Genomic DNA, 144,179 nt, shown 5'->3' on the forward strand with positions numbered 1-144,179 from the left:
AGCTTGTTTCTTTCCTCAGATGTCTGGAAGTTGACGGGTGTAGAGAGATCTCAGAGCTTGTTTCTTTCCTGATGTCTGGAAGCTGACAGGTGTAGAGAGATCTCAGAGCTTGTTTCTTTCCTGATGTCTGGAAACTGACGGGTGTAGAGAGATCTCAGAGCTTGTTTCTTTCCTGATGTCTGGAAGCTGATGGGTGTAGAGAGATCCCAGTCAGAGCTTGTTTCTTTCCTAAGATGTCTGGAAGCTGACGGGTGTAGAGAGATCTCAGAGCTTGTTTCTTTCCTCAGATGTCTGGAAGCTGATGGGTGTAGAGCGATCCCAGTCAGAGCTTGTTTCTTTCCTAAGATGTCTGGAAGCTGACGGGTGTAGAGAGATCTCAGAGCTTGTTTCTTTCCTCAGATGTCTGGAAGCTGACGGGTGTAGAGCGATCCCAGTCAGAGCTTGTTTCTTTCCTGATGTCTGGAAGCTGATGGGTGTAGAGCGATCCCAGTCAGAGCTTGTTTCTTTCCTCAGATGTCTGAAAGCTGACGGGTGTAGAGCGATCCCAGTCAGAGCTTGTTTCTTTCCTCAGATGTCTGAAAGCTGACGGGTGTAGAGAGATCTCAGAGCTTGTTTCTTTCCTCAGATGTCTGGAAGCTGATGGGTGTAGAGCGATCCCAGTCAGAGCTTGTTTCTTTCCTCAGATGTCTGGAAGCTGACGGGTGTAGAGAGATCTCAGAGCTTGTTTCTTTCCTCAGATGTCTGGAAGCTGACGGGTGTAGAGAGATCTCAGAGCTTGTTTCTTTCCTGATGTCTGGAAGCTGACGGGTGTAGAGAGATCTCAGAGCTTGTTTCTTTCCTCAGATGTCTGGAAGCTGACGGGTGTAGAGCGATCCCAGTCAGAGCTTTTTTCTTTCCTCCACATGGCTGTTTGGATTGAGCTGTAGGCTTGTCATAGTGAGGAAGTCCAGAAGTAGCTGGTACAGTATCTTCTCACAGACTCGCTTCTCACCAGCTGGCAAGAAGGGTTATAAGTTTATACCTTACATTTGTACCTGATTTTACAGTGCTCGGCTGCAAGCATTGCCATAAGTGCGTTGTGTGATTTTGTATCAGGCCTGTGCTGGTGTCTCCGTGGTGACCCCACACCATACTGTCGTATGGAGGGAACCTCTTTCCCAGTCCGTACTATAATGTTGTGCAATGCCATCACCTGACACCTCACTTGATACCCGTTTTTGCATTATTTCAATACAAGATTTTCAGATGAAGAATGCTTAACATAACCTTCTACTATTTTTTTTCAGGAATTGAAATCAAGAATTTAGATTAACTCGAAACTTGCTTTTTCACAATCGAACCTTACTGTAACAGACTCCGGATATTGAAATTTACGGCATTTAATTGTGAATTCAAGTATTTTTTAATTTTTTTTTTAACTATTAACCAAGAGATTAACATATAGTGGGTATACATAAAAACCACACACACACACCAGGACGCTTGACAGGGGTGAAACGCACTGTCTGACATGCTTTCTCCAGAGCCTGCTGCTGCTCGTTCCATGTTTCCCACAGTGCTTTGTGTGCGCCGGTGGGAAAACACACTAGCTACCTCCAGCTGACATTCCTCTTTACTGTCTGATCCTGTGACAATACACATTCCTTCATCGGAGCGAAGAACGCTTTGCAGTGTAAAAAGCAGCTTGTACTTGTGTGTTATTTTAAAAAGGTAAACGCTTCCTCCTGTTCCAAGGACTGCCCTCACAGGCTCTGTGCAACCCTGTCTAACTGTCTGGGGATACAACAAGCCCATTTCAAACTTTCAAGGTCAGAGCAAAATCTCTAGCAGACATTTCCCTGCTCTTTTGATAACCCTCCCAATCTTCCTGTCTAGCTGGGCCATGGTAATTCATTTTTGGAACAGTGCACAAGTCTCTTTGCAGTTACTCCTCTTACCCCAGTTGTCATCCTGTTTGACTGTACTGCCCACTGTGGCTGGCGATCCTCACATGGGTCTTTCGGAAGTGGCCACATCAAAAGCCTTCTTCGTCCATAAACTCCCTGGGCTGTGTTCTATAAAGTGGCTTTATCAGCCGTTTAAGTTGTATAAAGTAGTAGTCTGTGCCTATATTTGAGTGAAGCTTGTCTATGTTATTATTATTTATTTCTTACCAGATGCCCTTATCCAGGGCGACTTACAATTGTTACAAGAGATCACATTATTTTTACATAGAATTAACCATTTATACAGTTGGGTTTTTACTGGAGCAATCTAGGTAAAGTACCTTGCTCAAGGGTACAGCAGCAGTGTCCCCCATCTGGGATTGAACCCACGACCCTCCGGTCAAAAGTCCAGAGCCCTAACCACTACTCCACACTGCTGCCCAATAAAATGGTGTTTGATTTGTTTTCAGTTTATACTAGCTATTGCATTTAGTTTGTTTGCAAGTAGTTTTTTCTTAAAACAAAAAGCTGTGAATGATATGATACAAGTGTTCTTTAAAACAGCCTTTAAGCTTGACACGATTAAATGTTATGTATAGACAGGATTTACCGAGCTGCGTCATTTGCAAAAGAATATCTGAAATGAAATATAGCTATCTGTATGTTCTGACTGTTGTGCTGGAAAATAACATTGCAGTGCCATAGAAACCAGTAAGGTTCCAGAGAAAAATCAGTAGAGTTTTCTTTTGTTCCTAAAAGGAGTATGGATGCTTGACCTTAGACCAAACCAACTCGTTTTATCAAATGTATTACTGCTAGGGGGGCTCCCGAGTGGCGCATCCAGCAAAGGCGCTCCGCGTGGAGTGCAGGATGCGCTCTAAAGCCTGGACGTCATCAGTTCAAGTCCAGACTATTCCACAGCCGACGTGGACGGGAGCTCCGATTGGCCGAGCGTCGCCCGGGGGGAGGGAGGGTTAGGTCTGCCAGGGTGTCCTCGGCTCACCGCGCACCAGCGACCCCTGTAGACTGGCCGGACGCCTGCGGGCTTGCCTGTAAGCTGCCCAAGAGCTGTGTTGTCCTCCGACGCTGTAGCTCTTGGGTGGCTGCATGGCGAGTCCGCAGTGTGAAAAAAAGCGGTCGGCTGACAGCACACACTTCGGAGGACAGCGTGTGTTCGTCTTCGCCCTCCCGAGTCAGCGCAGGGGTGGTAGCAGTGAGCTGAGCCTAAAAATAATTGGCCATTCCTAATTGGGAAAAAATAATAAGAATAATTGGCAACGACTAAATAAAAAAAAAATTTATTACTGCTGTCATGAATCTTCATATCTCAGAGGTCAGACTGATTTGTTTTGTTTAGTTTCTCGAATTCAGATGGTAGTCAGTCCCATAAACACATAATTAGAGGCGAATGCTCCACAGCGCCATTAAAAAAAACATACAAATTCTTACCTTTTTTTTCTCCTGAAATATATTGCCTGAAAAGTTAAAAAAAAAAAAAAAAAAAAAAAACATGAGAAAAAAGATAGAACATGAACCATATTTAAAAAACAAAAAACAAGTTTTTTGGTGCATTACCAGCAATCCTGTGATTCCACGATTATGCCACGGGAATTAACACATATTGTACAGTTGTTCCGTGGCTCCGAGCTGGGATGAGAGGGCTTGTCTGATTGGACATGACGGACTCTCCTCGGATTTGCCGGTGTGTCACGGCTGGGGAGGATTGCTGTAATCTCCCGTGACCTGCTTCTCCTTCACGGCTGTAAACTGCAAACCAGCAAGTTTGTACACTTGAACTGCAACCTTATTGATTTGTGCTAGTGTTAACAATAATACAAGTATTCTAATAAGAAACAAATATACTCTCCTCTTCCTCCGGAGGCTGCTACATGCTCTTTTGTGTCCCTATTGAAGCGTTCAGTGCATCTGCAATGAAACAGCGCTCAGTTAGGGTAAGGGTCTTAAACCAAGCATGTCAGTAACATGCCTCTCCAGCCCCCGCTGCAAATCCTGTACAGAGTAGCATATGCTATGAAGTTTCCTGAAAAGGGATTCCCAAGATACATGTCTATGAATGGATGTCAATGCACCTTCATATGTCCCCATAATGTGTTATTCTCAATAACGTAAGCTAAAGATATCAACCCCTCTCAGGTGAGCTCGGATATGGCATCTCCTGGCTCACAGTTCTTTACTTTAACCACATGGCCTACCCACCTTCCTTCACCTCCACCTTATCAATACTATATACACCAACACCACCTGCTGGACAGTTAAATCATAACCGTTTGCAAAAAATAATGAACATCAATAGCAAGAAGTCTGATTCGAATGGTTCATTATTATAATTACATATAGTTTATATTTCTGTCTGTATGACAGCTACTATACCTGCACATGTCTACATTGGGAAACATATTCCAATAGTGCTGTGTGCAGACGCACAGTGAATGGCAAGTCCGAAAAAAACACTTGTACAGGACTTGCACTTCAAAGAACTTCATTGCTTATTTGAAACAAATGTGTCTACATTACAAGGCACGAAAGAATCCATGCTGAAGCGTTTGTACAATGTCACAGGTGACCACCTACTTGGTAGGTTTACAATGAAGCTTAGCATCGTGCTGCAACATCTGGCAAGTGCTTGCGGATTCCAATATTGTTGTGCAAGTGAAAGCCATATCCTGCATGAAGTCTCTGTGGGGTTCAGAGCTGTCACAGCACACTACATTTGTCTTGATCTGTTCTGGGGTAACACACATTGCATTCAGTTCACACTAATAACATCCCAATCCAAGGGCTCCTAATTGAAGGTTAGCATTAACCAAACACAGATCCACTGCGAAACACATGCAACTTATTAGAGTTGAGTAAAGTGCTGGTTGGTAGTGCAAAGTACGGCCTCAGAATACAGCAGCATTGTAGTTGTGGGTAAGGCCCCGGGTTTCAGCATATCTATCACGCTCCTTGTCAGGCTCAGCACACAGCTCTGTAACACAATACCACTCATCTGTATGTGGATTTCTTTTAGCAGTTTTTACTTCATCGGGTGTTTCTAGTCATATTTTCATTTATTAGACTCCCGCGCCTTAATTCTAAACACACTTTACTGCTATTTGTTTTTTTTTACCAGGTCTTAATACCAGGTTAAAATGACATTTAAGTATGACAAAAATACTGTTTTCCTTAACTTTTCCCTTTTTTAACAGTGTACAAAGCTATGGTCAAATGTTTAGCATCACCAAGAATTTTATGATTGAGACATAATTAAACCAACAAAAAAAATGTATTTGAACATACTTGAGATATTTTATTTAACATCTTGTAATCAAAGAAACTACAAAACTATCGCAGAAGTCTAACGGAAGCCATAATAGTAATACACTATTTCATGTTAATTCTATAGGGGGATGCAAAACCTTTGATCATAGCTGTCTATATTGTCTTAATTGATAAGACTTTTGCAAACCAAGCTTTCTCACCCAGACTGACATCTTTTAAACTGTGACAGGTGCTTCCAAAAGCTGTCTGGAAGTGTTCTGTTCTACATTTCTCTCATCCGTTCCACCTGTGTTCCGCATTGGTAAGTTCCGAGTGTGGAAAGGCGGAGTGTAAGATCTCATTTGAGCTATGGCAATCCCAGTCACACTTTCATCTGAAACCTTGCCTGAAACGAGGGATGTCCATTCTTTTTTTTTCACCCCAATTTGGAATGTCCAGTTATTTTTTTCCCCTCAGCGCAGCAATTCCCCACACAGCTTCAGTGGGTGTCCTCCAATCCCACGACAAAGCCAGCTTCCCCTTCTACACCCAGGAACTCGGGCGCGAGCTACCGGCCTCTGGAGGACACAGGCCAGCCCTGCAGGTATCCGCCCGAGCTCACTAGGCACCTGGCTGAATAATGATCCTTACACTATACACATTGTACCCTATAGACACGACACATTGTACCCTATAGACACGGCACACTGTACCCTATAGACACGACACATTGTACCACCCTATAGACACGACACATTGTACCCTATACACACGACAGCTGCCTCTTCATTTCACATGTATATCTCTCACAATGGACACATTCCAGTTAGAATAGGAAACATTTAGAACGTTTAACACTTGAAAAAATGATTCAACTCCAAATGAACATCCCTGTGCCTCATACACATTGAAACAGGAATCAGATTTCCAATAAGGTCCGTTCATTAAGGATCAGCGTGCTCGGTTATCTTCTTCAGAAAAACCAAGAGAAAAGAGCAAGGTGTGCTGGCAGCAGCTCTGAGAGAGTATCACAGAAAGTGCGGCCCCCACAACATCAAACACACACACAATAGGAGTGATTAATATGTCCTGTGACTGGCAGCAGTGCAGAGGTGGGAGAGAGCTGCAGAGCTGAGTGGAGGAGTAGTAAAGGGTGTTAGCTGGGGCGTAGGAGGCAGTGAGTCTAGTTCACAATATTTACCCAGTGACAATTGCACAGCTGACTCATACTCATTCCCCAGCTCTCTGTCTGATCTCCGGAAGGTTTCCTTGTGACTAACGCTGCAGTCACCGGCTTGGAAGCCCATCGCTGTAATGCTTAACAGAGCACTGTCATGTAAAGTGCCCACCGTGGTGTTCAATCACATCCAGTTTGGTTAAGCAATGCACTGATTCATTTCGGTTTCAGTTTGCTTTCCCCCTCCCCCTGCTTCCTCTCAATAAATTACCTCATTTTAATTAAGTACAGATTGCACACTAAGTGCATCTGCGGTTTATAAGTCTGTTTTCTGTTGTTCACTTTTCAACAGTGCCTTGTCAAAACATCTAGCAGACATGTCCAGTTACCTTTCGCTCCTTTTTAAAGAACCCCAAAATGCAAAGAAAATTACACTTTCAAGCCAATCCATCTCTCCTATTTCACTTAATCTTTTTGCAAGGACTCTAGCAGTTATTGTTTGTACAAGCCATATGCAATATACATTTTATTTTATAGTATACCTTAGTTACAGAGTCTATAACATTATATTGCTGTGGCCTGTTATTATAATTAATACGTGTCTATAAATGTGAAAAACATATTTCATAACCCTTATAATAGTTTAGTGCAGAATACCCTGGTAAAATCATAGTAAAATACAAGTATAGTACAGCCAGGCATGTAAAGCATGGTTTAATTGAACAGTGAATGAATACCCCTAATCACTGGTTTATTTTCCAGCAATGCAGTGGGTATTTTCCTGCGTCTCCTTGGCTTGATTCAAATTGATTGTTTCATTCGCTGCAGCTCATCTTTGGCTCTGGCTGGCTTGGAATTCTTTCATTTAACAGGCTTGTCTTTAAAATTCTACAGTTCTAGATTGTACCAAGGGCGTATCAGGGTTCCTGGTCACTCAATACTCCTGAGCAAGACGTTTCCACTATGGAAGGTATTTAAAGGTCAGCTCACCATCGTCAACCATGAAACATTACACATTAAAATAAAACGAATACCCTTTACGAGTTTGAATGGAATCGTCACCGCTACCCTTTAATTCCAGCCTGTAATAAAACACAGCCATCTCCTTTTCCTCTCGGATACAAAACGAGGGGAGACTCATAAATAAGTTACCTTTGGAAGAATGGCATCGCTGCAGAACTGATCCAAACTTTAATAGCATACTAAAAAATGTATGAACACCTCAAAGCTGATCCGCGTTTTGTGTTCTGGACTGACCCTGCTCAGTCAAAGACAAAGGAGTTCCCATCACTGTTTAAAGCTGACAGTACAAGAAACCCAGACTAAGTGAGCGTTATTTATTAGATTGTTTAAGCCTTCATGTTTGTGTAGAAGTGTCATAGTTTGGCATCCGTCACTCCCACAGCACTGAGCTCCTTGAGCAGCACAAGCCTCTCTTCAATGACTTGGAGCTTCGATCAAAGCAGCGCTAAGTGACTGCATGAAGGACATGCAGAAGATTGGATTGATTAGAAAGATGTTAACCATTACAAATGGAACCGTGTCCTGTATCACTTTAATAGTAGAGATTAGAGAATGTCCGTTTTGATCGCGAAATTTTAGAGACCATGACCCTCCTTCATCTGGACTTTTAACCCCCAAATTATTCATCCTAGGAAATGCATTAGCGTTGGTCAACCACTGGTTGTTAAAATGACAAAAATCAAACATCTAGCTTTGGAATGAGGGGAGCTCATAATGCAGCTATGGGTAATGGCTCACCTCCTAGTGGCTGGCGAGTTAATAACACTGACGTCAGTGAAGAGACATACCTAGCTCTCGAACAGGGAGCTTGCTCTTTAGTAAGTTCATCTTTGAACAGTGCAGCCCAGCCCTCACCTCTCCATTCAGTTCAATGGGGCCGAGATGACAAGCTATTACACATTTTGCTGTGTCAAGTTCCCAAAAATGTTTTTCTTTATTGTTTTAATCAATCACATGACTTAACTCATGACACACAAGATGAACTGGTGTTTTACCACAGCCTGTCTGCTCTCTGCATTGCAGGCAGCATCGGAGTACGACACAAAGAATCATCTAGCACCCCCCAAAACAGAGAAATCAGGGAGGCGGGGAGGCGGGCTAGTAATTACATTGCACATTGGTAACCCCTGTTTATTTTAGAAATCACGCAAGTCTGTATTTAAGTTCATTAGAGACTTCTGTCTAGTATCGTATAATTGTTTTTCTCAATTGCTAAAACACAATTCCCAACACAGCTATTAAAAAAACCAAAACAACGAAACTGTGAAGCGTGAATAGATTCTCAACAATCTCTGCAGTTCTTTGAACACAAACCGATTACTAACAACCGCTGCACCACTCTAGTGGATGCGAGAAACACATCAGTTAGAAATAACACACATTTATATCCACTCTGGGGTGGTGTGTTGCCGGGGGACAGGTTAACAGTTACACTCTGGTGTACCGGATGTACTTGAAGGTTAGACATGGAGGCTGTGTGGTCCAGTGGTTAAAGAAATGGGCTTGTAACCAGGAGATCCCCGGGTCCAAATCCCACCTCAGCCACTGACTCATTGTGTGACCCTGAGCAAGTCACTTAACCTTCTTGTGTTCCATCTTTCAGGTGAGATGTAGTTGTAAGTGACTCTGCAGCTGATGCATAGTTCACACAACCTAGTCTTTGTAAGTCACCTTGGATAAAGGCATCTGCTAAATAAACTAATAATAATAATAGACATGATTCTGAGAGCTCTATTGAGCCCACAGGGTGGCTTTAACGTTGCCAGTCGTCGTAGAGTTGTATAACATCATTACTGAAGACATTTCATACCATCTTCGAGAAGCTTTTATTTTTGAAGGCAGCTCTGTTATGTTCATAAAGTGGAAAGGGTTAACACTGAGGGTTTTATTTATTTGCAATATTTCAGAAGAATCTTTCAAATCTGCTGCCGGTCTCTGTCTTACACCCTCCTCCTCAAAGTCCATGTTTATGCTGTTAAATGGAACATATAATATTTTATAAGTACACAGAGGTCAGTGGGGGATTATAATGTTGTTTTTGTTTGAGAAATTAGTACTTTGTGTAGATTACTCATACACATTTTGGCTCCTCTGAGTGTTTACAGCATTTTTTTTTTTACTTCTGGTGTTTTAACAGCTGCTGGATTTTTTTTTCAAACGTTTGATGCCTCTCTGTTTTTGTGAATGAATCGCGGGAATTAATCATGAATCACAAGGTATTTAAAACAGTTCAACATAGTTTCATGCTTAGTTGACTGAGCTGTTGGGTACATTACTGAGACGACAATGTGTTGCACTATTACTACTAATAACAATAATAACAGTATTTCAAGGGATTATTTGGGTGTAAAAGGTACACTTCGACTGTATAAAATAAATAATAAGGGGTTGTCATTATTCAATAAGGAGCAAAGCTTGAGAAGGAATCCCATCTGTCTTGCCAGTTTTGGTGTATAGCGATGGCCAAAAGTTTTGTATCACCCTATTGAATTCACAAATTTTGCTTCATAAAGTCGAATGAAACCTGCTGAATAATGTTACGTTAACATACTGAATTGCATATCGCTTTGTAGTTTTCTATATGCTTAACAAAAAAATAGAAAAATATGACATTTCAAAAGCTAACATTAAATACTGTACAACTACTATGGCTTCCAGTAGATTTTTGCGATATAATTTTGTAGTTTCTTTGATTACATGATGTTAATAAATTATGTTCAATCCTAGTTCTTGGTGATGCAAAACTTTTGTCCAGAGCTGCATTGTGTTGCAACACATGGTGGCAGAATTAAAAATAAATGTAGAAATACATGTTTGGGATTTCCCAGAAATGACTCCAGGCAGTAAATTATTTGGATGGACAGTGTAAGTGGAATATAAAGAGCAGACACTGTGCTCAAAATGAGAGTTTTATCCCCCTCCGGAATGGGTCGGCTGAACCGCCTGACAGTTAGGAATGAGGGGTGGGAATTTCCAATAACAACCTATTGACTGGAGCACTCCCCATCTGACGACTACGGTCGAATGCCAGTCCAGTAACTGTGTGGGCTCTCAACTCATCATTTCTGTTCCTTGAACAATTTCTCCTTGTATTATTTTATGGATCCACCCCCACTCTGAAAGATATAGCTCTGTGTTTCCAGGTTAAAGACTCTAAACGTTCTGCCAGTTCATTTAATATATTATTTGAAAAGTATTAAAGTTTTTATTGATTTTTTTGTCTAATGCTTCATTTATAAAGCTCATATTCGCTCCTATCTCAACCCATTAAGTACCAAATCATTTTTTTCTTTGAAAAAATCAGAACACAATCTGTTTTTATGTAATCTGATACATTACATTTGGACTTAACTTTTGCAGTTAACAGAATTAAAGCAAGTTATCATAATAACGTAACAGGTTGATGCCAGTTAGAAATGCTACAGAAGATGTAGCCTGTCTTCAAATGAGGACAACTGCACTTAATGGCTTTGCATGCAAAACCAGTCCTCTGTAACACGGGCAAGCGAGTGTGTGAGAGAGTCAGTGTTTACACTGCAGACAGATGAGTCCCATGCTCTCTTCACAGGATGTCAGATGTAAGGAAATGCAGCAGCTTTCCTGCTTCCTCCAGGCACGCTCATCCCTCTTCCAGTCCCTGTTATTAAGTCTGGGAGCAGATAGGAGAGCTGAGCAACTTCCAGCACTCATACCTGAGCTTCATTTCCCATGAACTCATTTAATACACAGAGGGACCATTTCACATTGTACCACTCTTTAACAAATGGTAACTCACATTTCTTTACAATTTTTTTACTCTTGGAACAAAAATAAAAATAAAAAAAAACTCCCCCCAAAACCCCCAGTACATTTATGCCAGATTGAACTTCTTTTTTTGACATGTTGTTGTATTATGGTGCTTATATCAAAGTAAAATGACTCATACTACATGCCAAATTCAAACCAGATGAGCTGAAAGATTAGCTAATAAAAAAAGGAAAGCTATTTTAAGGGTCAGAAAGGGTCTTATGAAAATGAAGACCCCCCCGACCCTTCTCAGATTTTCTGAAAATCTCCTCCATTTTTTATCCTTTAAAATCCCAGAATGTTTAATTATGTCTGAGCGGTGGCAGACGTCTGTTCTTATAAAAAGATCCCAGTACTTTCAATGGTGCAACAGCGCTGATTGCAGAGTTGTGTGTGCAGAGCTGAGACCCCTAAACCACAGCTCCTCTGTGCCGTGCCAACCTCAACCCTGCCCTGAAACCACACAGGAACAACCTCAACCCTGCTCTGAAACCACACAGGAACAACCTCAACTCTGCTCTGAAACCACACAGGAACAACCTCAACCCTGCTCTGAAACCACACAGGAACAACCTCAACCCTGCTCTGAAACCACACAGGAACAACCTCAACCCTGCTCTGAAACCACACAGGAACAACCTCAACCCTGCTCTGAAACCACACAGGAACAACCTCAACCCTGCTCTGAAACCACATAGGAACAACCTCAACCATGCTCTGAAACCACACAGGAACAACCTCAACCCTGCTCTGAAACCACACAGGAACAACCTCAACCCTGCTCTGAAACCACACAGGAACAACCTCAACCCTGCTCTGAAACCACACAGGAACAACCTCAACCCTGCTCTGAAACCACACAGGAACAACCTCAACCCTGCTCTGAAACCACACAGGAACAACCTCAACCCTGCTCTGAAACCACACAGGAACAACCTCAACCCTGCTCTGAAACCACACAGGAACAACCTCAACCCTGCTCTGAAACCATAGAACACAGGAACAACCTCAACCCTGCTCTGAAACCACACAGGAACAACCTCAACCCTGCTCTGAAACCACACAGGAACAACCTCAACCCTGCTCTGAAACCACAGAACACAGGAACAACCTCAACCCTGCTCTGAAACCACACAGGAACAACCTCAACCATGCTCTGAAACCACACAGGAACAACCTCAACCCTGCTCTGAAACCACACAGGAACAACCTCAACCCTGCTCTGAAACCATAGAACACAGGAACAACCTCAACCCTGCTCTGAAACCACACAGGAACAACCTCAACCATGCTCTGAAACCACACAGGAACAACCTCAATCTCTCCTCCAAACCCTCATGGTCATGCCACCCAATCACCCCACTGCGCTTCAGTTCATCATTTGCTTCACTCTAAATGATTACAACCACAGCTGCATATACTTGCACACTTTTGTTATGATTCTGCAAGGCCTTGAACTAATTTAATTAGACTTCAATAGAATTTAAAACAATTCAGGACTTAATTGATTTAAACAAAAGTAAAAATTTCTGTGATCCCACTGCATCCCACTGCATCCCTGGATGTTAAATTATCCCAGCAAGTCTTACCAAGATGCTCCTTTTAGGTAAATAATGGGTAGGATAGTGGGTCTGTTTATAAATCAGATTTTTTTTTTACTGTATTGTGTCTTGCAAAGTTAATAAGTAGATGAATTAATGACTAGATGTATTGCTGTAAAATACCAGAAGGGATTTATATTGGGTTAGAGAGCGGCGGTATTACATTGTAATTGTCTCTTTATAGTTTTCCAGGACCCCCTTACAATCAAGGCCTCAATAGGTAAATCTCCTGGTTAAATAAATAAATAAATAAGATGTATCATTTCTATCATTAAAGTATATACAAGAAAATTAAATCTGAAATGTGAATGTTAAAATTAGAAATACCCATAATTGTGGAACAAGGGACAATGATTATCCTGGAAATATAACATTTGGATTTTGTTTGTTTAAATATATAGTGAAATCCTTCCAACTAGATTCCTTATTGAATTGTGTATTTTTTCGTGCTTCAATGTTTTTTGTTTTTTTTTGTTTGTTTTTTAAATATTGAGGCTATTAAAACTATTCAGGCATTAGGCATACACTGAACCAGGAATGACTTCCTTAAGCTTACGTTTGTGTAACAAGAATATAATGCAGCCACATAAACAATGTAGGCGAAACAACCTCAAGAAGAAGCTAAGGGAATTCTATGTGGTGTCCGCTCCCAGTATCTTATTCATCGAAGATTTGCCCAGAACTGCTGTTACCGTAATTCAATGATGAATGAGCACCACAATGAGGAGAATTCTTTAATTATGCTGTGCAACTTGCATTTCAATACAGAAAGGGAGGCTGAAGATGATGGCCACCATGTGTGCTTCTCAATAGTCTTAAATACCGGTAGCTTCTATGCATGCTGCTTGGTGCTTTACTGAAAGTTAAATCATCGAAAGTGTGGGATGTAGTGCCATCTAGTGAACAAAATATGAAATTACCACCAAAATTAAAATAAGTCTTTTGTTGAATGTTTTTTTACATATATAATATGTATGTTTCTGTATATGAATATTTCACTTAAGGAAAACAAATCAGTGCAAACCAGTGTGGAACTACTTTGAAGCTTAATAGGTTAAGATAGGAAGTCTGGAGTCCTCTGAGGTTGTTGCTTTACTGGTTTGGTAACGTTACTGGTGTGCCACATCAACGATTTATTATTATTATTTGTTTATTTAGCAGACACCTTTATCCAAGGCGACTAACAGAGACTAGGGTGTGTGAACTATGCATCAGCTGCAGAGTCACTTACAACTACGTCTCACCCGAAAGACGGAGCACAAGGAGGTTCAGTTACTTGCTCAGGGTCACACACAGTTGAGCAGGGATTGAACCAGGGACCTCCTGTTTACAAGCCCTTTTCTTTAACCACTGGACCACACCGCCTCCTAGAGAGATCATTATGCCCTGCAATCACCCCATAGGAGATCTTTTTACTCCAAATTGCCATTAGCATTTGTATTTGTTCAGTAAGGAAAACAAAACACACACATAGCCAAAAAAGTTTAATTTTTTTTTTTTAAATAATAATAATAATAATAATAATAATAATAATAATAATAATAATAATAATAATAATAATAATAATAATTCAGGGGTTTGTAAGTAATTGGAAGTTTTTTTTAATAGTTTTAAGAATCTTATTTAAATTTTTACGATTTGGAGTAGAATGTAGTATTTAGCCCCATGTGTTGATCAGGTAAAGCTCTCTTCCACACAATATCATTCAGATGATTAATGTTCCTTTGCATCTCTATGCAGACCCGACACCACACAACATGGAACATGCATGCCACTAACACTCATCCCCAGCCATGAGATATCAGCGTGATTGAAAAAGGAAATCACCCCAGCCTACATCCCCCATACGCACAGGCAATCAACTCCCACATCCCCCATACACACAGACAATCAGCTCCCCACATCCCCCATACACACAGGCAATCAGCTCCCCACATCCCCCATACACACAGACAATCAGCTCCCCACATCCCCCATACACACAGGCAATCAGCTCCCCACATCCCCCATACGCACAGGCAATCAGCTCCCCACATCCCCCATACGCACAGGCAATCAGCTCCCCACATCCCCCATACGCACAGGCAATCAGCTCCCCACATCCCCCATACGCACAGGCAATCAGCTCCCCACATCCCCCATACGCACAGACAATCAGCTCCCCACATCCCCCATACGCACAGACAATCAGCTCCCCACATCCCCCATACACACAGACAATCAGCTCCCCACATCCCCCATACACACAGGCAATCAGCTCCCCACATCCCCCATACGCACAGGCAATCAGCTCCCCACATCCCCCATACGCACAGGCAATCAGCTCCCCACATCCCCCATACGCACAGGCAATCAGCTCCCCACATCCCCCATACGCACAGACAATCAGCTCCCCACATCCCCCATACACACAGAAAATCAGCTCCCCACATCCCCCATACATGAATCAGCTCCCACATCCCCCATACGCACAGGCAATCAGCTCCCCAAATCCCCCATACGTGAATCAGCTCCCCACATCCCCCATACGCACAGGCAATCAGCTCCCCACATCCCCCATACACACAGGCAATCAGCTCCACACATCCCCCGATTGTGATACATCCAATAACTTGTGCTAAAGAACGGCCTTAGCAAGTTTCATCACAATTGGATATTTCTCAAAATGTATGTCAAACATTTTTCAGAGCGACACATTTAGGTACGGACAGACATACAACCACCTTCACTATACTGTGACCAAGGGTATGTGTTTCCAGGGAGGAATGATAAAGGTGCTTCACAGCCATGTTCCAAACCCAACAATGCACAGAACCCCTGCTATGCACCGCTAGACCTCATTAACTGCCGCTGCCACTTTTCTATGAGCTGTTGTTCACTGGGCTCTCGGGTCCCTTTCAGTGCTATTTTATTATACCGCCTGCAGCCTAGGTACCGCTTCAAAGGTGAAAGCTATTTTTTGACATCACCTTTTGTCATCTCCGTGGAGCAGCTGGCCTCCATTAGGAACTCTGGTGCTTCTGCTTCGTTTAAACGCCACACGTGCACGCTGGACTGAGACCGTGGTTTGTAGATGTAATTTTAAACGCCACACGTGCACGCTGGACTGAGACCGTGGTTTGAAGATGTAATTTTAAACGCCACACGTGCACGCTGGACTGAGACCGTGGTTTGAAGATGTAATTTTAAACGCCACACGTGCACGCTGGACTGAGACCGTGTTTTGAAGATGTAATTTTAAACGCCACACGTGCACGCTGGACTGAGACCGTGGTTTGAAGATGTAATTTTAAATGCCACACGTGCACGCTGGACTGAGACCGTGTTTTGAAGATGTAATTTTAAATGCCACACATGCACGCTGGACTGAGACCGTGTTTTGAAGATGTAATTTTAAACGCCACACGTGCACGCTGGACTGAGACCGTGTTTTGAAGATGTAATTTTAAACGCCACACGTGCACGCTGGACTGAGACCGTGGTTTGAAGATGTAATTTTAAACGCCACACGTGCGCGCTGGACTGAGACCGTGGTTTGAAGATGTAATTTTAAACGCCACACGTGCACGCTGGACTGAGACCGTGTTTTGAAGATGTAATTTGCGCTTGCTTTTCAAACTGAATGGCCTTTGTTTATTTGAAAATGCCAAGCTGATAAAACGTACACAAACCAAATGACAACACATCTGTGAATTGTTTCTTTACTGGTTAACAGGGGTTCATTTGTAAACAAAAAGGTGTCGGTTCTTATCATTAAGGAAGAGGGTTAGCATTTGTTTTATTCATGCAATTCACAGAAGAGGAAAGCAGCTTTTTTTTATTGTACACTAGGTGTCAGTGTTTCACTTTGCACAGTATTTAATAGTGGCGTGGAACACAACATTTTGCTGAAGACATTCGCTTTTATCATCTTGCAAAACATTCGGCACAGATGGAGAGTTTATTTGATCAGTTCCCTGTATCGCTACAGTAGTCTTTACCTATTAATATTGCTAATGACCACGACTAATGATATGCACAAAGATAACTGAGTATTGTAAATCAATCAATATAACTGTGCATTTGATTTTAACAAAGCAATAATATGCTTCCTTGTGCAGTGTGGTTGAAGGGTTATGCATGTTTAAACAATGTTGTGAAAAATGTTTTTATTAATGCGATGGGATAAAATTAAGAATCACTAGTTTATTCAAAAATAGGTAGAGAATTTATCTGGTGATTGTTTTGAACTACAATTGACGCATAGAGGGTAGGGTTTACTCTGATGCGTTATAAGGTCTGTCTTCCTCAATTATATCAGGACACAGAGCAACATCCGTTTGTATCTGACAATCTGGCAGACAGGACAACTAGGAATAATACACGAAGAATGTTGAACAGATTTTAAAGATTTATTTAACACACGCACGCGCACTCACACTCACACTCACACATATATATGTATTATACTACATAGCTTTCTATCTGGCTTAAATATTGGAGACCAGAATTATTCCGGGTTTAAAAGGCATGTCGTGTGCAGACAGGCTAAAAGAATTGAATCTATTCAGTCTTGAACAAAGAAGACTACGCGGCGATCTGATTCAAACATTCAAAACCCTAAAAGGTACTGACAATGTCAACCCAGGAGAGATTAGATAAAGGGGCATTCAAAACAGAAAATAGGAGGCACTTTTTTACACAGAGAATTGTGGGAGTCTGGAACCAACTCCCCAGTAATGTTGTTGAAGCTGACACCCTGGGATCCCTCAAGAAGCTGCTTGATGAGATTCTGGGATCAATAAGCTACTAACAACCAAACGAGCAAGATGGGCTGAATGACCTCTTCTGGTTTGTAAACTTTCTTATGTTCTTATGTTCTAATATTTGCAAAAATATTATTTCAATGAGGGCCTTGCTCAAGACCAGAATATTGATTAAATAGTGTTGTTAAGATGCTACAAAAACATCTTTACAATTTCCCAAACTATATTAATGTGAACATTATATTGATCTATATGTCCACAACCTTAAATCAAGTAGAAGAAAAAACACACACATAATGTATACCGGTATAGAAAACACTCAGAGGACGCTGTGAAAAACATGAAACAACATTATAACAAGTCTGTGTCGAACAGAATATGCCAAGTGTACATAATTAAATACAGTACCATACAATGCACATCATGCGTCTCATTGCTCCCGAACAATTACAGCATATTTCAGTTGTGTCCTTTTTTTCAGATACACAAAACCCATATTAACTATACTCTTACAACCGGGTACGCACTGAAATACAAACTGGCTGTAGCAATAACTTGCATATCCAATCCAGCAGGTAAAGAGCTACAGTACCACATTCTGTGCCACCTACTTCCATCTAACCTGTTACCGAGAGAACCTGCTGACAAACAGCACGGAACAAGTTGCGTCTCTATTTTAAACTCTCCTCAGATTATTATTAATTATTATTATTATTATTATTATTATTTAATACATACATTCTTAAACCAAACAACATATGTGGATGCAGTACAATAGAATTATGACAAATTGTATGAACCAACAACTAAAAATGAATTTCTATTGGTCGTATAATTTCAATCTTGTATATCCTGATACAGATTAAAGACCAGTGGCTCTGTGTTAGTAATATTCACATGTTTTGCTATGCCACTTGCTGTAACAAATAGCACAGAGGATGGTTTTGGAGTGACACACTGAACTTACCTGCACGCTGTTCCTTGAGCCTTACTACTGGTGTGTAGCAGCAAGACTAGCGTGCCAGCGCGAGTGCGCATGCCCAGCAGCCAAGCCCATCCATGGTATACTGGAGTACAGTAGATAACACCAGTGTGTGTTTTGACTTGCACGGCTGTACAGTGATCTTCTGGAACCGTTTTCCTCTGTTTAAACATGCAATTATAACTGTGCTCCCTTATACCTTTTAAGAAAATACTGAGTTAGATATAGGCTGTCCCTATTGGTACAGCGAAACATGAACACTGTTAACTACTGCTGTATTTGAATTGCGCCACGGTAATACTGTAGTTACCAATCATTTACAGTATTACCGGAGACCAATAATAGAAACAGATGGAAAATGTATCACACATTTTTTGAGGGGGAAATTGTGAGCACATTTGGGTTCTGTATGAATTCTGTAATATATGAAGGTTGCATCTCCCTGTTGCAAGCCAGTGGTGTTTAGGGGGGACTATGAGAGTGTTGACCGCTGTCAAGTGCTTCAGTATCCAGTGATGCACAAGTTACTGAAGTTCAAGGGGAAACACATGCTTTTAAAGAGCCAGGCCATTCTAGAAACAGACAATGTCTCACCCCTTTGTAAAGAGAGAAGTAAACTGCACACACACCCATCAGTAAACCCCCGGGCTTTCTTAGCCTGTAGAGTCACATTCTTTAAAGAAGTTCAGTGCCAGTAAACAGTACAACAAAGAACAAGGAACTTTACAAAGCCCTCTGAGGAAACACTCATACAATGCATAAGAAACCAACATTCCAACGTCAAGCGTTTTATTTAACGTCCTTGTCTATACAAAACAGCAATGCAATCACTTTTTAAAGTTTTCTACTTTCATGCCTCATTGTCATCTGCACCATTACACCAGTCTGTAAAACTCAGTCTCATCTCAAGCACCCTGAGACATGCATGTATCTAAGTTTGATTGATTGATCGATTGATTCCAATGCAAATCAGTTTTCTGGTACTTCACCGTGTGTGCATGGTGAAGTACCAAAAAATAAAATTCTTACAAGAATCTGTACAATATAATCATACATTGAGCAATACATTTATTTCAAAATATACTGAAGTTTACAAGTCACTATTACCACATGGGGATTTTAACAAACGTCTATGGAGAGTTACAAGGTGCATTAGACCCTTCGTTTAGCATAGACTGGATTTTAACCTTGTCTACACCATTCATTCTCCACGACCAAACAAGCAACTTCAAATCATTTGTCAAATTAATAATTAACATTCCAGATAACGTAAAACAGAAAAAAATGTCTAGATCCTGATTAAAAATCGCTTTGGGCATAAAGCTGTCTATTAACAAGACAGGATATCTCACTAATGCAGGGATGGAAATAAGACTCCTATTGCATAGCAGTTGCACCCATTCCAGGTTTTACTACGAGCTTGATTAGCCACAGTGTATAGCTTATACAAGTTCAGATATGTCTTATTATACTCAATTGTAAAGCCATGAATGGATCAAACTGATATGCAATGGGAGTCTTATTGCCATCACTAATGCATCCCATTGAAAACAGGTTTAACTTTATTTACAAAAACTTGACAGTCATTTAACTAAAAATATAACATACTTCCTTTATAAAAAAAAGAAAATGTAATATTTTTTTCCTTGACAGTCCCATAATCCTAGAAAGGTAACCTCTTGGAACATGTACAAAGTGTTGTGATGTATAAACAACATCCACAATTATCTTTACAGAAATCAAATATTCAATTGAGCTGTTTAAAGAAAAGTGAATTATTTTTCTATGCTCCTTCCATTTTAAAAAGACTCGATCATCACCACCAACGCTCCGAGCATATATAACACAATATACAGCTCACAGATTTTTTCACATTCAATATATCAATCTACCAAGCCAATTTCTTTTGGTTCTTTGCTTTGCCATGGTTCCCGCGTTTCTGTTTCAGCCTCTTTCTCTGTCTCGGGTTCATCCACACGGGGTACTGCCCGTGCTCGTCCAGCTGAGTTTTTTTGCTTCGCTTGCTGTCTGTGTCCATCTGAGAAGCGCCCCCTGAAGGTAGATATGGAAAGTGAAATTAGAAAACATTGTGCACCATGTGTTTATGTTGCACTTGCCTACAACTTCAACCACAGGGATGGAAATAAGACTCCCACTGCATAGCAGTGTCATCCATTCCTGGTTTTACTATGTTTAATAAAACACACCTGAGCTTGTTAGCTAGACACTGGGGCTAATCTAGCTCGTAGCAAAACCTGGACTGGGTGAAACTGCTGTGCAATAGGAGTCTTATCTCTGTACCATGGAGGAGCTTATAGTCTGACACACGTGTATGGGTTCTATATGAAACCAAAATGCATTTTGACACAAAACAACTTAGCCCCAGATATAAGCTTGGGTATGTCCTATTAGACTCATAGTAAAAACAGAAATGGATCAAACTGCTATACAACGGGAGTCTTAATTTCCATCCCTGTCTCTGAATGTACTACTGTTACTCTTAATAAAGAACAAACATGCAGTTTGTATGCTGTGCCAAGCTGATCAGGTAAGACACGGCACAAGTATTGTCAAGTTTAACTGCGTACGAGATAAACAAATGAACCGACCGTCTTCTCCTTCCATTGCTGCATCTGTCGCTTTCTCCTTCAGCTTCGCAGCTGGCACTACAGTTGCTATTTCCTTCACATCTTCCATGGAAATGTCCCCCTTGCCATCTAAAGCCAGGGCAGTTTTGAGACGAGCCAGCTCCTTGGGGGCATTCTTCTTCCTCTTCTCAGCTCGCATCTTCCTCTTCCACTTGCTCCGTAAGCTTTTTGCCATTTTGCACAAATCTGAAGACAACACACAATCGAGTCAGTCCAGAGGTGGGAATCAGAATCCTATTGCATAGCAGTTTCCACCACCCATTCCAGGTTTTACTATGAGCTTCATTAGCAGCAGTGTGTGTAGGCAACACGCTCAGGTGTGTCTGATTAAACTCATAGTAAAACCTGGAATGGATGAAACTGCTATGTAATGGGACTATCATTTCCATCCCTGCACTCACATTTCCCTGATGGATCTACACCACTTTAAATTCCTACTGTATCTCACCAACTCGCAGCTCTTCAACAACAAATTAAAGACTGTAATGCACCTCTGTAGCCTCCTCCCAGAATACAAAACCAGAAGCTGGGATTAAAGTTTAGCCTGAAACCAATACTTAACACATTGAAAAGCAAAACCTGGAATGGGTGAAACTTCTATGCAATAGTAGACTTATTTACTGCCCTGGTGTAAGACCACCAGTATCCTCTTTGCCGTGTAGCAGACAAGGTCTTACTCTCCAATCTCCTGTTAGATATGTGGATGACCAGCCTTAAATCTGTGTCGTTTAACAAACCCACCTCCACCCTCGTCTTCTCAGTGGACCTTTCACTGTCTAGAAGACAAGCCAAGCCAAAAAGAACATTCCTATTAAACTACTTTTTAATTTTGTTGGGAACAAATACTGATTTTCTTTAGGGTTAGTTTCTGCTGCAGGCACACACGCTTTGCCCGTTTGTGATCCAGATCTGCATGTCGCAGCTACCTACAGTAATACTATTTACGCTGTTTGAAGATAAGACTTCTGCAAGGGTGACAACTTGAATTGAGACCAAACAAACACCAAGATATAAAACCCGTGGTAAGACACTGGATAATCTAAATTATAATGATATAAACATATATAAATTAAATGGCATGTTTCGTGGCCCGCTAGAAGTACACAGCATAGCAAGTTGTGTTTCACGAACCTACAGCGTTGAGTAAAACAAAACATAAGCTATTAGTTATTGTCTTTACAACACCGAAAGACAAAACGCACCGGTAAGATTAAATGCATTACATTATTTTATTATGGAAAAACCACATCATCAACAGCACAGTAAGGCAAACAACCCCGTACTTGAGTTTGCTTACGGAACCCGGCATATACACCACATTTCAACTGAATCCGCAGTATGTCTGTCCTTTGATGGTATGTTTTCAACTACATGAGACTTTAAGCAATTCAGTTAAGTCCAAATGTTGATGATAATAAATACTATACATACTTGATCACACCACACTACTCCACACAGACTTCCTGGGCTACACGTGGGTTTTACGGCAGCCGTAAAGCATTCTGGGTGCAGTAGGCAGGGCTATTGAACCGAAGGACTTACAGACCGACAAGTAAGTTCAAAGGATAGTAGTACAGCAACTGAAACGGAACTGAACTGAACTGAAAGTTTCATGAACTGAAAGCATGATTCAATTCATCAAAATGAATATATATATAGTCCTTCACAAAATATTATTTAATAGTCCTTAATAGGTGAGAATAGGTCTAGTATCACATAGTCAAGTCTATAGAGTTGAAGTGAATTATATATTTTTAATTATATATAAGCAGACACCCTTATCCAGGGTGACTTATAATTGTTACAAGATATCACATTATACATATATCACATTATTTTTACATACAATTACCCATTTATACAGTTGGGTTTTTACTGGAGCAATCTAGGTAAAGTACTTTGCTCAAGGATCCAGCAGCAGCATCCCCCACCTGGGATTAAACCCACAACCCTCTGGTCAAGAGTTCATAGCCCTAACCACTACTCCACACTTTTGCATTTGAATACATACAAATTACAAAATCTAACATGACTTTCACAATTATCTACATTACTTGCTCAGTCAAAAATACATATTTCAAATGTTTATAACTGTTTTTCGAAATGCTGTGTAGACTGCATGCAGTTTGTGACAACATGAAGCAGGCTTGCGAGCACGGACAGGGACAACGTCAAGGAAGACGAGATGAAAAAAACAGAAAGTACTGATTAGAGGAGAAGCCTCAAAATGGAGCAAAGTAACCAGTGGAGTACCACAGGGATCAGTATTAGGAGTGGCAAACACTGTTGCAGCAGCAAATGTCATTCAAAATGATCTAGACAGCATTCAGAACTGGGAAGACACATGGCAAATTACATTTAATAGAGAAACGTGTAAGGTACTGCACTCAAAATAAAAATGTGCATTATAAATATCATATGGGAGATAGTGAAATTGAAGAAGAAATCTATGAAAAAGACCTAGGAGTTTATGTTGACTCAGAAATGTCTTCATCTAGACAATGTGGGGAAGCAAAAAAAAAGGCCAACAAGATGCTCCGATATATTGTGAGAAGTGTTGAATTTAAATCAAGGGAAGTAATGTTAAAACTTTACAATGCATTAGTAAGACCTCACCTAGAATATTGTGTTCAGTTCTGGTCACCTAGTTACAAAAAGGATACTGCTGCTCTAGAAAGAGTGCAAAGAAGAGCAACCAGAATTATCCTGGGTTTAAAAGGCATGTCGTATGTAGACAGGCTAAAAGAATTGAATCTAGTCAGTCTTGAACAAAGAAGACTACGCTGTGATCTGATTCAAGCATTCAAAATCCTAAAAGGTATAGACAATGTTGACCCAGGGGACTTTTTCGACCTGAAAAAAGAAACAAGGACCAGGGGTCACAGGTGCAGATTAGATAAAGGGGCATTCAGAACAGAAAATAGGAGGCACTTTTTACACAGAGACTCGTGGGAATCTGGAACCAACTCCCAGGTAATGTTGTTGAAGCTGACACCCTGGGATCCTTCAAGAAGCTGCTTGATGAGATTCTGGGATCAATAAGCTACTAACAACCAAACGAGCAAGATGGGCTGAATGGCCTCCTCTCGTTTGTAAACTTTCTTATGTTCTTATAGCCAAGGTGCGTTATAACTGAGAGCCTTATAGCGAGGGAGCACTGTGTGTGTGTGTGTGTGTGTGTGAGCGTGCGTGCATGTGTGTGTGTGTGCGTGTGTGTGTGTGTGTGTGCGTGCGTGCGTGTGTGTGCGTGTGTGTGTGTGTGAGCGTGCATGTGTGTGTGTGTGTGCGCGTGCGTGTGTGTGTGCGTGTGTGTGTGTGTGTGTCTGTGTGTGTGTGTGTGTGTGTCTGTGTGTGTCTGTGTGTGTGTGTGTCTGTGTGTGTGTGTCTGTGTGTGTGTCTGTGTGTGTCTGTGTGTGTCTGTGTGTGTGTATGTGTGTGTCTGTGTGTGTCTGTGTGTGTGTCTGTGTCTGTGTGTGTGTGTGTGTGTGTGTGAGCGTGCTTGCGTGCGTGCGTGTATATATATTGTAGCAGTTCTGGTTCCTCGTGCTTGTAACATGCAAAAAACATTCTTCCACTGTTTAACTATCAAGGCCCAAAAGCTGCCTTCACGGAAGCCTGTCAAATGTAATCAGTTGGTACGGGAAATATGAGAATGCACCATTTACTGTCACAGAGAGAGAGAGATTTCAGGAATGACAGCAAACATATCTCAAAGGTTAAGTCATGTCTACAGGAAAAAATGAACAAAAAAACAGACAAACAGTTTTACAGGTTGAACAGGAATTACCAAAATGAACTCGTACAGGAGAGGAAAGTCTATAGCCCCACTTCTTCCCTTCATCAGCGGCAGACTGAACTGCAGATGTGCTGCTACCTCCAGCACCAGGTAAGAGATGCTGAAATCCTGGGTGGTGTGTGGTGTTGGGTTTATTATTTTAATTGCCATTGAAAAATCATTAAAAAAATGTGTTGGACATTTGTGTCACTTTTGAGAGATTTCCATTTCAAGTTTTCAAGTTGACTTAATGGCGAGCAATTGGCTTCAAATTTCACTGTTCTATATATATATATATATATATATATATATATATATATATATATATATATATATATATATATTATTTTTATTATTGACATCTTAATTTTTTTATGATGTTTGAAATCATTCCGAGTGGTTATTGCAAACACATCAATGCCAGAGTTCAGGAGCTGCTGTACTCTTCACTTCCACATCAATGCCAGAGTTCAGGAGCTGCTATGCTCGTCAGTTCCAGTTGCCTGCAGTGGGCTAGAATAGCCAAGAGTCTTTATAGAAGTAAGACCAGTGCCATACAGTGATAAGACACTTAAGTTTCCTTTTGTTTTGCTGGCAATACAATGCGGTGCTCTAGATGGAGCTGCTACTTACAAATATGATGTCACTTTGGCTGATCTAGCCTCCTTTATAAATGTTTTCCACAGGAAAATCACAGCACAGTGTAATAAAGCACAATGAAAGCATGATAAAGCACAGGTAAGCAGTGTAAAGAACAGCGAGGTATAATAAAGCATATTCATAAACATGGCAAACCAGGGTAAACTATGATACAATACATGCATTGTGTAAGCATGGGAAAAGCCTGGTAAAACTGCTAAAATACCGCAGTATAGTTTTATAAGGGCTGTATGCAAAACCTAAACCCTGATTTGTCTCTGGTCCAGGTTCTCAAATGGCATCTTTTCAGCCAGGTGCAGACCACCTCAATGAAGAGGTTGATGTTTATAACAGGGCTCCTGACCATGGCTATGAAGACTTTTCCACTGAAGAAGGGCCCTGTGCTGAGCAGCCGACCCCTGATCCAATGAGAAGCACTCATGCACAAGCTTCCTGGCTGGCCGGTGACCTCCCACAAGGTTTACAATCAGAGGGGGATTTTGCATCTTCTGAAAGTAGCCAACTCAGACAGGGGGCACAGATTAGTGGAAACACAAATACAGGTAGTGGGCTTGCCCACAGAGGGACTGCATGGTTCACTAATGCAGATAATGCTCAGGATGCTGGTGAGAAGGCTTCCTCAGCAGTAAAGGCTGATGAGAACGCACACTTGACTGCCCCTCACGTTTACCCGAATCGAAAATTCTCTTATGACCCTTCCAAACCAAGCAAATCCACAAGATCAATGACAGTAGTTCAAGTAAGTGGTTTTTGGTCCCGCTTGAATATAATGGTCATTTTTGGGGGTGGTTAACTGTTAATAATCATCTTACTAAGCCACAGCAGCTAAGTGTACATGATTGGACAGAAAACGGTCAATTACAAACCTGTACAGACACGTTAAAGGACGGTGTAGTTTTTCCCCCCTTATTTAATTCAAACCATGTTCTGTTACCATGTTGTGTTACCATCTCCAGAACCCAGCAGGAGTATAAACTTTTTTTTTGTACACTGTTAAATAATATTAAAGGAAAAGATTAAGAAACATAGACTTATTTTGCAAGATGTTTTTTTTTTCATAGAGATAAACATATTTTTAAAAAACTTGTGTCCCAGATGTAACTTTTCTTGAATATTTTAAACCGTGTATTGTTCCTCTCTGAGATGCTCTCTGTGGGTTTACAGCCTATTACTCAACCAGTTACCTGTCATTCAGTTAGTAATCAAATGGTTGATTCATTGAAGAAGTGCTTGCTCTGAGTCTGTAGGACCCGTGGCATATCACACTAGTGCAGACCCCGCAAGGAAGCAACGAGAGAGTTGCTGCATTCTGCACGTCACTTACTAAGTAAGAAACAGCTTTTTAAATAATTGCTGCTTTTTTTTCTTGATTCTACTGATATTTGGTGCTTATGGAAGTTGCAGGATCAGCAGCCCTGCAAGCTAGAAATCCTCTCTGTTTATACACAGAGCAGGGAGGGCAATAGCACAGACAGAGGAGTGCACCAAAGGGAAAATGATTCCCACTTAAGGAATCGCCACATCTGCAATTCAAACCCACCCTCTCCTTTCGTATATATTTTCTTTACCTTCTAATTTTCTTACCTATATTATTATTATTATTATTATTTATTTCTTAGCAGACGCCCTTATCCAGGGCGACTTACAATTGTTACAAGATATCACATTATTTTTACATACAATTCCTCATTTATACAGTTGGGTTTTTACTGGAGCAATCTAGGTAAAGTACCTTGCTCAAGGGTACAACAGCAGTGTCCCCCACTGGGGATTGAACCCACAACCCTCCGGTCAAGAGTCCAGAGCCCTAACCACTGCTCCACACTGCTGCCCACCTATTTTCCACGTTTGACTCATTTCCTTGCCAACGGGACCCGCTGTGCCAGTGTTGTGTTGCTTGTGACTCTGCACCTTGTATCTCTCAGAATCAAGTCCAAGTACCCTCATTCCGAGCAGGAATCCAATCCTGGGATGATCTGGAGTCGCATCACTCAAGTGCACAAGAAGCTGCTTAATAAAGCGCTGCTGAGCGTGTGGGTGCTCACAGACTGGCTACCCTACCAACTGATGTACACTACAAGACGTAAGTAAAAGAGCTGGACGCTGCAAATGACAGTGCAGACAGATCTGGCTTACTTTTCTTTTGCAAATGACAGTGCAGACAGATCTGGTGTACTTTCTTTTTCAAATGACAGTGCAGACAGATCTGGTTTACTTTCTTTTTCAAATGACAGTGCAGACAGATCTGGTTTACTTTCTTTTTCAAATGACAGTGCAGACAGATCTGGTTTACTTTCTTTTTCAAATGACAGTGCAGACAGATCTGGTTTACTTTCTTTTTCAAATGACAGTGCAGACAGATCTGGTTTACTTTCTTTTGCAAATGACAGTGCAGACAGATCTGGTTTACTTTCTTTTTCAAATGACAGTGCAGACAGATCTGGTGTACTTTCTTTTTCAAATGACAGTGCAGACAGATCTGGTTTATTTTCTTTTTCAAATGACAGTGCAGACAGATCTGGTTTACTTTCTTTTTCAAATGACAGTGCAGACAGATCTGGTTTACTTTCTTTTTCAAATGACAGTGCAGACAGATCTGGTTTACTTTCTTTTGCAAATGACAGTGCAGACAGATCTGGTTTACTTTCTTTTGCAAATGACAGTGCAGACAGATCTGGTTTACTTTCTTTTTCAAATGACAGTGCAGACAGATCTGTCTGCACTTTCTTTTTCAAATGACAGTGCAGACAGATCTGGTTTACTTTCTTTTTCAAATGACAGTGCAGACAGATCTGGTTTACTTTCTTTTGCAATAGTTCTGGGAAGTTCCGACTGCTGAGTCACCTGGAAAAGTGCTTAGAACTCTTTGGGCTGCTTTGAAAAGCCCAGATCCTTATCAGAGTGGATGAGTGTAGTTCCCATAAGAGGAAAGGACCTAGGGGAGGGACAAGGGTGTGGTTTCAACCGAGGGACTGCTGTGATACGAGTGATTTATGTTCCTAAATAAATAAATTATGTTCCTTCACTTTTTATTCTAACCTCCAGCTGATAGGACAGTCCAGAACTTCATAGAGCAAATCATTGATGACATGCCGGTAATTCAGTCTGCCAGGAGGGAGCAGTACGTTCTCAAGCTGTGTCATTCAGATGAGTTTCTACAGAAGTAAGCTGCTCTCTTGCTGAGTAACAGGACTTAACGAACCCAGAGAAGTCTTAAAGTGACTTAGCATTTCAATGAGTTTAATTGGTGCAGAGTTATATAAAGAACATGGCCTTATTAAAAATAATAGGGAACCAAAAGGTCAAAAGCCCTGAGCTTTGGTGGCATTATTAAAATCTTAACCCTTTGATTGACAAATCAAATCCCCAAAAGAAGAAGAAGAATAAGAAGCTTTTGTTTTATGTAGGTATGACTGTAGTTGCTCTTGATATTTAAATATATAGAATCTGGACACCTTCATAGGAGCTATACGTTTATTATTATTATTATTATTATTATTATTATTATTATTATTATTATTATTAACATTGTAATTATGTGTAAGTAACTACTATGTAAATACACAGTAGTTAGACACTTAATGTAAAGTGCTACTACGACTACTACTACTACTACTACTACTAATAGTAATAATAATAATAATAATAATAATATCAAAGTGTTTGAGTGTGTCATAGAGATGCTTTTGACATTGTTAATCAAAACAGTTAGGTATTGTTATTTCATTATTTGTATTTATTTAATTGAACACCTATGACTGAATTTCTTTTTTTGTTTTGTGTTTTTGTCTTCAAGTGCTCAGACTTTGGAAAGCCATGAAATGATTCAGATGTATCAGAAGTTAAACACTGAGATCCAGTTAATGTTAATGACACGTGGTTCTTATAAAAGGCATTTGGCTCGCACTGTAAGTTTATTTATGAAAAAAATAAAAAATTGAAATAATACTGGCTTTTCACATGTATAGTATTTATGTGATGATGGATTAAACAACACATTGGTTTAGGAGTGAAATAACAGGAATTGAAAAAAGACTCCCATTGCATGGCAGTTTGATCCATTCCTGGTTTTACTATGAGTGTAATAAGACACACCTGAACTTGTTACCGATACACTGTTGCTAATCAAACTTGCATTAAAACCTGGAATTGGATTCTTATGTCCATCCCTGTTATCTGCTTAGATTCACCTTATATCACATCCTGGTGACTCTGGTATTCCTTACTCTTAGAGCACATTTTGCATTTCTTTACCATTAGGGGCATTGATCTTATTGAACAGGACTTCCTGGTAAAAGTCTAGAGTAGCGCTTTATTTTAACGGTACTTATTTTAACCCCCCCCCCCCCCCCTTCATTTCAAGGCGTTTGTAAAGACGGCATTCTTGTTTTAAGAAAGTGTAATGAAAAGTGTTCAGTCTATCCAAGCAAAGCGTGCTGTAGAATCTCCTTTCATTAAAAAGCCCTAGCTTTTACTATGCCAGTATTTCTTGAAGATACATGGATTGTTATCAATGCCTGGTCTAACTCTTTTGATTGCTTTTCACAGCAGGAAGATGACAGGTGCCCGTTTCATTTAAACCAGCTGTTGGGGCGAGCGTATGTATTGAATACGTCAAGGTAAGAGAAGTGCACGCAGTGTCTAGTGATGTGCATGAAGCAGCACACTGAATATGAAGCAATAATGCAGCACAGACTGCAGCTTTGATTTGAATAGATGCTCAGTCCAGATTCTCCAGACAAGCTCAGAGCAGCTCAAAGCAGGTAAAGACAGATCTAGAGAAAGATGATATGAACTCAGTATGGGAGTAACAGAACCCAGAACCACTCAGAACACCATAGAATAGGAAAGGAACATTAAACAAACTGTTTTAATGAGATCTGAAGCTTACTTTTCAAGGAATGTAGTTCTATGTATCAAATACTTGTTAATATGCATTAAACTGTTCCGGACTATTGTATTATCAAACGTTTTTTTTTACTATCTAGCTTTAGTTAAAGGTTTGATAACATAGCCCACTACTATACTACCTGTCTAGTTAAGTCCTGTTTACCTGTTTTCTCAGTTTGTACTGTAGGCTTAATGATATAACCAAAACAGACATTACATTTGTTCTCCCTTAGACAAAGCCTTGAAGCAAGTTTAAAAAAATACAGAGATGAAGTGGACCAGTTGATGAAAAGCAAGGTTTGTGTTAAGCCCTATTAAACAATCTTTAAGGACAGTGCAGTGGCACTGTACTGGCAAATCAATGGATCAAAATGAAGGGACAGTGTTAGAACAAGGGCAGCTGTACCACTGTGCTATGAACCATGCTTTAAAGATACTAATCAAACCCTGGATCTGCAGTGCCAGGTTAAAATAAAAATATGTTCCTTGACTTTCAGTTTGAAAATGGCCCAAAATGACCCAATAGGCTGCCCCTAATAAAAGTGTCCCATAGTAAAAGCATTGTGAAGTGTAATAAAGCATAGTGAAAGCATGGTAAAGCATAGGTAAGCATGGTAAAGAATAGCGTGAGATTGTAAAGCATAATAAACACGGCAAACAGGGTAAACTATGCTACAGGAAATGCATAATGTAAGAATGTGAAAAATGCAAAAATACTGTGGTAAAGTATATAGAGTAAATGTGACATCCAACTGATTTTGTTCTTGGTAGTTTTGCAAGCTGACTGTATAATACATACTTGGATAAATACAATGAGCAATGAGTTTAATTGAATTGATTCACATGTGTTCTTTTTCACAGTTTGGCTGCAATGTGAAGAGTATAATTAAAGAGGCTCAGACCATTTGCACATTGCTCTCGCTTGTGGAGACAAACGAAATAACAAACGCCGTTGAAGAGCTCCAAAGAATTCAACCAAGACAACTGGTAGAATTTCTTTGTTTTTTGAACACAAGACTCATGATACAGGTCATAATTAAAACTGGAGATATTTTAAATAAAAACATACAGTCAGGGCAGCACAGATTTCCCACCCTGACTGTGTGAAGTCGCCGATCTTTGCTGGGAATTCCACAGGGAGCATCGCACTGGCTCTGTGGATTCCACAGGGAGCATCGCACTGGCTCTGTGGATTCCACAGGGAGCATCGCACTGGCTCTGTGGATTCCACAGGGAGCATCGCACTGGCTCTGCTGATTCCACAGGGAACATCGCACTGGCTCTGTGGATTCCATGGGGAGCATCGCACTGGCTCTGTGGATTCCACGGGGAGCATCGCACTGGCTCTGTGGATTCCATGGGGAGCATCGCACTGGCTCTGTGGATTCCACGGGGAGCATCGCACTGGCTCTGTGGATTCCACGGGGAGCATCGCACTGGCTCTGTGGATTCCACGGGGAGCATCGCACTGGCTCTGTGGGTTAGGGAGGTTGCTGGATCAGAGGACACCCACTGACCTTCAGTTCTCCTGGGCTGTTGTGGGGAATTGCTGTAGTGAGGTGACATAATTGGACAAATGCCTTCTGGGGAATTAGGAAGCATTGCTTGTGCTTGGTCCATCATGTTCTCATCTCGATTCAATTTGCTCTAAAACGGAGCACTCCCTGGCTTAAACGTTTTTAGAAAGATTAGATAGAATACAAATAAATCAGAATTCAAATAACCCGAACAATTACAAAGAAAATTACATTAAAACAAACGCTGACTAACGTATTCTGTGCATTTCCAGAGTCCCAAGAAGATTTCCGACTGCCAAGCGGGTAAGACAACCATTCTTGTAGACAGAAAGAAATGAATACAAATGAACAGCATCTCTTATCAAGCCTTGCTCTAAAGGAAGAGCTTCATTCAATTAAGGGTTGAGAATGATAGAGGAGATCGAGATTGCAATGCCAAGGGCTGCTGTTATAATCTTTCCAATTAAATCTGATTTTATCGTCCTTCCACAATAGAAGCTCTTGAGGGGTTAGCCCCGTCGTTTTGGACAACTATTTCATGTTTCTGTGATTTACTGTCATAAAAGTCTTAGGAAGCTGACAGTCCTTCCATTCCACTGGGAGGAAAGAAACTACGGCAACAAAACGGTTTCACCATATTAATGTGTGTGTAGTGCTTGCAACCACCTGGTTACTGCATCTAAAATGAAGGGTTAGTTATAATATGCACTTTTTATTATTAATAATTGGCTTCTATTCTGGGACTCCCATGTTGTTGTGTGTTTGTGTGTTTTAGCTGTGGTAGCACTCTCCCATGTTGTCGTGTGTCTGTGTGTTTGTGTGTTTTAGTTGTGGTAGCACTCTCCCATGTTGTTGTGTGTTTTAGCTGTGGTAGCACTCTCCCATGTTGTTGTGTGTCATTGTGTTTTAGCGGTGGTAGCGCTCTCCCAGGCTCTCTGCAGACTCATCCAAATCTACTTCAGAAGCTTTAATTCAGACTTCCAGGTAGGGGAGGCCCTGTCGAGTCCTCCACAAGCGGAAGCAAAACACAATCCAGACCCGCTCAGATTCACTGTCCACGCAGCCTACCGGCTTCCATTGCAGTGGACTGACAGGTGAGACTAGCAATCGAAACGCCAGGATTTATTTTCAGTTTGTGTAATGCTTGTGTTCCTGCTGTGCCACGACACTTTTACATTGTTCTGGTGTTTTTTTGGTTTTTTTTTACAAACAAACAGCACCAAATTGTTGATAGCATCTAAGAGAAAACACTCCAGTTCAGTGATAGCATATAGATTTGGACCAGAAATCAGAAATCTGTAGCTTCCTGGTAGGCTAGTTTGTAAGTGCATGTGTCACAGTACATTGTAAGAAATATGATTTGTATGCTTTCTGTTCAAGGTTAGGGTTAGGGTTAGGGTTAGGTTTGGCTACAACATCCCAACTTCGCAGCAAGATCAACACAAGACACTCAGTGGCATGATAGAGGCAGTGTCTATTTGACGAGTTTGACAATATGTGAACATTAGAACAGTAAAATGACAAAACTGTCTGCTGTTTTCTTTGGAATTCGTTTTCTGTGTATTTGTCTGTTTTCTTTAAATTTCAATTGAAAAGATATTTACACTTTAATGGGTAATTTTGACATGCTTTAACAACTGTTTTCTTTTTTTTTCCTATTCCACCCATAGCTTTCAGTATTTTTCTGTGTCCTGTTCCTTGACGTATGCTGGAAAGGAATTATGTAAAACAAAAAAGACTGAGAAATTTTCTGTTGCAACGTCATTTTTCTACAGCGTAAAATGGAACAAGAAGTAAGTATAGCTCTGGGGGAATTCACCAGCACTATTCACATGTTGTCCTTTTTGACATATCCAATCCCATAGAAACCCATACAAAAATCATAACTAGCTGGACGAGCGAGAGTTCTTTCCCAGAAGTCCTTATAGATTTACTACCAGCCCGCACATCGTTCTTCTGAAGGCTCTCCTGACACTGTCCTCTCTTCCCAGGATCCGATTCCCTGTGGAGATCCGCAGCCTGCCCTTTGAAGCCATGTTGATGCTGAGGCTGTTCGGCTCCAAGCAGGGCAAAACGTCAGAGCCCCTAGCATGGGCAGCCCTGCCTTTGTACACCAAGCAGTAGGTTAAAGGAAGACTGTAAAACTGAAATACTTTAAAATCGGGGAATGTCAATTGAGTCATCACTGTTGCTCAGCTGTCTTTACTGTTGTGAATGAAACAGACCTAGAAGAGGGGGAGATGCAGGTCTGTCTTTTTGTCCAGCATCTATACTTGTCGTCTTCTTCTTCTTCTTCTTCTTCTTCTTCTTCTTCTTCTTCTTCTTCTTCTTCTTCTTCTGCACCTTCATATTCATCTTCTTCTTCACTGTCTCCTCCAGGATGCTGGTGCATGACACCATGCTGATCAGTATGGTTCAGTCTAGTGATTTGCCACAACTTGTGTTTCCTGGAGCAGCTGATAGCCAGACCCAACCAGCGGAGGTTATCCTTCAGGTAAGTTTCTCATGGTACAATCTGACAGTCTCACCCTAGACCTGCTCAGAGGACTGAAAGTCACGTGTTGTTTTTCAGCTTGACTTCCCGGGGGCCTCGAAGCAGGTTTTTGAGAGACCCGCTCCTGCTCCAATAGATCCCTACATGATTGTTCCCGGAGAGGAGCTTGTTAAAAAGATTTGTCAGGTGTCTGAGAAACAGTGCGTCACCCTGTAAGTACTGGAAGCTTTGTATTTAACTTATCCTGTGTGGGGTTCTTTCGGATAAGTTCTATTTGTTTATTTGTTATCACACCTTGTGGGGCTGTCTTACTGGTGCCCCAGGTTTTGGTACTCATCAGTGTTTTACATTAACCCATTAAGTGCCATTGTCCTCATTTGAGGACAGGCTGCTTTGTAATTTTTTTTAACCATTTTTAACTGGCATTAACCTGTCATTTACATTTTCTCTTTAACTATACTACTATGATAGAATTCTCTAATTATGTTAACTGCAAAAGTTAAATCTTAATGTAATGTATAAAATTACATAAATACAGCTTGTGTTCTGATTTTTTAAAGGAAAAATATATTTGGTACTTAATGGGTTATAACAAAAAGGAGCAGGTGAAACAGCCAGCAGACTAAAGCAGGGCGCCATACCAAAAGCAAACTTTATCAATCTTTTTCAACAGCCTCTCGGAAAATGAGAAACACTTTCTGTGGAGCAGCAGATTTCTTTGTCACAGCGGCATTACGTACCTGCCCCTGGTGCTGGGCAGCGCACCGGACTGGAGTCGCGACACCTTGCCGGACATATACAGGGTTCTGGAGAGCTGGACCTTCAAGAGCCCGCTGGAGGCACTGGCCCTTCTTACACCAAGGTACATTCTGTAGGAATCCTCACCTCCACTTGCTATATTAAATAGACTGACATGCATCTTATAAAGAACTAGGAACCCAAATGCATGTTTTCCCAGTATTTAATTTCTTACCTGATTAATATCCTGTTATGTATGTTCTGTGTAAACATCTGTTGTTTGGTTCATTATGACATGCTTCCTAATTATTTGAATTTGCTTCTGAAATCCAAGGCTGATTGTGAGGAAGGGAGGAAGTGGGGAAGAATATTACTGTTGCACTGAAGCCTATTGGTGAAACAGTCTGTATTGGATCCTGTGCAACACTGATATACTTCCCAGTCTCACTTCCCCATAATTAATCTTGAGGAGGCAATAGTTAGTAATGATCTATCCAGAATCGACAGCAGAGAATCAGACAGAGCGCACGATAAAAGCATCAATTTCTCTCATGTTTAGTTTACAATGGATCCTCTTGTACCCTGTTTTCTGGGGCACATGAATTGAACACACTCACTGCTGATGTTGTGTACCGAGGAACAAAAAACCAAGACACTAGATGGGGCTGTTACTGTATATCGCAAGCCTCTTTGGTACAGTGTACCCATTCTGTACCTGCAGGGTAGAAATGCGCATACATTTCTCTGTTCTCCTTTGCTGGAATGGTTGAGCAATTGAGTTCCTTCTGTTCAAGAACAAGGATGTAAGTGTGTCACCTGAGAACCCCTCACTCCTTATAAAAGTGTCCCATTGTAAAAGCATAGCAAAGTGTAATAAAGCACAGCGAAAGCATGGTAAAGCATAGATAAGCATTGTAAAGAATAGCGAGGCATGGCAAAGTATATTAAAAAAAAAACATGGCAAACCAGGGTAAACTGTGGTAAATACATAGTGTAGCTATGGGGAAAGCCTGGTAAAACTGCAAAAATACCATGGAAACTCCATTCATTGTGATGAAAATAGTAGAAACAAAAAGACGGTTGCTTGGTTGGCTGGTGGTTCTGTATCCAATGCTAGACAAATTAGTGTTGTTTCACAAGGAGCTATTCTGGGGAAGAGATGGTGCTACAGGTTTCCAACCCCAGCTTCAGAGCCTTGTAAATGGTTTACTCACCATTCAACTCCCTCACCACTCTGGCTCGCTCACACTTGGTTAAAAGCATGTTTTAAACAGGCACATTTAAACATGTTTCTCAGAGTGACTTGATCAGTTTAAGATTTTAAATAAGCAGCATGCTTACTGACACACAACATGAGCAGTCTAAATAGTTCTTGCATATTTCAGATTGTTTTCGCTTTATGAGCTTGAAGAAACCTGGAAGCTCTGCAGGTATTTGCTGTGAAATCTTATCAGTTATCAGTTGCGTTGTGTGCATAAAAGGAATAACCAAGATTGTAAATCTACATTACATTCCACACCGTTCCTTATCTTGTTGCCTATTTGTGAAAGTCCTGTCTCCCCAGTTTTCCAGATCAGAAGGTTCGTGAAGCTGCTGTGGGGCAGATTGAGACATTCTGTGATGAGGAAATAGAAGAGTGTCTCCCGCAGCTGGTCCAGGTAAGCAGCCGCTCCTCTTGAACAATGAAGCACATCTCGGTCTATTGGAAATACGGCTAACCCTTCAAAGGGAGGGAGCATACATGATGACAATAAGTGTAGCTGAACTTTATCACACTTTACTTATTCAATCCCAAACAGACAATACACAGTGCACTGGAAAGCCATTACAGAACACATTGCTGAATGGCACCGTGACGGGGTACTCCCCACCCCTGTGCAGATTATGTTTTGTGTTATTTTGTATTTGTTGTATTATTATTTAAATGGGCTGTTTTGTGTGTATTTAAAAACACGTTGTTTTATTGTTATTGTTGTTTTAAAATGCTCCATCCAGATAAAATCTTGAGAATGCGTGGCAACAGTGAATGCTTATTGATGAACTGGCTGTTGACCACGCATTTGAGAAACCCCGTGCCGAAAGGGGTTGATGGGTAAATTAGGTAACTGATAGTCAGTTGACCCCTCGACCACAGTATAAAAGACCTGCAGCTTTGGCTGAAGGGGTGAGCGTGTTCAGAGGCGGAACGAGACGTGAGTCGTAAGACAAGAGAGTCAATAGTAGAAAGCGATTGCTACCAGAGTAGAAAGCGATTGCTACCCGAGTAGAAAGCGATTGCTACCCAAGTAGAAAGTGATTGCTACCCTAGTAGAAAGCAATTGCTATCCGAGTAGAAAGCGATTGCTACACGAGTAGAAAGCGATTGCTACACGAGTAGAAAGCGATTGCTACCCGAGTAGAAAGCGATTGCTACCCGAGTAGAAAGTGATTGCTACCCTAGTAGAAAGCAATTGCTACCCGAGTAGAAAGCGATTGCTACACGAGTAGAAAGCGATTGCTACACGAGTAGAAAACGATTGCTACCCGAGTAGAAAGCGATTGCTACCCTAGTAGAAAGTGATTGCTACCCTAGTAGAAAGCAATTGCTATCCAAGTAGAAAGCGATTGCTACACGAGTAGAAAGCAATTGCTACACGAGTAGAAAGCAATTGCTACACGAGTAGAAAGCGATTGCTACCCATGCTGGTTTATTCCCGCACCATACTTGTTTTTGTTTCGTGCCTGTTTTGTTTGTCTGTTTGGCCGCTGTGCCGTTTTGTTTTGTATAAATGTTTCTTTTTTGTGAACACCTTTTTATTTGTTATTATTAAATGCACATCAGCGCTTTCATTTCCCCAGTGCTGTCTGACTGTCCGTTCTCTTCTGGGTCTGGCGTCACCACAAGCCAGCTTGTCACAGGCACATATAAGTATTTTATACAGTACAAATAATATTTATTTTTCTCTTAAATTAAAATATGTCCATTAGTAATGAAGCACTATACCTCTGTATTACATTACTGTATATTCATTTTTATTGTGTAATTCTATAGCCTGTAATCTGAAGGTTGGCTGATGTCCTTTGACAGTGGCAGTGCCCACAGGAGCTTCTCTACCTTTGGCATCTCTAATTAAAGGTGGCTTGACTTGTGTGTTCAGTCAAACTTCACTTATCAAACATGCCCTGGCACACGGGAAAGCTTTCAGCTAGCAGGCTTAAAGATACAGGGGAGTTCATAAACACCTAAAGAGCGGCTGCTGGAAAATCCTGACAAAAGCATGGTTTGGAAATGACCATGAATGGCACAGAGCATTAGCAATACATCTGAGAATGTTTTTAAAATAATGGGAAACATTATAAGAAAAGTTTGAGAACGAGAAAAGGCCATTCAGCCCATCGAGGCTCACCCCTTGTTAGCACACCATTTTCCCCTACTGGGGGGAACTCATCTAACAACACAGGATCTAGTCTCTTTTTACATGTTCCCAGTGTTTTAGATCCTACTACTTCACCTGGCAGGCTATTCCATGCATTTATAACTCTCTGTGTAAAACAGGGCTTCCTACCCTCTGTTCTAAAGTTACATTTCCACGTATGCCCTCTTTTATTATTATTTATTTCTTAGCAGACGCCCTTATCCAGGGCGACTTACAATTGTTACAAGATATCACTTTTATTTTTTATTATTTATTATTATTTTTTTGCACATTATTTTTACATACAATTACCCATTTATACAGTTGGGTTTTTACTGGAGCAATCTAGGTAAAGTACCTTGCTCAAGGGTACAGCAGCAGTGTCCCCCACCTGGGATTGAACCCACGACCCTCCGGTCAAGAGTCCAGAGTCCAGAGCCCTAACCACTACTCCACACTGCTGCCCTCTTGCTCGTACTTCTGTGCTAAATGTATTATTTTATTAGCTATTAATTAAGGACATTTGTCTCAGGTAATAACGTTAATAAGAATGTATATTTTTAACAAAACATATGTGTGTGATAAATTGTTTTATATAGTTGTTTTCTCCTAATGTGGTAATGTTTCGTGCTGTACAGCGTGTTTATCCTGTGCATTTAATGAACTGACTTGATGATTCTTGCACAACACCTAAAATGAATCCAAATATCAGTGAGGTGCTTTGGATAAATGGTTTTCTTATTGCTTGCATGCATCTGCCTTGAAATTTCCATAGGTTTTTTGAGGACATACCTGTATATACATTGCATGTCCTGTATGTGATATTTCCTTGTTTGTTTTCCATTAGGCTTTAAAGTTTGAGTGGGATCTGGAAAGCCCCCTGGTGAAGTTCCTTCTTGAGAGGCTGTTGAAAGATGTCCGGGTTGCTCACCAGCTATACTGGTAAGATTCTACCTGAGCCCTGCTCCTCTGGTTAACTGTGCACTTCTTTCAGTCTTTGTGCTTGTCTGCCCCTCGTCTGTCAAACAAGACTCACTGTCATGAGTAGGAGCTGCTCGCTTCTCCTTTCAGGAAGTTCTAGTGTGGCTGAGAATACATTCCCCATAACTCAATCTGTACCTCAAACCACCTGGAGCTATGAGCAGCTGAAATCTAGAGAGGGCATTGAATTAGACTCTGAATTCCTACCCAGAGCCCCTGCAGTTGTGAGATGTGGAAACAGCCTCATTGAGTATCATGGCCCATTGGAAAGCATCGGATTCACACATACTGTAGTTGCTTCTAAAACATTTTTAAAAAATCAATTTCAGGTCTTGACACCGGCTGAATTCATAAGAAGGAAGCTATCTAGATGAAAGGAGTTGGTCTGGTCACAGCTCAGGTGTCCACACACAGGTTTTAGGAACATAAATGAAATCTTGCTGCTGCCTGTTCTATAGAAGCATCTGGATTTTTTAGCTGGAAAGGGAAGCACACATTTCACAGATTTTACCTGTGATTGCAAACGTTTAGGTTGTACATTTCTAATTGCTCTTACAAAGCAGCGATGGCACTTTTAAAAGCACTGCACACAGCACTATACATAGGCGCTGTTAATAGGGCTGTGCTGATACCCGTACTTGGGATTGCCTTTAAGATGTATTAAAGGCGTTAATAAATCAATTTCAGAACAAGAAAAGCTGTCCTTCCCTCTCCTTTACAACTGAGTACCAATCAGTGGCAATTGACGCCCGCATTGAGTGTGTTAAAAGCCGATTTGGAGGTGAATTTTCCTCTCATCCGGGACGCGGACGTTATCATTGTCAGTTTACTTAAAGGCAGTCATGAGTACTAGTATGAATGTGAGTATCAGCACACCCCTGGTTGTTAACATTGTTCCAGAATATCTCCAACCCCCCCCCCTTGACTATTTCTTTAAATGCACAACAGCTATTTCACATCAAAACGGAAACCTCCTCTTCATGGCATGCTTGCTCATTATCTTTTCTGACTGAACCCTGAATATACTGTAGGTTGGTTCCCATTTAAACCCAACTATATCTTCAGTGCACGGAAGGTGACATTTATTTTATTCACAGTCACAGGCATATTTTATGTTGGTTCGTCCAACAAATAGATATAAATATTCCTGCCTTTAGATTCCCCACAGGCCGGCTGTATTTTCTGGGCCATTGAAATTGCAAAGAAAATAAAGCACAGGATCTTAAGTGACACTGATGGATATAACCACCCAAGCAGCTCACCTTCTAATGCAGCAATGGCTGTGCTTCAGATCTTATAAATGTCTCTGACTAACCTAGTGCTGTGAAATGCCAGAAATCAAGTAATACTGTTTAAATACACAGCTATTGTTGTTTTGAAAAGATACCCTTTGCCAGAGGCACTTCCTCAGCTGTTGTTCACACGCATCCATCATCTCTGTTTTAATGTGAATTTGCTTCAGGGTATTTACGAAAACCCTGCAAACCGTCTTATTCTTATAGGACGTGCTCCTGCCCTGCATAAAAATCAGCTTTGCCCTGCATAAAGTAACCGTGTTTGTTTCCAACAAAAAGTGTTTTTTAATTGTTGAGTAATTACATTTTTCTTCCTGCCCACTTGTCTTTCCATGATATTTGCAAACATTCTGAGTGATTCTTATTGTATTTTACAAGTGTGAAGGCACTTCTACCCAGGTTCAGGAGCTTCGCTTCAGTCGTAGTTGTTCTAGAAATATGTAATACAGGCTAGATCAGTCCAAGTGTCTTAATTAGAGTCAGAGCCAACACCATCTACTGATCGGCTACTTTGGTTTATATTTCCTTTTGTTTTCTTTGCAATACCCCACAGTGCACTAGGTGGCGCTGGTGCTTACTAATATAAAGACACTTTGGCAGATCTAGCCTACATTACATGTCTATGGCAGACAACTAGAACTGAAGAGCAGCTCCTGAACAAAGCATCTAGTGTCCTTCTGAAGACCTCCACACACCAGACCTGTGGCAAACGGATTTCCTTTGCTCTAGAAGACACACTAAACACAACACTAATAACCTCCTCGTCCACTGCTGTTCCAAAACATTTTTAAAAAATCAATTTCAGGTCTTGACACGGGCTGAATTCATAAGAAGGAAGCTACCTAGATGGTCAGTTCCAAACGCTCGCTTTGTGCCGTAGCCTGTGTGACTGTTCCCGTTGTCAATATCAGTATATTCTATCATACCAGGCCCCACGTCGGGGTGAGGAAGACTCAGCACACCATCTCTACAGTTATAACTAAACCTGTCATTGAGAGCTGGCTCTGCCCCTTTCCTGTCAGGCTGCTGGAGGATGCACTGGATGACCTGCATTACAGGAGCTGGTATCAGAAAATCCTCGCCGGCCTCCGCTTCTGTACTGGGAGTGCACTCAGACTGGAGCTCCAAAGCCAGAGGAAGCTGGTCAACGTCTTGGCAGAGGTGGCAGAGAAAGTCAGAACAGGGGATAAGCAAAAGAGAACGGTCTGTATCCAGGACAGGGCGGCCCGTCATTTTATGTTATCTTATGTTACAGTTGTCTTCTCTTGCAGGATTACAGGTCATCAACGGAATTCCACCAGGAGGATTGTTGGTTTATTTCTACAGTAGTGAGCACTTAGTAGAATAGACAAACAAAAACTGCCTAGCAATAGCAGAAGAAAACAAACAGTTTTATATACTAGGGGGGCCCCTACCCAGTGAACCTACAGCAATGTGAAATGTCTCCTTACAATCCCACCCCTCCTGTTGTTTAATGGTACACACGGTTAGCGAGGGCATTGGGGTTGCAGATTATGAATGAACAATAGAGCTGACACCAATGTAGTACAGTATGTGTTACATTGGGTAAAAGAAAAAAAAAAAACTTAACATCAGTGTTTATGTGAATAAAATCCATCTCCTGTAATAATAATAATAATAATAATAATAATAATAATAATAAACATTTTTATAATCTGGCCACTGTATAAACTGCTAGAAATACTGTAAAGAAAGATCAATTATCTTTGTAACCAAAACTTTCTTTTAGGCTGCCTGAAGGAAAGTATACTGTTTTTGGTATAGGCAATAGAAGATGCCAAATGTTAAGATTCTTAGCCAGTGTGAAGTTTAACAAAAAACGTATTTTTTGGAATGAATCATTTCTGTTCTTTTCCACAGGATATCCTGAACAAGGAAAAGGTCCTAATTGCCCAGTACTTTCAGGGAGGGAAACTGTGTTCCCTTCCACTGAACCCTGCTGTCGTGGTCCAGGGAGTGGACTCTGGTGTAAGTGGTCCTTCTTACCTGTGCTCAGATCCATTATTAGGCAAGACTGTCTCACATTTACCCTCCTCTATAGAAGCTAATAGACTCACACAAGACACAAACACACAGGTTAGACATGTTGTGAATGACTCGATATTTCCCAGCTCAAGCCCCCTGGCTCTGTAACAATTACAAGACACTTATAAAATTAGACAGGCGTTCTGACACTTCCTTCCTTGTAATTCAATGTCATTCTATCTTTTTTTTTTCTTTCAGGAATGTTCATATTTCATTTCTAATGCTGCCCCTCTTAAGGTCTCTTTTATCAATGCTAATCCTCTGGGCAAAAATGTCGATGTGATTTGCAAGGTGAGGTATGGCTTACAGAAAGTACAAATGACTCCAGCTGACCAGTCAGGGATGCATTGTATTACTGAACTATTCCCAAGCAAATACTGAACAGTGGTCCTGGCACAGCCCCACACTGGAATTGGTATGGTTCAGAATGCGAATGTGATGATATTCTACAGATAGATCTTAACATTGTAGCTGCAGCATCATTGCAGTTCCATTGCACTGCCATGGAAGATTTTAAAGTTAGGGAACCTTTTGGAATGATTATTAAAACTTGTACCTGTTTTTTTTATTCTACAATTTTCTCATGTTGCCTATGACTGTCCCTTGCTTGCTTTAACAACAACATCAACCTCTTAAATAGTGCCTCATGATGCCGACAACATTTGAAAGCTCTTTAAATCCTTAAGATCTGTCCATCTTCAGAAACTGCCATTACAAAATAAGCTCCATACCTCCCCAGCATCTCCTCACTCAGTCAAGTCTTAGTATCAGAAATGCTTGTCTTCCAAAGGCCTTGTTTAAATCTCAATCTGCTGTTTAGACGGGAGATGACCTGAGAAGGGACATGCTGGTGTTGCAGTTTGTCAGAGTGATGAACAGAGTCTGGCTCCAGGAGGGACTGGACATGTGCATGGTTATGTACAGGTGTATGTCAACGGGAAAAAGGACAGGTCTGTCATTGTGTATTCTCAAGCGCTTTTAGTGCACAGTCCAAAATAAAGGTATCAGAATGAAACCTAAATACCCTTCAACAAGTTCACCATAGTAAAAATACAGTCAGTTACAGTTTTCTTTTATCTAGGGCAGCAGTGTGGAGTAGTGGTTAGGGCTCTGGACTCTTGACCGGAGGGTCGTGGGTTCAATCCCAGGTGGGGGGACACTGCTGCTGTACCCTTGAGCAAGGTACTTTACCTAGATTGCTCCAGTAAAAACCCAACTGTATAAATGGGTAATTGTATGTAAAAATAATGTGATATCTTGTAACAATTGTAAGTCGCCCTGGATAAGGGCATCTGCTAAGAAATAAATAATAATAATAATACCATGTATCTGCCATGTGTTTACCATGGTTTTCCATGCTTTTACCTTTGCCCGCTTACCTGTGCTTTACCATGAGTTCACTGTGTTTGGGTAGTACATTTTTACATGTCTTTGCCATGATATACCAGCATAAACGTTTGTAAAGATAGAAGTGAAAGAAATAGAGGATCCCATGTACACTCATAAAGTACTGTATGTATTCCATGATTAGGACGGGTGAATCACCCGGACGAGCCCACACGGTTCACGTGAAATAAGCAGTGAATTCTGTGTATGAGTATTCTGTTTATAAAACAAGTACACTGTATGGAAAAATAAAGTATGTTTACACTTTAAATCAAGCTCTGCTAAGCTTGCTTTGTAACAGTGTAATTCACCATGATTTGTAACAGTGCAATTTGCCCGGTCATTCTGCCGTTGGATTTGAAGGAAGGTTTCTTAGATTCCAAAATGAGATTCAGTATGGATAGTCACTTTGTAAAGTTGAATTAAACATGTTATCACTAGAACTCTTGCTGGTTCATAAATATTTATTTGCAATTATTGTCAGAAAAGAGGGCAGGTTACACATTACTTTAGATGCAACATTCTTGCACATATTGTGTTCCTATTCAGGCTTAGTTGAAGTGGTTCCAGATTCCATAACACTAGCCACAATCCAACAAGAACGTGGAATTAGAGGACCATTGAAGGATGGTACACTGAAGAAGTGGTTTCACTTGTGCAACAAAACAGCAGAGGACTACGAAAAGGTAGAATGCAAGCCTCTCTCTCTTTCCAAAATTCATGTTACCCCGCAAGTTACACGGTAGTTGAGTTTTCTTTTCACACACATTCAGGCCCTGGAGAACTTCCTGCACTCGTGCGCTGGGTGGTGTGTTGTCACCTTTGTCTTGGGTATCTGTGATCGGCACAACGACAACATCATGCTGAAACCTACCGGCCACCTTTTTCACATCGACTTCGCCAAATTCCTGGGGCATGCTCAGAGGTTTGCAAATATAAAAAGGTGAGTGCACTTTGGGTGGTGGTAAATATGAATGATACTTATGGCCTAATTAGGCCAAAGCCTGAATATGTGTGTAATTTGGTCACGTGACTAAGTGGAATTGTCTTTTGGCCTAAAAAACGTTTTAGTCGTTTAGTCAGTTGACTGGTTTTACAGCATGACACAAACATACATTATATCTGTTTAGCAAGAAAATGGAGAAACTTCCAAAAAAATTGTAATGTCTAAAACAAAGAAAGAATTGGCAGTCTAGTCTATATTAAACAGAACACCCTCTTAATTATCTTCCAAAAAGAGTAGGATTTTAAATCCAAGTGCTTATGCGTCCTGATGTGACGGGTTGAAACAGGGTACTGTGCACCTTACGGAAATCCAGTGATTGTCTCAATCATTTTGGTTTGGTTTTGTTCTTAAAAATAATAAATTTTAGTTGGATTATTATGATTTGTAAGATTTAATTTAAAGTTTTACAACACAGGGTTTCACATTTTTCTCTGAACGCAGGGACCGTGCTCCTTTCATCTTCACCTCGGAGATGCACTACTTTCTCACGGAAGGAGGCCGGAATCCTCAGCGTTTCCAGCGCTTCGTTGATCTCTGCTGCCAGGCCTACAACATCATCAGGAAACACACCCAGCTCTTCATGAGCCTGCTGGAGCTGGTGAGACACACAGGGCTAGATTCACAGAGCTACTTAGTCCAGGATTGATTCAGATTTATGGAGCCACCATAGTCATTTATCCATTTATTCAAAGTGACATACAGAGACTAGGGTGTGAACTATGCATCAACAACTGCTGCAGAATCACTTGCAATAGGACATCTCATCCAAAGGACGGAGCACAAGAAGGTTAAGTGACTAGCTCAGGGTCACACACAGTTAGTCAGTGGTTAAGCGTAGATTAGAAACACAGACTTCCTGGTATTTAGCCCTCTTCATTAACAACTGGACCTACAAGCCCGACATGCACTGGTAGAGATGTTGCTTTTTCTGAAACTCCCCTTTTAATGATTTAAACAATATTTAGATCAATTAATAAAACCTCATAATATATAACGGAGGCCCATGGTACCTCTTGAATGAGGAGATAACCTTTCAGCTGTGGCCGACTGTAATAGTACGCAAACTTCACCAGTAGCTTATGGCTTTATAAACAAATACAGCATTCTGTCACGCTTTCATTTCTTATTTTCCTTGTCTTAAAGATGCTGACGGCTGGCATGCCAGAGCTGAAAGATAGTCAAGATCTCCAGTATGTGTGCAATAACCTCAGACCCCACGAGTCTGACCTGGAAGCAACAAGCTACTTTACAAGGTACACTGCATGGTTCCAAACCCACTGCTTTCAGATGACAAAAGCCATGTCTGCCATGTAAAACAAAATCAAGTTTAAATCTGGATCCAAGACATTGGTACGAATTCCCCACATTGATGAATCTTTCTTTTTTTTTGTATTGACAGTAAAATAAAAGAGAGTTTGGAGAGTGTTCCTGTGAAACTGAACTTCTTCATTCACAGTATTGCACAAGGAGCTTCCATAGGGAGGGAATCCAAAGTTGTTCAGGCAGCTCTGAATCAAACTAACAGAGCAATTCGAGAAGCCTCCATTCTGGGCTATTGTGTAAAGGGCACAGACATTGTAAGTCTCCCAGCTTGTTTATGAATATGTGTGTGCAGATTGCCATACAAATACACACACACACACACACACACACACACACATATATAAGAGCCCACTTCCCAACGTTTTGATATATTTAACATGCCTTTGTCAAGGGAAAGTGTGTTTGAAAACAAACAGTGGAGGTATGTCTAGGCTTTTAATGCCATGGTAACTATACTCACTTATTTCTATTTAAATCTATTAGTGTGTTTGTGATGTCATTTACTACATAGTTAATGATGTAACAATCTATTATTCCTTTCTATTTATCCCTTTAGGCATCGTAGTATTAAGTCTATTTATCCATTTATTTTCCTTTATTCTTCTGTATTGTACATTTTGTCTTTAAACTACAAATTGTAGGTTCATTCATGTTATGTTCATTTTATGTAAAGTGTTGAACTATATATGTGTATATATAAATGTATTTATGTATAAATTTATGTTTTCAATTTGTTCTAGCTTTATTCAATGCAAGTAAAAATAGAGAATGGAGTTCTCATGGCCGAGAAGACGTTCAGTCAGTTTGATCAGTTCCATAACAACCTACAGAAGCACTTTGTGGAATCTGCTCTTCCACAGTAAGGAACCCATTCTGTGCTCTGCATCCTCCTGCTAGTTCTGTGTATCAGTAATGTATGTCCGGTGTTTCACTAGATTGAATGCATGATAATCGCAGATAGGGATGCTACAGTGATTCAATTTAGAGATTAATCTTAATGATCAACGTGGTATAAATATCACAGTTATTGTGGCGTGACTAAGTGTGAATGGCCGCCGTGAAGGTCCTTCAGGGCAGCATATGGTCTGCAGTGTTGTGTGTGGGGGGGAATGTGTACAGCTTCACCAGGACTGATTTTGGATAAACTATTCCAACCCACACAAACAGGGAACATTGCTCTTGAACACGTCCCCTTTCTTCTACTTGAACTTGTGTGACCTCACCGCTTGTCTCATGTGTTTCTATCCGCACTTCAGATTTCCCTCCTGGTATCGGTTATCATTCACGCCCAAGAGACGAATGAAATTGCTGAATGATTATCTGAAGGAGCTGTTCACTGGGCCGTGCAGAGGTGTAAGTACAGAGAGGCGAGCTTCTACTGCTGCAGTGCTGTCTAACCTGTGCTGTGCACCTAGAATAACAAAACAGATTGAAGACAAAACCAAGACATACAATCTGCACTCTAGCATGTCTGTAGTCATATTCACTATTACATTTAAACATTCCCGTGGGAGAGCTATAGAAATCATAGAAACTTTCTGAGGGAGAAATCCCTGCAACCTCCCTTGTCAAACTTGCAGCTTGTTAGTTTTAAAATCTTTGTGGTGGGCAACAGTGTCTGCCAACTGTTCATGGTTGGCCAGCTGTGAATGTTGATAATGTGGGCCAGTGGTGAGCTGTCAGATGTTTTACTTCATCAGTTGCTACAAAATATGTTTGCTAACAAAAATAGGATTCATTTTTTTAATTAAAAATGTATATTCTTATGTATATTCTTATGGAGAGGTCGGTCACTTATGAAAAAAAAAATATTGTTCTGCATCCTAAGTGTAATACCGGTTTCTGTATTTGTTCCTGAACTGTAGTACGTATACATTATATACATCACTGATAAAAGAAAGAAGCAAGAGGAGTAAACAGAGCTCTGGCACAAGGTGGTAGGTTTTGTCTGGAAGTATATGCTACCAAAGAATGTCACCAATAGTGTTGCCAACAGAAACGTGTCATATCGGTTTAGTGTGATAACCAGCTTGAAGAATCTGTCATTCAGCCAATCACTCTTCTGCAGAGTGAACTCGTCTGCAGGCTTTTCCTGGATGGTCCTGAGCAAGCCAGCTTACTGAAACCCACCCCTCCAGGTAAAATACACAGCTTCCAGTACCTGCCAGGCTGTCTGTACTAAAATGATATACTGTATGAAGCATTATTTCAGGTGGAAAGTATAGCATGTACAGCACACATTTCATGTCAAAATAATAATAGTCATTTTAAGTAAGTGTTGTTTTATTTCAGGTTGTCACTTATCTGCACTGGTAATATAGAGCAATTCCTAATACAAATACTGTTCATAATTATCTTTTTTTTTCCATATTTACCTTCCAGGCCGTGGGAAGTTCACATCACACATACAGCTGTGTATATCACATGAAGATAACAAGCTTGCTATACTAGTGAAGCACATTGAAAATATTGTATGTCTATGGCTGTGCGTTTTTTTTTCTCTCTTTGGAATTAAATATTTAGCATAGCAGCTAGTAGGGTGTGCATGAAGGTGAAAGTTGAGTCTGGTGACTCCCACAGATCCTGAGTGAGGAGGGTTATGCTTTCATTAGTTTCATCCCCAGAGCATTTATTGGCCAGTGCTGAGAGCCAATGAAAAGCCAAAGAATATAGGACTTCCCCCACGCCTGGTAACATTGCCCTCTGCCAGACAGCAGCAGCTCCACACAGTCTTAAAGCCAGACATAAAGGAGAGTTTAAGCAGAACCTAAACAACTTTTCTGCGAACGTAAAAAAAAATGGACACAACTAGAACTTTCATGCCATGTATTATTAATGAACTCGGTTTTCCATCCATGCCCTTGTAAAAGTATCAAAATAAAATTTCACAGTAATTTTGCAGTTTTCCTATGCTTTTCCCCATGGTATTTATCATAGTTTACCACATTTTTTAATGCTTTACTGTACCTCTCCATGCTTACCTATGCTTTACCATTCCATCACAACTCTTTTATCCTTTGCTATGCTTTTACCATGGTACACTTTTATAAGGGTAAACCTCTGAACAGGAGTCTTATTTATTGTTCCTCAGAAATGCCCAGACGGTTCTGCTCCGGATGCCTGTGTTAAAACCTGCCTCTTACCAGACCCTGGCTATGACACCAAGAAGACGACAGGAGTGGTTAAACACAACTTCAACCCAACGTTCAACATGCTTGTAAGTGACTCATCCTTTTAATGAATTGCAGCAATGAGGAAGGCTTTCTTGAGCGGATATCCGCTACTTTGGGTAGAGATATGAAAAGTAGCTTAATATAACTCCTAAAGGGGTAGGCTACAGTATGCATTAGACAGGTTTATTATAGACTATCTCTTCTTTTTGATGTGTGGTGTTTTACATACAACAGAAAAAGTATATTAAAGAACACATTCATTTTGTTTATGTTTTTTCAGATTGAATACAGGGGCATTTCTTATCTGCAGGGCCGTGTTTTGAAAGTCACAGTGAAAAGCACTCAGACATCAATCGCAGCCACAAACATACCTTTGGGTAAAGTGAATCTCAATCAAGACATGTGGTATCCACTGGGGGACTGTTCAGTATGACCAGCACTCCACAAGTAGTAGTTGTAGTAGTCACAGTAATAGCAGTTGTAGTATTACCTGATCTAGGTAGATAGAATGGGTAATAGCTTGTCCAGGATCCTAGGACTGCAAACCCTAGCCCCACTGACATGTTGTAACAATGGATTATATAATACTAAATCATTTAGAACTGAATAAAACAAAGCATAGCTCATAAAATCACACTTCATTTCTAGATAAGTTATACACTTTGTCAAAGTAGCAGTTGTCGAGAACTGTTATAATATCTATCTATCTATCTATCTATCTATCTATCTATCTATCTATCTATCTATCTATCTATCTATTAACATAAAAAAAAAAATGTCTTGAAATGAGTTGCTGTTACTTCCAGGTACCTTCCAGGTACTGAGATGTAGGTTGGGACTAACTGTAATCAGACCATGGATTTAAGACTTTAAATGTAAGATTGTTTTTATTTTTACAAACTTTATTTGGCTACATGGTGTTAAAAATAAGTCCAACTATGCACTGGTCTATGAAATGTGTTTTATTTGGTATAGCGAGTGAAGAGCCGTTTTTAAACCGCCCTGCATTCGTACTGCATTGACACGAGTAAGATCAGCAGCTCAGGAGAGGCAGTGCAGGTCTGCTCAGTTGATGGACTGCGGATTTGCCATGTTGAGATCTTCTAGCTGAACCACACGTAAATGAACAATGATGCGGGGTCAAGACTGATGCCTTCCTTAGAAAGCAAAGGGACCCAGCGGTATCCTGAAAAACAAAACAGATGCAAAGTGACCAGAAGGAAGTCTTAACTCTGGAACCGTAAGCTTAAAGCTTAAGATATTACAGAGTGATTTTCTTGAACTTCAAAATGGTTTGATGAATATGGTCTTAAATATCATGCTATTTGGTTCGGAGAACATGATACAAAATACTAGTTCAAATTTTTCTATTGTTACTTGTAATACTACACCATTGGAGAGAGTTGACACTTTTAAATATCTAGGGGTTTATAGTGACACAACTTAGATCTGACACCTCTTGTTGTTGTTTAAAAGAACTTCCAGTTCCAGTACTTAAAAAGGCCATGTATATGTACTGTGTAAATTGAATGTGTACTTTGTGTATTGTCTTGTCATTATGTGTTTTTATTATTTTTATTTTTGAAACATGTAACCTGCTGCTGTACTAGTATGCCTTTGAAAACGAGCTACCTGAAGCTCATATGGCCTTCCAAAATAAAAAAATCCATCAAATTATTATAGAAAATAGAAACAGCTGCTGTAACACTGCCAGTATGGGCTAGGAACACCAAGGTGCAGGGAATGCAGTTTAAACTTAGGACTTAGACACCAATACATTTAAATGTTCAACCCAATCGAAAAGATGAAACTGCAGCTTCCTAAGGTAACAAACAAAAATTCCTTCTTCTTTTACCTGGGTTCATGCTGGTAAGATGCAGGGTGTACTGAGCAATGAATTCATTTGCCATAATTGCATTTTGATCTTCCACAATGAAGCGCACCAAGGCTAGGTCCGGCACCTGTATGGCAAAGGTCATGGTCTCATCCCATCGCGGACTCATGGCTGTTCAAAAAGTAAATAAAAAGAGGCAATATTAGGAACATAAAAAGATTTACGAACAAGGGGAGGCCACCCTGCCCATCGATGCTCGTCCAGTTCCAGAGCAGCTGATTAACCCCAAACGTTTGTCAAGTGGGGTCTCAAAGGCTCTAATTGACTCAGCAGCAGCAACACATATCTTTAACCCATTCCGTCTTTTAATTGGACTTCCACTGCGCTAGTGGGATTGGATTCAATCTTCACAGGAGATCTGAGTGAGTGATTTATGAAGAGGTCTGGAGGCAGTGGTGTGAAACTTCCCAGTGGAAATCTTTTCTCATTGTATTCAATCTATAAGAGGTTGTTTCGTCCCATACAAATTGGATTTAAGTAAAGCAGGCAAATGTTTGTGCTCATGCTTTTATCAGTTTGATGTTTTTCTAAGTTTGTTATGCACTAGTTTTACCAATTTCATTTTTAAAGTTCCTCTGCCCCTAGAATAGGGCAGGACATCCCTAAAACAAAACAGGCAACTTGTCCAACTTCTCAGTGCATCTATAGTTTATAAATAACTTTAAAAATGCAGTCCTGTCCTAACATCTGCAGAACATCGTCTGCTTCAGCAGCCTTGTGTTTTATTTATTCACTCTATCACTCAATCAGCTTGACTGCACTGAGGCTGCTGAAGAAAATGCCGCTTCGGGTGAAAAAATAAATAAAATAAAAAAGGAAATACTTTTTTTTATTAGATCCAGGCAACATCATACAATGGAAAAGTCATTTGTAGACATTTTCTGATAAAAAAAAAAAAACGAATAATTTTATTGTACAGCATATTTGAGAATTTGATTCAGCTCGATCCTTTCCAGAAATGAATGGAAGCAATTTATATTAAAATGACTGTAATATTATCAAAGCACAGCTGAATGGAATGTGGAGTGAGCATTAATATGTGCTTTGTATTTATGCATTATAAGGGGGCTCTGAACTTTAGCGACAGACAGTGTCTGTGTTTTTAATAAGGGGGCTCTGAACTTTAGCGACAGACAGTGCCTGTGTTTTTAATAAGGGGGCTCTGAACTTTAGCGACAGACAGTGTCTGTGTTTTTAATAAGGGGGCTCTGAACTTTAGTGACAGACAGTGCCTGTGTTTTTAATAAGGGGGCTCTGAACTTTAGCGACAGACAGTGTCTGTGTTTTTAATAAGGGGGCTCTGAACTTTAGCGACAGACAGTGCCTGTGTTTTTAATAAGGGGGCTCTGAACTTTAGCGACAGACAGTGCCTGTGTTTTTAATAAGGGGGCTCTGAACTTTAGCGACAGACAGTGCCTGTGTTTTTAATAAGGGGGCTCTGAACTTTAGCGACAGACAGTGTCTGTGTTTTTAATAAGGGGGCTCTGAACTTTAGCGACAGACAGTGTCTGTGTTTTTAATAAGGGGTCTCTGAACTTTAGCGACAGACAGTGTCTGTGTTTTTAATAAGGGGGCTCTGAACTTTAGCGACAGACAGTGTCTGTGTTTTTAATAAGGGGGCTCTGAACTTTAGCGACAGACAGTGCCTGTGTTTTTAATAAGGGGGCTCTGAACTTTAGCGACAGACAGTGCCTGTGTTTTTAATAAGGGGGCTCTGAACTTTAGCGACAGACAGTGCCTGTGTTTTTAATAAGGGGGCTCTGAACTTTAGCGACAGACAGTGCCTGTGTTTTTAATAAGGGGGCTCTGAACTTTAGCGACAGACAGTGCCTGTGTTTTTAATAAGGGGGCTCTGAACTTTAGCGACAGACAGTGTCTGGGTTTTGCTTGCAGTAGCAGCACTTCATCAGCTTTGCAGGGCAGCGATGCAAGCTGATTGATACAGAGTGCAACACTTTCTGAAAGTTGACATTAACCCACACCAAACCCGCATCTTATAGCATTAACTGAATTAATTATGTGCTTTGTCATGTTTCAGTGTGTAACAATTCAAATGCCACATTATAGGAGTGAAACTTTTTCGATTAAGCAAATCTAATCTTTAAAAAAAACAAATCATCCTTTTACATATTTAACACTGATGAGTAAAAAGCCATGGCATTTACTGAATATAAGTACTGCAGTACTTAATGATTGTGTAGGCTCTTGAGAAACCTAACAACCCATAAGGGATTCATTCTTTACCATGGAGGTATTAACTTCCAGAGGAAAGTCGGCACAAGCATTTCTATACAAGTCATGACAGACTGCTTACTCAAAAAAAGGAATTTTAAAGGCAGTTTTTTGTTACTTAAAATTATTATTTTTGTTGGTCTTTCCAATATAAACAAGACAGGAGACAGCTCAGAATGAACCAGAGACCATAATGGACTGTGGCTTATACCACTTACAACTTCAGCTTTAGTCTAAATTGATTTTTTAAATAGTGTTGGGACTATCCTGTAAATCAAAATGAATAGCACTGCTGTAACCATTACAGAGAATAGCTTCGGCCATTTAATTTGGGTTCTCAGCCAGTGCAGGACTGCAGTTTCTATGCTTATCCAATTAAAGTTCATCTTGAGAAGTGGACAGACACTTACGCCCAGATTTAGTCGATACTTTGGAGGTTTCTCTAATGACTTGACACACATAGCACCGGGGCCATTTGCTGTCTAACTTTAATGAGGAAATAAACTGCAGGAAGAGACACTGAGAATGCACATAGTATTTGGAAATGAACTGCAGGAAAAGACACTGAGAATGCAGATACTCTTTGGAAATGAAGAGCAGGGTGAGACACTGGGAATGCACATACTCTTTGGAAATGAAGAGCAGGGTGAGACATTGGGAATGCACATACTCTTTGGAAATGAACTGCAGGGACACGGAGTTAGGTCATTTAATAAGTGACATCACCGTGTGAGGGTGTGTCCATCTCCTGGACTGTAGAAGTTTAATTCTTGGAAAAGAAAGGGATCCTTTTTTTTCATGCGATGGTGAGTAATACAAAGGATAGGATTTTCTACTCTTGTTTGCCTTGCTTCAAACAAGGACCTAGACTATCTATTCTGTCTGGGTTTGGGCAGGAAAAGGTGAAGGTAAATCCTAGAGCAGGAGTGTCCAATCACGGTCCAGGAGGGCCGTTCCACTCCAGGTTTAACAGGTACAATGAGATAATCAACTACTTCTGGATCTAGGTGGAGGTGTACTTGGTTCAATTAAACACTTTAGAACAGGGTTGGAGCAAAGACCTGGAGTGGAAGATCCATTTTCTTTTATAGAATAATGTCCTATTTGATATAACCTGTAGCTCACATCAACTGGGGGGACGGGGGGGATGAAACCGGTTCTCATTTATATTGGGAACAGGGGAGTGGAACTGGAGAGCTGGAACTGAGATCATAATATAAATCACTATCATTTTGTAGATCTCCCAGTTTCATATATAAATGATGCAAACATTAAGCTTCCGGGTATTTCAGTGGCACAGTCCCTGCATTCCACATGACGAGATTGCATGAAGGAAAGTAGAGAGATTAAAAATCACGTTGGTCATTCGAAAAGCATTGATTGGTTTGAGAGTTGCACCTGGAAGTTTCACATGAACTCAGACTCCCAGAAGCCTCAGGCTGTGGCTCTGTTACTACCGAGACACCAAACACACAGCGATGACCTGGTCACCCATTGGGGAATTGCCAAGGTCCAGCCTTGCATAGTTTCTGTGATCTTACATCATCAAGCTACACGGTGGTATTGCTGCAGACCACAGATCACACTCAAGGATAAAGGAGGTCATATTTTGTTCAACTTACCATTTTGTTTTACATGATTTGTCTGTTTTTTCGCATTGTCAGCAGAGACTCCATGTATCTCCACACGCACGTAGGGATCTATACCTTTGGAGCCCCTGGGCACTGGCAGGCTGTATCCACTTATAACCTGCATGCAGACAAATGGAGATCATTAGGATAGGGCATCATCAGTGCTGCCTTCCAGCAAATGTGTTTGTGGAGGACGAGGTCAGCTTTCAGTATGAAAAAGCTGAACGATTACACGCACGCCATTCTGTTTAGGAGCTGTATCGGAAAAAAGAAGAGAAACACTATCGGAACCAGTGGAACTGCTGCAATGTGAAGAGTTTTGTTTTAATAACAGTTAGGTGTCACGTGTAAGTGAGTCTAACCAGCTCTACTGTAATTAAGAAATGCCCTCTAAGTGTCTAACACAGGGGTCTCTAACCCTGGTCCCGGAGAGCTACAGGGTCTTATGGTTTTCACTTCAACCGAGCACTCAGCTACTTAATTGAACCAATTATTGGCTTAATCAGTCAAGATTAACAGGTGTTCCAGATCTTTAGCCACTGATGATGTAAAGACACCTATAAAACCTGCAGGATTGGGGCTCCCAGGACCAGGCTTGGAGATCCCTGATCTAAAGTCATTCTCAAATAAATCTAATTTCTCTGTCAAAATTTGCTGGAGGTTACATTGCTGCCGGGGTGAACTTTTGAATTTAAACTCAAGACTCTAAAATAGGCAAAGACCTGTGTGGTTTTGTATGGAGTTAAAAGCGTGACGCAAACAATAAGTACTCTATCCCACACGATGCAGTTCTCTGAGGACTGCACAATTAACAATCAGTGTTTGTTGCAGACACAGATCTTTTCTCATGATTGGTTGTCCACCAGTATGTTCATAAGTGATAAAGGATGCCTCATCTGGTAAATGCATGCTGTAGCACAGGCAGGGTTGGTGATTTTTTTTTATTTAAAAAAAAAATCTGATTTATTTGATTTAAATCAAATCTTTTTTTTTAAATCAATTTTATTTATTTATTTATTTAAATTATGGATTTTTTTTGTAGTACTGTAGTTGTAGCTCTACAGTACCTCCAAACTGTACATTTAAGGATGTTGGAAATAGTGGTTTGTGAATAGTTACATTCCAAATTAAATTACTCAATCTTAAATGAATACATACATAAAGCAAATTATTTATCATTGTGGCATCCTCTAAATGTGAACTACAAGAATTGAGCGATGGAGTACGCCAGAGAAAAATCCCCCTCACTCATCCCAGTCATTCTTTTCTTTTACTTTTCTTTCTTTGATTTCCTCTTTCTGTGTCAGTCCAAACACACGCAGTTGTTACTTAGGACTACTTCGCTTTTTATAGTGTAGTCAATTGATAAAGTTCCTGATTGCACCATTAAATAAACCTGGTTTCAGAATCAGAATCGCTTCTCCGAATATGTTAATGATGGGGCAGACGCTCTATAACAGGGCAAGACATGTCTTCAGAATACCCTTTCAGTGCAGTATTTTTTATTTTATTTTATTTTTTTATGTCTTTGCTCCATATATGCGCCACAGAATCGGGGGCAAGCGCCATTCTCGCTTGCACTCGCATTTGTGCTGTGATCAGAATACAGCCCTAAGAGTTTTAGTTTAAAGACAGTAAGAGTTTAAGATGTCTGTGTTAATAAAATGTTTTTAAAACATACTTTTCACGTCTTTTCCTTGAGAAACTATATAAAATAGGTAGGAAATTAAAAAATGATTTAAATCAATGATTCTTTTTTTTTTTTTAATCAGTGATTTTAAATCGACTTGATTTAAATCAGCCAACCCTACTATGCTGGCCTGTTTTACAAGAACCTTCATAAAATCCAATAGCGGTGCAAAGCCGTGCTGGAATCATGGTGCCTGTGTCTCCACACATCCGCAGACTGGATCTGTGTGTGTGTATGATGTTAAAGCCTCGGCTCAGTCACACACTGCCAGGTAAAGTGCACAGGAGGCTGGTAAATAATGCAGTAAGCAGACACCAGTTAATTACATTGAAGTGTAAAATGTAGCATGATTGTGTGCCAATGCAGCTTTAATAAAGTTTGGTCATTTTGACAAATTAATAAGCCTAGCCTCGCTCCCCACCAAACCCCCCCACTTTCGAATGGATTGTCTGGGGGGTGGGGGAGAGGGGTCGAATTGAGTTTGTGTTTTGTTGAATTTATTGCCTGCTGCTGTTACAAGCAAATATCTATAATCAAGCAGCTGAATGGCAGGCAGGAGGATTGCAGGGCAGGAGCCCTAAGTGTCAGACATTCATGGAAATGTGAAACTTAAATAAATAATAGAGAGAGAATCAGTGAAGCACAGTTTATTGATCAAAGCAAAACAAGGCTTTGATATGTTGTATATATATATATATATATATATATATATATATATATATATATATATATATGTGTGTGTGTGTGTGTGTTTGAAAGCAGGTATAACTGCAGTGTTTTTTTGGATGGACAGAAAAGTTTTAAACCATAATTTATTTTAGGACATTTCGGACAAGCTTCAGCTGTGTAGAAACAAAAGTAAACACAGTGCAGTAGACTTATATTGTATAATACATTGCAACAGGGTGAACACCCTGCACATGCAAACAGTTTATTTATGGGATTTATTTTAAATTCAGGTAGCTTATTTATTTTGTACCAGTACTTGTTTCCATTCACTCCCATATTTTACAGTGTAAATGTGCATAATTATTCCACCAACAACATCAATGCAAGTATTATCTTAATTTTGATATTTAAATGTGTTTATTTTATAAATGCTCAACAGTGTTGTAAAATGTATGTGTTTGCCAAGCACAGGAAAGGGTTTCCTGAGCCTTGTTTAACAGACTTCATTTCCATGCGAGATTGTGGAGGGAATGGAGTGAAATGTGTGCCTTGATTGGTGGGCCAATAAATTCCTCAGTTTGGTTCAACGGATGCAGGTGTGTATAAAAGACTGCACCAGGGGTGTATGTTCAGTCCTGCTTAGGCTTGGGCTGAGGAAGGAGTGCTAGTAGATGCAGGTGTGTATAAAAGGCTGCACCAGGGGTGTATGTTCAGTCCTGCTTAGGCTTGGGCTGAGGAAGGAGTGCTAGTAGGGGCTCACAAAAGCAGCCAGAAGTTTGACGCTGTCGTTATTTGTTAAGTCATGTGTTTTGTTTTTGTTATAAAAATTCTCAATGGATGCCTCATTTAGTTTGTTTCTGACTAATTGCTTGCAATTTGCACCTATAAACTGTACATTATCTATATATATGTTTGGTAGAGAAATTAAAAGATCAGGTTTTCTTTATTTTATTTAACATAGCAAAATTTGGTGCATTTAAATATTTTTTTCAGATATGGGAAGAGTTTACAATATATACTGCTGATCTTTCTTGATTACAACGAGTGTCTCTAGATTAAAGTAGAGCATGCTATTTTTTTTAACAAGTGGTTACTACCTAGGCAACTGCCCAAACTTGCATATTACTTAATCTAATTCATAGCATAATCAGGGTGTGTCCACCAGAGGGAACCCTAACTTAACCCTTTTTCTGCAAAACTGGCCACATATAGTCGGTGAGTCGGTGTGAAGTAGTGGGTCAGGATCCCCCCCATATATATATATATATATATATACATATACACATACATATACATACGTACATACTTGTGCAGGCATCATGACTATTTACAGAGTTCTAAGCTGATGATTTTAATGTATCTGGTTGAAACAGAATGAGAAGCACTCTAAGTAATAAGAGGTCTGTAGGAGATGAAAGCCAATCTATCTATAACCAATAAAAATGACAGAAAACTATTCATCATTTTAGATCCAGCCTTCAGCCAGTATGTAAAAGAGCAATATTAATGCTGTCAGGCCAGCTTATAAATAATGACAGCTCAAGGGCCATCTTAAAGGGGTCTTTTCAGACAGCCGTCATTAGCAAAATAAACAGGATCACAGCGGTCGCTAGAGACAGATGAACTTCAATAGCAAATAAACAGGATCACAGCGGTCGCTAGAGACAGATGAACTTCAATAGCAAATAAACAGGATCACAGCGATCGCTATAGACAGATGAACTTCAATAGCAAATAAACAGGATCACAGCGGTCGCTAGAGACAGATGAACTTCAATAGCAAATAAACAGGATCACAGCGATCGCTAGAGACAGATGAACTTCAATAGCAAATAAACAGGATCACAGCGGTCGCTAGAGACAGAGGAACTTCAATAGCAAATAAACAGGATCACAGCGGTCGCTAGAGACAGATGAACTTCAATAGCAAATAAACAGGATCACAGCGGTCGCTAGAGACAGATGAACTTCAATAGCAAATAAACAGGATCACAGCGGTCGCTAGAGACAGATGAACTTCAATAGCAAATAAACAGGATCACAGTGATCGCTATAGACACTAATTCCATTGCACAGTTAATATCGACGCATGTGTTCTTGTGGAGAAAATGCCTTCTCTGCCTTTAGGAGTGTGTCCTTGAGTTACCGCTCTTTAGTAAACCAACCAAGCTATGCTAGCAAGTCTAACATCAACCGATCCGAAAATGGAAAACATTATATGTCAACTTGAACGGATCAAAACCCACACTCGGAATCAGAGCAATCAAGAGCGTCTCTCATCCCTGGCGCTTATTTCCATTGAAAAGGAGAGACTTTTATAACTTCAGACCAACAGAGAGCAATTCTACAATGATGTCACGGACATCTTCGTCCAGAAGGAGAGAAGGATGGACTTCATATACAAGTAGATGTAAGTGCAAGTATTTATTTTCATTTTAATTGTCGGGTATTGGTGAGCAAATGTTTAAAGAACGGAAACAGGTTAACTGTAGATTTGGGCATTGATTTAAAAACACTAATAGTATGAATTAAATCAGTGTATACGCTTTACAGTACATTCTTTTGTGGACAATAATAACCATCAATTTGACATTGAGGTCAGATAATAATAAAGTAGGTATTGAAATTCAGTGCCATCTGTCGGTTGAATCGTGTAATTACATCGGGGGTTTCGTTGAGCTGCGTCTAACAGTCTCGTTCCCAACCGTGCATAATTAGAATTCTGCTCTCTATAAGCCTGCCAATCGAATCTATGTAAATTGGGGTGTGAGACTGGCCAGTGCCTACCCAACCACTGACCTCACCGCACGTTACTGGTGGGGCCGTAATACTGATGCACAGCACTTTTGCAGTTTTCTCCCATGCTTGTCCCATGGTTGTACTATACATTTACCATAGTTTACCATGGTTTGCCATGTTTTTAAATATGCTTTACAACACCGCTCTGTGCTTTACAATGCTATACCAACCTTTCACTGTGCTTTATTACACTTTGCTCTGCTTTCACTATGAGAAACTTTTCGTGGTGTCAGATAGTTTGATACAACAGATGGCATGTATGAGAGATATACTGTTCAATTGTTCAAATGTAATGATTTACTGGATTATTGATTGTACCCACTGAAGCTCAGAGCCGCCAGGAAGCCCACTCTTGGCAAAGCCAGCTTGTACCGTACAGCACCCTATACGATAGTCTATATATAGCGTAATATTAGCTTAATATTGAAACACATGCATAATGTTCTGCTTAGGACTGAATCTTATATGCTTTTCAATATATTTGGATAAATAAGGAACACATGTTATGTAAAATGCAGTCATGGGAATTACATTTCATTGTGAATTCTGCAGACTGATCTATAGCAGTATTCAATAAGGAACAGGCATCGGGGAGAAGTATTAAATGAAAGGCGTTGTGCTTGCCCCCTGTAGTTCCATCAGAAATCATGAAATCTGTGATAACTGTGAAAACAATGCAGTCTCAAGCATTGACCCCTGTGGCAGGTGTAGGGGTGATGCAGTGCTCAAGACAAGGACAAACAACACAGTACTGGTGAAATGATGGGTTATTTTGTAATCCAAAGTCTGATGACAACAGTAAACAATAATGATAACAGGCAATACACAGCGTTGTGTTTTGCTCTGTTTAATCCACGGGTTCAGTCCCTAAATAATAGTCCTGGTATTTAAACACCCACAGTTAACACAAACATGATCACATGTCTACAGTGAGTGCTAAAGTGCTCATGGTGCAAATACAGTTAACCGGGACACAAGTGCAGTGTGGTCCGGGTTTGGTGCTGGCCTTTAGACAGCTCTGGATCGTGTTAGCCGTCTAATAACAACAAACAAACAGTTTTTAGACACGACAAACAAACAAAACACTCACGATTACAATATGGGTCTCCTTCTGGTTTAGCATTAACCATAACAAAGGAGATGATCACCTCGCTACGTCCCCTTATATACCGTCAATCATGACCCCTTGGTTAACGATTGCAACCGCTCTTCCAATTAATGGCTGCCACATCATTTCCCTTCTGGGTCGATGATTTAGTGTAGCTCCGCCCCTTTATTAGATGGCCGACTTCTGTCTAACCCTGGGAATGAATTGTCTGGCCATCCAGTCCATGGCATTCTGTTCCCTTTACACAGCGCCCTCACAGGTCGGGAGGGAGATTTATTACCAAGAAGCATTTTGTCTCTGTCACACCCCTCATGCCTTTCACTGGGCTTGAAACCAAAGTAAACTATGTAACAATGCTTGCTATAACTGGATAGTAAAACCATGGGAAAAGCAGGGGAAAACTGCAAAATGACTGCAAATCTACTGTGGTAAACTTTTAAAAGAGATACCCATTACCTGCCAAAGGTGTGGCGTTCCCTTAAAACTTTGATGTCCAAGGCCTCTGAAAGGGGGAACAGTAACATAAAATAGGCATACGGGAAACCAGTGGCACTGGAACAGTTTTTAAAGTGGGGGTGCTGAAAGCCATTGAACAAAACTGTAACCCCATGTATATGATGGAAGCCATGCTGTCGCACCCCCAGCACCCCTAGTTCCAGCACCCCTACGGGAAACTGACTCTTAAGGTTAACAGTGATGTACAATGGAGTTTTGTTACTTCCACAACAATGAAATCCACAAGAAATTGATAAGTAAGTGCACATTTTCGATTGCTTCCTTACGCTGTGACTATTAATCACCTCCCTTCTAAAAACAAAGCGAATTGAAAAGAAAACAGCCATTACCTTCACTAGCAGATTAGTCGCCTTGAAATCTGGCTGAAAAGCATTTGGATCAAAGGGTTTCTCACTAACTCTCATAAAGTGTGGTTTGAGAACATAGCCGCAGTTTCCATTGTCTTGAAACTTGCCCCTGTTCAGATCCATAGCCTCTCCGAGGGACTGGAAATTCAATGCCACTGTAAAATAAAGAAGAAAAAATACACCGTCCTTATGAATTTACTGGGCTGCAATTAAGTCACTTTGGGGTATATCCACACATGGTGTAGCTTATTTAGTTGACTTGGAGTTCTGAATTGTGGCCATGCGGAACACAATGACACACACACACACACAAAAGAAACTGCCCATAGATGGCGCTGCTGAATCCCATACCACATAGTTAATTTACTAGGAGTGTTAACATCCCAGAGTGATACAATGCTGAATGAATGAGTTCAGGCCTCAAGCACCCAGCTCTGAAGTTGCTCACAGTTAATTAACCATATGCTATGCACATATGGGCTTCTACATTGCGTTCCCCTGTGCTAGCAAGTACACATCTATTGGGACGTAGCTTAACACAATATAAAGCTGAGAACTGAGTCCCAGTCTGCAGGTAAAGGCCTGTGTTTTCCGCTATAGGATACCAGGCAAATTAACCATTCCACAGCAAATGTATGACTGGGCCCTCAGTGGAAAATTGTGCTGTTTATGATACACAGTTTTTTAGTAAGAAACGCTGACTGTTCCAAGCAAGCACCATACTGCTGCACTTGCATTTCGTCTGTGCCCTAAAACCCCTTTCCTGCTCCACTGAGTTCTTCCTTCTCGCACTTAAGTCGTAGCAACCCCAAGTGCAACTAATGAGAATAAAGAAGATTTACAGAGGAGCAGAAGCACTCCCGCTAAGGCTGGTGCTTATGTAAGACTTGCCGTAGCAGTCGGAGTAAAGCTGCAAGGCATCTGTGTGCTCTGTCCTATATTAGGAGGTAGTATGGCCTCGGCTGAGCAGGACGAGCTGAACCTCCTCTTCTCCTGATGCAGCAGAACAGAACGAGGAGGACGTGTTCACTTCTCGTTTGCCCTAAAGGATTTGTTTCTTTATCTGATCCTGACTGATTACCCACCTGGCTTGCAAGTGAAGTGGTTGTACAGATTATTTATTTTATGATCTCAGCACGATGCTTTATGTGCACTACTGTAAAGCATGCATTGTTCTCTGCCTTAACCTGCTCTACCCAGTTCATACAACTGCAGCCAGACCTGTGTCCTTAGTTGGTTCCATGATATACCTTTTATTGTGTTAATCATTTCCTCTAATTGGTATCTCTCCACTCCCACACCGAGGAGAAAGCCACTGCCCTCAGACTTCACAGTTGCAGTGAAGCATGAAAATACATTCAACACAGAATCGAGCCTGAGGTTTTAAGCATTAAAAAATAAATCCATGCAAGGTATGAGTATGCAATATAATAGGCACGAGTTTAGAAGGTACAGTAGTAATGGATTCAGTAATGTGAATAGCGGGACAGTTTTTTTTTTTTGCTTGATGTTCTGTTGAGATGTGAAAACCTTGAAAGATGCAACATCATTGCTGCTTGCTAAGACAGACAAGCTATGGAGTGAGAGGAGAACTTCTCTTTTAATTTTTGCTGCTGAAATGCTTTTAAAATATGATTGCCCAGCAATATACCGTATGAAATGGAAGCGATAAAGTGCTATAGAATCGGGAATCATGTGTGGCGTGAGACGAAACGCTAAGCAGCCCAGGTTTAAGATCTGGGAGCTCTGCTGGACAAAATGCTCATTTCAGACTATTATTACTGTGCCAGTCAAGAGTGTGGCAACAGCATATTACCCATCATTACAGAAATGGGTTTATCTGTCTGACGAGAGGACAGGTAAAGTAATCCGGAGGAGGGGGGGTGACGTGGCATAGCTGACAAATTCACTCGCCTCTCATTTCTTTCACCTGTAGAGCCCTGGGTTGGAATCTTACTCGAGTCACAAGTCAAAATTAGTTTGGTAACTTGAACCAGCCTTCGGTGGGGACAAAGCCCACCATCAATGAGACACATGAGAGAGGCCCAGGACTGAATGGCAGGCAGGGGTGTTCAGAAAATGATCAATTTTGATTGTGACAACACTATTTTTTTTGCTTTAAAAAATACTATGTTTAATCATGAAATATCTTATAAACCTTATAGAAATACTTATTTTTAGACCGTGAAATGCTGTAAAATAAGCGATTTTTCACAGTGAAGAAAAAAAAAATACAACCCTACTAATAGTATAAGCATTAGCACTTGGGGCACAGGGTCTCAACTGCCAAAAATGAGTAAACATAGTCCAGTCACAGAGCACACAAGACCATGCAGCATGAAAGACAGGGTCACCTGGACGTGTTAACCACTGATCTGCAGGCACCTACCCAGCTGTGCGCCAACGTTCCAGAACTCCTGCGGGTTATAATTGGAAGAGAGGGCCCTGGAGCCTGCAGGGTATATCCTTGTGATGAACTTCATGTTGTGGAGCACAAACTCTGCACCTACAGGGCAAGAAGGAACAACTTAGTTATTATTATAAATACATGCAGAAACAATTAAACTGGGCAGAAAGATGAGCTGATATACTCAACACATCACAACCACATCAACACAAGGTAGTTTCTTGTATACATTCATGCAGTACACACACGCACACACCTGAGTTCATGGCTAGTTTGCGTGCTTTGGCCTCCGCAAGTGAAGTGTTTTCATAAAACTTCTGATTTGCGATAGAATGCTTGAAGCTGACAAAATGGACCGACTTTGTGTAAATGACGAGATCGGACAGTGCCATTGCCAATGCTATCTTCTTCTCCTGGTTAGAAAACAAAGACAGAAGAAGCACATGAGAAGACAGATAGATCTGCCCAATAGAGATGCTCTATCAGTGATCACATGAAAAGACAGATAGATCTGCCCAATGGAGATGCTCTATCAGTGATCACATGAGAAGACAGATAGATCTGCCCAATAGAGATGCTCTATCAGTGATTACATGAGAAGACAGATAGATCTGCCCAATAGAGATGCTCTATCAGTGATCACATGAGAAGACAGATAGATCTGCCCAATGGAGATGCTCTATCAGTGATCACATGAGAAGACAGATAGATCTGCCCAATAGAGATGCTCTATCAGTGATCACATGAGAAGACAGATAGATCTGCCCAATAGAGATGCTCTATCAGTGATCACATGAGAAGACAGATAGATCTGCCCAATAGAGATGCTCTATCAGTGATCACATGAGAAGACAGATAGATCTGCCCAATAGAGATGCTCTATCAGTGATCACATGAGAAGACAGATAGATCTGCCCAATAGAGATGCTCTATCAGTGATCACATGAGAAGACAGATAGATCCGCCCAATAGAGATGCTCTATCAGTGATCACATGAGAAGACAGATAGATCTGCCCAATAGAGATGCTCTATCAGTGATCACATGAGAAGACAGATAGATCTGCCCAATAGAGATGCTCTATCAGTGATTACATGAGAAGACAGATAGATCTGCCCAATAGAGATGCTCTATCAGTGATCACATGAGAAGACAGATAGATCTGCCCAATAGAGATGCTCTATCAGTGATCACATGAGAAGACAGATAGATCTGCCCAATAGAGATGCTCTATCAGTGATCACATGAGAAGACAGATAGATCTGCCCAATAGAGATGCTCTATCAGTGATCACATGAGAAGACAGATAGATCTGCCCAATAGAGATGCTCTATCAGTGATCACATGAGAAGACAGATAGATCTGCCCAATAGAGATGCTCTATCAGTGATCACATGAGAAGACAGATAGATCTGCCCAATAGAGATGCTCTATCAGTGATCACATGAGAAGACAGATAGATCTGCCCAATAGAGATGCTCTATCAGTGATCACATGAGAAGACAGATAGATCCGCCCAATAGAGATGCTCTATCAGTGATGGCGTCTTCTGCAGATTGGTAGCTCAAATTCTGTTTTACAGCAGTCTGCCATGTTCATTATTGTTTGCAGTCATTCAGAGTCACTCTTATTACAATTGCTCAAATATTATGTTTTTTTACTGAAAAGTCTGTGGTAAGGAGATTTCACTGTGAGTGCAGGAACTGCTCTTCAGTTCTAGCTGTCTGCCATAGAAATCTATAATCTAGGCTAGATCAGCAAGAGTCTTTATATTAGTAACCACCAGCACCACCTAGTGCACAGCTAGTGAAAAGAAAAGGAAACATGATTCTTATGGCAGATCACTAGATACTGAGGAGCAGCCCCTAACAGGTGAAAGCACCTTAACACAGACTTTTATATATAGATGTAGGCAACACTTTACATGAAGTGTCTCTAATTACTGTGTATTTACATAGTAGTTACTTAGTAAATACATGTGTACACATAATTACAATGTTATTATGCATCGTTACAAGGTACTTAATGTGTAAATCATTTTGCATGACATAACCCTAATCCTAAACCTAACCCTAACTGTAAACCCCCTAACCCAACTGTAACCCTTCTCTGATACGATTGTGTCCTTACATATTCATGCAAAAAGATTTACACACAAAGTACATTGTAACGATGCACGGGTAAAGTATTGTATTTCGCTGAATGTAAATGGAAATATAAAATAAATTACGTGTACAGATTATTATATACAGATAAATGCACTAACATCAAAATTAACATCAAAGTTACTCAAGCACTTTACAATAGCTTGTGAAACAGTGTTGTAATTAACAGCCTGTAGGTAAAGTGTATCTGCAAGGACAGCTTTCAGTTCTAGTACGTCAGATGCATGTTCACCATTTAGGTCTTGCAAAACAAATACAATGTGTAACCCATACTGATCTTGTACATCAGTCGACTCATCAGTGTGACCACTGACAAGCAACCGGACTGTTTTACCAATTCCATAATCTCCTGCTTGTAATACTCAGTAACTTTAGGTAAGTATTCATGTCTCAGCTGGGCTGATGAAGGAATCACTCCACCATTTGCTACACTCTGTCTGAAGAATTTCCGTAACTTTTGGTTGTCCAATTTTTAAAAAGGGATATTTGCGCAAAAAAATGCCGCTGTCAAGCCAGTAATGCCTTTGATGCAGATTGAGGGCAACCTTACTGCTCAGCGATACATTGATGAAGTCCTTGAGGCAACAGTTTTTCCGTTCCTGCAAGCCAATCCGGAAGTGTCGATTTTCCAGTAGGACAATGCAAGACCACACTGTGCTAGGATTACAATTGCATGACTTCAGGAAAACAATGTCAAGGTCTTGCCGTGGCCAGCTTTTTCTTCTGACTTGAGTCCATCTGTGGGACCAAATCACCACATCCCACAGCAGTCTATCCAGAGGCTGATCAGGTCTATGCATCAACGCTACCAGGATTGTGTTAATGCTCAGGGAGGTCATACCCGATACTAACTTTGTAATGTTTTCATTTTGACAGTGTGTCACGTTTCACACTGAAAACTTATGGCGTTTCTTTTGTGCATCAGTATATATATATATATATATATATATATATATATATATATATATATAGTATATTGTATATATATTGTGACAGGGCACTGGCCCTGCAACTTAAAATGCTTGTTTTGTAATAGTGGTGGGGGTGGGGTTAAAGTTCCCCTGCCAGTGTAATTGTTTTCTATTGTTAATTATCACCTGCACCTGGCCATGATTGTAAATTCGAGCCAGGTGCAGAGCATTTAAGGAGAGCAGGCAGTCTGTTTTGGGTCTCTCCTGTAGAAGAGCCCCGATGGTGAGTGTATCTGTGCGTATTAAAAAAAAAAAAGTACTGTGTAAGCCTCTTTGTTATTGTTATGTGTAAACCTGTGTGGTTTTGTGTTGTGCAAAAGGTAAACAGCTTGGCTGTCCTGGGTTAGTTAGGATCCTGAAAAGTGTAAGTGTATATATATATATATATATATATATATTGTGAAAGAATCGAACCTCTTTGCGGTTCGTTGCCCCTTTAAAAACACTGACCCAACACACGGAAATGGATTTTTGAAAGCGCGGTTGCGCTATTTTTAATGAACACAAAAACAAAATAAACAAAACAAACACCTAGCTCTCTTTGAGCACTAACTAAAACAGAACAGGAACCTAAACTAAACAGGACAGCTAAGCTGTTTACCTGTACAAAACAAAAGAAACAAAACAGCACACACAAAACAAAGGCTTCACTCTACCTTTTTTTTTAATTTTACGGCTGTACCCACACACTAGCACAGTCGGGCTTCTACCCTCTTCGGCAGCTGCCCAGAGCAGACTGACTGCTCTCTTTAAATACCCTGCACCTGGCTCTAATTTTCAATAATAGCCAGGTGCAGGTAATGATCAATCAATAACACAATTAAACAAAAACAATTAAACAATTAAACAAAACAATTAACAAACCAAAAATGTGCCTTCCGCACATGTTTTCCTAGAGGGAGGAATTAACCCCCTCCCTGCTGTCTCACACATCCCCCCCCATGTCTTTTCAAGACACTGGCCATACAACGGCCACCTCCCTCCACCCTTAAAAGACCACCCACCCTCAAGTCCACAAATGTCCATTTTAGCCCTCTTCCACGGGCGGGCTTGAGGGTGGGTTGACGGCTTGTCCAGGGCGACCATAGCGCAGACCGGTGACCGGGAGCCAGGACTGACAGGCAGAGGCGTGCGCCTGTGGACCTGCGCAGCGACCTCTGGAATTCCAGGTGGAGCGCAGCACGATGCAAGGGGAGTGGAGCAATCAGCCGGGGGAACGCTAGTGACCTCTGCCCCTTGCGTAGCGACGTCTGCCTCTTGCGCAGCGACGTCTGGGATTCCAGGGGGAGTGGAGTAAGGGACCAGGTAAGCGACTGTGCCTGGCAGTGCTGCGACCTGGGAGCAAGGTCCAGCGCAGGGAGGTCTGGGCATTCCGGCCAGGTGTCCACGATGACGGGACTGGGGACCTCCCTCGGCAACGCCGGACTCACTTGCATGGACGATGGTTCTGGGAGAGGCGGCTCCTCCCCTCTGGGCTCTGGTAACTGCAGCTCCACCCCCTCTGGCTCTCGGGACGGTAGCTCCACCCCCTGTGGCTCTCGGGACGGTAGCTCCACCCCCTCTGGCTCTCGGGACGGTAGCTCCATCCCCTCTGGCTCTCGGGACGGCAGCTCCACCCCCTCTGGCTCTCGGGACGGCAGCTCCCACTTTTGTAGCAGCCGCTCCAGTTCCGTTGGCTCCCGCTCTTGTATTATCAACGGGGCCACGCCCAGCTCCTGTCTCTGCCTCTCCATCTTCTTTATCTGCTCCACCTGAGCAGCGGTGTTTTTATTGAACATCTCAATTAATTCTTTAAAATCCATTTGGGTCTCCAGGGGCGCCCACACTCGCTGCCACCATATGTGAAAGAATCGAACCTCTTTGCGGTTCGTTGCCCCTTTAAAAACACTGACCCAACACACGGAAATGGATTTTTGTTTATTTTTACAAAATAAACAAAACAAACACCTAGCTCTCTTTGAGCACTAACTAAAACAAAACAGGAACCTAAACTAAACAGGACAGCTAAGCTGTTTACCTGTACAAAACAAAAGAAACAAAACAGCACACACAAAACAAAGGCTTTGGCCTGTGAGGATTACAAGGGTTTAGTGCAGAGCAGTGTGTCACAAGGCTAATGAGCCCTGGTGGGGTGCAGGAAGCTGCCACATTGCTGTACAGCTATTGCTCCTGACATGGTGTGCCCGCCCCTGTCAGCCTGCTGTTCGGAGTGTAAACACAGATGACAGGTGCTGCATTTCACACACACAGCGGAGAGCCCTCTGCAATGCACTTGGGGTTCCTGTACTGCCCTGTGTAATATTGCTGGTTCTATGCTTTTTTTTTTTACTTGGCTAGTGTGAAGTGTTTCTGAGGAGCAAAAACAGCTTACCTGTATTGTATATCTAACTGAGAATCTTTCAGGTGGGCAAACTTGTTAATGCCTGCTTGAGTTCAGAAACTTTATGAAGTTCACATTTCACTGTAAGAACTGCTCAAACATTTGATGAGCCACTTTAATAAAACTGACAGGAATTCGGATGGACAACTGATGGTACATACTGAGGCTGCAACTCCATTGAGGGGTTCAGCTGAACTTTGGACCTTTTTTTGTAAAAGCTTTTTTTTCTTTTAAGCAGATGACACACTGGAAGTCTTATTCGCGTGCAGTAGTGGGTGTGGAATCATGCTTTTGATGAGCAGTGAAGAAGCTACTCAATAGTTATGAGACTTGTTCAATTCTGGATAATGGAATATGTTGAATTGAGAAATGATGAATGTTGACATATGGTTGGGCGCCTGCACTGTAGTTCACTTCACTTGAATTGAGAAGATTGGTTGGTAGACCAGACCCAGTTGCATTGCAGTTTTAATGACTGAAATGGACCCTTGATTCCTCATTGAACAAACACTGTGACCAGCATTGGCACTTTAGAGATGGACTAATACTGTACTTCAGGCTGGACTTTTATCAAACTGATAAACCAGGAGAACATAGCTGATGCAAAGAGTATAATAGAGTGGTATAGAAATGATTTTAACGTGGCACACCAAGGGGAATTTCTATAATTCCATTACTGCTGTTGCAAATGCCAGTTCAGTCTTTCAATCCTTTGTAAAAAAAACAACAACAACATGCATCATACCTGAACACCTTCACATAGTGGGAAAAAATATACAGGGCAGCAGTGTGGAGTAGTGGTTAGGGCTCTGGACTCTTGACCGGAGGGTTGTGGGTTCAATCCCCAGTGGGGGACACTGCTGCTGTACCCTTGAGCAAGGTACTTTACCTAAATTGCTCCAGTAAAAAAAAAACCAACTGTATAAATGGGTAATTGTATGTAAAAATAATGTGATATCTTGTAACAATTGTAAGTCGCCCTGGATAAGGGCGTCTGCTAAGAAATAAATAATAATAATAATAATAATAATACACCGACTGTATAATAACAACAAAATCATAATATCAGTGTGGTATTCTTAAACAGCTAGTGAGTATTCCAGCACTTATTAGACAGACATATGGACGCATTCCTAATGGACTGGGGAATAATGTATTTACATTTCTGATGTGAGGCAGTTGGCTTGGCCATCTGGTAACATGTACTCCCATCTAGATGTTCAGACACTGAGCTGAACTCAAAGTACGGTGTCTTAGCTTTTAGCAGCGTTCCTTCTAGGTCACTTGAAGTCAATGTAAAACGAAATGTATGTGAATTCAGCTGCATGTAGAACCACTGATGTTGCCTAAGTCACACACTCCAAAGAGATCTCACTGCTTTATATACTAGAATTCAGTACCACAGTGCCACCTACTGTCCGAACTGCACTGTGTTGCCCTGTCTGAAATACTGACAAGCTCCATTTCCCGTCTGCCTTTGGAACTTCCAAATGCTGTGTCTCCTATAAGTCATGTGATTACACAGCTCTGAAAAAAAACTGCACACACCTAATTTGTATAAATTCAAGTCAATCCAGTTACAACCAGATGACCACAATGTTGAGAGAAGTATAGTGACTAGCGCTGCATTTCAGTGTCAGGTTTAATACATACAGAATGAATATGTATCAACTTTTGGTTCTTTAAGGGAAGCAGAAGCTTCACTAGAGGGCAGGTAAGTTGAAGTGAAAGCTGTGAAAGGTCACAGTGTTCTGATTAAGGATTAATTAACCTCAGGAACTACAAGCACTTATGTCTTCTTTAAAATACATGTTGTGAACTGGGCACTTCCCTGTAATTGTCTCCTGTCATTTTGTAAAATCTAAATGCATATTTGAGAAAGGAGATGCATTACGGGTCAGATTATTATTCCTGTTTCTCTAAAGGCTCCAACCTGAGGACAGCCTGATCTAACACTTTCTACTCTACCTTGGCTGGTTCTTGAGGACTCAGCCTGATCTAACACTTTCTACTCTACCTTGGCTGGTTCTTGAGGACTCAGCCTGATCTAACAATTTCTACTCTGCCTTGGCTGGTTCTTGAGGACAGCCTCATCTAACACTTTCTACTCTACCTTGGCTGGTTCTTGAGGACTCAGATGTATTTAGTCTCTCACTGTAAAGCCCAATCAAACTTCCTTTCTATTCCTCTACCTTGGCTGGTTTTGAAGCTGGTCTTTTGCCCTTTGCTGTCTCTTCCTCTGCCTCCTCCTCGTCATGATCTTCCTCAATATAGTGCCCCACCTCCCCATGCCTGTTGGTCCCTTTCTTGAGGATGGTATCCTGGAGCAGTCCGATTTTCTTATTCTTTATTAATATTTTATTCTTTAACTCCTGTGGACAAAGCAGAACTGTCAAATATCTATCTATCTATCTATCTATCTATCTATCTATCTATCTATCTATCTATCTACCTATCTATCTATCTATCTATCTATCTATCTATCTATCTATCTATCTATCTATCTATGTTTCTGCTGTTCTGTTGTTGTATCTAGTACTACAAACAATGAATACATTCTAAGGATCTGTTAGAAAAATAATAAATAACGCAGCTAAACAAATGTTATACACTTTGCTATGTTCTTACGATGGTAAACTTTTTATAAGGGAGATTACACATTACTGTACAGGGTAGCTATACATTACTGTACATGGAGGTGTTCTGATGTGTGGTAAATGCTTTGTAATATATCACACTGATGAAGAAAACACTGGGCTTCTCTGTTTGGTTTCTTGTAGGCTGATGCCTGTGTACAATACAATGGAACATAAAGGCAACAAACAAACTGGTTTAGCAGCTTTTTGGTCACTGGAAGCTGAATAAATCTCAGAGCAAGAAATGACGGAAGATGTTGTGCAACACTAAACAGATGAGAAAGGAGATGACTTCTAGCACAACATGCAGAGAAATGCAAATCGATTTCTGAGATCCCAGCCAGACTGTGGAGTGGCACAGATTGAACTCCTGTAATAGTATTCTTATGTTCCAGTTTTATGATGTTACATTCCACTAAATTATACTGCAGCCTGAAATCTGCATGTTGACTCAAACTGTTTATCCATGCCCCTCGCTCAACATGCTTGGCTCTGCTGAGCAGTATTACAATGTGGGTGGAGGGAATAAGCTCAGTAAATACAGGGGTTTACTACCAATTCAATTCCCTTTGTGCTCTTGAGTGGGTTAGTCCTGGGTCTCAGTTAAGCACATTTTGGCATATTAAAAAGTTGCAATTTGCACACACACACTGTGATTTCGCAGTCACTTCACACTGTGGTGCTTTAGCGAGACACATTCCTAATAAGCACCTTTGTTTTTTTTATGTCAAGTAAAATAATAGTTGTTATGTATTCAATCCCAAATACATCCCTGTTTCTATTTAATGGCCATACCTGCAATCATGTATTCATTAACTAGAAATGGGAGTTTTGGTGATCAAAAACAAAGTATTGCTGGTTGCATAATCTAAGGGGTATGTCATATCAGATCAGTTGGTTTGTAAATGGGACTATACAAATGTGAAAAAGATCTTATCATTGATATGTCCAGATGTTAAAAATAATGTGGCAGTAAATATGTAAATTTCTACTGGACACCACCTATAATGGGAACTTTACTGAGAGAATCATAGAATACAGCTTGGACACGTCTATAATGGAACATTATTGATAAAATCTGTGTACCAACAATAGAACTGTGTACCAGCTATAAAGACCAAAAAGTCATGTCACCCCAGTGGCAGCCATCTTAGGTCACAGTTCAATGAAGGGTGCCCTTAGATTTTGCCCATGGAGTTTCCACAACAGTGAACATTTGAAGTTGCCAATTTAAATGGTTTCTGAGGTACATTGCACTTATGTACAAGAACCTCATGTGAAAGTTTTACTTGTACAAAGAGATGTCAATCAATCACCCAGAAGCAGAGTTCTGCATCGGATTGGGTGCCCACAGGTGACCCGCAGAAGCAGGTCTGGTTAATAGTTAAATCAGAAGTGTGGGATTCTTTTGAATCATAGCGAATGAAAATAACAAACTTGTGACTGTGTTTTTGTGAACGACTGCCACAAAACTGGTACATCTCTGCAAAAGCACAGGTGTAGCTCCCTTTCAACTGGTGGCACAAAAGGTATAGACAGGTATTTTATAGTAAAGTAAGTAGTGATAGTTAATGTTACAATGTTAAAATATATCCAGACCACAAGAGAAAGCTACCATGTTGTACAGCCTATTGTACAAACTCAATCTGTGGAGAATGGTAGAGATATCTGTGTGTCAATGTGTGAGCGTGAGAGAGTCAGTGGACGCAGGCAGTAGGTAATGGACAAACACTTGCGGGTTCGTGTCGGGTTGCAGGTCTTATTAAAGTGGGTCGGGTTGGGTCGCGGGTAAGAAGACAGTGTTGCAGTGGGTTGCGGGTTTGGGTCGGGTCCTGTAGTAGCGGGTCTGGGTCGTAAAAATCGGACCCACGCAGGACTCTGCCCAGAAGCATAACTTGACAGGAGGTGCACATTTCATAAACTGTAATGCTTGATGGGCTCTGTGCCAGAGTGGAACTGCACACAGAAACAACTATGCAAGTTGGAACATGCAGAAGTATGTGCAGGAGATTTACTGTAGGAGTGTTTTTCGTGTCAGTGTACAAGGGTGTGGCCCTTGTACAGTGACAGTACTTACTTATCCATAGTATACTATGGGTATATATACAGTAGAACCCCAGAGTTACGAACACCAAACTTATGAACTGCAACCAGATAGGCGCTCCTATAAGTCACTCTTAAAAGAGACCGTGTGGTTAAATGGATGTTTTGTTGACTCTGCCTCTGGTCTGTGTCCGTTCTTTTCCTCTGGTTGGATGCATTTCCTGTCCTGCCTGCTGTCACCGGTCCCACCCCCTACGCAGCTGTGATCTGATGCAGAATATTTATAAATGCATCTCGAAAATTCCTGCTGTACTTTTCTCTCCACATAATTGTGTCCAGGTACGATGGTATCGTCTCTTCTGCTGTGCCCTGCATTGTTTTAAATTGTTTCTTAACACTGTTCCAGTAGTTCTTTACGTTGTCCAGCCGTAAACTGCAAAGTCAGTTTGATAAGTAACCGGGTATTTCATAATGCAAATAACGTCTTTCTCGCCACTGTGAAGCAGTGGCACAAACCTGGTACGGATACCTCCTCACCCCGCATAACAAAGGACAATTAAAATGATAAATAAATAGCACTGTCACCTGATACTGTCGCAGGTCTTGTGTATAGTTTATTATCCTTTTTACCTCATGTTGAATTTCCTTACTGTCTAAACAGAAAACGTGCCAACTTGGACTGGCTTTTTCAATGCTTGGTAATCATTTTGGATTTGTTAGTAGGTGGAAAAAACAAAACAAAACATTTGCTAAATCAGAAAGCAAACAGGGAATTGAGAACTGTTTCACACACATGGCAATACACAAACATATTACATAATATAATGGAGGTATTGATACTGGAGATGTGTTCCTAGAGAAAGAGGTCAGAGGAAGCATGCAACCATACAACACAGACACATGATGCGTGAAAAAGCTGCTTAATTCTCTTTCAGTGTGAGAACATTTACAAATTAACACACATGACTGTGCCTGAATTTGTCTCAAATTTTGTGACAATTTGTTATCAAATAGTATCATGAAGAAAACATTCCGTAATAAAGTAGTTCATAAAATTGTCAATGCTGCTTCTTCGAATTTCCAACTCACCGCATCCCATATTTCATCTTCATGCATACAACAATCATGCGATGCTGTGACCTTTCAACTCTGCTGGCCTCACCTACTTCAGTAGGACCAGCATAGCTGAAAGGTCACCCCATCCTGTGTACGCGTTGGAATCAGGAAGTACTCAAAAGGAGCCTGCAGCTTGGATTCTACAACCTCAGGTAAGGCCTAGTGGATTTCAGATAGTGATTAAAACTCAGTAATGGAGCAACAGAACTCATTCAGAATGACTATAAGCATCATACTTTCAAGTAGAGCAGACAAACATTTCAGCTAATGTCTTAATGAGTGTTGAAAATGTACCAGAGCTGAACAGTCACTTGGTAGGTTTCCAGAATGCCCTCCAGAAGTCTCTTTGCATCCCCATTCAGATGTAGTATAAACAATCACACACATAAGATACAAGTTGTTTAAATAGAATAGATGTTAAAAGGTATGATTTTAATTAAATTCGCTTAATCAGAACATCATTTCTCTACTGCAGTTCTAGTCTTACATTTGGGATAACTTTATCACAAAGGTCACCTCAGAAACAGAGCTGATTGAAAACAATTCCACAAATCCACAAATCTAAAAGTACAATTAACAGTTTCCCCTTTTTATTAGGAATCAAGTCTGAAGCAAAACAGATGAAGGCAAAGTAGCAAATGCAAATAGTTTGCACCCTCTTTACTCAGTTTATATATTTTTTCCCCCTTAAAATCTATGCTCTAAAATCAACAACACACAGTACCGCCAGTCGCTGCTCCGTACCTCTGCCACTTTTAAGACGACTCTGTATATTCAACGATGTTCAGCAATTCATTCATTGTAAGACTTGGATTTGAAACTCATATTGGAAATCAATAGTTTAATCTCTGCTTTGGTGATTGAGTTCCAGGTCAATGATAAGGAGTTCACAGTGCTAATGAAATCCTTTCAGATGCTTGTTTTTCTGGGTTCAAGATGAATACAACATGATGCAAGCTCGGCGGTAAGGCACAGTAAAAATCAGATCCTTGGTAATGTTTTCACATTGTTGGTTCTGATGGAGCTTTCTTTGACGTTCTTGATGAGGAGCTTGTGTCTCCTCCATCACCCCACTGCTGACACTAATGTCACGCATGCTGACAGCCCACTACCCCACAGATGCAGACATTCTCCTAACCCACGGTAATACAGTGACAAACAACAATGAAACAAAACAACCTTCTCGCTCAATAACAGAACATGACAACAATGAAAGGGCGTTGAAACAACAATTAATAATGATCAAAATATTTACAGAAAAAACAATTTCCCCAAAATAGTTCCCCATCCCAGTGTCCTTTGCGCAACTAATTTGCATACCATGCCAGTTCTGAGACATCACCTCACAAGGCCTCCAGCAGGCGGCCGTGCTCATTACAATATGTACTCTTATATTATTATTAAGTAGACGCTTTTACCCAAAGCAGCTTACAGAGACTAGGGGGTGAACTAAGAGTCACTTCCAATAGGACCTTGTTTTTATATCTCATCCAAAGGAAGGAGCACAAGGAGGTTAAGTGAGTTACTCCGGGTCAGCAAGCAAGTCAGTGGCTGAGCTGAGATTTGAACCGGGAACCTCTTGGTAACAAGCCCCTTGCTTTAACCGCTGGACTACCAAGACTCCTATACTGAGGTAGAATTGCGTTTGTGATAAAATAACAATTTCAATATTAATATCAACTGTTATGTTTTAAGTTAAGGAAGGTGGGTCGATAGGAGAGAAAGGCTTTTCAAATGCATCAGGGAAAAAAAGATAATGAAACTCCAGGTACATCAGGGTAATGGGCTATTAAAGCTATTAAAAGGCGGCTAAATTACTTTTAAAACCCTAGTTTGCCTCAAATAAAAACTGGGAGATACAGTATGAATAGGTCCTTTATTTCTTTTGTGGTTTCCATTAAGGGCCATTTGACCCAGGGGTGCCAATGAAATAACTTTAATCGAACACTAAGGCAATGCATCATGTCAATACCCTCTCCTCTCTGGGAATATATGAATTGTTAAAGCACTGAATAGTGGTAGGGGTAATAGTCATTCTACTACTACTAATAAGACGCTAGCAATAACATCAGTATAATGTTAGGGCAGGGAAGGGCTTACCTCAGGGGAAGGCAGCTCCTTGGCAAAGGTGTCATTGATTGTCATGTCAAGCAGTTTCTCCCCCAGGATTGTTTTCAGGTATTCAGCCATCATCTCCTGCTGCAGGGGCGTGCAGTGGTTCTCCAGGGAAAGGATAACTGGGTAAGGGGATACCTGTGAAGTCCAAGTGCAGCACACAAGCAAAGTCCATACAGGACAGGGATTAGGGATGGTGAGGGTAGAGGAAAGGTCTCCCCTGAATTATAGTGAGACACAGGGTTGGTCATATTAAAAAGCACCAAAAAGTCACCCAGATGTCTGAAACGGGATGACTAAAACAAAAAAATGTTATATGAGGGAATCCCTGTAGCGTAGGTAAGAGCAATATCTGATGGTGCTTCCCATGCTGTTTAGAGGAAGCTGAATGACTGAATTCCCTCAGAACCTTTCAGAAAGCTTTTCACAAGTTATTTTTCTTTCTTTTTTCCAGTTTATATTCATGTTCCTGACACTTTGACCAGCATCCTCTATCAAAAATCCTTAGAACACAAGCAGTACCGCTGTGCATTTTTTTGGTGCACAATGTATGAGATGTTTGACTCTCCTCCATGGAGTAGCTGAGCTGTGTATTCACTGCATGGCATCTGGACAGGGTTCCAGGCTGCCTCTTTCATTGTGTTGCTAATTACTATTTGGACTGATACTGCAAAACAAATCGTTTCCAGCTGCTTGCATTTTTGCATACTTAGATTGTGACGTGGCGTCAACACTTTGCATGTGGTGATTTAAAAATAATAAATACCTCGACAATAACATGCCCAACCCAGTGGAGTAAACAAGTCTTAATAAAACATCACCCTCTTGGAATGAGCACTACCGCAGATCTGACTGGTGATTACAGAGGGTGGATAGCAGGCACAAACTAATGTTTCATAAGAGCAATCACACTACGGCTCATTCTGGAGAACAGACTTTGCAGAAGCACGCCCGCTAATCATCACTGACGTATCCCACCCAAACAATTGAAATGCATGGCAGCCTCATCATGGTAGCCTACACCCTGTTGACAGAGTTACTGACAGTGCCAGTTACTCCCTACTCCACCCATACAAAGTCTTCCATGCACTGACCTCAAAAGCATGCTGCTCGATTGTGGCAATGACTTCCTTGAAGAGGATCTTGCTGGTTAAAGTGTAGCCATGATAAACGACAGGCTCCTGATCTGGCCCGTCCCAGCAGTCGATTTCCAAGCAGCGGCAGCCTCTCCTCAGGGCACTTGGCAGAGTGACAAAACATTAAGACGTGAGGGTCAAGAAGCTGTCAAAGAGCAGTATTCATCAGCGAGGTACGCTACAGTCTCAGATAATCGAAGAGCAGGATTCATCAACGAGGTACGTTACAGTCTCAGATAATCGAAGAGCAGGATTCGTCAGCGAGGTACGCTACAGTCTTAGATAATCAAAGAGCAGGATTCATCAGCGAGATACGCTACAGTCTCAGATAATCAAAGAGCAGGATTCATCAGCGAGGTACGCTACAGTCTCAGATAATCAAAGAGCAGTATTCATCAGCAAGGTACACTACAGTCTTAGATAATCACAGAGCAGGATTCATCAGCGAGGTACGCTACAGTCTCAGATAATCACAGGCATGGCTGGCAGCTGAGCAAGAGAAAATATTTCTATTGTGTTCTAAGTGTTTGGCTGAGGTACCCTCAGGGGCAGAAGATTCCAAGCCCCCTGCTTTCAAAGCAGTCATTAATGAAGTAACCATTGCCTTTTCACACTTACACTCACAGCTGGGGTTGTTTGTAGCAATAAAGCTCCATGCAATCTCATCACATTAAACATCTTTGCCCCCGATCAACAACTTCTTCATCTCCGCGGGTAGCAATTGTATCAAAGCTTATGTTAGCCAGCCTTCTCAATTTCTTTTTTTCTATTAGTTTATATTATCTTAATACATTCATTTGAACAAACTTAACTGTTTCCAGAGACATCCCTTAGCTTTTCACCGACCTCTTCAGTGCTTTTCTTTCTTGAAGGCAGTTTAGTTGCGAGCCTATTCAAAGACTTTGACAAGCTCAAATATATACTTACTCCAACAGCTACAATATTAGGATTTATGTAAGTGAATGTATTGATTTCATTTTGAATATTACATTATTCCTTTCACTATTGAGCATAGGCCAAATATATGGGGAATATATATGATGAGGCCACTGTAGTGAAAAAAACGTTATTGTTTTCTTCTGGAACATTTTCAAATCCTTAAGTATGTGTGAAACGCAGCTGTTTATACAGTGAGTGACGAGAGTATGGAATGGGTTACCTCGCCATGTCGTTGATGCTGAATCATTAGATCCTTTAAGGCAAAGTTCTGAGATCAGTCAGCTTCTAGGGACTGAACAAGCACTGCATGGCTGAATGGGCTACTCTGCCACTGCTAGCCAAGAAGTCCAGATCATTCTCCTTTCAAAATCTTTGTTTCTACCCATTTTACAACCACCTAAACAACATCTTACTGATCAAGGCCTTATGCACTCCACATCCAATCATATGGCAAGTCACATGGGTCAGCTCATTTGCATAGCATTGCCTCATGATGTGCCACGTGTTCTATAACCATGGAATTAGGTAAGGGACGTGCAAAGGATGTGCACTTTTTTACACAAGGAACTTAAAGTTCTTAAAGCTAAAGTCATTCAAGGATAGCACTAATCTATTATGCATTTCTACACATTTCGTATAAGGAAGGTATATTTATTCTCTTTTCAACTTGAAAGAAGTCTTCTACAAGATATTAATATTGTTGCTGTTTTCTTTTTTACACAACCTCAAAGTCTGGATGACAGAAGGAAAGTGGGAATTTAGTTTAAAGTATTTGGTCGGCAAGCTGCTACATTTTAAGGGCCATATTCAATGAACCACTGTTGGTTTGTCTGTCTGCCTTTAATTCCTGGTTCATTGATAATATGGTGGCGTATGGGGAGAAATGATGAGCGTGGTACAGAATCCAAACACGCAAATTACTAAGCAGCTCAAGGAGCACTCATTTACAAAGTAAACCGCATTCACCAGGGACAAAAAGAGCCTCTTATTGACTTGCAGAGTGTCATATCCACAGAGACCCAGTGTAGTGAAACTCATTTTTTGCTGCAATCAGCCCTTTTGGATTCATTTTTTTTTAACTTCGGAGTTGTTTCATGTGCCATTTGTTTAATTTGTGTAATACCTACTGTTTATTTGAGTATGTGATAATAATAATAATAATAATAATAATAATAATAATAATAATAATAATATGCCTATTTAAATCATGCTTTAACCCATGGACCTGCCCAGGAGGACTGAAGAGCATCTAATGACTTCTGTTTCTGTTTCCAGTGTCTAGCCAAGCACCTGTTTTCAACTGGCAAACCGAAGCAGTCGATGTTGCACCAGTAGGGGTCACTGTGGCAACCCTAGCTGATATATACATCTGAGATTACAATGGACAATGCCATGCTCACTGTGGCTACCAAAATTGGCAACTCAGCAAGACTGGGATTCGAACAAGTATGTTCCTGACTGCATGACTCCCCCTGTACTACTGTATAAGCTGCAGTCTGGTTCAGCCACTAGGGACCCTGGTCTCTACAGCAGGAACACACAAGCTGTGTTTTGATCAGAGGAGATGAAATTTGAAACTGCAGGTTTTGGAACGCAGGCTTCAACTTTCAAACTGACGCTTTTTTCAGCTGATTCTATCTGGCATTTGTTATTGAGTTGTTAGTTTCCATGAAAGAGAAAGTGAGCTGAAGAAGCACATGGAAAGTTTGCAAAGCTTGGGAGGTGAACCGTGTAAAAATGATTTTTTCAGCCAATAAAACAAAGAGCATTTTCCCATGAATGTGCGTGCTCCTCTTCAGGAATGTTTCTTTGTATGGAAAGCTCTTGATTGGCAATCTCCCTATGTGCCAGTGTTTAGAAGCTCAGTTGAACCAGTGGAAACAAGCAGACCCCCCCCCCCCCCCCCCGGATTTCCATCCTAAAATAATATAATACTCAGAACACCTGGTAACAAATACAGGTCAGGAACGTACACCTGTATTTTCCACCTGGGAATTCAGCATTTCTATTTAACACAGGGTTGCAATAGTTGTGCACTTATTACAGTAAATAAAAACAACATAACTCAGAAGAAATAAACATGCTACAAATCAAAAAGATTGCTTCGTATCAAGCAACAGATTTCTCTAGCTGTTATGCTTCCACAGCCATGCTACCCATGCTATATCACAGTAGGCTGACAACAGCTTTTGATCAGGTGGATCAATGATCTAACTGACTGGCCACATTCTCACATGGTGCCCAAGCAGGGAATTAACCTCTTCCTTGCAAAACACATAACCCTTATAACACTGTCACAGAGGTTACTTGTTTTTTGTTTGTAACCATGATGAGTGAAATCTACATGACAAGACAACTGCGAAAGCTGAAAAGCCTGACATTGATCTGAGGACCTGTAGCTGCGAATGAAAAAACCCATCACTAAACACCACCACCACCAGCACCACCACCTCAATATGAATACCTGCAGAGGTTCACAGACTAGAAAACCGTACCAGTCCAGCTCTTTAGGGGGATGCCCAGAGGGAGCACCAAGCCCCTTGGAATGTGGTCACTATCCTGGCAAACAAAAAGCTTTCAGCACACTGAGGTGTTACTCTGAACTCTCCTCCAAACAATCACATACATTTCTTGTGATGCAGCTTTTTGCGTTTGGCAAGTACCAGTAGTAGAGCTTGTTTTGGTTTTGGTTTATTCCATTACTAATAAAGATTAGCAAAAGTCAATATTTGCAATAATGCAGTTTAGCTGGGAGCTGCTCTGTTACAGAATAAAGCAGTTTGCAATGTGTCGGTGGCATCAAAAGTTGCTCTGCCAGGTCAATCACATGCGCTGTGGCAACCCCCAGATCTGCCGGAAGAGCCATGGGCACCCTGGGAGATTCCAAAACTAACCTGTTGCTTCTTGCTGTTTCATGTCTAAGGAGCAGCAGAAAGTAACCCCACCTTCACAGTGCATCCCGTGACACACAGTAGATAGTTAAATGATCTTGAGGTTCCAAGTTAGGCCCACTGGCCTACTGACTTAGACTAGCAGATTAAGATGGCCCTGTGGTATACAGTGCTGGGATTTCATATTCTGCTCAATCTGTTCTTGTAATATCCCATAGCCTATTTACCACATTACCAACTAACAGCTTGCAATAGAAAGTGCAGACACATACCTTACATATGCATGCAGATGGCTTTTTCCTACCAGCTGGTCTCCTGTCAGGTATGTATTGTGTGAGGATGATATAAAGTAATGGCACAGAGCCCAGTCCATGTCATGATACACTTTTTTATGGTCTTTGTTGTTCACTGAGCAGTCCTCGGACTCCATGTATCTGAGAAATCCTCCGAATGTCATTGATTTCTTAGATTTGACTGTGTATACCAAAATACAAAAGCTATTAAATCAGAGAAAAAAAAAAGCATTGGCTATGAACTTACAAACACATCTTACACATCTTACTAAAGCCCATTTAAATGTTTACCAATGAAAATTTGCACGATAATTTTGCAGTTGTCCCATGGTTATGCTATGCATTTACAATAGTTTTTTTTAATGCTTTACCTGCTATACCTCACTTTTCTTTACAGTGTTAGCTATGCTTTACCATGCTTTCACTGCTTTATTACATTTTGGTATACTTTTAATGTGGTACACTTGTATAAGGGGGCTCCCACAGCTGTGTGCAAGTCTCTGGATTTATACATTCAGAGATGTTCTGCCTGGTTCTTCTTCGTAAGCTCTCTTAATGGATATGTTTTAATTACTTGATAACGAGCTGCCTCAGATTCTCAATCTTCTCAGTTAGAGGCTTATTAGAAGTGCAGCCCTGTTCTAAGCCCCTTCGGTAGAGCAGGCTGAAGCCGCTCATTCTGTTTAGACAGTTGTAGTCCTTGTTCTTTTTATGTTTCTCTTATGCCGATGTCTAAGTAAACATGAAAGCTAGTTTGTGCGATTGCCAGAACCAAACTCCTTGGTCTGTAACATTACCTGTGGGTTTTGATTAGTTAAATATGCAGCACCCTCCAAGTCATTGAAATTATGGTCAGTTGTTAATAAAAACAACTGGTGCTAGATCTGCTGAAGGAAAGATGTTCGATATATAAATAATGCTCAGTTTCTGTGACACAGTAGCAGGCTCTGAGACCTTCACTACTGCAGGAGTATCCACACATAAACCGCACTAAAGGGTTGGACCTATACCTTGAATATTTAGCTTGCTGTTTCATTGTTGCTGTACAGAATGGCACAGTGGGTAGCACCCTAGGCTTTTACTGTGTAGAACAGGGCTCACGCCTGGGTCGGTAATGGGCTATTTTCATGTTTTACTTTTTGCTAAAAACAGTAAGTTGAATTTTATTCTGTTTTGAACAAAGGGGAGTTTAATATTAGGGTTTTTTTGTTGGTTAGGTTAGGGTTTTATTGATTAACACAATGCACAGTAGTACTGTTTGATTGTTGCTTTTGTCATACATAATTATTGACGAGGAACACCAGTTATGGTTAAACAAACAGAAGTTGGTTTAACTGAATAAAATAGACTGATCCAGTAGCAATGGACCAACCAGCTTTTCGAAAATGGAAAAAATAAAACCAGGAAAATACAATCCGTTACAGTACCATAGGTAATACGTTAGTGATTGTTCTTTGTTCTAACAATAAATAAAACCTTTGTCCTAAAAAATGAAAAAAACAAAAGTGCATCGTTATCATTTTTTAATTTTGTCAGGTATTCAATTACAGTATGATTCCTGAACATTTGACAAGTCTTAAGCCTCAATAAATATTATGTTGTTTCATAGCTGACGTAAAGTCAATAAATAAATCTTCAGAAGCAATTTGTGCAGAAACAAGGTTTTACTGCGTAGTGGAGCTGGTCAGATGACAAACTGACATTATACAAACCCCACAGTCAACTTGGTATTTGCAGTCTACAGTACAGAAAGCAATGCAAATAAGATTTGAAATCTCTAAAATACATCTAACAGAGTGAAAATGAAACACAGGGAAAGAAGGGGATGATTAGTCTATATAAAGATAATCGTACAGATTTGGCAATTGCACATAGCTTAAATCAGGGGTGTCCAATCTCGGTCCTGGAGGGGCATTCCACTCCAGGTTTAACAGCTACAATGAGATGATCAACTGCTTAGGGTCTGGATGGAGGTTTAATTGGTTCAATTAAACACTTTTGGAACAGGGTAGTAACAAAGACCAGGACTGGAAGGGTCAACTTTGACCACCCCTGGCTTAAATAATATACATCGATATGCATTCACTTTCTATGTGATTTCTGTGGAAGTCTTCAAGGGTGCCGTAGTACTGATGGAATGGTTTTTTTTTTTCCACCCTAAACTTGTTCCATTTCATACCCTACAAAATTCAAAAGCTGTACCGCATCGTGACACATCCTATGGTAATGGAGTGATCTGATTGGTTGTAATGGTTGTGATGGCATGTGATCAGTAATAATCGATGTGTACGGTAAGTACAAAAAATGCATCTCTGTAAAGCTGAGAGAAAACAAAGTCACTTTGCCAGGAACAGCGGCTTGAAACCTGGTTCTAGGAGATCCATAAGGCAACTTTCTGTATCAAACCCCCAGTCTCCCCTGGTGTGCCATGCAGTGGCCTGAAACCTAGTCTCCTGAAACCAAGTTCCAAGCCACAAAGGGGTTTCGTGTTCCCTCATCCTAAGAGTTCACACAGACACACTCAACCCACCTGTTTTATTAATCTCGTAGTTTTCAATGATCTGTTCCACAGCCTTCATGTCTGCCTGACTGTTCATTTGCTCCTTCTGGATGAAGTCGAGGAGGCCCTGGGCTGAAAGGTTTTTACCTCGAGGGGCGTAGCAGCTGAAGATGAGCTGGATATCGTCTCTCCGAGACGGGGCTTTGCTTTTGCCTTTGGCTGTCATCCTTAATTACCTACATTCACTCTGATCTAATACCGCTAAACAGAAGATAATAGGTTATATATTAGCTTCTGGACTGTGATGAGACTGCCCTGTTTGGAAAAGGTTTGCAGCAGGTGCTGAGGCAAACAGAGCTATGCAGAAAGAGAAGGGTTGTTATGGAAACCCTCCAGCTTGTTAACTGTAATTGCTGCAGGATCTCTCAGAAGACACCAAAAATACACTGGAAGGTCGCAGAACTGTTTGGGTAGCTTGGGCATTAATAATGGTCTCACCAGACAAACTGACAATCTATTTAGAGTGACCAGTTTTGGAAGTCACAAAGTAGTATATGTTGTTTTCCACAATCCTTTTTTAATTAGTTGTTTTATGCTTCCTCAAGTTCTCTGGTGTTCATCCACTCAAGAGTTGCTTGATTTCCTTGTGCACTCGGCCAGCCCTAAAGTTATAGTAATCATGCAATAAGTGCTTCCAATATGTCATCAAAAAAATCAGTTTCTTTGACACAGACTGTTATTTCCATAGGTGCCAGTCTAAGGTAGAGTATCAATGAGCTGGAAGTAAAACGCAATGGCTTTGCATTTACTCCTTCGGTTATTGAGCTATTCCACAATCAGCAACCATCTCCTGCAAATATTTAACCTGCTCTAACTGCTCCCCTCCCTACTGAGAGCCAGCAATCCCCTATGGTAGATTAGCCTGTTGCCAAACACTGAACCACCCACTTGTGTTCCCTAAGTGACAAAGCCCTAAACAATCCTGTGAGACAAAGGGAGGCCACACCTGGTGGGCCTCTATTGAATTATCCTAACACTTGTGTAGATGATGGAATAGCCTGGCCATGCCCCTCTGCTTGACATAGCTTGAAAACGTCCTGTAGGCCAGAGAAACACTATATTATTCTAGGAGTATGCAAATACTAGCATTTTATGAGTAATCCCCTTTAGGAAGTTTGAAGTTGTAAGTTGTTAATTACACAATACAAGACAAAACTTTCCCTCTGTTGGTCTCGCTTACACACTTGCTACTTTCATTACATATTTTCATTGTCAATGTATGGCCTTGATATGGCAGTACTGCCGACACAAAACTTCTTAAAGGACAATCTGCACACCCCTAATTATTACATCATCATAGCAGGTTTTCTATTCAGCCCGACTTGGTCAGTAAAAGAGGATAACACTTTACATTAAGTATCTCTAATTACAGTGTATTTACATAGTAGTTACATACTAAGTACATGTGTACCTACACATAATTACAATGTCATTATGCATAGTTACAATGTACTTAACATGTAAATATTTTTGCACGATATATGTAAGTACACAATTCTATCAAAAAAGGGTTAGGTTTAGGGTAAGAGGGTTATTTCATGCAAAAAAAATACACATTAAGTACATTGTAACTATGCATAATAAAATTGTAATTAGGTGTGAGTACACATGTATTTTCTACGTAACTAATATGTAAATACACAGTAATTAGAGACACAATGTAAAGTGTTACCATATCCTCCTGGTACAGCAACTGATGGACTGTAATTTATACACTAAAAGACTTTAAAAAAATAAGGTTTTCTATTATCAATATGTGTAAAATCATAACTTGTAGACATCCTACATTCAAATATATATTTTGTCCCATATGATAATGTTCAACCCTCCATGTATTTATCTGTGCATCTCTTCTTCTGAAGAGAACATTTCCAAAAGTAGGTTTAGATTAAACTTTTAGTAGATACATTTGTCATTGAAATGTATAGTTATGAAGGCATTATTATTTAAAACATTGAATTCTATGGAACATAGGTTATATTGCATTTTCTAACTCTGGCTCTCAAGATTCTTATCAGCCCAGGACTTCCAATCAAGCCCTAAAACAGTTCATTGACCCTCAGCCGGTTCAATTAGTTAATTTACAACCTGGTTGAAAAAGTTATCTGGCCTGCAATGAATCTGGAAAGAAAACCACTGATAAAGAATAACTTTGTCTTCTGAAACTGTCCCTGTTTTGTTTAGTCTTTGCCACTATCATACCTTCAGCCATTGCTGTTGGCCTGCATCACTATCAGACCTGAACTCTCTGTAGCATCTCATCATGTCGACAGTGAACAAGCTTGCCTGAGTCTACTGAGAGGGGTTGCAGACCAACAAACAAACAAGGTCAAGTAAGAGAAGACGTAGGCCCTGAAGATGCGAACAAACAGATCAATAAAGATATAGCTCCCCTCCTATCTGGCTTTAACTAAGAAAGACTTGCTGAAGTTGTGTTTGTTGAAGAGAAGTAACCTGCACAGGTCTGCAATGTCGAGCAGCTTTATAGACATTAAACAGCCTGTTTGATTTGAGCCTTAAAATCCTTCAGCATGTCAAACCCACAGTGTAGTATTATCAACTATTTTGTATCAAGGTAAGTAACTGTATATTAAATGTGCAGATTTAAAGTTATAGTTCAGTCAAATGACAAAAAGTCTGGGTGTACTTAAACCCGAATATGGTATTAGCATGTTATACCAGGCTAAGTCCATGCCTAGAGTCTGTATCAATCAATCAACCAATCAAAACCTTGATTTATCCAGATGAGTCAACTGAGAACAAATTTGAATTTACAATGACAAGCTGGCAAGAGGCTCCCACCACCACAGCAAACAACATCAAACAAGGAGTACAAAAAACATAATCAATCACGAAACATAAAACATCAAACTCAGCAGCACAGATGTCAGTCAGCAATGAGTCGACCCTGTGGCTAAAAGCAACCTCACATGTGAACCTTTCTATTTTTAACTTTTCATTATACGCATGGCTGGTTTCATAGAACTCCATTAACACAATCTGGGACTACCATACCAAAGCAATATTAGATAGTCCAAGATAAGGGCTAATCAGAGCCGTAGAAGTCTCATGCTTACTGTTATGTGTGCTCTGTATGCATCTCTACTGTCATTTCTGGCGAGATCATTATTACATTTCCAACAGGAATTGCTTCTGGAAAGACTCATCCTAAACCCTGTTTGCAGCCGATAGGTGAAACATGGTGCACTGAATCCTGGACAGCACTGTTATGCTTCCTCAACTCGCTTCCATACAGTCAGCCTTAGGGAGTTTTTTCAGAAGCAGTGCTTGCCGGAATAGTTTGTAAGCATGGCACATGATCTCAGCAGAAAAAACAAGAGAATCATACAGAAGAACACTGTAGGATATTAAACAGGTATGAAATGAAATATGTGGAAAATGTACTGTAGATGATATGAAGTATGCATACCCTTAAGACATCTGAGGAAAAAAAAAAAAAAGATGTAATATCTTACAATAACTGAACTATTTTATCTGTCAAATTATGAATGAACCCTAACCCTAGCTCTAAACCTAACCCTAACCCCAATCCCTAACTCTGAACCTAATCCCAACACTTTTCTGATACATATATCATGCAAAATGATTTACACATTAAGTACATTGTAACTATGCACAATAACATTGTACGTATGTGTAAGCACACATGTATTTACTAATGAACTACTATGTCAATACACAGTAACTAGAGACACTTAATGTAAAGTGTTACTTTTCCAAACTTAGTGCAGGCTGAAAAACATCTTAAATGGATATGCAACCAGACATACTATATCATTCATTCATGTCTTTGGCTTAATATAAATTCAATACAGTGCTCCTCCTTTATTACGCTATACCCTGGAGACATAGTTACATTATTTGAGTTCTGCCTTATAACGAGAATGAAAGAGCTAGTGGAATGGCATTATGGAAGCTATGACCAGAATATGTTACTTCATACATAATTACATTTGAAGTACAGATACAAGTGGGTGAGATAAAACGTTAAAAAGAAAATACTGTAGACAATCGGGCATAGAAATGGTTTCTTACCTGGATGAATGTTTAAACCCCTTTTTTTCTGGCCCCCCTAGAGAGATGAGATGACTATGTCTTGAGGAAGTTTGCTTTCTGTAAAGCACACTCCATTTCTCTACAGCTCTTTGATGTCGATCTGTCAACCCAATTGGGAGGCAAGCACTGAAAATTAAAAATAAATAACTAAATAAACAGCTAACTTTATATACTGGCTTTATGTCACTTAGCACAAGAAGTCTAACACAGTTGAATGAAATTATGAAGTACTGTTTAACCTAATTCTTTCATTTTAATCAGGCATTACACACATCAAGCAAGTGCTAAATGCGTATTGTTTAAAAATCTTTAGTATATACAAAACAAATTACCTGTTTAATTGCTTACTTTTACCAAGTCTATATGGTTTGTAATACCATTATCCAAAGGCATTTAATATCACTTACTGACATGGTGCAGAGAAAACAAAGTAATTATGAAGTATTTTGCAGTAAATTTATCAGTAGGACAAATTATGCTATGCAGTGACATCACTAGTACCAGATTATGACACCATATGCCTTGATTGCTTTAGTGATGATCACCATAGCAACTGAAAGCAAGTAATAAAGTGTGTGTTACATTAAAGTAACCTGCTTCATGTAGCTCAAGCCTTCTCTAACCTGTATCCTTTCCTTTTTTGGACAAAGTTACTTTTGTTTATGTTTTTATTTTGACAACAGGTATGTGAAACTAGATAGATAGATAGATAGATAGATAGATAGATAGATAGATAGATAGATAATTTAAATGTTTGTGAGGATATTAGTCTAAAAGCTGGCTCAAACCTCAATCTTGCATACTGGGAGACAGTCATGCGATGCAACGAGCTAGAGTTGGCTTGCCAGACAGTGGCACCACCAGAGAAAAGTCCCTGAGCAGTGTTTGCACGATTGAAGTACAGGTACAAGCCAGCATGGAGTGAGGGAATTCTTACTGTATAGGGATTCTTACACTGTATTCATCTTGCTGACTACTGCAAGCTTTAAAAAGTCTTCACAAAATACCAACAGTCCAGCAGCATGTCAAATGTAAAGAGGGGAGTACAATGAATATAAGATGACCGGCCGCTACCTTCAATCTTGCTGGACACCACTGCACAATCATGACAGACCAGAACTGTGATGCGTAGGGTTAACCCAATAGCAACACAAATTAAAGGAATCCCTGCAACTCACATAGAGAAAAAAACTTTATTGGTTAAAAAAAAACATTTAAAAAAACACTAGTTTCGGCTTAGCATGCCTTCAGTGCCCTGATGAAAACTATGCTAAGCCGAAACGCATCCGTTTTTTAATGTTTTTTTAACCAGTAAAGTATGAGTTGCGTGGGTTTCCTTTACTTTATTTTCATCCTACTCATAGAAATGACTCGGTTTGCAATTCTGGCCACACAACAGCTTGAGAGGAGTCTAATATAAAGGGGGATCAAACTATTTATTGTAAATAAATAAGTGAAGTCAGCTAAAAGCGACGTCAATCTTGGCCTGTGAACCCTGTGTTCACAGCCCAGGAGAGCAAGATAGAGAGTGACAGAGAGAGAAAGAGCAGTCATGTATAATGTATAGTTCTGTAAACATCATACAATATGCAAAGAATGCAGGTTTTCTCCGGAAGGATTCTCACCTACCAGCACTGCGATTCTCTGGGGACTCTGCAAGCTTGTATCAGCTTGGTCCTCAGAGCTGGGTTAATCACTGTCACAAGCTTGCTGCATTACGTCAGCACACTTCTCAAGTTTAGCTCTTTACTGTGTATTAGACCCATTGATTTTTATAAAATGGGTCTTTTAAATACTCTATCCTGATTGGTCGAAACAGGTCACACAGGGGTGTGGATATTACAGCATATCACCATGGGTTGGCACTTCTTTTCAGAAAGGGGCGAATCACTAGTAGATATTCATAAACCACTAGCCTTTAAAAAAAAAAGGCAGACATATTGGAATTTATAGCAATAAAGATGACTGACGAGATTTGTGTAAATATTGACTTTTTGGGAAACTGAATTGGACACCAATGATTAATTAAAGTAGTGAAAAAAGCAAAAGTAAGTCTTTAAATCAATTCAAAACTCCCATTGTGATTGCCCTGCTCCTCTCCCTGACCTCTGTCAGAACTACAGCATTTCCCTTTCCTATTCTTAAAAGAAATAGTTTAAATAGTTTAAAAAATATCTTAAACTTTCAGTTTCAAAAAAATAAAAAGTTAGTTAACCCATTTTGTAAGCGCTAAGGCACTTCAGGGTGTGTGATATACCCTAATATCACCACGCCCTGGGCGGTTCGTCTCGTGGCACACCTGGGGCGTGGTGATATTAGAGTATACACACACCTGGCGTGCCTTATTGCTTACTTATCCCCAGCTGAGGTCTAGCTTTATTGAATTTACCCTTACCCTTATGAAGTCACTAAACTGAGTTTTAGAGGATTATTATTGGGATTTAGAGGGGTATTACTGAGATTTTTTATTCACTAAAATTGACAGAACCCAGTGCCTAAAAACGACTCCACCACACATCTCTGTAATGACATCTCCTATTTTTGGCAAACCTTCTAATATTAAAAGTGATTAAGAAAAGATTATTACTTGCATGAAAATCTATTTAAAAGACCAGAGCATGCTTGACAAGCTGAGTGCAGGCTGGACAGAATCGGAAATAAATCTAGCTCTAGTCTTTCCAAAGTGTACCTGTTACCAATTATAAACATAGGCAGGGATTGGGAGGAGGGAACATGGGGGCTTGCTTCTCCTATCTGTTGCTGCTGATGCAATCCCAGTAGCAACTTCTTCCTCCACCTCTCCAGCCTCCAGTTTATTTGCAGGCAGTCCCCTCGATGGGTGGGCAGTGCATGGCTTCGTCACGTCGTCCACCCTGCTGACCTGGCCTTGTCAGATCAGTTCCTCTTTCAGAGGGTGGTGGCTTCCTTCTCCCCTTGAGAGGCGGGAATAACAGCCAAATCTATAAGCAGTGACATCACTCATACCCCCAGACAAGCAGCCATGATCCAGACACTGAACTGATATCATGCTTGTTCTGCATTTACAAGCCTGGTGATTTACAACAGAGCTGCAGGTTTGAAAGTAAAACCGAAGGAAGCAGAACAGATTTTAATGTCTCTCTAACAGAGACAGAGATAATGATAAAGAAGGAACCATCATCCAAAGATGGAATTCAAACAACTCAGCAACTTGGGTGATAAATCACACTGTATGACTATTACAAATGTGCTATGATCCATGCCAGGATCTCACACATTATTTCTATTTTTAAGCCTTAAATGATTTTTGTGGGAAGGTTTTAGTAGTAATATTTTATTGTTGTTGCCAGGGAAAGATGCTAGGAAAAGGTTATCTAACTTAAAGAGAAAGAAGTAGCGAGGTTCCGAAAAATATAGCGTTATTCGTCCCCACGTGTTGCTACAACTATTTAAATAATGTACCTGTAATTTTTCTTTTTGTTGTTAACATCCTGACAAGTTTTTACACTTATACATTTTTATTCTGTCTCAACGGTATTTTCAAGATGGCTGCCTAGTGCACAAGGGTTGGAGATCAGAGGTGTGTTCTCTCTGATCACTGCCTGAAGAGACACCCACCAATGAAGCTGAGGCAGTGATGAGGGGGCCATGGTTTTATTTTTTTTTCTTCTTTTTATCATACCCTGACCAGTGTTCCAATTGATACCATACTGCTTGCTATTTCTTTAATTCATGTATTAATTCATTCATGTCCTTGGTGATTAAATCTTAAAAAGGATTTGACACTAAACCCTAGCCACAGTTGGAAATAAGTAAAGTGGAGACAGACTTAGGACAGAAGGTAGGAGACTCTTCTTTACACAGAGTGGAGATGATATGGAATGGGTTACCAAGCCATGTTGTTGATGTAGAATGAGTGAGGTCCTTTAACTAGGAACCGGGCGAGTACTGATGGGCCGAATGGCATCAAGGTTGGTATACAGTAACACTGTTTAATGTAATCTTTTTGCAAATCTTTATTCATTGTAATTGGTGTTGTTGTGTGTGTCTTCCCTCAAGGTGCTGTGAGTATAGCTTTGTCCGCAGAAGAGAAGGTCCAGGTGGTCAATAACTTAATCACACAGGCTCCTCCTGGAGAATTTATTGATGTTTTCAATGACTTGCGAGTTTTACTGAACGATGACGACCTCATGCGAGAACAAATAGCAATATCCTTTGTGAAGTACAACCCATTGTCCTTTACTCCAGTTTCAATCCCTGGACACGGACAGGTTTTGGTGACCCACCATGGGGATCTAGGGCAAGGACGTTTTCTAGATCCCATCAGAAATATTTCCTTTAAGTTTGACCACTTGCCGAAAGAAGCTACTGATCCTCAGCTACACAATGTCTACAGCAAGGCGGAGCCCTGGAGGGCTGCCATGGAAACGGTCTTGAAGTGGTACATCGCTCAGCATTTCAGCACAGGCGTCTGCACCGTGTACGAGAAAACCATCCACAACCAGCAGATCATCATTGGCTGCATGGAGGCCCACCAATACAACCCTTCCAATTTCTGTAACAGATCCTGGAAAGCGGAGTGGAAATTCACTGTCTCGTCTCCCATTACGCAACTGACAGGCAACGTCAAGGTCCAGGGCCATTATTTCGAGGACGCATCTGTTCACATGTCCACGGTTAAGGAGGTGGAAGAGACACTCTACCTGACTGATCCAGTGCAAGCGGCTAAAGAGTTTGTGAGCATCGTGGAGAGAGCAGAGGCGGAACTTCACAAGACCTTGATGGAGGACTACGCTTCTCTGTCTGATACTGCACTCAAGGCTCTAAGACAGGCCCTGCCGATCACACGCACCAAACTGGACTGGGATAAAATGAGCAGCTACAAAGTTATACCAGCACCTTCCAATTAAAATACCTTTACAAGAGTATGCTTGGCTTGGTGTCTTCATAAAGGGAACGTGTGAGTCGCTTGCACAATCGTAAGGATTATAGGGGACGTCCAAGTAATACACCATCAATTTTGCAGTTTTCCCACTAACATTTTGTATAGTTACTTCTATACATTAACTATAGTGTACCATGGTTTGCCAGGTTTTTTTTAGATGCTTTATCATACCTCTTTCGTCTTTACAATGCATATCTATGCTTTACCATGCTTTCACTCTTCTTTACTACATGTAACTTAGTTGTCTGAGAGTGATGGAGACGAATATAATATTAGTGGGTACACACTATATAGGAAAGACAGGCAGGACAGAAGAGGCGGAGGGGTAGCGCTATACATAAGAAATAGTCTTCAAGCCCAGGTGTTAAATCAGGACAAAGAAAACAATGCAGAATCAATATGGGTCAGAATAATGGACAGTTTAAATAAATACCAATAAATAAATATGAAGGCACAAGTAAAACAAATGAAATGTTGAACTCAAAGACGAATACATGGCTTGCATATACTGAGATATGATAAACAGCAGCACAGTACAGAGCTCTTCATGCGTGCACAGCTTCACACTGTGAGACAGCATTTGTTTTTCAAGAGACACAGGAGCTTTACGTAACACATTTGTGCAAAATGTAAAACCAAAACTGGGCCAGGTGCATCTGAAACCTAAGTAATAGGTTAAAAAAAATCTAATACATTCAATGACAACGTTTCGAGTGGAAGTCTTTGTCAGTGTCTTCAGTCATGAAGAAAGCACTGTTGTGAATTGCCGGCCTCTTTTGGTATCTGATTCTGGCATGGTGGAGTGAGAGTAACAGGCCAGTGGGATGTCACAGCTTTGTGGAAACAAGTTATTCTTTATTACAGTTCCCTTTAGGGTGGATGGGCTTGATGCAGCTCCACATTTATAAAAGTTTCTCATCGTAAAAGTATAGCAAAGTGTAATAAAGCAGCATAGTGAAAGCATGGTAAATCATAGATAAGCATTGTAAAGCACAGAGAGGTATGGTAAAGCAGATTTAAAAACCTGGCAAACCATAGTAAACTATGTGTAGTTTATCCATGGTAAAAGCATGGGAAAATGCTAAATAACTGTACAAATCTACCGTGGTAAGCCTTTATAAAGATGTAACAGGGCGGAGGCTGGGCACAACCCGACGACCCTGCAACCCTGCACACCGCATGCAAGCGTCTGAATCACAATGCAAAATATGCGTTTTAGAGCTGTTGACCTCATCTCACCTCACCAACAGGGGACCGAATCTGTAACCGTAGTGCATCACACAACGCTGCCCCTTACAAAGGTACCACCTCTTGCTTTAGTTGTGCCAGATTTGCTGGCTCAGGAAGCAGAGCATATAGACAACAAGGACCATCAAGGAGACACAATCAGAGGTCCCATTACTTTAGCTTCATTCTGATGACTCTCTCTTTCACTGATCATTCCTTAGTTCCATTGAGCCCAGTGAGGTAGGAGATTGTTTTGTGCGTGTTTGTAATTGACCTTGTTGTACAATTACCACATGCTGTGTCTTGGTAGATATCCAATTAATTATCTATCCAAACAGTTGTTTTTTTCATAGAAGAGGGTATGGGTCTGTGGGGCAGGCTAGCAATGCCACTGATTTGTATGTATGTGCTGAATTTAAATGGAACTTAGCTGGTCCGGGTCCAGGCTATTCCATTGCCGGTCATAGACGGGAGTTCCCGGGGGTGGCGCACAATTGGCCAAGCGCCGCCTGGGGTGGTGAGGGCTTAGGTCGGCCAGAAGACTGACTGGGCGACCCCTGAAGACTGACTGGGCGCCTGCAGCCCAGAGCTGTGTAGCTGCATGGCGGGTCTGCAGAGTGAAAAGGACGGCTGTGGACGGCTGATGGCACATGTTCTCGGAGGATACGTGTGGTCATCTTCGTCTCCCGAGTCAGTGCGGGGGTTGCAGCGATGAGCCTGGCTTAAAATTGGGCATTTCAAATTGGCGAGAAAATGGGGTAAAAAACAATCGGCAATTCCAAAAAAAAAAAAAATGGGTTAGGTTTAGAGTTAGGGTTAGGGTTAGAGTTAGGGTTAGGGTTAGGGTTAGGGTTAGGGTTAGGGTTAGGGTTAGGGTTAGGGTTAGGGTTAGGGTTAAATAATGATGCATGTAATTAGAGACTTTTGATGTAAAGTGTTACCCATCAGTTATTGTGAGAAGGCGCATGTGTCTGATAGTATGTGTGATGGGAGAGGAAACATGCTTTGGCGATGAAGAGGTTTGTGTCAGGAGGAATGAACACCATGCTTACTGTGCTTTCCCATGCAAGCTGAGGGGGACACTGTGGGCTGATACAACACAGATATTATTATTATCACAACAGGCTCTGCTGGTATGCTGTTTCCCTGTCATTGTTTATGGGTATTAATGCTGTGCTGTACTGTGTTCCCATTGTGGCTGTCCAGTGATGCAGCTTTGGTATGCCAGGGTACAGAATAGTTTGGCTTTGCAATGTTAAGTGTATTGCTCTGCTTACATTTCTTACTGATTGAATTTTTGACAAATATAAATAAAAATCTGCTAAAGATCTTTCAGAATTGCAGTACATCTTATCTAGTGTATAGATGTCATCCTGTGCATAGAACGTGTGCCAGAATATGACAGAAGTGAAAGAAACAACACTTTATGTTTTAATAGTAGTTCCTGAGCACACTCTGTTTTCTTTTTTCATTCATAAGAAATTAATATGCTGTGTGCAGGGCATCTCTTATATAACAGAACATATTGTGCACAGTTTCAACAGCCAGAGCAGCTCAGCTTTGCTTTGCTGTAAGCTCTTCCAAACTGCACAAGATCTCATAACAGACACCCACACCCACTCTATTCATCTTTAATGCAGACAAGAAACATGCTATATTTTCAATGCAATATGACCGATGATTAAAATTTTGAGGTGTTCTTTTTGACTCAGTAATGCTCAATGTTAGTTTCATTTCATCAACTCCCCAGTAATGTTGTTGAAGCTGACACCCTGGGATCCTTCAAGAAGCTGCTTGATGAGATTCTGGGATCAATAAGTTACTAACAACCAATATATATATATATATATATATATGTGCTCTGAGTAATAGAGTATATGTCTGTTTCATACTAATATTTTGTTAGAGTGAAAGTTTCAAAAACTCCAAGGATATCAAGCAGAGGACAATGACTGCTCTATTCTTAAGCATGAGACATAGAATTTGAGTTTACACAGGGAAAGCACTGAGCATGATGCAATTTTAAAATGATTATCTACAGGGGCCTGCTTAAATATTTGCGCTGTTAAGTTATACGACTGGGAAGGGGTGCTAATGCCAATAAAAGAACAGCGCAAGACAATAGGAATGTACATCCAAGCAGGAAAGACTGTATAAAACAATATCTCCGGAACCTCGTAATCCAGTTTAACGGCTTGAGAAGGTCTAATGAACAGAGCGTTTGTGTGCAAGAGAAATACACACGCTGATCTGGAACCACATCTACAGATGAACTTGGCACCAATGCAATACTTAAAAAAACACACTTTCAAAAAGCCTGTAAAGAGTAATGAATACTTCACCCAAAGACTCATAATAATGAATCACGACTAAGCTTTTTTTTATGAATGTATTTTGAATCGCTGCATATATTCAATAGGACACGTGTTCCTCTTCTTTCTGCTTGCTATGTACAGTAGGTCTCACATGTGCAGCTGTGAAAGGAACACGTGTTACAGCTAACATGTTTTTTTGAATGGTGTTTTTTATCTGGTACCATACCAGGTTAAAGAAATATCACAGCTGTTTTAACTAATGTTGCTTAGAACCACTTTGCATCGCATTTTTCGTGTTACAGCTTGATGACTTTGTGAAACTCCAAAGTTAAAAGGACGTCTGTGATCTCAATAGAGCTTCTCTCTAAGTACAGCTGGTACACCAGAGTGGAGCCATTAACCCCTTCCTTACATCCACTTGGGGCTGAGTGTTGCTGGAGGAAAGGTTAATGGTAAAGTGATGTAACCCAAGGCCTCTCAGTCATGCATGTTATATTCTTATAATTACTGGACGTTCAGAGAATCTCGTTGCCTTTCTTACCGCTATTACAAGTTGCTTCAGATCACACATTAAAATGCAAATGCGTTCTAGTGCGAAGACCACAGAGGCAGTTTGGGAATGGCACGCATGTATTGAAATGTATAATTAGTGTTGAATTAATATGTTTCTATACATTTAAAATAAGAATCATGTTCTTTTTGTTTGACATGAAGAATCGTCCACAGAATGTCTAATAGCTCAAGGGATCTAGCATGGCAGATACGGAGCGGAATGTGCACAGGACTGTATGTATTCTCAGAATGCAGAAACCATGGCGATTCACACATGCTCAACCTGATATGTGCTACCTGTAGTGTAGATCTGCTTGGCTGAGAACCAAGTTGGCTGAATTAATCACCAATAAATCTGACATCTGCTACATTTTTAGCAGTAATATACACAGGAGATATGACAGGGGACCATATCATGATTTATTAAATGTAATTTATTATTATTATTATTATTATTATTATTATTAGTTTATTTAGCAGACACCTTTATCCAAGGCGAATTAGAGAGACTAGGGTTAATGAACTATGCATCAGCTGCAGAGTCACTTACAATTACGTCTAACCCGAAAGATGGAGCAAAAGGAGGTTAAGTGACTTTCTTAGGGTCACACAATGAGTCAGTGGCTGAGGTGGGATTTGAATCGGAGACCTCCTGGTAACAAGCCCTTTTCTTTAACCACTGGACCACACAGCCTCCTTAATTTCATAATAAGTAGTTCAGCTGTACACGTTAAGTACATTGTAACTATGCATAATAACATTGTAATTATGAGTGAGCACACATGTATTTACAAAGTAACTACTATGTAAATGCACAGTAATTAGAGACAACGTAAAGTGTTACTCAAAGTTGTTTTGTGGCCATGACTTTTATTGGGCATCCTATAAGGGCAAGTTTATATTTGATAGTGAGGCCAATGGGTAGGATGACCAGATGTCCCGGTTTGACCTGGTCTGTACCCTTTTCCCACCAATTGTCCTGGTGTCCCAAGATTTTTCCCCAAAACTTAAAAATGTCCTGGTTTGTAAGATAGCCCACACGGCCCCAGACATAAAAAACAAAAAACAAAACACATTGTATAGTTGTATAGTTTTTCAATTATTTTAAATCTATGTGTCCCAGTTCTGAAATCTAGGCACCTTGCCAATGGGCATTTAAGGGCTTAGTTTGACTTCCACCAGCACAGGGCGATATGGGGGGTGCTGTGGTTGGACATGATAATTTAAATATTAATATAAACCGTTAAACATTACAATATCCGATCCTAGCACACCCTACACCTTTGCTATGCCTACTTCTTTCAATCTGAAAGACACTATGACATAGCCCTGATGTTTTCTGCACTGACAGCCTCGGTGTACATCAGTGTTGTTCTGCGAGGGAGCTGAATGGCTCAGGGGGTGCTCTGAATGACATGTAGTAACTGGTGCTGTAATTTAAACTGGTACAGCACATGCATGCTTTTAAAAAGAACATTCATGTAGGACTCTGCCTCCACAGCATCACTGTCATTCCACACTCTGCTGCATTCTGATTGGCTGTCCATATACAGAGGCAATGGGTCCACTTACCAGGGGGCCGTTTCCCAAAAGCAACTTGAGACAAACGAACATCGTAAGACCATTGTAAGAACAAAGTGTCAAATCTGATGTGTTTCCCAAACACCGTCGTTAGTCAGGCAGTTTGTGAATAGCATTGTGGGTTCACAAGTGGTTTGGTTTAATCGTGAAGAGAGATGTGAGTCGTGAAAGTACATGAATGCATTGCGAGAACATCCCCCTCTTGCTGTATCAGGCAGTATGGCTGCGATTCACAGAATTGTGGAACTTAATCATCGCAGATGCCACCCGCGCAGTAGATTGGTAAGAATTAATGCCAACATAAGAACAAACTTAAACCCGTTAGATATACTTAGTGACAGAGAAATCATCTTATTGTATTACTTGTATTGTAACACTTGAAATGTTTTTGCTTACGATTGTAAGTCGCCCTGGATAAGGGCGTCTGCTAAGAAATAAATAATAATAATAATTAGACGATACCGGCTTCCATGGCATGCAATTCTAACTTTACTGGATTTACTCACACCAGATTTGAGGAGGAGCACTGAGCGCAATTGTGCACTAACTCCAGCTGTGCAATTGCTGTGTTCATTGCGGTACTATGCCAAAGGAAGCTTTCTCCAAACCATAGGAGATGGGCTGGGACTCAGTAAAGCGTCTGTATCGTGGTGCGTCCAAGCAGTAACAACAGTGCTTGTTAGGCATGCACCTGAGTACATTATGTTCCCGAGAACACAGGCAGAATTTCATGACACTCACAGAGGATTCCATTCAATTGCAAACATCCCTGAAGTTATAGGGGAAATTGATGGTACACTAATTCCCATAATAACCCAGTGGATAGACGAGCCTCTGTATGTCTGCAGAAAAGGTTACTCAGTGATAAATGTCCAAGGTAAATGCAATCATGAGGGTATCATCACGGACATTGTGGCAAAGTGGCCGGGGGGTACCCACAATGCCTTCATATGGTCCAATTCTGCAATATCTTTAGGCTATATGGCTAGTGGAGCCATAATTACAATTATTGGCCACTACTTACATGAAGTGCCCCTAAGTACAATGTGATTACACTGTAATGAAACAATGATTACACATATAAATTACAAACTGAGAAATGTTGGCTGTTGCCTTTGTAATTATGTTGTATTTTCACATACGATTATGCACTTACAGTTAAATTACAGTGTAATTACAATGTGGTTAGAGACAATGTAACATGTTACTATATTTAATCCTAAGGTTAGTTTGAGAAAGCATTTTAGTTTGGTTTGAAAATATACATGCATTATCATTTATTAATAAAAAATAAAAATAAATCCTCCATATTGTAAATGACACTGACGCTGGGGTCTAATAAATGAAACAAAATGTTGGTGGATTGAAACACTTTTATCCTTTATATCATTAAATAGGACCCAGCAGGAGTTGTGCTAATTTGAAAAGACAGAATTGCACTAAAGAGCCTCTTGTTAGATATGATCATTTTGTATTTTACGTCTTGATGCGCCTCTGCTAAGCCCCTGACGAGACCCCACTGTCTGAAATGCTGCTCTTCCCAAGGCGCATAGTTTAAATATTTCCTATGGGAGGAGCCCTGTGTTTTTTTGCCTCGAGTATATTTACCCTCAAAGTAACCTGCACCTTGCATCCCTGGAGTCTGCAGTGAGAATACGGCACTCACTGCAGGAATCCCAAACTTGCAATGACTTGAAGACAGCAGGTATGAAAATGATACCACTGTCTTTGAGGAGAACAGTCGTGGCTTTGAGTCATCGCCACTTAACAGGGCAGCCAAAATACAGATCTAACAGGTCCTACTACAGTGCGCTCAGCATCAGCATGCATGCTACTGTCAAGACATGCCACACTATTGTTCTGATGCGCTAGCTCAGGGTGATTCCCATTGCTCACCTTTTTAATGAACTTTATAGTTCTATCAAAGGCTTAAGACGGAATAATATCTTTCAAGGACTTATCTAACTCAAACTAATGTAACTGTACAGTCAGTAATACAATATAATCAGATCTGATTCCCTTTTCTTATGTACTATTTCATGAACAGCATAATCTATCTAATGCACTGCGTACTGTATGGAAAGCAGACACTGTTTATCCAGTCCCCTATATTAATTATATACCCTTCGAGATCAACATTTGCTTGTTCTTTATTTTGGTTTTGAATATGCATTTTATAATATTATTGACGCAAAATGAAAATGTTACCATGCGATTTGCTTTGTTGTTGTTTTTGCACCATTCAAAGTCGTGTTTTCCACTGGGTTATGGATAATTACAGATCATTTTAGCGTAGGTTTTTTAAGATGACATTGTGGGAGGACGTTATTGATTGTTGTCTTTTTGGTTAAGCTGTGACTCTTCCCAAGGCTCTACAATACAGACATCAACAAGCTGCTTTTAAATTCGAGATAGCCGTGACTCCTGATCACACTAAACTTAATGAATTGGAAAATATGTGCACATGACAATTCCAGCCCTAACTGTGTAGAGTTCCCAGTCAGCTACAGGCCAAAGTATTGTTAGAAATAACAAACCACAAAAAGTCAATCTTTGTTTTTTTTTTATTTGTCTTTTAACAGAGCAGATCTTTAACATTTGAAAACGATCTAAAGCTACGGTCCCGGTGATGTCAAACAGTGCTGTAATGTCAAATAGTGCGGCCCGTGGCCATCCCATGTCTTGACATGTATCAAACACATCAGAATCCCCATCGAGACAAACCCCACCGGGATGGGATGGAACTGAGGCTTCCCTTTCCTGACAGCTGTACAGGAGATTCATTGTTCTTTAGCCAGTGCTTTTCCAGAATCAATCTCTTAGTGTTTGTTACTGTCAGAAGCAAGCCGTTTACCTTTGTGACCCAGATAACCTGCAAACCTTGAAGCTGTTTGTCCTGTTCTCATGCACACATTGTCAGGATACAGCAGTGGGCTGCGCAGACGGGTATGTACAGTCTGAGAGCAGGGGCTATTTCAGACAACTGATGTGAGGCCTTGAAATGTGTCCCTCACATAACTTCATATGTCGAGCCAGGTCCTAAATAACTCTATATATATACTAATACATTGCATCAGAAAATCTATCTGGCTCAGTTACTGAATGTACTTGTGCAGTGAAAAACATTGGTTTGAAAGCTACCCTGCCTGTCAGCCTCTGGATCTTAATTACTGTACATGAGGCACTGGGGGTCTCCTGAGTCAGTCTCCTGAGTTATGAGTGGTTACTTCTGCTAAAGAAGGTTTTTCACTGGCTGCCCTCTTACTGCATGCTGCTGAAGAAGGACAGCTCTTGACAGAGGCTGACTAAGAAACTTCAAGAGGGATATGGGATAGTATTATGAAAGCAATGCACACACCAATATAACAGTTGCAGATGGTATATTGCTTTCAACATGCACAAGTACTTGGCAATATAATATACAGCAGTTAGGTACAGTATACTTAAATGATGGGAAAACTTTGCAAATTTACTGTGGTAAAACTTGTAAAAGGGATTCAGTAAGCATTTATCAAGCAGATGTTACAATGTACTGTGTTGGTGCATTTCTGGAATACTCCATAGATACAGAATGCTGGTTCAGGCTGCTTTTACAAAAATCCTGGGCTGTTTCGATTGAATCCCTTGTCATGAATCCTGGGCTGTTTCGATTGAATCCCTTGTCATGAATCCTGGGCTGTTTTGATTGAATCCCTTGTCATGAATCCTGGGCTGTTTCGATTGAATCCCTTGTCATGAATCCTAAGCTGTTTCGATTGAATCCCTTGTCATGAATCCTAGGCTGTTTCGATTGAATCCCTTGTCATGAATCCTAAGCTGTTTCGATTGAATCCCTTGTCATGAATCCTAGGCTGTTTCGATTGAATCCCTTGTCATGCCAGCCTGCTGTTTGTGTCTCTCAAATAGCGATTGTGGTTCAGAAAGGTGTAACCTGAAGCAGCTGCTAAGAGTCCTGACACAGCACTACTGTTAGTGTGGATCCACTCAACTGCTCCTTCTGTAATTACAGCATATTTGCACTAGAATAGTGCAGCTTACCAAGTTTATGGATGCAATGTATTTCCAGCTATGTGATTTATTTTTGCTTTTAACTGGGTATTGGTATAGAAGTGTGATGTATTTACTAGCACACTTTCTGAATACAGCCCTTGTGATTACAAGTCAGACTGTTCCCCCTAATAATGTGAAGAAGAAGAAGAAGAAGAAGAAGAAGAAGAAGAAGAAGAAGAAGAAGACACAATATTAAATCAAACACATTGAGATTTATATTTTCAGCTACATATAAGCCCTCATGCTGCCTTGCCAGAGGACCTCTCAAGCACCTTCTGATACGACAAACAGCACGCAAACAAAGGATTAGTGGATCAGTGAAGTAACAAGAGATATTGATTAAACCCACACACAGTTTGCTACACACTCCTAGACTCATTAAAGATCAAATCAGAGGTGTAATCTCCTTATAATTAACGTAGCATTATACTAATTATTCTGTGCTAGGAGGAGGCGATTACATAATAATTGCCTTTAAGGGTGCCTGAGCTCTCCTAGCTCGCTCTGTGTTTAAAATGTGCTGGCTGCAGTATTATGCATTGTCAGCTATACCCTGCGGCTCTGTGGCTAACAGGCTGGGACTCCTCCAAGGTGCTGTTTCATTTGTTTTGTACTGAAGATAAGGGCAGAGTCTGGAATCGGCATTATTTTGACAGCTAGTGACGGACCCTCCCTCTGTGTTACCTGCTACAGCAACATATCAACATGTATTACCACAATGTACCACATGTGTTTTGTAACTAATGTGAATGTTTCTGTGTACAGTGTCTGCTGCCTATCTGGCAAACAGGTTGCAAAGGAGCTGTTTCGTATAAGTTTTATATATTAAAAAAAGTGTAATAATCAATAAATTGAGACACAAGGAGTTCCACTGAACCTGTTACTGATTCCACAGTTGCCAGTGTCATATAAGTCTATATCCATGCACTTTTAACTGTAACCTTCATTTTAAGACCTCTTTCCCTATCCCAAACCCTAACCCTGCCACTGGTAAAATAGTAACCTCAGTGGTAACACTGGTAACCCATTGCAGTATCGTATCAGTATAATAAACTCTGCTGTCCTTTTACTATGCTAAACTTTAATAAGGTCTACTGCAACCAGGCTGGAAATAAGATAGCATGACCCTTGGTTTATCTATGTATCTGTTTGCATGGCAGTCAATAGGGTAAACACTGGAAAAGACGCAGAACTGACTGATTGTCTCTCTGCAGTGAGTGAGGTTGGGTTACTATTTGTGCACACAAGACAAATATTTAGTTAAGAAAAAAAAACACAGGCGAGTGCCAATGACAAGCATTGTTCTTCACAATGTTACTGAAAGCAGTTAAACAATTGATCTGTTATGTCGACACCAGGGATGGGAGAGCCACGCCGTTCTGGTTCTGAGACCTTCCAAGACAAGGGGTCATTCAGGGTGGCATAGAAGCTGAGGGTTGAGCAGTACAGTAGGAGATATGGGGTCGCCTGTTTTTGCCTCTTCAGCTTGTTGCTTGAATAATCACTTATTGTCAAGTTTAATTATTACGTTTAATTATTTCATCTGCTTTTTCAATCAATCTTAGAACCTGCTTTAAAAAATCTCAGGGTAGTAAAAAAAAAGCAAAAAACCTATTATGCTTTACTCCTTTACTCCTGCGATCACACAATCCCAGTAGGGGTGCATGTGATAGAAAACCTCATGCATGACAGGACACTCCCGGAGCTCCCAGACACAATTCCAGATGAATGATCCAAGAAAATCGAACCACAACTCCAGAGAGCAGCAGCTTCCTGGAATAGTTCATGTTTCCACCAATTCATCAATAAAGCGCATGTATAGTACAGCATAGCATTCTTGCTTCACAATTGGACCCAATATGATGATATTCTATTACTACTGTACCTTCAGTGCAAACATATCTACGTGAGATTGAACTTCTACAATGAGGATCTGCAGTTTAAACATCAGGTGCCTTTGAAAGCTGTGATGTGCTTTCCGCAGGTGAATTTGAAGCAGCTATTGAAAGATCAGGGGGTGTGGACAGCTGTTCATAAACCAGTGATCCAGGTGTTTCTGCAACAGCTGCAACCCATTTGTTTGCTTTCACTTGACCTGCAGTTTAGCACTGTGCTAAAATCTGGCACCCAAAAAACCTGGCTACAGCATATTGATACTGCAGTACAACTTACTGTAAAACTATCACCCATAATTACCTTTATAAATCTACAGTACAGTATACACTGTTGTCAATCCTTGTTTGCTGGCTTCCAAGATTCCTAACTGAAGTTATGAGGTCACGACATTGGCTTCCATTGCAGCGTCATGTTGATTTTAAAACGTTGCTCCTCACCTATAAGGCTAGCCATGGTTTTGGTCCTGCCTATTTGTTACTTACAACTTACTAAACGGCTCGTACTCTGAGATATGCCCATAATGGTCTCTTGGTAATTGAAAGAACGCGATTAGAAAGTTCTGGTACTATCTTTGGATAGACCTTTTGGGACTGTTTGCAAAGGGGCCCAGTGCCAACTGCATCACATTGCTTGGTATTTGTGCAATGTGGAATACTATTCACGGTGAGCTAAGTCAAGAGCAGTAAGTTATGTCTCATGTGGCCCAAGCTAAGCTAAGCTAAGCTAAACTGTGCTGCACTTAACCTTCCCTCTGAAACCAACCTTTTTATAGTTGACTGTTCCCCCACTTTAAAGAGGTCACAATCCACACAGAACCAATATAGGCCAGTTATACATTGTAAAAAAACTGTTTGGAGAATATAAAATATAAAAATACAGTGTGACGAAATTCAGCCTAAAATTCTGCCACACCCTTGCATCTCTCTTTGACCCCTGGCTGAGCACAGCAACACCCTTGCATCTCTCTTTGACCCCTGGCTGAGCACAGCAACACTCTTGAACCTCTCTTTGATCCCTGGCTGAGCACAGCAACACCCTTGAACCTCTCTTTGACTCCTGGCTGAGCACAGTAACAGCAATAAATACAGTACATGACATGGCAAGTTCTCCAGCCGGGATTAACGCTGCCGATCCCGGGACTGTGGAGGATGACGATCCCTTTTCACTGTCATGCGAATAGAAAATCGTGAATAGGAGGAGTTTCTGTAAGCAAAAGCAAATAATTCCTGGTAGCAGAATGTAAGGGGGGGATGTCGTATCAGAGCGAGTCGTTTCAGGTCAGATGGAAACGTGAAAAAAAAAGTTCTTTATCATTAAAAAGTTTAATTTCTGCGGGACATCACCTGTAATGGGAACTTCTTTTGAGAGAATCATAGAATACAGCTATATACAGCTATATACAGCTAGGTAATAGCAGTTACCTAGTAAATACATGTGTACTTACACATACTTACAATGTTATTATGCATAGCTACAATGCACTTCATGTGTTATTGTTTATAACCCTAGCCCTAACCCTATCCCCAACCTAACTCTAACCCTAACCCTTTTCTGATACATTGTTTATTTACACAGTAATTAGAGACACTTAATGGAAAGTGTTTCCGACGGTGGTAATGAAATGTACATTTTCACGGGACACCATCTGAAATGGAAGTTTATTGAGAGAATCATAGAACTGTGAACCAACTATAAAGACCCCATGCGAAAGACTGCAAACCCCTATCTGCTCCCCTCACAGGGCTGCTTCATATGCACACCGGTTGACTGTATTTCTGATGGTTGTGGTTTTCTTTGGCTGTGAGTATACATGGTTAAACTAGAACCTCACATTATCAATGTCTTGTTTGCCATCATGTCCATTTTTACCAGGACAGCGATAAGTAAAAAATCAATGCTCATCGATTGGTGTCAAAAGTGCAGCTGTCTTCTTAATTTCATTTGTAGTGTGAAGCCAGCGAAGCAGCATGGATTGCTTCAGCATTCACATACTATAAACTGTCATGCTCGAGTATTAGTCTTCACTGAAAGCCACTGCAAGGAACCCAGGAGTGTTACAATACAAGTGTTTACAAAGCAATGCAAGCCACAGTCCCCACAAAGAGCATGGGTTTACTACAATCATGTACAAAGCAATGCAAGTCATAGTCCCCACAAAGAGCATGGGTTTACTACAATCATGTACAAAGCAATGCAAGCCACAGTCACCACAAAGAGCATGGATTGTCTATTTTTTTACAACATTAGGAATTCCTGGAGTCACTATAGCACTCATTCACTGAGTCACTACAGCACTCATTCACTGAGTCACTACAGCACTCATTCACTGAGTCACTACAGCACTCATTCCTGGAGTCACTACAGCACTCATTCCTGGAGTCACTACAGCACTCATTCCTGGAGTCACTACAGCACTCATTCCTGGAGTCACTACAGCACTCATTCACTGAGTCACTACAGCACTCATTCCTGGAGTCACTACAGCACTCATTCACTGAGTCACTACAGTACTCATTCCTGGAGTCACTACATCACTCATTCCTGGAGTCACTACAGCACTCATTCACTGAGTCACTACAGCACTCATTCCTGGAGTCACTACAGCACTCATTCACTGAGTCACTACAGCACTCATTCCTGGAGTCACTACAGCACTCATTCACTGAGTCACTACAGCACTCATTCCTGGAGTCACTACAGCACTCATTCCTGGAGTCACTACAGCACTCATTCCTGGAGTCACTACAGCACTCATTCACTGAGTCACTACAGCACTCATTCCTGGAGTCACTACAGCACTCATTCCTGGAGTCACTACAGCACTCATTCCTGGAGTCACTACAGCACTCATTCACTGAGTCACTACAGCACTCATTCACTGAGTCACTACAGCACTCATTCACTGAGTCACTACAGCACTCATTCACTGAGTCACTACAGCACTCATTCCTGGAGTCACTACAGCACTCATTCCTGGAGTAACTACAGCACTCATTCCAGGAGTCACTACAGCACTCATTCACTGAGTCACTACAGCACTCATTCACTGAGTCACTACAGCACTCATTCCTGGAGTCACCACAGAATAGGCATCGACGTGGGCAGAGATCAAAGACCTCCAGTCACTGGAGCCTGTCACCCACGAAGAACATACTTCCTAGCTCATTGATTACACTTCACTGCTGTGTATTAATTAGAGCACTTAAAGGCAGCATTCTGCTGGGTGTGATGGAATGCACATGGTGGCAACAGCTAGATCAGGCTGGTTCGGGGGCACAGCAATTTGATCATTTTGTTTGTCCAAATGCTGAATGGTTAATGCTAAATACGCTCCTGCATGCCTCTCTGCAATACAGTGCTCTTTGGAACTTGCGCTGCCTTGTAGTCAGGAGTGAAAAATAGGTCTGTGCTCCACCTTTCAGATGAATGGATTTCAGTAGAGCCGCCTAACTGAAAGCCCTCTCACCCTACCTGGAATGCGACTGTTGAACGCATGTTGATTTGTGTGCGTTGGCGTTGGTGTGTGTGAGCATGTGTGCACATGCATGTGTGTATATGAAAGCATGTGTGTGCATGCATGGGTTTATGAAGCCCATTCTAGTGTTGCTTCAGAGATGCACTACAGTATCTGAGCTTGCTTACAAAGAAAAATACTGGTTTTTTTTAGGGTCCTCATTTAAAATATTGACCGTTACACACTACTGACCCTATATTGACCCTTATGCACTGATCCTATCCATCTGTCTGTCACACTCTACTTTAGCTTGATTATTGTTCATTACTTGATTGATTTTCACTAATGTTCTGCAAAAGCTCATACACTCCTAGCCTTCTGTAGAGCTTTCAGATTTCATTTCTAAAAATAACAAGCGGATTTCAGGAGACGCTAGTGTACTTATGGTTAAAATCCCCCTTAGTAATTGAAACTGTCTGTATTGTCTTGTAGTGTGGAGTTCACAGAAGTATTGGCTAAGCAGACCCCACGGGGTAATGCATTATAGACTTCACATACGAGTATCAATGGGAGTATATTTTTAACTGCGTTTTGAACTGTGTCACTTGTCCTCCTGACACCAGTCTGAACCTCCCCTATGCCCTCCTAGGTGTGGTCAGACTTAATGGTGTTGATTACATACTCCACCAGTGCTGTCAAAAAATGAGGTAAGAAATTCCTGTCAATGTTCCACCATTAGCTGTAAACTGCTTTGTCTATTTCCTGGATTTTGTTTTCAATAACAGAGGATGTGCCTCCTCTGCCAGCTGGAAAATCAGAACACAGAACTCCGATCATTTTCGCACATTGTATCTTTAGAGTAAGAACAACTATAACTCTAGCACAGAATGACCATATCAGTGGTATTTTGTTTGATTGCCATATTGCTAGGATACAGGTTTACACTTACAAATGTTTCCCATTGTAAAAGCATAGCAAAGTGTAATAAAGCATTGTGAAAGCATGACGAAGCACAGGTTAGCATTGTAAAGACCAAGTAAGGTATGGTAAAGCATATTAAAAAACATGGCAAACCAGGGTACATTATGTTAAATGCATGGTATAACCATGGGAAAAGCATGGTAGACGCAAAAAGTGATTATAAGTGTAATACTATGAAAAAAAGTTGTTGAAACAAAACTTCAGTACAGTCTTCGAACCCCCTAAATGATTGGTTTAATTTCTTACCATTGAAACATCAGTGAAGGTGTAACACTACAGAGCACTCCTCCTCCATGCTGGTGCACAGGTATTAGAGCTCCCAGTACTGCCCTGGTGATAGACACAGTGTCTCTTTCAGGGGAAATATGTCATTAACCCGTCCTGACCCACGCTTCCATTAAACCAGAGAAGAACGAATATTATAAACAAAAAGTTCAACTGCCGATTGATAAAGCACGCAGTGGAAATGAATCTGACGCAATGACTTTGAAACATACTGCTTTAAAGCATGAAAACACAGCTTACTGAAAGAATAAAGACATTACAGTTGCTTGTAAAAGCTGAAACTGTTTTAACAGTTTAGATTAGACAGTAAGTGATGCTAAAGAAAATGTACACCCGTAATTTAGCTGAACCTCCCTATTGTGAGTCACAGCGTCTGTCTAGCGTTCAGAAAGCATTTCTATCACTTTTCATTTGGTAGGTCCTTGTTTTGTGATGTGATGTCTGTTTGAGTATTACAGCAATGTTATCCTGCGGTAACTGGTTTGTTTTTGCTGTCATTGGGACCTTCTGGGACAGTCTGGTCTAAGCAATATGCTTTTATCTCTGCAAGTACTTCCTTGAAAAAGTACTGTATGTTTGGAACAAATGACATGAATTTGTAAATTGCTGACAAATTGAAAGAAATCCAATCCAAGATCTTTTAGGACCTGAATGTGAAGCAAATGCAAAGAGCACTTTGCAGATGAGAATAAGACTGAAAGAAGCAAGCTGCTCTTTAAATCCAAGGGTTTTGTAAATGATCAGGCCATAGGGATAATAATCAATACAAGAAGCCTGATGGCTGGGCTCCTTCTCGCTGGGCTCCGAACAGCAACTTTAAAGTGAATTCCTAGTTGTAGAATAAAACATGCAACTATATAGCAATTTCATGCAGTATCCTATTTATTATACATCTAGCAAGTAAACTAATATTTTATGTACACACATATTCCTTTTTGCTGCATGTTAGATATGACCAACACATTTCTTGAGTGGAAATAAAGCCAAGCAAGTATATAGGGATCTGCCATATAAACTGATGTCTACCAAAAGGGGCCATACACATTTATAAAGCTTATATAACTGACCAGTGTAACATGCTTCTATTATGATATTGCTTAACAAAGCCAGTAGAGAAAAGCAATGCTACTGCATTCCATTTATTATACCAGCTACTGCATTAGCTTCTGACCTCTAGAATGGTTGTCTGCAGAGCCTGAGGCGTGGTATTTCAGACAGACGGACAATTGAAAACCCTTACCCATATGTGTGCTGCAGTCCCACCGAGGTCCAGTAAGGGTTCTCTGATCCCTGCAGTAAATGCTACTTTACTGTTTATCTTACTGGATCATACTGTTACTGTACTCTACTTCTGCTGCGGTGCTGAGGGAACATCAATAAGTAAAATTTTTTAAAAAAAATTGTGCACAAGTCTGCAGAAGAGCAGGCTTATTATTTTTTAGAGAGGAGGTATTAATCCCCATTGTTGAGGTAATTAAATGCGTCCAGGAAGCAGGTGTTTAAAGCGACCCCCTCCCCCGTATCACCACACTTGGGCTTTAGCCCTTTAACTAAAAGAACTGAAACCAGATTGTTTACGACAGCCTTCTTAGAATTGCTGTTCTTTTGTTTATGTGAACCTCAACTTAATTGAAACTGATTGGTGAACGAAGCCAAACTCAGAATGCCGAACCCTACCGAATTTAATAAGGCTGACAAATGCATAGACGGAAAGCTGTTTGGAAAGGGTCATCTTTTTTTATTTTTTCCCTTTTTTCTCTTCCCCCTATCTAGTCTGTGGCATCAATATTCTGAAAGCAAGCACTGTTCTTGTATTTTTGTAACTCTTTCCTAGAAGGGATTCTAGAGAAAACAGTCTACAGATTCTCTTGTCTTCTTTCCTGTGTAACATTCTACATGTAGGTTTTATTTATTTCTTTTTACTTTTTGTTCTAAAACTTCTTTTAACTGTAACCATGAGTTATTATGAGTAAAGGAGATCGGGAGACTTTGTTTCAGCTTCATAACTGAATTTACTTTATTGATCAAGTGCATCAAGCACTGCACCTGGAGGTGCTGCACTAATATAACTTCTATAATTAAATAAAGCCATGGCAATTGAAGCTATATGTAATGGGCAGTGTTGTGTGATGCACTGTCATTTCTGATTCTATCCTGTCCCCTGTCAGTGAGGTGAGAGGAGAGGAGGTTTAAATCTCTAACCATGCATTGTGATTGAGATGCTCGCTTACGGTGTGCGGGGTCCCTGATTCACGTCCAGCCTCCACCCTGTTTCATATAGTACAAATATGTAGCTTCACTACATTACAAGGGGGAGAGGAAGCATGTGCCTACACCCAAAACAGAATTTAGACAAGGCAAACAAAGTGCCAACAAGATTTACTTTTTGAAAGTGAAAAGAAAGTGAAACTATGGATGTAAGTTGTAAGTCACCCCGGATAAGGGCGTCTGCTAAGAAATTAATAATAAATAATAATAAGCATATACCGAGCAATACTATTTGATTGCAAAATTCGACATGATTGCAGAACACTGCAGTTTAAAAAAAACAACTTGCCACTTGCAAGCGCTCAGAAGCACTGGCGTTCACCCTGTCGTCCTGCAGACCAGAGAGACATGCTGTGCACCTCCTGCACAGTACATACCTTTCTCTGCAAGGCTCAGCTAGTGAATGCTGAAAGATCTAGGTCAGGTCTGAAAATAAATGCTACAAGTAAAGCTATAGCTTTGTGCAATGGTGAGCATCCACTGCAGTAACACACTGTTCCACCCTTCTCTTTTACTCCTGCTGTCAAATTATAAATACCAAGTGATGTGTGTTTAAGTAAAAGGAAACATATTTCATTATTAAGGCATTGCTTGCTAATCTGTTTTCGTAGAAGCTACCAGTATATACTTCACGATCTCTCTATATATGTTGCAGTGAAGTACACACCACTTTGCCCTGCAATACTTTAGAATGAATGTCCTCAATGCTCAAGGGATGCTTAGCAATGCTATTCCAGTCTACCAGCAGCCTTTAAATAGTGCAGCGTCCTATAATCTTTTGACACATATTTACAGTTTGCAGAACTGAGCGGGCATCCTCAGGACATATTCCACCAGATCCATACCTTTACACTGTAATGCAATTTGCTGTATTTCCTTAAAAACTATAAAACTATTTGACTTACAAAACAAGTAACGCACAACAAAGAAGGTTAAATTAAAGACCCAAAGGTGTGTCTATGTTATAAAGACCTTAATACAGTGCACCGGTCGTGGGTTCAATCCCAGGTGGGGGACACTGCTGCTGTACTCTTGAGCAAGATTTACCTAGATTGCTCCAGTAAAAATCCAACTGTATAAATGGGTAATTGGATGTAAAAATAATGTGATATCTTGTAACAATTGTAAGTCACCCTGGATAATGGCATCTGCTAAGAAATAAATAATAATAATAATTAGGACTGTTCTTTCAGCCATTTGACACCATCTCTGTGGAACTCTCTGTCTAGCCTAGGGACATCACCCAGAACCATAAAACACTTCAATTGTAAATCCAGTGACAACTACAAGTATTTGTATTTGAAGACATTGAGAAAGACTTGAGGTCTTGTCTTTGCCCTGGTGTACAGGGATGCTGATGCATGCATTCATAACCTCTCGCAGCTGCCAGACTGCTTTTCCACACTCACCTTTCTCAACATATTTCTCCAGTGCTTACATTGGTTATCAGCGAGTTACTAAATTCATTTTAACTTATAAGGTCCTTCATGGATTAGGGCCATCCTCTCTCCAAGAACTACCAACTCTTTATATTCCTATTTGTTCTTTGAGATGAGAAAATGCAGAATTCTCTTCAATTTTTCCAAAAAATCATCTTAAATCAACTGGAGCCAGAACTTTTTGCTATTGTGCTCCTCGTTTGTGGAACTGTATTCCAGATGATATTAGGCAGGTTGATACAATGAAGTCTAAATTGAAAACATATTTTTTTGCTTTTGTATAATTGGTTGTAGCTGGAGTGTATTGTACATATGAGCTCTCTTGTTTTGTTTTATAATTTTGTACAGCGCTCTGAGACGCCATGGCATGAAGGACGCTCTATAAAAATATATTTGTATTGTATTGTATTGTATTGAAACATTTGTCATTAAATGTATAGTTTATTTTAGAAGTACTCCTCCCAACCTTTCACCTTGTTAAATAGAAGCTACATTTTTCTTTTGAATAATCTTTGTAATTCTTCTGTAATCTTTGTAATTCACTGTATAAAACAGCAGTTCTTCCAACCAATTCATCCTGCACCCAGGTCCTAAAGCAGTTAGTGATTCCCTCGTACCTGCAGCAGAACGACCTGTCAGGACTGGAGTAGAAACTGAATTGGATTCTGCAGTGACACAAATTCTGCTGTTATTATTTTTTTTAGACTGGTGCAACGCCAAGAGGAGTAATAATAATATAAACAAAACAGAAAAAAACCCCCAAAAAACTCAAATCTTGACGATTAATAATTTATACTTGCCGACATCCCAGCCACACTCATTGTCAACAGTACTGAGAATAGAGGCTTTGTTGGTTGGAAGCTTTCATTTTGTTCACATTACCACCTCCCCACTACACCACATTGGCAGGGACCCAAGACCTGTTATTTACAGCACTGCAATTTCTGTTAATGAAATAAATCAAATAACTGCAACCTGCAAATCAAATAACTGGTTGGAATTTGTCTGCTCCATAGCTGTTAAAATGATCTAAGTGTAAAACGATACCGAGCGACCAGACCAAGAATGACTCATGTAGCAAATGGGGCTTGATAGCCATGATTATATACCACTGACATGTCAAATAATGTTAGTGCTGAGGTGCTATTCTACCAGTGTCATTGTAACTGCCCTTATGAAACCATTGCCCATTGCCAATGCGGCACCACCACTGCCTGCATTGCCATTATAGTAATTCTACACAAGAAAGTTCCCCCAAGACGCATTGTGCCAGTGTAATTTACATAACCCACAGCACATCCCTCGCCAGCACAAAGCAGTAATGTGGATTCCGATATCTCAGCCACCTGGAACCAGCCCAACAATGGCTCAATATAAATAAATAGGGAAACTGTGATTCCCAAAGTGAATCGAAACCGATAAGAGCTACTGTGTATTTGGTTTCAATTGCTGAAAGAGCGGCGCGTGGTTTGAGTGGAGACAGTTTTCGACCCAGCTGTTAGCTGTAACCTCTTTAAAGTGTCCAAGCAAAGGGGAAGCAAACAGACTATGAGCTGAACTCTTGAGACCTGAGTGGAGATTCATAAGTACATTCTGTTCCCATTGAGGCACTGACCCTTCCATAGGCTTGGTGTCAGTATAATAAACTGAGACTGCAACACAGCTGTTCACAAGTGAGCATATTAACAACAGGATTGATCCTGCTGGTCACGTTCATATCCCATTTACTTGTCTCTCCAGCAGGGTTCGGAAATATCCCTAACAGCAGTGCATCACACAAAACTGCCTGTCCTGTGGTTTCTAAAACACAGTCTGTATACTATATAGCATGTGCAAACCACAGTCCTAAAATCTGTAGAAGCTCATGTTTAGAAAATGCTGATCTATGCCTGTATTTAATGTGTAACAGGGAGGCTGGGTGCGAACCCACTACCCCGCACAGTGCATGTTGTTGAAGCTGACACCCTGGGATCCTTCAAGAAGCTGCTTGATGAGATTCTGGGATCAATAAGCTACTAACAATCAAACGAGCAAGATGAGCCGAATGGCCTCCTCTCGTTTGTAAACTACACAATTCTCTGTGTAAAAAAGTGCCTCCTATTTTCTGTTCTGAATGCCCCTTTATCTAATCTCCATTTGTGACCCCTGGTCCTTGTTTCTTTTTTCAGGTCAAAGAAGTCCCCTGGGTCGACATACTTTTTAGGATTTTGAATGCTTGAATCAGATCACCGCGTAGTCTTCTTTGTTCAAGACTGAATAGATTCAATTATTTTAGCCTGTCTGCATATGACATGCCTTTTAAACCCGGAATAATTCTGGTTGCTCTTCTTTGCACTCTTTCTAGAGCAGCAATATCCTTTTTGTAACGAGGTGACCAGAACTGAACACAATATTCTAGGTGAGGTCTTACTAATGCATTGTAAAGTTTTAATATTACTTGATTTAAATTCAACACTTCTCACAATATATCCGAGCATCTTGTTGGCCTTTTTTTTATAGCTTCCCCACATTGTCTAGATGAAGACATTTCTGAGTCATCATGAACTCCTAGGTCTTTTTCATAGATCCCTTCTTCAATTTCAGTATCTCCCATATGATATTTATAATGCACTTTTTTATTGCCTGCGTGCAATACCTTACACTTTCCTCTATTAAATGTAATTTGCAAATGATCTGCATCTACGTCTTTGTCTGCAGACCGCGAGTATACAGTGCATCTGTAACACAGCACAGTAATACTGCATCTCTACAAGAAACCACATTGTCTCTTTACATCCTAGCTGCTACCCAGCTCTTCAAAAAGTTACAACAGTAGAATTAGGTTCCCTACTGAAAATTGTGCCCAAAACAAGTTGGTGGACACAAAGTGAAAAGTTGTGTTACACTTTACATTAAGTGTCGCTCATTACTGTGTTTTTTCATAGTCGTAACTCAGTAAATACATGTGTAGTTACACATAAATTATACACATTACAATGTACTTAATGTGTACATTTTTTTCATGACATAACCCTAATCCTTAACCCTAACCATTAACCCTAACCCTAACCCTAACTCGAAATCTAACCCTAACCCTAACCCTAACTCTAAATCTAAATCTAACCCTAACCCCCCTAGCCCTAACTCTAAACCCAAACACTTTTCTGATACAATTGTGTACTTACATTTATGGTGCAAAAATATTTACATGTTAAGTACATTGTAACTGTGAAACTACTAAATACACAGTAAATAGAGACACAATGTAAAGTGCTACCAAACGTTGTTCCGCAAGCAATGTGGTGGACAACACAGAACAGTGACTATGTCTTAATACTGTATGATATGTTGTGCTTTAAATGAAGTCGGCATAATAATAACATCTTGGCCCAATTATTTGCTAAAAGACATTCCACATCATGTGTATGATGCTTCAGCTGCATTGGAAATGCATCAGGATATCAATAATGCAAATATATTGAAATCCCCTGGAGGCCTGGTTTGGCTTTGTAAATGCCAGCTATATTTCTAGGAATTAACAATGAAAGTTGTGTCCAGAACTGCAGTTCCAGGGAGTCCCCGATGGAATCTCGAGTGTGTAGTAAATCATTCCAATGCCTCTCTCAGGCTACCTGCTTCTCACACTCAGTATCCAGAGCCAGTTTACACTGACACACCAGCCAAACTGGCCAGGACCATAGGCAGTGTTGTCTTCACTCTCTGGAAAATACCAGCAACATCTCTTGTTGTTTCCCATACAAAAGTTTCCCATTATAAAAGCACAGCAAAGTGTGGTAAAGCACAGCGACACTATGGTAAAGCATAGGTAAGCATTGTAAAATACAGAGAGGTATGGTAAAGCATATTTAAAAACATGGCAAGCTATGGTAGATGCATAGTTTAAGGATGGGAAAACTGCAAAACGACAGTGGCAAATTTACTGTGAACTTTTATAAGGGTTGTTACTTCGGTTCAGTTCAGTGACAAAGATGTCTCTATATTTTTGGAAAAAAATACATTTGAGCCAAGGTAGAAGAGTCAGTAGCTTGGAATGTCATTTTCATTTCTTTCTTTCCATTTCACTTACTATTGTTCTGTGTTTGCAGTCATTCTGACTGGGTTCTGTTGATCCAATATTGAGTTATTTTTCTTCTCTAAATCTGCCAGTAATGAACAGCCGTCCTCATTCCAGTCTGCCAGCCTTACCCACTCTACATTAATAGAGACAGCGAGTAGGTAGGGCTGGCAGAGTTGAGAGGTCACACTGTCACAAGGGCCAGCACCTACTCAAGCTCAAGTTCAAAGCAAGTTTAAAACAAAGAAAGGCAGATTTAGAGAAAAAATATTTAAAGTCAAAGCTGGAGCAACAGAACCCAGAACCACTCTGAATAATTGCAAACACCATAATACATAATGGGGACATGATATCAACCCACTTGTAATTTATTTTACGCAGGGTGAAATGAAATGTTCCGTATTTTCCACAGCAGCAGACAGGTGGTGCCTGGCGTTTTCAATCACTGGGACATATGCAATGACGTTGATTGCGATCACAGGAAATCTGCTTAAGGAAACTGTCTGCATTTAATCAAATCCTCTGTGTTTACATAGTTATGCAACACACTGTATATAAGCTGCCTGCATGCGGTTTGGGGTTGGTTGAGTGTGTAGTGCTTTCCTATTGTTTATAAAATTCCATTGGCATTGGCTAAGACCTCTTGTCCAATCCAGGGGGCCGACGTGACAGTTTGGGACACGTTTTAACAGTCTCTGTTCTTAGAGAAATGCAGGACTACAAGTAACAGAAAAAACAAGTAGGAAACCTGGAGACATATGACACCTGATTCAAAATGTTAGTCTGATTCTGTATATTAAAGTTAATAGCTTCAAATGTCAATTTGATACTGTAGCTTTTTTATATTTCCCTTAATATAGTATTATGTTAGCAATCAATCTTAGTGGTTCTGTGATCTCTTGCTCCAATATGGAAATTGTTGCATTTTTCATGAAATCTGTCTATACCTGTCTTTACATGTCTTTGAGCTTGTCTGCTAGGTCTGAGTGGGCGTGGCTAGCAGAGTTGAACAGCCACATGATTTCAATTGAATGAGGAAGTCTGTTCAGTCCTGGCACTTAGGATTCTCCAGGTAACCTCAAAGCAGCTCTAGTAAGGCTTATGTTTCCCAATCAGTTAACATCCTGCATGTTGATTCATGTCAGGCTAGTAGATCTCTAAATGTCTCAGACTATAGTGTTGCTACCTGTACCATCACACATTATAAATCACACATGAGAAAAGCAACAAAACTTTTTATGTTTATTAGTAGTTCCTGAGTGCAATCTTTGTTTTTATGATTTATAATAAGTTCATATGTCATGTCTCCCTTATTGTAACAGAAATTATTTTGCACAGTGTTATGTTAAAACTACAAGAAACTAAGTTTTAAATTAGAAATCTGATTGAGCATTTTGAAGTTCTGGATGATTTAACACAGTTTGAGCAGAAAGAACCACTAAGACACACTTTGAGGTAATCTTCCGCAAACTTCAAGACATGATATCTCTCATAGTAATTAGAGACACCCTACACATGATGTCTCACCCCTGTGTGTGGTTTATAATTGCAGCTGTTCCTCGTTTCAGTAAGCCACTGGGGTGTGCATTATGACCACATCAGGGCGCAGACACAGTCAACAGCTTTGGTCCTCCTTGCCTCTTTAGACTGCACCTGGCTGTGTACACAGCATCACAGATCAGACACTGAGCTGCTCCTCCATGTCTCTGGGGGCAACCCAGCAGTCCTGTTTGAGGTTAAGGAAACCAGCAGTGCGCGCCATAAAGCTTGTGATAAGCTTCCTGCAGGCTTTTAATGTGTGCATATTGAGGGATTGAGTAGGGCTTGTATATAGTGTTTGTGGGGCCAGAAATATCTGTGCAAAAACCTCATATCCCCTGCTTTATGGTTTTATCATGTATAATGATGATATCTGTGCAAAAACCTCAAGTCCCCTACTTTACGGTTTTATCATGTATAGTGATGATCAAACCTTGAGGTTATTAAACATGCTAAGGCTTCATAAAGGCTGTGTAATATTATATAATCATCAGGGATGCTGGTTTTCTGCAATAAAAAAAACGTTATTCTCTAATATAAAAACACGATTAAAGTAAAACTTTACAGTTTAATTTCCCCAACCATAGTATAGATAACCAATCAATAAGTTTAAACAAGAATGAACACAGGGCATATTCACTGTTACACATCAACAGGAAAGCCTGGTTAATGAACTTCTGCACACTGGTACCAGTTATACTGGACATATATGCTCATGTAAACGTGAAGCTAATGCACTGGTGTTGATACATGTATTAATAAAGGGTGGAGGCTAGACACAACTGGTGACCATGTACAGTGCAAGCTAGTGTATTAACCACTATGCAAAAGAGCTTGCCTGCAATCGTGGTTATAGGGCTTTTAACCTCATCTCATCCCACTGACAGGGGTCAATATGGTAGTGCATCGCACAACACTGCCCGTTACAGAAGCATTCCTCATATGCTGCAACATTATAGTAACACATGTTATGAACATTTTTTGCATGTTTTGTCGGTTTTCAAATCTGTTATGTAGCGTTTATACCGGTGTTTTGAATGCTACATACAGTCGTATCCAATTCAAACAAAGAGTTACCTTGCATTTTAAATCAAGGTGTTGGTGTTCTGTGGTTGTTAGAGAATACAAGAATATTTACATGCAGTGGATCTCATTGACTGCGCTGTATACTGATCAATACACTCCCTAGAAGTAATTATTCATCCATTTCATTAATTAAAACCAGCCAAGGCTTTTTCAGCTAACAATGTTAAACTCAGACTGAGCTATTTTTAGAAAGCGAGGAGAGATCAATATAGCCTACATTAGACCGCATTATATATATATCGTAGTTTCACCAACAGTGTCGATTTCGCCTGGAAACGCCTGATGGGATTCATAAAGACAGTTCACATTAGCAGATCAGTAGCCAGCCCAGAGATACATCAAGGGACATCAGATATCTTTTTTTTTTTTTTTTAGCAATTATCGATGATTCGTGAGCAAAATATGACATTAACTTGTTATATTTGAGAACAATACACATGTAAAATGACTAGAAATGCTAGAAATGTACTAAAATTGTTTGTTGTTTGACCCTGGTTGCTACAAAATCGAATACAGTCAGCACGCACATATCCGACCCTATAAAATGCTGACTTCATTGACGGTTATACACGTGTGACGCATATCTGATTATTTCATTTTGGCCCATTCAGGGAAAACAAAAAAGATACAATATCAAAAATACATACATAGCTGAAAGGACTGTGTTTTAAAATAATTAGGCTTCCATTTAGATTATTTTTTATTATCATGTATTTTTTAGCAGACACCCTTGGGAGTGAGATGTACTGTAGTTGGTTTTGTTGGTACAGTACTGTATTTTCAACAGAAGAAGTATTTTAATTTAGAACGATATGATTCTGAAAATATCACATAGCCAAAAGAGATGACTGTGGACACGTGGACTGTAATACAGTACATACTTTGAAATCTGGTACCTATTGTAGCAGTATTAATGACCCAACAGCAAAATTAAATCAAAATGTTACCCATGCACAGAACTGTGTAAAAGGCAATGCAATTTGCCAAAAGATTAAAAAAACAACAACACCAGTTTCCAGAATTAAAACAGTATCCAAAGTCAGTTTTCAAAAGTGCAGGATATAGTGCTCGATCCGGCCCTAATGTTACATGTCACTTGCAAATGAAAATGCACAAAAGCAACTAAAGACCACTATCTAAAACTGTTTAATGATCAGCTTTTACATTACCATAGCTTGTCTCGTTTGCTTTGTTTTTGCTGCATTTTCATCATGTGAAATTGGAGGGAGCGCTGTGTAACTGCACAATAAAGACAGACTGATCTGGCATGCAGCGAGAAAAAAAAAGGCTGTTATAGATATATACAAAATCGCATTTTTGTTGTGTCCAGTTTCAAGCAGTGATTGTTTTTACCTTATCTAATGCTTTAAATGAATTATTTGACTCCTTGATATCACAGTACATGACAAAACTGTGGAATGCAAAACTGCAACCTTTTGTTCCCTTCACATTAAGTAGAGCATCATAAACCTTCAAGCCTAAACTACACGTCAGTAGTGAATAATGACCCCCTGGTTTGCCATTCATGAGCAGTGGAAAAATCTTGATGTTCTTCATTCCATTCCTTTAGTATGGCGACTGTACTCTAGCTCAGCATGTGAGACAATGTTAAGAAGGAGTGAATGCACATTAACCAGAGACTTCCATGGGAAATGATACTATGCTACTCTTGGGCTTGCTCAGGACATTTGAGGGTTGCTTGGTTGTGAATCGAGCCACATTGACGGTAGGGATTTGTGGTTTCCTGATTCCAGAGATACTAACATATACAACTTCCCCTTGCTGATTGGCCATCCCAATTTTAGGGCTGGAACTAAAAGGTGATGATTGGTTGCTTATATTGTGCACACAGTGCACTTCTGTGAAAAGGTTCTTATTTCAATCTTTAAATTACTCATAGATAGTACATACCAATAAGGAATATCACTTTGTAAACATAATTTAAATAATGCTGAGAGGACACAACAACTGTATACAAATTAATAAAATACATTGTTTAAGAGGCTTCTATAAATCTGTTAATAGTAATTGCATTTGCCAAATATTCGCAATTTATGTATGATTTCCTGCTATTAACCAACATATGATTTCAACAATTGGATTCATTTCTGTAGTTTAAGCCTCTATTGCACTTACACTATTCATTCATCAGGAATAGTTTCACCAATAACAGAAGGAGTAGAACGTTTGGTTTTATTTTTAACATTTTTTTTTTGTTGTTGAATTGACGTTTAATTATAATTAACTTGACATGAATTCATGCAATTAATTACATTTATCGACACAGATTATAAATCATTAGAGTGGAATGGCACAATTATCTCTCTGCCTGAATCAGACGCTGTTCGGCTTGCAGCAGGTCTGCAATTATAATTACTCCTTTGGGTCTTGATTGAAATACCTGCAGCTTCTCTGGAACGGATTTAGGCAAGCAAACACTGGAATGCCTGCTTGTTAAATGATTGATGTAACCTGGCCAGTGTTTTCCTTTATTTTGATTGCTAATTTGAACTCCCCCCCCAAAGAAAGTAATTGCATTTGCCAAATAAGATGAAATACTAACCCTATCCTCCCTCGTCTAATCAAAGTTCTCCTATCATAAATAATACTGTAAACGCCAGTGAAGACACATGGGGTAGATGTAAGTTGTTATTATTATTTGTTTATTTAGCAGACGCCTTTATCCAAGGCGACTTACAGAGACTAGGGTGTGTAAACTATGCATCAGCTGCAGAGTCACTTACAATTACGTCTCACCCGAAAGACAGAGCACAAGGAGGTTAAGTGACTTGCTCAGGGTCACACAATGAGTCAGAGGCTAAGGTGGGATTTGAACCGGGGATCTCCTGGTTACAAGCCCTTTTCTTTAACCACTGGACCACACAGCCTCCTATGGAGTAAGTATAGGCGCAGTGCAAATAATTGCAGATGCAAAATTCAAATTGCATTGCAGCAGGGAAATTATTTTGCACTGCACCCTATGTAAGCTTAAGAGCAATGCAAATTACTCAACACGCACAAATAATGATCTGCAATTATGATAATGAGGCTCTCAATGAGTGCATCGGCCAATTTAGCGGCCACACGTGCAGCCCAGAGGTGATGGAGTTAGGAGTACAGAGAGCAATAGGTGCTGTATGATATTTGTGGAGCATGAAAATACAAACCAAAAAAAATAATATGTCAGAGGAAGGGCAGCAAAGGCCTCTTGGTGCACGGAAAAGAAAAGAAAAGTTTACTGAGAAGGATCTGAGACAAGAGCCAAGTGTCGCTGCATCAGGAAGTGTACCACAGCAGCCATCCTGAAGCCAATGACAGGTCTCTGCAGGTGTGTGCTTTTATACAGCTCTTAATTACTCACTTCTACAATGGTTTGCACCTTGTAAGAAGAGGTGTAAAGTTTTTGGAGGGTCAGCAATTGCCTAAGTGCAAGGCAAAATCCTTACATCACATTATAATGTTTGCGCAAACTTAGTATCTAGATCCTGCCCAATTCCATGCTCTTTTGTACGCATTTCAATACAATTTTAATGGATTAATGATGGCAAAGTACAAATCTGATAGCTGGTTTGTACACCATTCTTTACATACGATGCTAAAATCAGACTTTACGGCTGCTAAACACGATTTACGGCTGCATTATGGGGGGTTTGCACCCGCTAATCACTTTGTGTGTATCCTTACATCTACCCCCTTATGTGGTTGAGTCAACTAATATGCTTTATTTCCCGTACTGTACACTTATGATTGTTTTTGCTGTTAAAATACACTGCAAGAAAAACACTGCTGGACAACTGGTCAAGCAATGAATCAATGTGCTCAATGAATCCACCTGCGAGGTGAGGTGAAAATACAGTGCCGCAGACAGGCGAGTCAGGGCTGGTACGATGGATGAGCAGCTTGTTCCTGCATTGACAGTGCACAGAGCTCTGGAGCTGCAGGGCTTGCGTCTCCCATTTAAAAGAGCCTGAAGACAGCAAGCGATTTTGTTGAGCTTGTCTTAGCCAGCAATAGAAGTCAGCAAAGAGCCTGACCATCATCCACCTGTCACAGTCTGTGAATTGTAACCAGGATTCTAAAGGCAGATGCCAAGTTCTGGCATAGTGTTTTTTTTTACTTTTCTGCTTCTTTTGAATTATAATCAACTGTTTTAGCTCATATCATCAGTATACATTCATTGAGTATTTGTTTTAACCAATGGCTTCTGCTCTTGGTTAAATAAATCATTCTGAAGTAACATCTTCCAAAGCCTTCGGTTGAGGGAGATCATTCATTTCGGAGGCTGACGCAGTCTTTATGAATGCTGCTGCTAGTCCTCGGACTGAAATGTAATGTATCTGTCAGATCCTGATAGTCCTGGCCTCCGGAGGTTTAATGGTTTAACTAATTATTACACAGCCCCTAAGGCGGGCCCCTGCAGAGCACACTTAATGAATGTAGGCACCAACCATCTCCAGTGGTCTATTGAAGCTTGAATCATTAAATCTGATGTGACATAATCTGATAATATTTCACATTTCACAAAAATACTGTGCGGCTGGTTTCATACAACTTTATCCGCACTAATCTGGTGCTGTGTAATGTTATATTACTGTCGGTAAGCTACTTTAAGATTAGTGCTAATATTATAAAACCAGCCGTTAATGAGCACCCTTTTTAGTTTATTAACTATTAACAACTACTGTAGCTTACTAATACAATAACAATCAGTGATAGTTATTACATAGATATACAGTACAGTGAACCTATTAATAAACAACAAAAACATATATAATAGGATAAAACCTGATCTGATTTGTATTAGATCTACTACAGTACTACAGTAACATCTTAAAACACCTTTTAAGAAATTGAACCCAGTTTCAATAACCCAGTATGGTCGAGTTGGAATCGATATTCCTCAAGCAGGGATTTGATGCTTTTACAGCGGGGTCAAGTGAATGCAAAATAAACAGTGATCTCTGATGCTCTTCCACTGGTTATTGGTTTTAGCTTGGACAGGGTGGCATCACCAAACCGTACGCAATCTATTGGGATCTGCAGTCTGGGAGGTCCAAAAGTGGGTCAGCCTGGGGCAAGATCAATGCACATGGGCGAGGAAATGCTTTAAAGCCACTATCTCTCAATCACATTTCACCTGCTTTGGAGCCAGAGAATCATTCATCTGAGACCAAGGAAACAAAAGAACAACAAAGAAAACTGCCTTCAATATATAACCCCTGAAAGTCATGGAAACCATAGATTATAAACAATAACAAATGGGGCTGAAGTGAATTACTTTAGGTAAGAATTTCATCTTGGGGTTCTTCGCTCTCGTAGTTTATGGTGTCACCGGAACCCCTCGAAGCAATTAAAACCTTATTAGTATATATATTATACTGTATGTACAGGTTACAGACAAGCATTATACAAAGGATGGGACCCAAGGCTGCTCAGTCAAGCCGCTGTATTTCTTTTAGCATCACTACCATTATTACTAGAATACTTTGCTTCTTGTGACTTATATTTACTACTTCTACTTTCTCACCCCCCACTATCATACATGTACACGGTGTGACTGATCTACTCCTGATGACTGCTGAGTTAATAATACTGACACCAGCGTAAGACACGTACAGTACTTGCCTTGACTTTCACTCTGGCCCATAACCAATAGCATAACTTTCATGCTGAAGTTGTTTATTTTCAGACAGTTTTTTTTTTTTTTATCCAGTTGGAAAACATTTATAGGTTTCAAGTCCAGGATGATTTCTTCCAAGAGGATTTTTGGACAGGGAACAAGCAATCCACCTGGAGCATATTCTTTTCCGTCGTGTTTCAGTCTGATTTTCAATTTTAATTATTTCTGGCATAAGCCAGCACTGTGGAGGCTGAAGAAAATCACCAGAGTGATTATGTTTACCCTGCTGTGTTTATCTGAAAGAACCCAGGTCAGAAACACTGTCTCCCTCCCTCTCTCTCTGCAGGGTAACAATCAGAATGCAAGCCTCCACCAGCCTGCATAATAAATAGGAGCTAAGTTTATTTAATCAGCAACAGCAAATGATTACAATTTAATATTGTTTCTGTAAGTATTGCAAACTGCATTAAAGCATAAAGATAACAAACGCAGACAGAAAGCAGAGCTCTACAAATCCTAAACAATCAGGTTCTGTCAGCACTGTACATTAAGTGTCTCTAATGCTGTGTATTTACATAGTAGTTACTTAGTAAATACATGTGCACTTACACATAATTCCACTATTATTCTGCATAGTACAATGTATGTAAATACACCATTGTATCAGAAATTAGATTGTATGAATTCAGTGTCATGAATGATAATGCTGATTAAATTGACACATGTCAGTATTACTTGAATATGCTTGTAGCTCTAGCTCAGGGATGGAAATCACAATCCCATTCCAGGTTTTATTATGTTTGATTAGCCCCAGTGTCTAGGTAAGAAGCTCAGATTTGTCTTGTTAAACTCATAGCAAAACCAGGAATGGATCAAACTGCTCTGCAATCGGAATCTTATTTCCAGCCCTGCAGCTGATTGCTCTCGAAACTTTATCAAGTCTTGTCTTAAAAGCTTCAGCCTCAACAACATGTTTACAGTACAGACACATGGCAATGAATGTACAGTTGTTCTATCAAGCAGGAAACATTTGAAACAGTAATTTCATGAGAGTGGACTCCCCTGTAGCCGCCGCCTCTCTGCTGGACTCTTGTTAAACTGTCATCATCTGATGGCATCTATTGCAGTGTGGCGAATGCGCTTGTATGCAGTCTTTGAGGTGCATAATTCCTCCACTCGAGCCAGCAGCGAGAGTCTCCCAGAAACAAAACCACGTGTACAGAACCTGCTTTATACTCCTGACAGGGTGATCTGTCACGTTGTGAATGAGCTAATCTGATAACGGCCAAATGTGTTTCAACCCATGCAGGGGCAGCTAATAGGACTGGGAACCACAGCTCAGCTGCAGTGAAGGTGCAAAGTGTGGCTAGTTACAGTAGCGGAGGGGCTGCAATGTTTTATTAGGTGACCATGAAGTCAGTTTGCCTCTTATTCATTTTGATAATGACAATGGGGCTGAGATGCATGATAGGCAGTGGAACCTGGAAATAAGACTCCTATTGCATCATAGTTTCACGCATTCCAGGTTTTACTAGGAGCTTGATTAGCCCCAGTGTATAGGTAACAAGCTCAGGTGTGTCATTACATTCATAGTAAAACCAGGAATGGATCAAACTGCTATGCAATGGGAGTCTTATTTCCATTCCTGTAGTCATTCATTGCATCAATTGCACGTAGCTTCAAATGCCCTCTTGACAGATTTTTCTACTTTTCTATTACCTTTTTTATGACACTTGCAGCCCTTTTGAGTAGTTCTGAGTTTTAATTTTTGAAACAGCTCCACCATTGTGTAGATCATTTGCATACAGATTTATGAATTTAAGAATTAATTAAATAAACTGAAGGTTTTGTGAATCAGGCTTTATGAAAGTGATGTCAGCGTTCTGATAACCACAGTATGATAATTTGAAACATCGTAAGAGTTTATTCACTTTCGAATTGAGAAATATCATTGTGGGGACCCAAAACATAGCAGTAGAGCAGCTGTCTGCTATACAACATTGGTCGGACTTGACTTTCATCCAGTTTGACTATGAGTTCACTGGTACTCATCTCCTTTCTCTCTCACCCTCTCTCCCTCAAGTGGTTTCATTCCTATCTCTGAGACCTGCAGCATCAAGGGAAAAACAAGTAGTTCATAACTCTGCCATGCGGTTACTATACCTGTGTCTGCCGCATGTTTTTTTAATTCTATTTTCTTTAAATGTATTATTTATTTGTTTATTTAGCAGATGCCGTTATCCAAGGCGACTAACAGAGACTAGGGTGTGTGAACTATGCATCAGCTGTAAAGTCACTTACAACAAATTCTCACCCAAAAGACAGAGCACAAGTAGGTCAAGTGACTTGCTCAAGGTCACACAATGAGTCAGAGACTGAGCCGGGATTTGAACCTCCTGGTTACAAGCCTTTTTCTTTAACCACCAGACCACACAGCCTCCTATACATGTGTTTGGCAAGTGACTGTTCGCTTTTTAATCAAATAAATACATGCGCAGGAAAGTCTAAGTTAATGTTGCACAAGGAACCTTTAGGATTTATGGGGAGTTTTTATTCAAAGCATTGTATTTCAACCGCAGATTTATGTGACTGTTATGGATGGCTCATGCATCATTAAAAATGGAATAAGGACTGGAGATTATATTATGCAGTCACAGTGAATTGAAATGTTCTGCCTAGCAAAAGAGGGTTAAATGAAACAAAAATTGCATTGGAACTCAAATACACCACCTGGTAAATAGGACACAATGCAGATGTTGAATACATTTTTTTTTAAAAAGACTTGTTTCTACAGTATATATACTGGCTTTACGGCAGAGTAAAGTCAGTATTCTGGGTTTATTATTGACATCGGTAAGGAAGAGGATATAGATTATGTAATAATATAAAATAAAATATAACATTCTTATAATAGGTTATAATAATGCTTTCAAAAGTGCATTGTTATTCACTGTAAATAGCAAATATTGTGTGTATGTTCTAGGCACGGAATAAATATTGTGTGTATGTTCTAGGCACAGAATAAATATTGTGTGTATGTTCTATGTACGAAATGACATCTGTAGACAATGGGGGTCATTTCTGAGCAATTCTCTGTAATGGGGTCTATATAAAACTAACCACAATGGGGTGCACTGGGTATGTGCACCGGTAATTCTTCCCTCCTGAAATAGCCAGTTTGTCAGATATTTTCCATTGCAAATCTTTAAAAAGCTCACAGTTTGAGTGTAGATTCCCTTCAAAACATATGTCTACAAAGCTTGAGTTGTTTCTTTATAACAAGCCTCTATATACAAACTGGTGTGGGTCTGGGGTTCAGTCCCAATGGGCAGTACAGCAGATCTTTGGTCTAGTTCTTATATGAGGTGCCCAGGCCACAGTTGGCAGGACCTGCTGTTTAATCCACTGGTTAAAGCGGATGACCTGAAGACACATAACAAAAACTTCAACTAGACAATGATTGTGGTTCTGGCTAAAGAGAGGCGAGCTTGACTGGGTTCTATCCAGTCAGGTGATAGCAGTGCGGTCTGTTTGAATTGCATGTGCATGTGTGTGTGTTTTAAAACCTGTCAGCGATCCAGAGATATGAATGTGTGGCAGTATGGCATACTGTTTTGTGATCCAGTTTTCATTAAAAACACAAGTCTTTAATTTATGAGAACAGCATCTGTCCCTAAGCTGTCCAACGCGCAGATTTCTGAACATTATTCCACCTGCATCAAACTGTCAACCGAGAATGTGAGTGGAGTGGAGCTCTGCTTTACAAATATACTTGGAGCGTTGATTTGACGCACACAGCTATGGCCAAAAGGTTTTGCATCAAACTAGAAGTTTAGGATTGAGACAAGACAGAATACAATTATAAATAAATAAATAATCAACTATATATATGCAAACATAATTGAGATATTTTATTTAACTTCATGTATTTAAGTCAACGGCACGATGATCTCATCAAAAAAAGTCTACCGGAAGCCATAATAGTGGGGCAGCAGTGTGGAGTAGTGGTTAGGGCTCTGGACTCTTGACCGGAGGGTTGTGGGTTCAAACCCAGGTGGGGGACACTGCTGCTGCACCCTTGAGCAAGGTACTTTACCTAGATTGCTCCAGTAAAAACCCAACTGTATAAATGGGTAATTGTATGTAAAAATAATGTGATATCTTGTAACCATTGAAAGTGTAATAACTGTAATAAAGCAGAGTGAAAGCATGGTAAAGCATAGGTAAGCATGGTAAAGAAGAGTGAGGCATGGTAAAGCATATAAATAAACATGGCAAAACCAGGGTAAGCGATGGTAAATACAGAGTATAACCATGGGAAAAGCATGGGGGGAATCTGATTATAACAATGCAAATACAAGCGATTGTTGTACTGTATGTTTGAACTGGTATAATTAACTTGTAGAGCAGTTTTCACAAAATGGAATAGATTCCTTTTTAGAAGCCATTCTCTTCTAAATGGATTTCCAAATGGGTATTCATTAAAGCTCTTAAATAGCTGTGTATTGATTGTCATGTATTTATAACTCATTTAGCAAATAAGTAAATAACTAATTCAGTAAATAACTCATTCATCTCTATGTCAGTTATCGCCAAGAAGAAGTGCCCTGAATTTATTGATGAAAATCTACATTTTGGTGACTTGAACATACAGTTCACATCTTGGGATGTATTAAGATTATGTAACAGTGGCAGATCTTGATACCGTCACAATTTCAATAATATTATATCAGAACCAAACCTGTAATTGCTGATGCTCCTTCATCCTTACTTTCAGGACATTTTGGGCTAAATTCTCAAAACTATTTACTCCAATTTGTCACAGGAAAAACGTACCCAATGATGTTACAAAACCAGAAATAAACATAAGACTTTTAATTCAGGGGCTTGAATTAAGTATTCGGTATTTGTTTTAGATATTTACTTGGTGTTTTATTCCATTCAGAAAAAAATAAATTGTGAGACATGCGTTGGACTGCCCTGGTATAATAATATGCTGGGACATTATTCAGCTTGGCATCTCTGTTTGCCACACACACACCCAACAGTGCCAGCTCACAGTCTCTCAGCTCCAGTCCTCTGGGACTTCCTTCCGTCCAAGGTTTTGTTTCAACCTGATGAATAATTGAGCAGGCATTTTTATACATGTGTTATTATAGTCTGCTGATACACAGGCCACCAAAATACCTACTGCACCACTGACTGCCCCAAATACCTACTGCACCACTGACTGCCCCAAATACCTACTACACCACAGACTGCCCCAAAATACCTACTGTACTGAGTGTCATATCCCATCAGCAAACTTATTTTACATACTTTCTGCAGTTTGAATTAGAACAGAGCCATTGCTCTCCTGAATGCATCAGCAGCATCTCAAATTGGACCAGAATTGACAAGTAGGATTTATTACAATACCAGGCAAATATAAAGCTTTCATCTAAGGAGTTGCAAATGTTAATATGGAAACTAATTGTGAAGTTATCTTATCTATAAACAGCTATTATGCATATTCTAGCAAGAATATGCATAGCTGTTAAACAGGCCTCTGCCAATCAGAAACTGTAAGTCATGTGTATGTGGATTTTGTAGTGGATTTTTAAAACAGTTTCCCATTAGTAACGCTTTCAGGCTACTCAGAATCATTATGGGAAATGTGACAAAGTGACAGACCCTTCAATGGTGCACACACACACACATTACTCAATGGCAGATTATTTTAGGGGTGCTACTTCTGTATTATACACTACCGGTCAAAGGTTTTAGAACACCTCCATTTTTCCAGTTTTTATTGAAATTTACACAGTTTAATGTCTCAATGTACTCTGAAATTAAAGCATAGAACAAATAAACAATTGGAGATGAAAAAGAATTCATGGAATCATTTTGTTAAACAAAATTTAATCTAAATTTTTTACTCATCAAAGTAGCCACCTTTTGCAGATATAACAGCCGAACACACTTGTGGCATTCTTTCTACAATGGAAATCAAATATTGTTCGGAAAGTTCTTCCCAACACTGTTGCAGAAGTTCCCACAAATGTGTTGCACTTGTAGGTTGCTTTGCTTTCACCCTTCTGTCCAGTTCATCCCAAACCAGCTCGATGGGGTTTAAGTCTGGAGACTGTGCTGGCTATTCCATGATTTGAAGCCTACCGTCTTGTTCTTTTCTTCTAAGATAGTTCTGACATATCCTGGAGGTATGTTTCGGGTCATTATCTTGCTGTAGGATGAACCCCTGACCAACTAGGTGTATACCAGAGGGTATTGCATGGCGCTGCAAAATGCTGTGGTAGCAGTTTTGGTTCAGGGTGCCACTCACTCTGTGCAAGTCGCCGACTCTGGATCCAGGAAAAGAGCCCCAGACCATCACGCTTCCTCCTCCATGTTTGACAGTTGGTGTCACACACCGAGGAACCATCCTTTCGCCTACTCGACGGCGTACAAAAACCCTGCGTGATGAACCGAAGATTTCAAATTTTGATTCATCGGTCCATAAGACCTTCTTCCAGTCTTCAGTAGTCCACTGGCGGTGCTTCATGGCCCAGGCAAGCCTCTTTTTCTTATTTTGCCATCTTAGCAATGGCTTTCTTACTGCCACTCGACCTGTCAAACCTGCAGCTCGAAGTCTTCTCTTCACAGTTGAAACTGAGACTTGCTTACTTCGACTAGTTTTAAGCTGTGCTTGAAGCTGTTGTCCTGTGAGCCGCCTATCACGCAAGCTGTTGACTCTCAGAAACTTGTCTTCTGATTCTGTTGTGGCTTTGGGTCTGCCAGAGCTCTTCCTGTCAGAGTTTCCTCCAGTTTCCAAGTGCCTTTTGATGGTGTAGGAAACTGTTCTCACTGACACCTTGGCTTTCTTTGCAATTTCTCTAAAGGAAAGACCTACACTTTTAAGGGTTATAATGGTCTGTCTGTCTTCCTTTGTTAATTGCCTTTTTCTCGCCATTATGAGAGCAATATACGTCTTCCTGCAGTACAATACTGTCCAAATAATGCTTACGAGGGTGTAGTAACACAGTCTGTTCCAACACTGCTTTTATACAGACAGAGGGTTTGTAAGTAATCAACAAAAGTTGGGACACCTGTAGGAATTGTTAGCATCAACTTTCAAGGCTTAATTTACTTCCATTGCTGCAGAACAGCTGTAAGTTGTTAACCCATTACTTGTTCCCTGAAAAAGGCCTTTTTGTATAACTCTGAAATGTACATTACTTTTCAGTTTTTGGTAACCTAAACTTTTTTTTTTAACCTCTGGCAGTTTACCGCTTACCTTTGTACCATTTCAGGTTATTCACTGGACTTGAACTGCTTAAATTTCAATAAAAACTGGAAAAATGGGGGTGTTCTAAAACTTTTGACCGGTAGTGTATATGTATGTTTCACTCGCCCTGGGACTCAGAATAACTCAGTCACTATGTGAGGCTGACTCACACTGAGTGACACAGGAGAAGGCAGGGTGTGAGTGAAAGGGGAGGGGCAGCTGACGGGTCCAGTCATGTTCTGTTGCTGGTTTAAAGGGACAGTCACCCCCCCCCCCCCCAAAAAAAGTCCCATCTTTTGGAAGAGAAACCGATCCAGATATTAACAAGACCCTTATCGGTAAAAGCAACATTTTAGAACAAATACAAATCTTACTAAGCCCCAGTGGCTATACAGATGCTATTTCTTGATATGGGTTTCTCGTTTTGAGGTCTTAAACATTTAAATATCTGCCACATCACCAGGAAGACTGTATTAATCCCCATATTATTTTGCTGATGACTGCCATTTTAGTTGTTCTATTCATGTTAAACATTAGTTATTATTAGTATTCTACATGCACAACAAACACACGACGCGCCCTGTATTAATGCGAGCAATACCCGCACACCTGCCACCTTCCCGCAGCTGTCTATCTCAAGCACGCTCCCGCCCCCAAGAGGCCTTCTCCGAGCAGCGCGCGCTTAGACCCCGTTGCTAGGGTTTCGTGTTCGTGCCGCGGGTACGCGCACTTCAATCTCGGTACAATGCCAGACATGGCGGCGGATCTGAACCCGGAGTGGCTCTCCTGCCTCCCGTCTTCGTGGAGTTATGGGGTAACCCGGGACGGACGCGTCTTTTTTATCAAGTAAATATCTAACTGCACCCAAGACTTGGATACATTTCCGTCTGGTTTGGCTCGAAACTTCAACTCAGACTTTTAAATGGTTTCTTCTTTATTCTCTCACCAACAGCGAACAAGGCAAGAGTACAACCTGGCTGCATCCAGTGACTGGTGAGGCCGTAATTACTGGACACAGGAAAACTCCAGGTAAAAATGTTGTCAGCCTGCAGCCTGCAAAACTCTATGGACCCCGCACAGTGTGCACCCTTGAATATATCAACGGCATTCCTGTGCATGTCTAGTGCGTTCTGATGCTTGTCTTTTACGGTAGTTTTACGGTAGTGTTGTGGCATTGTTTATTTAAACATTACAGCGTGAAAACAAGTGCTGCTTAAAATTGAAATGCAGCAGCAGCAGCCGTAGTGTGGGAGAAAAAGGAGGCGTTATGCACCAACAGAATAGAAACTGTAAAGAAATGCAAAAGGCAGGAGTCTGAATATTAATCAACAATTGTGTTTCTTAATTTAGTTAGGGCACGTTTGGAACCTTCACAGCTAAGTGAGGTTGCTGCATCAATTCGGCATTTTGCGTAAAAAAGTCACTGTGCAAGTTTATGGTGTTACTTTTGGCGTTTTAAAGTTTACTCCAAGCAGAACAATACAAGCAAGCGTTCCTTGTTATAGTCCCGATTGTAAAAAAGCAGCACCTAGTACTAGCAGCAGACCAGAGAGCACAGTTCAAGACAAGACTAGTTGAGGAACCAAGCTTTGGTCAAATGAGCTCACGTTTCCGACACAGTTGTGTACGGTGCGGACAAGATAGCGCACAACGAAATACGAATTGGCGATGAGCTACTGCTTTAACCTGTACTGCAGCTTAGAGCATGGATCAAAAACAAATGGATTTAATAAAACTTGAATACATCATTAGTGCTTCCTATATACCGTGACCACGCTTATAACATGTTAGTCCATGGAAGACACACACACACATCACTGTAGAAAGTGCATGGATGTACTGCAGGCTACTGTGCAAAGAAAAAGGCATAATGGAAAACAGTTCGCTATGCAATTTTTCCATCAGTGGTGTACTACGACTACAATACAGAGCCAGTAGATGACAGCACCAGAATGGCCAGCTAATTGCACTGCAGCTACCTTGTTGTATTGGCAGGGGCTACTACTTGCTCAGCCTATTATTATTTGTTTATTTAGTAGACACCTTTATCCAAGGCGACTTACAGAGACTAGGGTGTGTGAACTATGCATCAGCTGCAGAGTCACTTACAATTACGTCTCACCCGAAAGACGGAGCACAAGGAGGTTAAGTGACTTGCTCAGGGTCACACAATGAGTCAGAGGCTGAGGTGGGATTTGAACCGGGGACCTCCTGGTTACAAGGCCCTTTCATTAACCACTGGACCACACAGCCTCCTATTGACACATTCCCTTTCTGTTTACAGATTTACCCACAGGGTGGGAAGAAGGGTTCACGTTTGAAGGAGCGAGGTGCTTCATAAAGTAAGTGCCACTACTAAAATACAGTACAGTAAAGCTTTTAATAAAAAGGGGTTATAATACGCTGTGGATCTCAGTGTTCTCAGCTTTCCTGCGCCTGGTCTTGAGGGAGCAGCAGTAAAGTTAAACCACAACTTATTTCGCAGTAGATGTGAATGAATTTGGTTGCATCATACTGTCTGCAGCCCTGCCTTTGGCAAACCTTAAACAAACCTCCCTGCTTAGAACTGATCATTATTGTGAAACTAACATGTGAAGTTCAGACATTAGTGTGACTCAGACCCTGCCCAGCTGAACAGGCTCTACTTGTATGGCAACAGATCCCCCTTGGATATAACATTAAACCTCCATGTGGCCTCCTCACATACTTTTATTATGTTTTTCTGCAGTTAAAATCGCAACTGTACAGGTTTGGTGGTGCACATGGCAGCTTGTTAATAGAGTTCCAGCTTGCTAGAATTTAGTTCAGTGTTCTCCCAGCCAGGGAGCTAAGAACTGGGCTACACTACTACAGTACAGTCAGGATTACATCACACTGTACAGCTTGCTTACTGCAGTCAATAGCTAATCCAACACAATAGAAAAATGCACAAACCATATATGGCTTTTGATTTCGCTAATGGAAAGCAATAGCCAATTCTTTCAAAATCAACAAAGCTGCATTATGTTAAGGCTGTTTTTATTTGTTTTAAATCTTATTTAATGTATAAATAGTGTCTGTCATTGGCCTGCGTGTTGTGCTTGCAAACACTGTGGATGTGGTGATGTAATTGGATGTGATAAGGCAGCAGAAACACAATTCTGTAAATAGGTTACTTGCCAAGTTAATTGTTAAACTAAGCACATTTGTAAAGCTTTGCAATCCCTACAACCTGGCTTGTAACTTTTTTAACTCGTCTAAAAAAATGAAAAATTAATAGTTATGTTGAACATTGTTGAGCAGTTTCCATGAAAAGGTATTGCCAGTTACTACTATGATTGTGGTCTGACTTGAGCAGGTGTTTTGGCTGTCTTCCCCTTTTATTTAGCAGATACCCGTTTCTAAAAATAAACATACAGTAAAGTATGCATGTTCTGGAATTTCTATCTAATTTGTGTTGATTTTAATACAAAAAAGGGTAAAAAGTGATTTAATCTCAAAAGATGCAGAATGTGCTGTTTTTGTAGCCTTTAATTTGTATGATGGCTTTAAAGATTCAAGTTTGTCCTGGAGTTTGACTAGTGTGTGTGTGTCAGTATGGTCAGAGACACGCACGTCTCCTTCAAGACAAGGGGGTAGAACTTTAAATACTACAGAGTTTTAACTGGGGCATTACAGCTTTATAGTAAATTGCAATTTGCATGTTTGAGTGTTGCCATAGTGTTTACCTGTACTACTCTATGTACAGTGCTGTGAAAAGTATTTGCCCCCTGTCTGATTTTCTGCATTTTTGCACATTTTTCACATTGTATTTGGTCAGATTCTTTTGTGGGTTGTAGTTGTATATAGAGGGAGTCAGAGAAAAAATGACACCAAAGTTTGGTGCTTCTTTCATTTGTTTGGTGTGCAAGGTAATCAAACATGCAATCTTCAGGTGTGAAAGTCAAAATCCAGACCTAAACCCCAATGAGATGTTGTGGCAGGACCTGAAACGAGCAGTTCATGCTCAAACCCTCAAATGTCACTGAGTTGAAGCAGTTCTGCATGGAGAAGTGGGTCAAAATTCCTCCACGGCGCTGTGAGAGACTAATCAATAACTACAGGAAGTGTTTGGTTGCAGTTATTGCTGCTAAAGGTGGCGTAACCAGTTATTGAGTCTAAGGGGGCGATTACTTTTTCACACAGGGGCATTGGGTGTTGTATAACTTTCTTTAATAAATAAATGAAATATGTATCAAATTTTTGTGTTATTTGTTCACTCAGGGTCCCTTTTATCTAATATTAGGTTTTGGTTGAAGATCTAATAACATTCACTGTCAAAAATATGCAAAAATGCAGAAAGTCAGACGGGACAAATACTTTTTCACGGCACTGTAGTTGGCAGTACAGTGTGGAAGTCATTATAAAACTCTACAGGTCCATTCATTTTTATCATGCAGTCGCTGGATGTTTTGCATCACGTGAACGAGTGACTCTTGATACACTGTATTTTCATTGCCTTTGTTTTGCAATTTTGATCAAAAACGTGCATGTAAACTGCAAGGGATGTGGTCTATATGCATGTAATGGAAACTGTGCTAAAAAAAAAGCAGAGGTTGTTGAAAACTGTGAATGGTTAAAACCTTAAGTCAAATAGACAAATGTTTTCGCAGCTGCCTGTGAACTGTAGGATTGACTGTAGGAATTGCAAAGTGTGTGTTTTTGACTTTTTAGGCTATGGCTGACTGTGTGTAAGTTCCATGAGTGTCACCGAAAAAGAATACTTTATAAAAGCAATAATCCCCCTTACAAACACAGAGAAGCTTTTTACAAATTGGCTCTGACAGCCTTAAAAAAAGACCGGTATTGAGGTGTTTTTTTCCAGCTGATAAAGTGCAGTGGCTGGAACTGGCAAAGCCCTGTGTTTGTGACAGGGTGAGTAAGTGAGATAATGTCAGAAAGGGTGTTATAGTCATATTGTATTGGAACTACATGTAACAAATGCCATCATATTCCAGTGGGGATTACCCTTGTTTTATCATCAGAATGTCTTTGCTTATTCTCTTGATTTTTAAAGATTTTTTTTTTTGTATTATTGTTATTGAGTTAGCGTCTGTGTCAGTTTTATTATAACCAACACCACCATGCTGATTTTGTGTATAAAAAGAGGAACAGGTGGTAGAGATCTTATAAACTGACATATTGAAACATAGCCTAGTTTATTATGTAATTGGTTACAGTTCAGTGGTACATTATGATACTTTATTGCCACAAATTGGCATTTGTGGTGAAAGGCACTCTGGTTAATGTTTAAGAATAGTTTGTGTCCAAAACGGCATCTTTTCTCTGGGGAAAAGAAAACCAAAAAAATAAATCTGGTGTTGTCTTTTGAGCCAGTTAGTCATACTGTGGTTTTTTAACCAGTGATGTGGTTTCATGGTGCAGCATCTCATGTGCCTCTGTCAACTGAATTGCACGTCGGATGGCTGCTGCAGTATTTTAACTTTATTTTTTTAAATGGGCATAAAATCCAACATTGCATCAAGTTTCCACATTTTAGAAACAAAATGCACTTTTATATATTTTATAAATCCGTTAAGTTATTGAGAGAGCAAATGAAACTCTTACAATTTGTCGAGTCAGTTTGCAAGTCTGTGTTGGTTAGTATTGATAATGAGACACAGAGTCTAGTGAACATGTCGGCAGTCTGTAAACATGATGAGCCACACGCTGGGTTAAGACGTCATGTGTAGGGTGTCTCTTATTGTATAAGATGTCGGCTCGTGCAGTTTGGGCGGGAGGATCGCGAAGCTGATCAGTTCTGGCTGCTCAAACTGCAAAATGGTCAAATGCCATTTTCATTGCTCATTTACTCCCTTAGCCAATAGCAGAGCTAGGTAATGAAGGGCACCCGCCTCCCTGTCAATTATCAGTCAGGTGACAATTGTAGTGGCTGATCACTTTTTACTTCCTCTTCTTTCAGATACTGTGCCAAGTTTGCATATTTTTCCATTTGTTTTAGAAATGAGCAAGTATTCAAGGTAGTATTTTTATTTAGAATACTCAATTACTCGAATATTTGTACTTGCCCATAATCTGTACTCAGGATAAGATCGACTGGAATTTTGGCAAATACTTAACTGCGATTGGTTGATTTCTGACATGTGATTTAAATCTCTAATAAAAGGCTTTAGCAACAGAGAACTTGTAATATTATCAGTCATGGAGACAGACAAACCCTGTGTCTGTGTTTACCTGCATTGGGAACTACGTCTTAATAAAACCTGTAGATGGCAATCCTTGATCAAGCATCTAATTATTTCATACTTGATTGTGTGTTAGTTATGGTTTTAACACAAAACATCCGTACCCATTGAGGGAAGTAATCTGTTCACCTTATTTGGTTGTAATTGACAGATTGACGTTAAAGTACAGTGAAGGTAATTTTTATTATTTTTTTAAGCTTGAAGACCGGGCTCAAGTGTGGGTCATTAAATTAATATTATTTCTGATTTGTTTGACAGGCCCTGGCTAAAATCCTTTCTTGTTTTTGATTGATCTATTACTTTAAAAAACAGTGATTGTAAATGCATATATGGATTTGTGTTTTGTATCTTTTTTCCCTCCCATTACAATTTTTATTGATTCACTTATTTTAATGTGACTAATGCAACTGGCACCAGATACTTAGAAATAAAATAAATATTGGGCCCCCCCAATTGAGTATGCAGTTACACTAGAAGTAGAGGAGTTAGTGCACCGCATCTGTTCAGAGCGCAGAGTGCAGCACTGAAAGAGACTGACGGGTTGGGCTGTCCCCTTGTGTGAGAAGCGGAGGAGTTTAAAATGAACATGCTGTTATCTGTTAAATTACACTGGCAACATGGAAACCGTTTCACATCAAATACGGTAGATGTTCCTCTCTGATATGGACCCTTTCATAATTAAAGCTCTAAACCTGTACTGATAGGATTACATTTCTGGCACAGGGGCTGAAATGCATGCCCTGTGGACCAGTTACTCTTCAGCAAACGCGTTATGTTGTGCTCTTTGTGAAATACGAAGGAACGGCAAGTTCCTGTTTAAACAATTTGCATGTATTCTCCCCTAGGCCCAGCTACACGTGACAGAGTTCCAATGGCAAAGTAACAATTTGAATCCTGTATTGACGCAGGCTTCATGATGTATTGTGATCTACCTGCATCTGGTCTGTCTTTTGAAGAGCTGAAGCAGTCTCAGCTGATGCAGCTGCACTTTGCGTGGTGCTCTCTCTGTCTGGTTGTGGATGGCAGTGCTGGGCTGTAAATGAGACAATCCTTGTCCTTTTGTGTGGAGTGGATCATTTTATGTGATTTAGTCACAGTGAGACAATGCACCAGAAAACAAGTGAAACAATAAAACCAACTGCCCTGCAAGTGAGTATTAACAGGCTACTAGGTTTCTAAGCAAGTTTATCAAAAGATATGGCCGTCTTTCAGAAGGGGCCGTTCTACTTTTGAGTATACTGTGTTGGTATGACAATGTTTGGGGTTCACTTAATGTATTGGAAATTGTACTAGAAGAAACTGGCTGAAAAATGTATTTGATTTAAAAAATATATACTACAGAATACACTCGATATAAATATCTGACACAGGGTTAAAATGACAGGCAGGGCAGACTGCAGTACTGCAAACCAACCCATTTTTCATTATTGGACTTTTTAGTATGAAGTTTGAACACAGTTTTAAAAATGTAGTCTTGCCTGAAACATGTAGAATTAAAGCTTTGAAATCCTTTTGCGTTGCTTGCATAATATCAGACATTTCGTTCACGCCCCAGCACTAACTGGCTGACAGAGTTTCAGTTTCACAGGGTTTGATTGCGTTCTGCTGTTTGGATGGAAACGAATGTGTCTTATTTGAAGTCCCTTTCCATCCAAGTCCTGCCGGCTGGGGCTGACCTCTGTTGCATGGTATGGGTCCTATCAAGGAGAGGTGAATGCTAGGGTAAGCGTCCTAGTATACATCTTATCCTTCCTAGCCAGCTGGGCTGCAGGACCAGGAGGCAGGCGCTCCTCTTCTAGGAGCGTGTGGTGTAAAGGCCTCAGATCTCGCAGCTGGAACTGCTATAGAGCAAATTGAGTGTCTTAGGAGGAACAGGTCACCGAGGAAGGTGAAATGTGGATCTGTTGGAGTCAGAAGAAACCTCTGCAATTTCTCTGTGGGTTGTCTTTCTGTAAACTACAACATGATTTAACCTGCGTGTGTTTTGGAATTACATGTTTATGACAAACTATTACGTTGTCCTAGACTTGTAAAAATAAAATGCTACATAGATTAATAAATAAAGTCCACAGCTTCAAGCCGGCATGACTTTGCTTTTGTGAGGATCATGATGATATGATTTAAAACCATGGTCTCACCCTGCATTTACCAGCTGCTTAGTTAGATGTAGATGTCCATTGGAAAGCATGATTTCTATCTGACATTTTTATTGTTTCTGTAATGGAATGAGCTAATGGAGTAATCCAGATTTCAATGAATCGGCCTGTATTTTGTTGCATGCTTATCAGCAAGTATTCCATTTATATGCAGGGCTGATTTAGATGGTAGCCAGAATTGAATATTCTGGTGGTGTTTAGGAATGATTTAAATGCATAATTCAGATAAAGGATTATCTTCTAACTGGAACTGATTTCAGTGGTGTATTTGTTTTTAACTTTTTTGGCTTCAGTGTTCTTTGATCTGCTCATTATGAAATGTGGTAAATAGTGACTGCTTATAAGCAGCTTACACTTTGTTTTATTAACTTGTATTGCATTACTAGATTACTTGGTTATCTCTCTGCTATTGTTGTTGTTGTTGTTATTCATAGTAATAAAATTAATATTACATAATTATTTGTAAACTGTATAATAGTCATTATTTTGTAATATCCCTTGGTGATTAGATTAGAGCATGTATTTGAGTTGTTTTATAATTTAGGAATGAAAATTTACTGAAATGTACATAAATCCGTATTCATGTGACCTCACCTTTCCCTGTCAGCTGTTTCAAACTCATCTGGTTTCCAAAATGTCTTTGTCACCAAAACAATAAGCCTTTTGAAGAACTGTGCTGTGCATCACCATGAAAGTGCTCTTGTCCCAAAATGGGAGAAGTTCAAGAGGTAACTTTCAACAATAAGTCTGATCGGTCAGACCAGAGCCATTACATTAGTGGATAATCTGAAACTTGAATCTCACAGCCTATTACCTGCTTTCC

General features: G+C 40.3%; 5 protein-coding genes across 24 annotated transcripts in view; 3 read left to right on the forward strand and 2 right to left on the reverse strand.

Annotated features, from left to right (window-relative positions):
- Positions 1 to 19,538: 19,538 nt before the first annotated feature.
- LOC117415208 (protein LLP homolog) lies at positions 19,539 to 22,690 on the reverse strand. 2 transcript variants are annotated; one of them, XM_034025245.3, is made up of 3 exons: positions 22,580 to 22,690; positions 21,110 to 21,334; positions 19,539 to 20,552 (listed from the first exon to the last, which is right to left on the reverse strand). In XM_034025245.3, exons 2-3 carry the CDS (start codon positions 21,321 to 21,323, stop codon positions 20,389 to 20,391), a joined length of 378 nt encoding a protein of 125 aa, XP_033881136.1. In that variant the 5' UTR covers positions 21,324 to 21,334; positions 22,580 to 22,690; the 3' UTR covers positions 19,539 to 20,388. The 2 variants fall into 2 exon arrangements, with proteins under 2 accessions (XP_033881136.1, XP_033881137.1); XM_034025246.3 differs by lacking the exon at positions 22,580 to 22,690 and adding an exon at positions 22,432 to 22,573.
- A 2,213-nt stretch (positions 22,691 to 24,903) lies between these two features.
- On the forward strand, positions 24,904 to 51,726 carry pik3c2g (phosphatidylinositol-4-phosphate 3-kinase catalytic subunit type 2 gamma). 5 transcript variants are annotated; one of them, XM_059027692.1, is made up of 33 exons: positions 24,904 to 25,034; positions 25,850 to 26,322; positions 26,831 to 26,910; positions 27,509 to 27,666; positions 28,629 to 28,746; positions 29,380 to 29,491; positions 30,132 to 30,202; positions 30,707 to 30,770; positions 31,335 to 31,460; positions 32,263 to 32,293; positions 32,901 to 33,084; positions 33,661 to 33,783; positions 33,982 to 34,110; positions 34,370 to 34,484; positions 34,563 to 34,696; positions 35,158 to 35,346; positions 36,787 to 36,880; positions 39,465 to 39,559; positions 41,916 to 42,096; positions 42,775 to 42,882; positions 43,138 to 43,230; positions 43,760 to 43,889; positions 44,875 to 45,011; positions 45,099 to 45,268; positions 45,773 to 45,929; positions 46,475 to 46,584; positions 46,731 to 46,908; positions 47,395 to 47,513; positions 47,911 to 48,007; positions 48,723 to 48,792; positions 49,037 to 49,139; positions 49,746 to 49,871; positions 50,108 to 51,726. In XM_059027692.1, the coding sequence occupies exons 2-33, from the start codon at positions 25,858 to 25,860 to the stop codon at positions 50,148 to 50,150; spliced, it is 4,110 nt and encodes a 1,369-aa protein (XP_058883675.1). In that variant the 5' UTR covers positions 24,904 to 25,034; positions 25,850 to 25,857; the 3' UTR covers positions 50,151 to 51,726. The 5 variants fall into 5 exon arrangements, 4 of the variants coding, with proteins under 4 accessions (XP_058883675.1, XP_058883674.1, XP_058883676.1 ...); XM_059027691.1 differs by having other exon boundaries at positions 49,037 to 49,125; XR_009329210.1 differs by lacking the exon at positions 49,037 to 49,139 and having other exon boundaries at positions 50,108 to 50,247.
- LOC117414633 (1-phosphatidylinositol 4,5-bisphosphate phosphodiesterase zeta-1-like) lies at positions 50,931 to 86,478 on the reverse strand. Its single transcript, XM_034024388.3, has 10 exons — positions 86,335 to 86,478; positions 83,784 to 83,985; positions 79,640 to 79,784; positions 78,531 to 78,683; positions 65,377 to 65,533; positions 65,103 to 65,219; positions 62,696 to 62,868; positions 55,576 to 55,702; positions 51,683 to 51,832; positions 50,931 to 51,013 (listed from the first exon to the last, which is right to left on the reverse strand). Exons 1-10 carry the CDS (start codon positions 86,399 to 86,401, stop codon positions 50,931 to 50,933), a joined length of 1,374 nt encoding a protein of 457 aa, XP_033880279.3. The 5' UTR covers positions 86,402 to 86,478.
- Positions 86,479 to 94,332: 7,854 nt separating this feature from the next.
- On the forward strand, positions 94,333 to 95,330 carry LOC117414634 (F-actin-capping protein subunit alpha-2-like). Its single transcript, XM_059027878.1, has 2 exons — positions 94,333 to 94,336; positions 94,480 to 95,330. Exons 1-2 carry the CDS (start codon positions 94,333 to 94,335, stop codon positions 95,328 to 95,330), a joined length of 855 nt encoding a protein of 284 aa, XP_058883861.1.
- A 40,260-nt stretch (positions 95,331 to 135,590) lies between these two features.
- Positions 135,591 to 144,179, forward strand: part of LOC117415336 (pleckstrin homology domain-containing family A member 5-like) — a 104,569-nt gene continuing 95,980 nt past the window's right edge. For all 15 annotated transcript variants that reach the window (XM_059027696.1, XM_059027695.1, XM_034922085.2 and 12 more), the window contains exons 1-3: positions 135,591 to 135,822; positions 135,929 to 136,005; positions 137,261 to 137,318. In XM_059027696.1, the coding sequence (XP_058883679.1) occupies positions 135,722 to 135,822; positions 135,929 to 136,005; positions 137,261 to 137,318 (236 nt within the window). In that variant the 5' untranslated portion in view covers positions 135,591 to 135,721. The remainder of the gene's footprint in view (positions 135,823 to 135,928; positions 136,006 to 137,260; positions 137,319 to 144,179) is intronic.

Source organism: Acipenser ruthenus, chromosome 7, assembly GCF_902713425.1.
Source record: "Acipenser ruthenus chromosome 7, fAciRut3.2 maternal haplotype, whole genome shotgun sequence".
In the NCBI taxonomy this organism is placed as follows: domain Eukaryota; kingdom Metazoa; phylum Chordata; class Actinopteri; order Acipenseriformes; family Acipenseridae; genus Acipenser; species Acipenser ruthenus.

Bases quoted from the DNA above. Each gene is read 5' to 3' on its own strand.
- LOC117414633 (XM_034024388.3), bottom strand. From the start codon at position 86,401: ATGAACAGTCAGGCAGACATGAAGGCTGTGGAACAGATCATTGAAAAC. The intron at 79,785-83,783 runs GTATGTGTCTGC...CACTCTGCCAAG, and splicing joins CATCTGCATGCATATGTAAG to TGCCCTGAGGAGAGGCTGCC. The intron at 51,833-55,575 runs GTAAGTTGAACA...CTTTTTGAACAG, and splicing joins AAATCATGTAAAACAAAATG to CCATGAGTCCGCGATGGGAT.
- LOC117415208 (XM_034025245.3), bottom strand. From the start codon at position 21,323: ATGGCAAAAAGCTTACGGAGCAAGTGGAAGAGGAAGATGCGAGCTGAG. The intron at 20,553-21,109 runs GTCGGTTCATTT...ATCTACCTTCAG, and splicing joins AGCAATGGAAGGAGAAGACG to GGGGCGCTTCTCAGATGGAC.
- pik3c2g (XM_059027691.1), top strand. From the start codon at position 25,858: ATGGCATCTTTTCAGCCAGGTGCAGACCACCTCAATGAAGAGGTTGAT. The intron at 34,111-34,369 runs GTAGGTTAAAGG...TGTCTCCTCCAG, and splicing joins CTGCCTTTGTACACCAAGCA to GATGCTGGTGCATGACACCA. The intron at 42,097-42,774 runs GTCTGTATCCAG...TCTTTTCCACAG, and splicing joins GGGATAAGCAAAAGAGAACG to GATATCCTGAACAAGGAAAA.